Source organism: Tubulanus polymorphus, chromosome 1 (genome assembly GCF_964204645.1).
Source record: "Tubulanus polymorphus chromosome 1, tnTubPoly1.2, whole genome shotgun sequence".
Lineage (NCBI taxonomy): Eukaryota > Metazoa > Nemertea > Palaeonemertea > Tubulaniformes > Tubulanidae > Tubulanus > Tubulanus polymorphus.
Genome location: NC_134025.1, coordinates 740,383 through 882,974, shown reverse-complemented (window position 1 = coordinate 882,974; position 142,592 = coordinate 740,383). Strand labels below are relative to the sequence as shown.

The following is a 142,592-nucleotide window of genomic DNA, read 5'->3' as shown; positions in this document are numbered from 1 at the left end:
TAGGACTGTCTTTATTTTGATCAATAATATCGGCTTTAGTCGGTGGTTTTGAAATGCGATAAAGTGGAATATGATGGCTCGATTCGCTCGACGGTTCAATGGCATCCACTGGTTCTAACTTCTTATGTTTTGGTTCTTCTTCGTCCGAATCAGAAGAAGTTGAATGTTTTCGTTTTTCGTGTTTTTCAGAAGTTGGTTCTGAGGACGGTTCGTTATTGATTTCATGTTCACCTGTAGTTGGTTCATCGGGTTCCGTATTCTTGTTCTCATCCGCTGTATTATTATCAGTTGTTGTTGGTTCTATGTCTAGTTTTGCATCTCTCCCGTCGATCGTTATAATCAACGGATCCACTTTCGTTTTTTCATTGTTCTCTTGTTGTTGTTGTTCCTCGTCACTAGAAGATGAAGATGACGATTCTTTAGATGAAACGGAAGTCAAAGATTCATCATCTGTCTTCTCTTTTATAGGACTCTCTAGTAACTTATCCAAATCGTCTAATACTTTATTTAGGTTATCAGTTGTTGGAGATGTTTCGTGGGTTCCTGTAGCCGGTGTGACCGGTGGAGCGAAAGGTTGTTCTTCACGATTTGTTCCATTCAACTCCCTCTCTCCCCCTACAGCTGCTGCTGCTCCTGCTGCTGCCGCTGCTGATGCCTCAGTATTATCAACGTCGAGATTATTGTTCTCGTTTACACCAGTCTCCGGTTCTGTTGTTTGAACAGTCTGATTTTTTTCATCATTGAATATTTTCTCGATGGTTTTGATATCGACATGTTCACCATCAACTTCATCATCGAGGATATCGGCTTCAGTTTGATTGGGGACACGTGTTCTATGCGGTACAGGAGGAGGTGCTGAATCTGTCTCGCTGAAACTCCATCCCGAAGACGCAGATGAACTGGATTGCTTCCTCTCCAGTTTTATTCCATCTTTCTCTTCAGTGATAGCCGGGAGAGGAGTCGGAGATTGTGGCGGTGTTACTGGGGTCTCAGTTAGGACTGTTCCTCCGGTATCCTTATCAGAATCAGCATCTGCTGGTCCAGCAACTAAATCATTGCTATCTTTTTCATCATCACTAGATGATGATGATGAAGATGAGTTTATTTCTTTCGTTGCTATGGGGGTTGGTATGGTGACCGTATCTTGTAAATGTGATGATAAGTTATCGGCAGACAGTGAGATACGGTTTGATAATTCAGGCTCTTCTTTCACCGTATTATGAGCAGCAGCAGCAGTAGTTTTATCTATTTCGGATCCTGTAAATAATGTTGGTATATCATCGACTGTAGGTAACGAGGCTCTCGGTAGAGCAGCTTCCGACTCTTGGAACTGTCGTTCAACACTAGCATCTCCCGTTGATGCTATCGATAACCTGGACTTATCTGAACCAGATTCTTTGAACGCAATCGCAATTTCATCATCTTTGATTCCGTCGGTTTCTGATTCTTTTTCTTCAGTAGTAGTTATCACAGTATTGTCTTCAGACGTATCGGGGTAAAGGGAATCCAGGTCTCCGAGTTGTGGAAGTGAGGGTCTGGGTTCATCAGCATGCGTCTCATGAAACAGTTTGGGTATATCTCCTAGTTGGGGCAGGGAAGGGCGTGGGTCTGGCAGAGCGCCAAGCTCCTTAGCTCCAGAATCGGGTGCTGCGTGGACCGCTGTAACAGAATCTACTTGAATGACATCACCTGTAGCTATGGCATCTACAGAATCGGGAGCTGAATGAGCCACAGTGATAGAATCCACCTTGATAATATCATCTCCAGCAATTTGACCTTCTAATAATTGGTCATCGTCGTGGTATAAGGTGTTCAGATCACCGAGTTGTGGAAGTGAAGGTCTTGGTTCATCAGCATGCGTCTCATGAAACAGTTTGGGTATATCTCCTAACTGTGGGAGGGATGGACGTGGATCTGGCAGGGCCCCAAGTTCCTGAGTCCCGGAATCAGGTGCTACGTGGACCGTAGCTACGGCATCTACAGAATCGGGAGCTGAATGTGCCACAGTGACAGAATCCACCTTTATAATATCATCTCCAGCAATTTGACCTTCTAATTGGTCATCGTCGTGGTATAAGGTGTTCAGATCACCGAGTTGTGGAAGTGAAGGTCTCGGTTCATCAGCATGCGTCTCATGAAACAGTTTGGGTATATCTCCTAGTTGGGGCAGGGAAGGGCGTGGGTCTGGCAGAGCGCCAAGCTCCTTAGCTCCAGAATCAGGTGCTGCGTGGACCGCTGTAACAGAATCTACTTGAATGACATCACCTGTAGCTATGGCATCTACAGAATCGGGAGCTGCATGTGCCACAGTGATAGAATCCACCTTGATAATATCATCTCCAGCAATTTGACCTTCTAATTGGTCATCGTCGTGGTATAAGGTGTTCAGATCACCGAGTTGTGGAAGTGAAGGTCTCGGTTCATCAGCATGCGTCTCATGAAACAGTTTGGGTATATCTCCTAACTGTGGGAGGGATGGACGTGGGTCTGCCAGAGCGCCAAGCTCCTTAGCCCCAGAATCAGGAGCAGCGTGGACCGTAGCTATGGCATCTACAGAATCAGGAGCTGAATGTGCCACACTGACAGAATCCACCTTGATAATATCATCTCCAGCAATTTGACCTTCTAATTGGTCATCGTCGTGGTATAAGGTGTTCAGATCTCCGAGTTGCGGAAGTGAGGGTCTGGGTTCATCAGCATGCGTCTCATGAAACAGTTTAGGTATATCGCCCAGTTGGGGCAGGGATGGGCGTGGGTCTGGCAGTGCGCCTTTTGATTCGAAGGCACCATCAGAAAAATCGTATTCTTTCTTTTTAGTCGGTGAAGGGGGTAAGGGTATAGGCACATGTCTCATAATTTCCTCGTCGTATTTTTCTTTATCGAATCGTACAGCCACAATACTACTAGTTTGTGCTGTTAATTCGGCCTCTTCATTTATGTCTCTGTCTTTTAATGCAATGGGTACATGTCTCATAATTTCCTCATCGTATTTCTCTTTATCGAATCGGACAGCGACCGTCGCTTCGGGCTTTGCCAATAGTTCAGTTTCCTCGTTAATATCTGTAGGAATATCATCAGTGTTTAAAGTCTCTTTGTCAAAAGGATCTGATTGAATATTCGTTGCCGATGATGGCATTAATTCAGTATGATGAGATGTGTCTTCGCTGTAACACATTTCTGTAGAGATTGAATTAATATTTTTAGCTGCCGTGGCGGCGGCGGCGTCAGATGATGAGGTGTTAGTGACGACCAACTCATCGATGTCGATGTCTTCGGTCAATGAATCGGCGGCAGTGTTTGACTGCTCGACGGCGCTAGGAGAATCAATTTCCGTTTTGGCGGTTTTGTTTTGATGGTCGGTCTGTAGCAGATTATCAATCACAATAGCTTCTATATTGTCACCATCCGCTGCATCCTCGAATGTGTTAGTAGTGATGGATTCATCTTCACAATAAGAGGAGGATAAGGATGAACTGGATGACTGATGATGCATACCTTTAACAGACGGTTCATCAGCTACTGGTAACTTCACCTCCTCTGAAAGACAGATAAATCAGAGAAATTCTAGATTGTGATTTTAATGAAAATATGGCAATAGTTGTAGAGGATTCGATTGTTAACTTGTTGTCAGGTTAATGAATGAGAAGACACGTAGTACTGAGTGTAGGTTAACTAGATTCTATCAGAAATTACGAGCTTTCGCTACAGTGCTTAGTATAGCTTCATCAGACCATGGACGTTACGACCTGGAGTCTAGTTTATACGTTATATAGGTGGTAGTTTCTAAATCGACTCATTTACCTGTAACTAGTTACCATTCACCAGTATTAACCTACTTGTTTTCACATTCGTATAGAAAAGATCGACGAATCGACGAATTCAGGGGGTCGGTTGCATAGTTATGGCTTAGACTTTAGACCAGTCTAAGACCAAGTTAGTTCTATAGCCAATCTAACAACTTAAGATCAGTCTTAAGATTTAAGACCACTTTTGGACTTAAAGCACGACTGTGCAACTGGACCCCCAGGGCCCGACATTTTTCTGAGTAAAACACAACTCTCTGGCTTATGTCTACCTGCGACTCGATGCCTCGCGGGATGTCATAGGCCAGCCTTCACTCATAACTGTGTATTACTGGGCCCTGATCGTTTTACTTTTTTCACTTATTCAAATATTTTCTACGTTTTGTATAGAACCGAATCCAAGTTTCTAAATCTCATTCTAGACTAACAATAATCTAACAGACACACAGTGCAGACATAACTTCACTGAAAAATCTAAAACTGTTTCACACAAGCGAATAAATAAATAAATCATAAAACGACGTGTTGTAGTTTTTGACACGAAACCTGTTACGTGAACTTAGCGTGAATAATTTCCAGACATATCGTGTTTCTAATTCGATATATTCAGGGCTCGACTACAAATATCGGCTGCGTATGAAACGTGACGACAGCAGCTGTCACTATTAACTAATTAAAACGATTCGATTGAAATGTATGAATTTATAACCACAACACACTTTCATAATCTCTACATACATTCATATCCGTTTGTCTGAATCTATAATAGGGAGTGTTTTTTGGGAGTCCTGGATGCCCTTTTGCCCTCATGTCTGTTAAAGTTAGTGCCTACATTACAAGGCCGGATCTATTGGGGGTATTTTCGGAGGTCTGGACCCTGCCTTTTTAATGAGCTGGTGCCTTTTTTATCAAAACCAAAATCGTTAAAACCTGTAAATTCGACGCTCATCTTCTCGGTGATTATATATTTTCAGATGCATTTCAGCAAACCCCACTTGCAGCCTTCGTTAATCGAAGAAATTCCCTTCTTTTTCTAAATGTACTCGTGCGCGCCTTCCCTCCCGCGTTACTGCTGAGTATAATATTGACATTCTACTAGTTATACTTGGACATTTTATGATAATTGATTATCTCTTGGATATTGCTGTTGTTTTTTCATTATCTATACGTATATACTCTGTTATTATCATCTGGTCGTTGTTTGGCTGCAAGTCAATTCTACTCCTGGGAAACAAGTCACTATCTAACGTATTGACTGGTGCAGAATCGAAAACGACTGAAGCTGAATTGTATTTTCATCTGTAGCTTACAGAGTCTTTTCGCCAGTTAGGATTTCAGACTATTTGAGCGGATTAGTTCTAAATGAAACGATTCCCAACCATGAATAAAATCTAATATGCTAAGCTTTAATGTCTAGACATGAGAACTATTGACATATATTTCACTATTTCACTGCTAACCAGCTAGAGGCGGAATACGAATGACAAGTCATGAACAAAAAATGAATAGCTCTTCTTGAGTCGGCAAGAAAATTGGATCTGTTATCTCGGTAATGATAAGGCACATTTCATGAGCTGCGATTACCGAGACATTGACGAATTAATGCAATACCAGATTTCACAGAGCCAGCAGGAGTAGATCCAGGAATTTACAATAGAGAAAATCTGAGAAGTGCAACATTTTCAGAGCATCTCGAGTTATTCAGAACAAATTAGATTTTGTGTTACTTTATTTGGTTAGGTCGTGAAAATGTTATCTTGGCAAAATATAGTCGTTGGTGATGTCCTAAATCGGCCCCTGGACTCCTGGACTCTATCTCCGTACGATTCACCGGATTTCAAAAACTGCTGAAATCAGCAAAAATAATCAGCACGAAATCACTGTTCCAACTTGATGCAAGAACTCTAGCGAGAAATCCGTCGAATGGAATCCGATCAAAAACAGCTCATGAATATATTCCGCGTGTTGGATTCAGATGAAATTAAACTTCTACCTAACATTATGTGCTGCCAAATATATACATAAAATATGTATAGAATTTATATATCATTAGTATCAACAATTCAGTGATTAGAATTGTAAATTATTCGATGGAAAACAGTAATAACTATATGGTTAGGCTGTCAAAATATCAAGACCCAGTTCCATAGTTGTGAGTTGAGATTTGACTTCAGATTCAACTCATTGAAAATCAATTGATCTTAACTCGGAGTCAACTTTAACTCACAACTGTTGAACTGCATCTTAACGGAAAGTTTAAAAACACTAAACTGCAAAATATCGAAGCAAAACCGTGGCTCGGATTAGATGAGATGAGACGGGACCCTTTAAATCTCCAGCACCGACCACTGTTGGTTGGTTGGTCTGATATAGGGCTGTAAGGTATGGTGAAGCACATGCATGGCACACACTATACTATAAACACGGTAAGGATGAGAGCGGAGCGCAATGGTAGCGGCGGTGGTGGTGGTGGTTAGAGGTGATGATCAAGCAACATGCACCCGAACTCACCTACTGATATATTTAACCATTCTCCGATATCCTTCTCATCGCACCCATCATCCCATCGACAGTTATAAGCCACCGGTCTACTGCTACCAAAACCATCACGATTACCACGTAATTCCCATCGATATTCTTTAGTTCTTTGTGAATCACAAAGCATGAATTTATAAGAAAATGTCTCTCCCACCTTCAGTCTAGTGTGAGCTAGCCACCATCCACTTTTAACATACTCGGCCATTAGGGCATGTTTAAAATCCCATAGTCCTAGCGGTTTAGCCGAACCTGTTACTACGATATGCTCGCCCGGTAAAGTGTGATAATGAATAATAAAAAATACATCCATACACATCCTACCATTGTCTATAATCTTTCCTTCATCGGACTCCATAGCGCGGCGGCGGCGGACTCTTGATATCTGTCAATCTTAATCACCTTTATATATCTGAAACGAGACCAGAGACCATTTCGTTGTTTTCTTATAAACAGTAGATTATCGTGATCGTGTTGAATAGATTTACTCTAAAACTCTGATATATCAGGATCCCTCTCTGAATATCCTACAAGGCTGCAATACGTTTTCTCTTAATCTACCGTTGAAGTAATAACGTCATGTTCGTGATGTCGGTTCTTATGTAATATCAGGAGACTGTCTGCGGAACTCTCAAGTTTTTTACCATGAATTTTAGAAAAAGAAATTTTCAATGATCAGCCCAGCCATGGTCATTGACCTCAGGATATATATATATATATATATATATATATATATATATATATATATATATATATATATATATATATATATATATATATATATATATATATATATATAACTAATCATTACATCGAGGAATGCAGGAAATAGGAGCCATCTATCAATAAATAAATCATATTTCTTTATAGTTTGTGTTTGCTTCGACCTAAATATAGCCTAAATATGGAGTGTAATTCAAGAGCTCTCTTTTCACGTTCATAAAACGATAAAATACTTGTGAAAAAAATACCTCAGTGATGTAACGATATGTAGAGCGTGTGCGTGTGTGTGTGTGAGTATGTTTGCAAATGATGATGGATGATAGGACATACGTAGTGAAATATCGCTGCCAGTTCTTTTTATCTCTGAAATTAATTCACTGAAAATGAAATATAACCACCTAGAATCAAGTCAGCTATTAGTAATATATACGATTGATTTCAGTGTTCCAGTCGCACGTGCCTGGAGCAAATCAATCTTTTCTATTATTTGTTAGTTCAGAATGAAACAGTTGTTAAACCAACTGTGTTCTTTTTGTTTTTGAATTCGATCAGTCTGTACATTCCAACCGTGTGGACAATAGTGAAAACAAACAGGAAGCATGTTGGATATAGGGCTGGTTTTAGGGTTCTGGACCCGCCTGCCTATCTAGGTCACCCTAGCTGTCACGACAAACATCGTTAAATTCGATATTGATCCTCTCGAAAACTGCATCTTTTCGGGTGGATTCGTAATCTAACCTCGACAGGTGGAATCTACTTGTTGCCTTCAGCAGGGAAGTACACTTCCCTGCCTTCAGCGAGGATATTTCCTTCCTGTTTGTCTTAGCCTTCCGCCTTCTAATTTCCCTATAGATCCACCTGCACGTGGAACACGAGTGGAAGCTGTGTGGAAGCCGCCAATGACCCCTCGCGGCACTCGTTCTATTTGTAGAATCTCTTCTAATTAAGAGTTTTCTGTATTTTACTTTTATCGTTGATAAGTTTGTAAGACATATTTCATAATGCGATGTAAAGTTTTTCTTCATGTTTCAGATTTTGAATCTGATTGTGTGGTTTTTTAAATCATGTTTCGAAGTGATTGCGCAATGAATGGGGGTATTTTTATTGTGGTGAATAAATGCATCGTCGGTATAGAAAATACTTCGATGGTTGGTGGCAGCATACCTCTCCCCCCTCGCGCACTCGCCTCATACACACCAATCTATAGCTGAGAAATATACTAACAGTTGGAAGCAATTTTTAGAAATAAAACGAGACACGCAGAGAGATAGTGCAGAGAATGAGAGGCCTGAGAGAGAGAGTGGGATAGAGGTAGGAGGGAGAGAGGAAGAGAGGGAGAGCAAGAGGAGAGAGAGAGGAAGGGATGGTGAGAGATTGGGAGAGATGAGATAGGTGAAGGGACAGAGAGAGAGAGGGAGAGGAGAGATGGAGAGAGGGGGAGAGACGTAGAGGGGAGGAAGAGGGAGAGGGAGATGGAGAGGAGAGGTGGAGGGAGAGGGAGGGAGAGAGATGGAGAGGAGAGAGAGGAGAGAGAGGGAGAGGAGAGAGATGGAGAGGGAGAGATGCTGAAAACATGTAGTAATGCACTCAGTTTCTACACGTGTGATTGAACTCACAGGAATCTTTTTTATATTCTTTTCTATTCCTTAGAGATATATTCTTCTATGTGACATAAATAGCAGGGGCTTTCTTGAGTAGAGGCTACTATGAATTCACATCGAGTATCTAACTGTTTTTTTATTGAGGAAACATTCATTTACCTGATGCTTATTTTCTCAGAGCGGTAGCATTAAGTTAATACTGTCTTCTATGAATAACAAATTTGTTTCTGGTACCGCGAAGACAGCTCTATATCATCCCGTACCCACCTGGCGTATAGCTCGAATACCAGGTAAAAATAACATTCGAATAAGAAGAAAAGGAAGAGGACCTAACGTTAAACCTAATTCTGAATAGCTGCAGGTCGACCCACGGTTCCATAGCGCTGGAGCCAGTAGTTCTGTAGCTTCAAGACCCAGTTCCACAGTTCTTAATCTAGTTCCACAGGTTTTTTGTAACTGGATCCTGGTCCATGGAACTCATTCCTGATTCTGTGGAAGTGGAACTGGATACTGGCCTGCGGAACTGGGGGATACTGGTCTATTGTCTGGGGATACATTATGTACCATCTATACTACGAGACAGTTACACCGGCGAGCGACCGGTATTTATTGAGTCTGAAGAGAAATTGATATTACCGACAGACAGACAGACAGATTGACTGACTGACTGACCGTCCACATCTGTCAATGTGCAGTATTGAGTTGTCTACGACAGTAACTGCAGCTACAAATCATTTGTCACACTTATCAATACAGGCCGCGGCTACAAGAGCTTCTTTCCTTCCTCGAAAATGCTCGTAGGGTAAGAAGTAGCATTGTAAACCGATACGTTTTGAAAACATTTGAAAATTAAACCATGAATTATTTTAAAACCAAAGGTAAAACGACAACAAAAAGCTTGTAGGATATACCTGCATATATATATATAAGATAACGACGATTCACATGAAGGAACACGAATTCAACGTAAAGCAGGGGGTCATGCCGGTGATTATCGAGATAATGTTTTTTTGAATAGATTTATTTTTGGTTCAATCTGGCCATGATTAAAACTCACCTCACTTCCTTGTTGCGAATAATCCAACACAGAAAAACTAAAAAATAATCGTTTAAATCACGAACTGATTTTTTCTTTCATTTAAACTTGCGTATGTTAGTTTTTTTTATTAATCCTATGTAAAATGTTGTGGTTGGTCGCGTATATGTAAATTCCTTGCCGGTTCACGCAGGCGATGAAGGTTCGGGGCAGTGACGCGACCTGTCTACTGAAGCTCCCGCATGCTTGTGTGTGTGCATTCAACTCGACAGGAAAAAACAGACTCGACTCGTTCTAACAGCGGCGGCGGCGGGCGACACAACACTGTTCACTACAACTACACATACCTCTAAACTTAGACTGGATTTTTTTAATGAAAACTATTTCAAATACACACATTTTGAGTCAAGAGCCAATTTAATTCTGAGTTCAGCAAGTACGATAGAATTGATATATATTTCCAGTAATTTAATGCGGTGAATAAAGATAATGAACCCCACATCAGATAGTCCAAACTGACCATTGACGAGAGGCACTGTGGAATCCTTGTTGTTATGATAAGATATATGATTGTTATAAAGATAATCTCACAAGACCCTAAGTTTCCTTGAGCTAGTGTAGTTTATTCAACGTTTCGACTTTATCCTAATAGTCATCTTCAGGAATAATATCAGTATCATTATATTATTGTGGGATTTTATTGTCTACAGGTTGAAGATTGTATCGGTCTCTGGTGGACGCCGCCGTGCATACAGTCACATGAATCACTATATCCTGTTATAAATCTAATATCAACTTTAGATATAAAAATCACAGATGTTGTCACTGACAATAATTAAACTATTTCAGTTGTACAGATAGATTTATTGCTTATTGTGTTGTACTGCATTTTATTATTGATTTATGAATAGTGATACTGCTTAACATAAATACAAAACATCATCATTACAGCGATGACGTTGATTATATAGAATAAGTTGAAGCGCTGCTTATATCAGCGATTAGTTCATCAATAGCGGCATCGAGACCGTCTTCATTTAAATCGTGAAATTTCCGAAAATCATTCGGTTGTTTCCGTGACGATGACGGAATTTCTCGAGTTTCTCTAGTTTTCCGTCGTCCGCTGATTTTTGATAACAATCCTTCAACTTTACCGATAACAGCGTGTCTTTTAGTACCAGCAGCATCAGCAGCAGCAGCTGCTGCAGATCCCTGCGTAGTATCTGCATCATCACCAGGGGTTTCGGAATCCTGGTTTACCCTCGCAATCTGAGATCTATGTTCGACGTCTTTAATCTGATTTTCAGGTGTCCCTTGATGGTTCGTGCTATGCATATATCCCGGCAAACCTCGCGGATAGTTTCGATTTATGAAATTCTGTACGAAGAGTGGAACCTCGCGTGGATTCAAATGGTTGATATATTTCTGAACTTCCGGCGGTAAATATCGTATTATATCATCTAAATATTCATCCCCAGTAACCGGTTCCGGTTCCGGTTTTACTGGTTCCGGCGTAGAATTCTCTGATGAAATTTTATGAAACTTTTTAACTTTCTTTTTCTTGTTTTTCTGTGTTTTATGTTGAAGAGTTTTTCCAGTATCGGCGGCGGCCGGTGTTTTCTCGACGATGACGTCACGTACAAGCGGTTTTAATTTCAAGGCGAACGAGTCACGTGGTTGTCTTTCCATCCAAGTTCGTTCGTTCGTTCGTTTCAGTTTTCTATCAAACCCGTCGATATTTGTGGGGATTATGTCAACACTTCGTTTCGTTTCTTCAATTGTCTTCGGTTTTATAACACTTCCAGCAGCTGTGTCTATGAAATTCGGTTTGATTGGTGTCTTCTCCTTGTCGCTGCTCTGATTAGATACTGCATTTTCCTCACTTTCACTCTCCCCTAATATCGGTAACTCATCGAATATTCTAATCCGTCCTTCTGTAGTTTCTATAGTCGTTACATTCGCGTTCGCTGGTTCCTGTTGTTTGGGTTCGTCACGAGGTTCATCGGCTGAAACCCAAACATTTAACTTAGTTTCATGTCACATGATATATCAAAACTTCGTATCTATCTGAGTATTCGTGCATAGCTTGATTTCAATCTATACATAAATAAAGTTTGGCTTATACTTGATTCAGGAATTTCAAATTTATTTCTTGTGATTAGTTTGGTCCATAAAGACTGGTTTTCATGAGCGGTTTCCAGCTATAGCGTCTTCTCCTTTTCCAGCTGAGAAATTTTGCAATAACCTTTTCCTGCTTTCTGGCTCGGGGCCACTTTCGGCATTTCCATCGCAGTTTCCTGAAAAACGCTACGTGCTGGAAACCGCTCATGAAACACAGCCATAACGGTAACGAGATTGAGTAAAAATACATCGTAAATCTTATGGAAACGTCAAGCTATTTTTACTAACCACCTATAGATTTATCTACCATACAAGGAACATGTTTCAGTTGATTTTTGACGTCAGTTAATTCACTCTCTAACGTTTCTTTCTCAGATGAAAGTTTATCCGCTTTTTTCATCGACGTTTCGTACATCAGTTTTAGATGTTTGATATCGTTATTCAGCCGTTGGATTTCTTCTGATTTGGCTTCATTTTCCTCGATGAATGTTTGGTTTTGTGTTTCTATTTCTTGTAATCTTGATTCATATTCATCTGAAGATAAAGCAATTATCAATGAACTGAGAATGCGTTTCCCATCGAGCCGATTGGCTCTTATAATCACGTGCCCCGGACTCTGTTTGCCTCGGAGCCGTTTGCCTCTAACAATCACGTGCCCCGGACCCAATCATTGCCTTGGATAATCACGAGCCCTTCTGACAAAATGTTCCGAATCTATGAATTCTAATCCGACTGGCTTCACTTACTTTGGAAAAAATATTCATTATTGATCCCGTGAGATCCGAGACACCAAGCTGATTCTACCGTTTATTGTGTTTACCTTCGTAATGTTTGTTTTTTACTTACCTATGATATCTTCTAGTTCAATAATTCGATTATTCATTATTTCAGTTGCTGTCGTAACGGAATCATCAGAATTATCATTTTCGCTTTCTGGAATCTCTTCATTTTCAGCTGGATGTTTCGATTCGGTTTCAGCTCTAAGCTCTGAATTTTTGATACTTGTATTATCATCAGTTTCTTTATTGACCTCAACTTGAAGAGCTTCACGCTGTTGCTCATGCTGCTGTTGGTGCCGCTGCTGGTGCCCCTGATCTTGCTGCTGTTGCTGGTGCTGGTGATGCTGTTGCTGTTGCTGTTGCTGCTGGCGCTGGTAATCACCCTCAATCTGTTTCAATCGATGTATCTCTGTCAGATCTTGTAACTGTCGTTCTGTCAACTGCAGTTTATTATTCACTGTTTCGAGTTGTTTCTGTTTTTCTGACAAATGAATTCGAAGTCCACACAATTCACCGTCTCGTATCACTATAGCATTCTGCAGTTCATCTATTTGAACTTTTAATTCTTTTACCTGAAATTAAATTATTGTAAATATTCTATGGATGGATTGTATATATCCATAGCAGAGTAAACGTTCGCCATCGTTTATCGGAATTCGTAGAATTGAAGTCTTTCGAAGCGCCGCATTTCACATGCGCCATCTATCGGAATATCATAATATAGAATGTTTTTAGTCCCATGTTCGAGCCTGTAGTAGCTGGCATCAAATTCAGTGGTTCGCGCATCCTATTTTCATAAATACTATTGAGGAATTGACGTCCGAAAAAAATAAATAAACTTCTAAATTAATAGACAAACCTTATTAGTTAAGTCATTATCTTGTACTAGGGTCCCTGTGGGGTCAGACTGTAGCTGCTGGCGCTGCTGCTGTTGGTGTTGGTGCTGCTGCTGCTGCTGTTTTAATTCTGATAGATTTTTAACGAGGAATTCTATAGTCTTTTGATCATCTTCACTTCGTTTATTCATTATTGATCGTTCTTCAGCCATCTGATCGAGAATTCTGCTAAACTGATGAAATAAATTGTTAATATTTTTCATGTTTCTTCGGTGCATTTAACAATATGTATTCCCTCAGTGTAGAATATCATGAATAATAACAAACTCAATGTTGATATCTCAAACTTTATTTGACAGTTTTTTTTCAAGATTCTAAATGCCAGCTTCAGAAAATAACTGTTTCTTCAGAAGATGAGTTTTAGATAAATATCAAAATTTTCCGATAAATTAAGGTTTGGAATATCGACATGAACTGAGTTAAATCAATAACCTTAAAACAATTTTTAGAAATGATATGAGGAATTTATAATGAACTGATTATTATTTACCTGAATGTGCGTATTTTCACAAATTCGATGTTCTTCTGATATAACATTGAAAAGATTGTTTAAATCAGCCGTTTTATGCTGATATTGTGATTTCGGGATAGCCGTGGTGATACCCTGGTAGCTTAGCGGGTTAGCTGTGGGGATACCCTGGTAGCTTAGCGGGTTAGCTGTGGTGATACCCTGGTAGCTTAGCGGGTTAGCTGTGGTGATACCCTGGTAGCTCAGCGGGTTAGATTCGACGAAAACTTGTTTTTGTAGCGATGTATTATCTTCTTTCACGTTGTCGATGTCATCCATACTGTCAATAAATTCGTTAAATTCGTATAAAAGATTATGAATTCTATTTCTATTCGCGGAAGCAGTTTCCTCCCAGGCGTATCGCATCGTAGAGACGTCCATGTTTCTAGTAACTATGGTTATCACATCTACGCGACGGTAACTAGGTAACTAATAAAATTACGTCATGAAATTGAAATTAATGTCAGCTATTGAATTATGTAGCTATTTTGCAGTTGAAGGCCATTTGACGTCCAATATGAGGCGTCGTGTTACGACAGAAGATACGGCCGAAGTTCAAACAGGATGAGGCCAGGTCGGTTTATGGTTGGAAGTGTATTATCGCTGTAAGGTCTGTAAGGTGACCAGTCTTTTGTTCCGATATTGTTCTATCAATGATTCTATGTGATGAACGTATGTTATCAATGTCATATATATGTATGAGATATGATCCCTGTTAAGAATCGATTAGAAATTGTCTCGTCCCCAACCATGTAAGAATGTAAACCAAACACTTAGTATTGTAGTTGATTCGGGCCAACGTGAACACGCACAACACCGACACAAACTTTTTTTCAAATCAGTTCAAGAACGCGAAATAGAAAAAGGTATCATAAACGTAATTCATATATTGATCACTTAATTATCATAATGCAGTGTTAAACTATTGGTTCAAATTATAATCGATGTATTTCTGACTGGCTGAGCAGGGCGGGCGTCCCGATCCACGACTTGACAGTGAACACCGCACGGGTGTCACAGCGAGTCCTGATATAGATTCAAAAGTGAAATGACAATCATGTACACAACTAACAAGTTACTGATATTTGGCGGAGTTTGTTTGGTAGTAATTTTTATAATGATTTATCTATCGAGAAATATGAACGATGATCATAAATTGAGTCGTTATATTTCACGACTCAGCGTTCATAATGATATCGATCTACTAAAAGGTATAAAAGTTCCAGTGTCATATAAGGATGAACTGGCTGTTTTAATTGAACAAATGAAGTTACCAGAACACAATGGATGTAATGCGGTTAGTATCGAAACATTTCAATTCATTTTATTCACTTTTTTCTCATTATTTCTACCGCTTTCCGTTTGAGAAATAACTTTACGATAAAGCGAAAAAAAGTGAAGTTCTATCCTTTCCTCAATTTAGTTTCTATAAACATTCTGGTTCGGTATGATATAGTCTCCATTTTATTGGCGCTTAAAGAAAATTTCTCAGCTCAGAAATGCATGAAAAATGGACATGAAACATTAATGAATTCCCTGCAGACTCCTTATCAATATATCATATTCTAATTTAGCATAATTTTGTTTTTTATATAGAAAACGATAAAATGAAATTTCCGTATGAAATTTAGAAATTGTATCAAAAAGTTTTTTTCTATCTTATCTCTTTCAAAGATACCAAAACGACTTCACCAAACTTGGAACACTGAGATGGTTCCGGGAACTTTGATCAAATACGTCGAAACCTGGCGCAAATATCAACCCGATTGGGAAAACCGGTTCTGGACGGCGAACACGACCGATGAATTTATTAGCAGACGATTCCCGAGATACATCCAACTGTTTCGTAGTTACCCGGTTTATATGAATCGCGCTGATGCTATGAGGTTTTTTTATAATGTATGAATTCGGTGGTGTTTACGCCGATCTCGACGTTTCTGCGTTAAAACGATGGGATGAGAAACTAACGCGTTCTCATTCGCTACTGATCCCCGAGGATAATGAAGCCCATACAGTCCTGGCGCATGGTCTACAGACTATTCCCTTGAGCGCCATCATCATGTCAACGCCGGGTCATAGGTTCTTCGCGCATATCATTCGTAATTTGGAAGCAGCGCATAAACGAACGAAAGCGAACGATTTATTAGGAAAAGCAGGTCCGATAATGGTGGCCAGGGCTTTAGAGGAATACAAGTCATCGAATAATGATTCGGCCGTCTCGATTTGTGATTCGGTTTATGTGCCTTATCATAATAACTTTAATCCGGATATCAGCGTCGATGCAGCCGATTTTCTGAGACAGAAATGTAGCGCTGTGAACGTCGACGCAAATTCGTCGCCTCGGAAAAAGAAGATTTGCGCGTGGCTGAAAGCTCAGAACTTTCAGAATAAACCTCCGCCGAAATCTGCTTACACGAACCACGCTTTTACGCACACGTACAGCGGGTTCGGCGATAAAACACGGCGAGATATTAAAACAGTTATTGGTTCGGATATGTTCGTCGATGTTAAGGGGAGGTATATGGTTTTAAAAGGTGCGAACCCCGGAGATATATAGTTTCACGCGAGGAGGGAATATGGTAAGAAATACGTCACTCGTAACGATGATATCTACCGACAGTTCAAAACGTAGCATCTATATTTGTAACCGCCGATGAATAGATTTCGTTTTTAAACTTTTGAATTTGTATAAAGTTGGTTATAATCAATTCTCTACTCTGAGTAAACGCGCGTTAAGTGTAACCTCGTTATAACGAACTCGGATACAACGATTCATCGGATACAACAAACATAGAATTTCGTCCCAAGTAAGAAAATTTAATTAATTTCAAAATCGATATAACGAACTATCGGACATATATTGTGGTCCAGTGAAGTTCGCTGAAACGAGGTTTCGCTGTATATCCTCTCATTTATCCGTACATATTTACATCTTTCATCCGTTGTTTGATTTTTCTTCTATCCCTGTAAATTCTATTCCATATTTTACGATAAAAAGAAAGTTTTATTAATGATATATAATATATATTTATCGAAATCAGATTTCCCAAAGAATTATAATTTTAAAGATTCAAATTTAATATATCTGTATACTTTATATAAATTAACTAATTCTGTTAAGTAAATTTTATGGTTAGATAAATACTTATAATAAATATATGCAAAAAATGAATAAATATTACTGAAATCCTCAGAAATGTTACTCAACTGATCTTGTTGAATGCTATTCATGCAGCACAGTGGATTAACACGGCGATACAAAGTTTGTATAAAATGTGTATCTTCGGGGTGAGATTCGAATATTTTAAAGACCATCCATTTACACTAACTGAAACAAGGCGTAACGAAATAAAACTAACAATTTTATTCAATGAAAACATAAAACAAGCAATGCATGTAATATGGCGGATTGTTCAGTACATCAATATCACCAGTCTCTGATACATAGGCTACGTATCATCAGTCTCTGATACATAGGTATCACCAGTCTCTGATACATAGGCTACGTATCACCAGTCTCTGATACATGGGTATCATCAGTCTCTGATACATACTATCATCAGTCTCTGATACATAGGTATCATCAGTCTCTGATACATAGGTATCATCAGTCTCTGATACATAGGTATCATCAGTCTCTGATACATACGTATCATCAGTCTCTGATACATACGTATCATCAGTCTCTGATACATAGGCTACGTATCACCAGTCTCTGATACATACGTATCATCAGTCTCTGATACATAGGTATCACCAGTCTCTGACATCTCTCGCTGATGGCGACACTTTATTATCGAAGTTATAATCGTACGACCTTTCGTTTGTTTCCGTGTTGAAATCATACGGTTTTCCAGCATCTTAAAAACATTAAAAACATCAAAATCTTACATAATTCATAATGACCTAGTCTCATATCGTTCATTCTTTATCTATTATCTAAAACTGTAATGATCAGGGCCCAATAATGAACAATCGTGAATTCAGTCTAAAAGTTGTCTTAAATCAATTTCAAAACTGGTGTTAAGTTGTTAGATCGGTTTTAGAACTATGATCTGTTCTCAATCCTTCTACGGACTATTCTTGGTTGATTTGAGTCATTCTGCTCCTCGCTTACCTTGATCGTAAATTCTCGCTATTCTAGTTGTAGATTTCGGAGTCGACGGCGGCTCATCCTCGATAATATCATCATTACTAAGTGTTGTTTCTCGTGTCGGAGGTCCCGAGTTCGAATCGTTGTAAGAACGTGTAGATATTGACGGTGTATTAGATGATGAAGCGATGTGATTCAGTGCAATATTGTTTTGTTTTTTAATGATTGCAGTAGTTTTGATATTGGCTGCTGTTGCTGTTGATCTTGCCGCTGTTGCTGTTGCTGCTGTTGCTGATGATATTGCTGCTGCTGTTGCTGTTGATCTTGCTGCTGTTGCTGCTGCTGTTGTTGCTGCTGCTGTTGTTGATCTAACTCTAGTTTCACGCAGGTCAAAAATAGCTGAATCCAACTCGAGCCTGTAACGAAGAGACATTCGTAATAAACATAATTGCAGATTTTAGTAAAATTCCACAATTAGAATGTCAGGTCAGCAAAACAAACACAATAACAGTTAACCACAACAAGATAATGACTGTTTGTAAGAGCCGAAACTTCGTGGCGTCGATAAACCTTTTGATTTCCAAATTTACACTTTGAATAAATTGTCTTTCGTTCACAGATTTGTGTGTTCCAAGTACTCGTAGTTGAAGAATAACAGTTTCTAAATATCATCATCAGAGCAAAAGAAAATAGTGACTGATTTTGTAATGGACCCACCTGATAGGAGTTGCTCGCGGATTGCAGCAGAGTCCAATCCCGATAATAAATCCCAGAAACAAACTTAATAATAATGTCATACAAGTTCCTATTAGTATGTGACCAATAATATTATCCAACCACCAGATATATGGTTCGACGGGTGTGATATTGTAAGTGTTAGATATATTGAATAATCCGTCCTTAGTAAATATCGGTTTATCTGAAACCCACGACAGTGGAATACCAGCCGTATTAGGTCTAGTATATTTATCGATGATAGAATCAGCTCTGAAAAACTCTTTAGATTTGCCGATGTTGCCGATGTCCATAGACGACGAATCTTTTATGAAATATAGATTCAGAATTGTGTCGTTGTTACTGAAATACAAAAAATAATATATTATACTCATTATTTAGAACAATAAAAGTTGTCAGAAAGAGTAGTCATCTATACGACTACCTGTCTGTAGTGATGTTATGTAGTTTAGCTCTGCAGGGCGCACATAGTCCACTCGCCTCTGAGAGGAACTGCTGTAGATTTGAAGGATTGTTGTAGTAATTTTCAGTCTGTTTCGTGTGCCATGAAGTCAGTATTTCTTGTTCTTTAAACGTATCAATTCTTATCGTCGTAAAGCTGAATTCATGAAATACGACGCTCGGATTAGTTCTAAGTCTACAGTCATTAATTCGACGAAATTCGTATTTCTATTTTACATTTTGAAGACGTTGAACATTTAGAAACTTCTGTGCTCAGTTCCACAGTTCTAAGAAACGTAAAACTTTGTAAGCGAATTCTGATAGAATATTAAACATTAAATACATTACTATGAGGTGAATTTCCAGTTGGGGTCAGTATCCGTAGCTACAGCATATAGTAAGTATTCATGATAAACTAACATAGGTGTCGTTAGTGTGCTAACACTTCCGTTAATCGGACCCAGAATAAATTCACCACTAGGATACAACAGTTCGTACGTTACTTCAAAATATGCTGCAAATATATTAACAAAAGATAATGCGAATAATTTAGGAAAAGGAAAAAATAAGGCTTAATGGTTTTCGATGATTAATTCGAATTTTAACTGTTCTAAGTTTATACTTAATCATGGGACTGAATCCACGGTCATGAACTAGACTTAAGACTCGCATTAGACCATCTTAGTTCTATAGCCAAACTAACGACTTATAAATGCAGTCTTAACGTTTAAGACCACTTTTGGACTTAAGTGTCGACTATGTAAGCAGCCCCTGGCGATAACTGCTAGAAAACAACCAAAACCGCCGCGTTGTATCTTTTGTTGAATATACAAGATTCGAATCGTGTGAATTCAGTTGAAGATAATTTTAAATATAACGGATTCTTACCTACGTCACCATCAGTAGCTTCTATTTGTCCGATAACTGTGTCTATTTCTGCCGTAGATGAAACTTCCCAATCGTAAAGACTTTGTTTGAATACTGGTATATTATCATTGACGTTCTGTAATGTAACTGTTACTGTCGCCTCCCCTGTGTTAACCACACCGGGTATACAGCAATCTATACCTTGTATCTTAAAAGTCGGTGGACCAGTTTTATAGACCTCTTTATCTGGCGGTGTTTTGAGAAGGAGATCGACGGTTTTTAAACCATTTTTAAGCGTATCGATTGTTTTAGTTTCGAAATATGAAAATGCGTAACTGGTCGGATCTACTCTGATGTCGAATGTTCCAAATGTTCCTTATCAAAAAATAGATGAATAAGAAGTGAGAAAATGTAACACTTCTTGATAAAGCAAAGTTATTCAGCTTTTACATAAAATTCAACTCTACACTTAAACAATGGTTGCAAACTAAGTAATTTCAGAGTTGAAGGATCCATTTCCACAGTGTCACTAAAAAAGCAAAACGTAATACATTTTCTTATGACACTGTGGAACTGGATCCCGAGTTATCAACCGTACTTGTCAGTGGTTATTATTTACCAATGTCTAAATCGAAAGCTCTGAATGTAGCCAGTTTTTTACCAGGAGAATCATTCTCTTTAATGGTCACCGAAATCCTGTTTGGAAAGAATCTCGGCGTTTCATCATTTTTATTCACGATCTCAAAATAACATCGTAAAATTGATGATAATTTTCCTTTATCTTCGACTTTTATATCTGAAATGATACGTAAACAATAGTCGACTTCTTAACGGAGATATTACTAATCTATCAATGATTAATACCACGAGATGATACTCATTGTCTAAGTTTATGTACCTGATAATTTCGGAAGTCATCTAAATCCCATCTTCAGAAGAACAGTAAATGAATCTTATTCTTTTTAGATACCAATAAGAAAAGGTTTTATAAACTAACATTTACTGTTTCTCTAAAGATGCGATTTACAAAAATATCTTTATAAAAAACTGCTAGATGAAGTTTACTGTTGTACAGTCCTTAATCTAATATCAATACATTATCAATGTCTATTCTGAATGTTAAATATATCATATTATACTGATTTGTTAATGGAAAAAAAACTCATATGTCGTATCTCGTATCTCGTATATATATATATATATCGTATCTCGTATCTCGTATATCGAGGTACAGATTTATTTACCTATTGAGAAGTGATTCGGTAACGTTTTGCTCTCATAATTCAAAGACGAACTGAACAATTCTTTCGATGTTTTATTTATGAAGAAGAACCCGGAGTAAGGACCAGGCATGACTGAGTACGTGGCTTTATCCGATCGATCAGGATCGATTGATGTCAGTTTGATATTCACGGACGGCTAGAAATACACACATTTTTAGTTACGTAATCAAGAATTCAACGGTTTAAATCAATAAAGATTTATTAGCCGTTTCCTTAATCATAAATGATTTTGATGATAACAGCAATGAAAATGATGATAATGGGGCTTAAATAACGCTTGATCGGCTAGATGAATAAGGCTAGCTTAGAGCGCTTTAAACCTGGTTTTCACGAGCGGTCAAAAGTCTCATGTACCAGGCCCCTCTAAAGGTGAAGAAATGCTCTCATAAAATGGCCTGTAATATTGAGAAGTGGAATCCTCGCTGCCTCGGTAAATCGATAAACAAATCGTTAGAGAACGATAAACACACTCAAACGTGGTGAACGGGTAATAAGATAAAAACCCACTATCTACAGATTAAAAGAATTTAAAAACAAGAATTTATTCATTCAATCTAAAATATATAGAATACACGACGTTTCGATCTCACACTAGAGATCATCGTCATGTGTGAGATATAGACTAAAAGCAGGGGTATCTGAGGAGACCATAAACGTCGTGTATTCTATATAATTTAGATTGAATAAATAAATTCTTGTTTTTAAATTCTTTTAATCTTTGTATAGTGGTTTTTTTTATCTTATCAAATCGTTAGAATTTAATGATACTTGAAACACCCAGAAACTTCACAGGGGACACTTGTCTTTGTCATTATGACGGTCATAGCCATAGTTTCCACGTATGGAAAGTGGAAAACAGACAGCTTCTGCGCCATTGGCGTTTTTAACTGCCTTAAACAATTTGTAGTATAAAAATATCAAGAATAAATGAAATAAATGTTTGACAGATGAATGTAAAGAGTTTGTTGTAGATACCTCAACAACTCGTATGAATCTATACGAGACAGGAGTGAACTGTGGGAACTCATTGACGTCTTTCAGATCGATAGTTAAACTGCCAGTGTCGCACCCAGTATTGTCACAAGCATTCACTGATAGTTTGTACGTTTGATTCGCTTCGTAATTCAGGCCTGGGTTCAGCACCGAACTCAATTGACCCGCATCTAAAAAAACAAGATCATACAGCAACAATTCGTTGTGGAACAATTGAAAGCGGAGTGAAACCAACTTTTGATTGATAGAATTAACTTAATTTTCATAATCAGGGATTTGATATTTTGGCGGAAAACTGATGGTGAACTTCGGATTTCGTCGGAGCTGATAATCGAACGCGCTATAGTTCGTTCTTAACGCATTCCATAGTGTCGGCCATCTTGGAATTAGGTTCGAACTAACGTGCTCAATCCTGAGATGCATTATTTTCGGATAAGAATTCCGACTGACTGACAATCGGTTTCACTTAGTTGACAAATAGTCGACTAACTCAGATAACCGAAGTTCACCCAGGTGATGGATATAATCAAGGGCTGATTCATGTCAATACTTGTAAGTTTGAATTTGTCCGCTCCGTTTTTAGGGGACCAGCTCGAAATGGTGAACGTTATCGGGTCCCCTTCATCATCTTGCGCCTTTAACTAAAACACGAAATTAGTCCATATTTATGAAAAAGTAATAATTCGTATGAAAAATACACGTATATCTCTCATGTTGATAGAACAGGATTGTAAATACATACTGTATAGTAATCAGCGATGTTGATTCTATTTTCTGGTATTGTTATAGTAGCGGGTAGGTTGATGAATCTAGGAGGTTCTGGGGTATCTATTATATTCAATGTTAATGTACGAACTGTTCCGGTCGTCGTGCCATCTTTAGCCATTACTGTTAGTTTATACTGAGGTATCCGTTCATAGTTAAACAGTGGAACCGCTTTATAACTGATTTCACCTATAAACAAATACAAAATACATCTATCTGATGAATAAGATGCTTTAACTCTGAATTCGTTATTATCATAGAGACCAAATGAACAACAAACAATTTCTATCAGAGTCCCACACTTCGAAATGGTTGGTTAAAACGAGTTTTGAAGCGGGGTACTTTGTTGAATAGCTTTATAGCCAATTTCACCTATACTAATGCAAATTACATGTGCATTAAACAAAGGATTCGAGATTATGAAGAATTATCAATCGGGTTTGAAAGAATGATTTCGTTGATGTTGTTGCGTTGGCTATGGTTATTCGTTCAGGGATCCGTTAAGATTAATCCACCGCACCTGACGGATGCGAAACGGGGGTCTAGAGGGATTATACGAACCTGTGGCTGAATCAATCGAGAATTTACCATCGTCAGGAGAAGCTGAGAGTAAAAATGAAACCGTATCACCATCAGGATCCGTAGCATTCACAACGAACAGTGCGCCCCCTGTCGTCACATTCTCGAATACAGATACAGTATCGTCTAAATTATGTATAACTACAGAATCGGGTTTATCAGCGACATTTATAGTGAAATATCCGATACCAGTCATCGATGGAAGACCGTTATCTGTAGCATACACTGTCAGCGTGTATACACTACTAGTTTCATAATCTAACCCAGGTGGCAGCACTGTTACTATCCCTGAAATACGAAGAGTAACCTGAAGTCTTTTTGGAGTATATTTTATGTGAGGATTTTGAGGAGGATTCTACCTGTATTTGGATCGATTGTAACTAATCCTGTTGTAACTGGATTTGTTGAATTGATACTAAACTGTACAGTTTGTCCGGCCACTGATTCCGGGTTAGTCGCCGTCATCGCCGGGCTCGGAATTAAACCCAGTTTATTTTCATCCCATGAAGCAGTCTGATTGGCTACCACCGGAACCTCGTTACAGTCGTCAATAGTGAAAGTTACGGTTCCGTCGATAGGTGTCGTTCCATCCGTAACTCGAACGGTGATTGGTCGATTGTTTGGACCAGTCTCAAAATCGACCAATGACGACAGAATTATTTTAGAACCTAAAAACAGAATAGATTGAGCCGACACTGTAGTGACTAATCGAGATGGATCGTGGACCAGGTTCCACAGTTCTTGTATTTGACTCCATCCAGACTTAAAACATTGAAAAGGACGGATTTTGAGTCAAACTGTGGAACCTGGGGTCTTTTGCACAGTCGTGACCTAAGTCCAAAGGTGGTCTTGAATATTAAGACTGGTCTTAAGTTGTCAGATAGGCTAGATAACTAATTTGGTCTCAGACTGGTCTAAGCTATGAATGTGCATCCGGCCCCTGGACCCAGTTCCACAGTTGTGAGTTAGAGTTAACTCTGAGTTAAAGTTAGTTCATTTTTAATGTTTCAACCCAGGGTAAAATCTTAACTCACAACTGTGGAACTGGACCCTGATGTTTAATGAATTCTATATTTTTACCTGTTGTTGAAAACGGTGATCCGGCGGTTTGTATTGAATATGTCAATACATCGTTATTACCATCAACAGCTGATATATTGAATACAACATCTCCCGTATTCGTACACGGCTGTTCTTTAAATGCATGAGTCTTTGGCACGTTCAAAAATACTATGATTAAAATTGAACATTTTTAAACATTGATAATGTACATTATTTTCAGTTTGCTGTTGTTGATCCTTCTTTCCCCAAAATCATCTCTATTCGGTTTCAATGTAATATTGTAACTAATGTAATTAATACACGTTTTACAATTTTACACACAATTTAGCGAGAAACAAGAAGCGAAAACTTTGAATCTAAAATACATTTCAATAGTTTCCCGTGTGGATATAATGCTATTTACCAGGGGCGCAATCTTTAAGCGCCGTGACGTCACCACATTTGACGTTATTCGTGTAGTTTGAATCTCTCCACTGACCGGAAGTAGATCTTATGACGTATACGCATACGTAATCGAAGCTCGCGCATTTTGCCGCGGGTATTGTCGTACTGAATTTGGCGCCATTAATCGTCGCAGCGCCACCTGGTGTCAATCCGGCGCGTCTATCCGCTACTGTTGTGTAAGTTATCGATGTAATGTTCGGTTCTCCCAGAGTGTTCGCTCTGTACAATTTAGAAACAATAAACATTAGATCATAATTATAAGAATGATTGATGCAGATGACCTAGTATATTTCCGGCGGTATAAACTTACGTAGGATCCGCGTTATTCGAAAAGAAAGCTATGACGTCATAATTGAACGCTGGTGCTATGGCAATGAGAATATTGTTGCCGTCAGTAGCGGATACGGCTGCAGCGTTAGTGATCCCGATTGAAAGTGATAATTCTTTAGCATTTTGATCGTTTATTTTGGTAGTGGGAAGTGATGGAGTTACTGAAGTTACTTCCAAATCTGTAAAAGTATCAAATACATATTGGTTTTATTTAAACCCTTCGTTTTTCAAATATTATTCATTTGTTTTAATTCTTATGTCTATTCAATCAATTATCTTCTGAACATGTTTATGTGCAACGAAAGCCTTCCCGATGATTATGCTGGATCACGGAACGGATGTCGTGGCTACCAGGCGGATGTCGTGGCTACCGGACGGATGTCGTGGCTACCAGGCGGATGTCGTGGCTACCGGACGGTTGTCGTGGCTACCAGACGAATGTCGTGGTGAGAAACCGGACCACACAACATCGGGGAAGTAAGCGACGAGCGGCTGGATTCATTATTGGAGCTATAAATTACCTGGTTCACATGATTTTTTCGCTACAATATCCACACAATAGTAGTTATTATTCGGGTTTTCATCGGTGTAAGAAGCCGTTGAACCTGCTTTAACATGAGCGCAGGCGAACTGAATATATATATATAACAAAATATTCAAACGCGTCAGAAAATTCAGACAACCTTACATCATCGTACAAAACATTATGAAATGTGGACCGCTATTTTACCTGTATCTGTTTGCATTTAGAACTGGGTATATTAATAGAAGTTGTACCGGTTTTTGTAACAGTAGCTCCGGCGTTTAATGCATCAGTTAAAGACGTTAGAGATGTTGTACATGTTTGTGATACGGTTGCTGCGGTTACATTAAAATCGGTATCGGATAAGATCACCTGAAATAAGCGAAAAACTGAAAATCAATAAAGCAATTATGAATTAGTTTAAAATGTTTTGATACATGACATCTACGTACGTCTATTACGAAGTTGATTTTAACGGAATCGCTGACGATATTTGAAGCAGCGCCCCCTGTTGCCGCGTTACCGATAGTAACGCTAATATCAGAATTGCTGTTTACATCTGACACGTAGGTGGTGGTTGGAGGTGTTGGAGAGATTGAAAAAGCAGTCAATACTGGATCTGTAATTACATTAGTCTTACTATGAAACTGACGATTAGAAAGAAACCTGATGGAACGACGAAGAAACGACGAAAAAGGTATCTTAGGGGCAATTAATTATTAGATCAACCATCATCTGCTGTAGGTAACCCTAAACCAAGGAGGTGAATTACTACTACAATAAAAATGGCCTAAATAACCATAACCCTAGCAGGACTTGAACCTTCATCCTCGAGGGTGCTGGCCAAGCGTGCTAAGCACTAGACCACAGACCAGTCGTGGTGGTAGAGTCGTCTGGTCAGAGAGTTGATAATTTAGCCGTGGTGATCAGTCAGGTGTTGCGAATTCATATCTTTCATTAGTTTTATTACTATTTTACCTGGTTTACATCCTTTGAATGAATCGATAGAAAAACACGTGACATTATTCGTCAAATCAGCGTCTTTATATTGAGTGTCAGCTCCTTGTAGTAGTCGGATACAGATATAGTGTAACGGGTTACACTTTGAGGAAGGTAAAGTCATTGTTACCGAGCCTGTTATAGATGTACTGTTTGTAGCTAATAACGCATCAGTATTGCTGTTTTGTGCCGGTACTGTCACAGGGTAAGGTGTAGTACCCAGTAAGTTGGACCCGCTGTTATCCGTCGAGAAGAACGCTTCCAATGCGAAATGAGCGGCGGTCGATGCTACTATATCATTACCACTTACAGCATCGTTATCGATCACTAGATTTAAAGGTATAGATGTCGCTGTATCGGAAACTATAGACGTCACTGTCGTTGTCAAGGTTACAGCTTTTGGATCTAAAATATTGAATTTGATAAGTATATAGATATTCAAATAGTAGAATTTGCATATTGAACAGGCATCGTGATTCGTGTGTTATCAGTTACATAGTATTTTATGTTATGGCCATTCTAGACGCAGGTGGCACTGCAGTATTACCTGGATGACAACTTCGCGACAATGGCTGACACTTGACGTTGTTATTAAGATTTGTTTCTGAAAATCCAGCGCCGGAACCTGCTGAAACTTTCATACACACGAATTCAGCCTGCGCACAAAACGCGTTAGTTAATGCTGCGTAGTTTACTGATGCTGATAGAATGAGGGATGTTTGAGCTGTCAGTGATTTCTGTAAGTCTGAAACTGGACTGACGCTTAAAGTTACCGCCGTAGCGCCGGCGGTCGGAGTAGCTCCCAGATTATCAGTAAAATAACCCATTTCTAGTTTATAGTTGATACTATTTCCAGTAACGCTATGGATATCAGCGCCCGGTCCTGGTGTAGCCGCATTCTTTAGAGTTATTGACACAGATTGGCCGAGTTTAGGAACGGATAATATCATCGCAGGGGGCGCTGTGAACGAAACCAGTTCCAAATCTAAAAATACACAACGAATAATTTTTTTCTTATCGTCAGACGAAGTACGACATGGAAATCATATTCAACAATGGAACGGAACAGCAACGGGATGCGCAGAATTCACGAATGATTTGTGTAACGAACGTCTGCGGAGTTAGAGACCGAAACGCCGGCTCTTTTTTAAATTCTCTGCTTCCGATAATTCTTCAAATAAATGTGGAAAGTGGGTTTTTCTATGTATATCACATTCACTCCTTTTTGTTTGTTAGAATTTGACTTCGTTAATTTTGATTCGTAAAACGTTTGGATGTTTATAAGGTCTAAAAATCTGATAAATGAATGAACACTTCTGCAGTGCGTGGCGGCGGCGGCTGTTGTTGAAACACACGTTCGGATTTACCTCTTTCAATGTAAATATACCGATTGAACCGCGTACGACAAAAACACTAAAAAAAAAGTCTGAAATCTATTATAACCGAAGGTATTTATATCATTCAAACTCAGTGCGCAATGTTTCATTCAATATCAAGTATATTGTTCACAAGAGGGGTTAATAATCTATATTAGCTCTCAGTCTATAGGACACTTGGTGGCATTTATTTTAAACGAATAAAATGCTACAATGGTTGTTGATAAAGATTCTGTCGAATGAGCATTCTCCGAGGGGAGGGACACTAGCAAAATCGTCATGACGACACAAAAACATGCATTTGAAGAAATAGCGTCGTGTTTTTTCTTGGCACACGACGCAGAGAAACAAGGAAATACGGGTAACATAGAACACGCGGAATCTAACATGTTTGATCTCGGAAACACTGTTTCCGCTTAAGAGATTGAATGAGGCTGTTCGTGTGAATCAAAGGGTTTCATCGAGTGCTTCCTACCTTGACTACAGGATGTCACTGTCGATAAATCTTGACATTTCCAATTATTTGCTAAATAATCCTGAGCTATGACATTCGTAGGATTGCCCTGAACTCTGATGCATAAAAACTGTATCGTAGAACAATCCGCACCACTCGGTAGCGTACAGGAAGCGGAACCAGATAAAGAATATGTCTGTCCAACCAGTAGACCCAACTGTAAAATGTACGAACAAGTATATTCATTAGAATTAATTCAATCCCACACAGAATCAAAATATAGTCCGAGATGTTTCATTGAGTTAGTAGTTTATTTAACGTTTCGACTTTATCCTGATACTGAATATTGATGCTACAACAAGAAAAAATATATTTAAAGTCCCGATAATGAGGTTTCATCATTAAGTGATAAAAAGATAAGTAGCATTGTAATAATTTTTCATCAATTCATAAATTGGCAAATGAAATATTTCAGATTTATAGGCTTGGATTGTGAGATACGGATTTTGTGGTTCTTACCCGTTGAGAATTGGGAGCGAAGTTGATTGTCGGTGTACATGTTTTAGGTGTAGTAAAATCAGAGCCCGCTCCAACTGCTCTCAGATCGTACTGAGTCATACGAATCACTATTTCATAGTTTAAATCTTAAATGATTAAAGAAGATGATGTTGTAGATAGTAACAAAGAAAAAAACTGACACTCAAGCAGAAAGTAACGAGTCCATAAAGTTTCCTTCAGTAAATCGTTTATTTTCAACGTTTCGACGACGTATATCCTATAGAGTACTAGTCTTCATCTTCAGGAATTATACTTATTTAACAATAAAATCATGAAATCACAATTCTTGGATAGAAAATAATTGACATACTGAATGAAGTTCAAGTGAATGATATATGAATTTCTTGGTAGAACTTACTGGGGGCTGGTTGTGCAGCGATGGCGTCAACGGCAATATGTCTAATAGATACAGATATTGGTATTGTGATAGTAGATCCAGCAACCCAGTTTGCAGGCATTGTTGCCGTAAATACACTTACTTCATAATCTAGAATTAATAAAATACCCAAAAGAGCAAAAAGACAGTGAACTCGCTGACATAAAATCGTCATTTAACGTAATAGAATACCAAAGAAAACAAATCTTAAAGAAAAGCTTTGAAAAATATTTTTAAATTGATATATGTTTATATGAATGAGAAATGATATTTCGTATATGTTTTTTTGTTTTGTTTTACGGTAAACACCTATACTTAAAAACAATCAATGAGTCTTTACTCGATAATCTGTGTTTAACAAAATAGAAAACGTTTCCGAAAATCTTTCATAGGACTTTTTATCTACGTTTTGAACTATTTGATCTACAAAAGAGAAATGTTAATCTGTATCTGTTTTTTTTTTCTTCATATACTCCAACTAAACAGTAAAAACGAACACTCATAATAAACACCGAAATAGTTTCAAAAACCTCTTAGGTAAAATCTAACGTTATTGAAGAGCAAATTTAATGTACTTGTAAAGTAGTGAATTAATGACTGTACCTTGCTGTAGGGCCATTAATGTCGAGAATAAACCAATCAGTATCAGCCAACAGTGAAGTCGGTGATGAGCCATTTTATTGGTGGAATCTTAATCATCCATTGAGCAGTGCACCTGATGTAATTTGCATTTATAAACCATTGATGCGACACTCTAAGTCCGTGTTTGTAATAAGGAATATGTGGAACCTTAATCAGTATTATCCAGTGAGAAGTGTGCAGCTCCTGATGTGAAATTCAGTTATAAACCATTGATGTAACACTCTAAGTCCGTGTTGTGCAGATAATGTAACATGTCAAACTAAAAAAACGCAAAAAAGTGAAAAATGTTTTCTTTGATTAAGCTGATACTTATTCAATGTTTCAATCCTAATAGTATAGTCATAACGAATGAATAATGAATAAGTAGAATTATCGAATTGATATTCATGAAAATAACTGTTAGGATCTGGACGAAACCTCGAATAAAATAGTAGCTCAAGGAAACATTTCGGACTCTATTCATTCTTAATATAAATAACGTTAAATCTTAATATAGAATTCTATACCCTTCATTTGTTAATATCCGCACAGCACAGTTTGAAATTCTTAGCACCCTTCCTATACTTTAATCGTGAGAAGTATTATCAACCAGGTCGACTTCAAATTGATTGAAAATCAAAGCAAACAATTTGTTATTCTATGGTCGTTTTCGTAAAAACCTATCGATCAATTAAAACAGACATGTATTATCGCATCGAAATACGCAAAACAAATCCTTACCGTTTTAAAAACATAAAACCTATTAATAATAAAACGCCGTTTTCGATGTGTGATAAAAAACGACTTCTCAAAACGATCGAGTTAAATATATAAACCTGATAAAGATCGCAGTATAGTTTATATCAATCTCTTACTAAACGCGAGACGACCGCCGCTAAGTCAGTTTTTTCTCAATGTTTGTCTACGATTCAATACTGTACAAACAATTGAGGCAATTGAAAGTTATAAGATGAGCTCAGGTGTACGACACCAATAAAGGAATTTGCTGGTTATTTGTCGAAAAAATAACCTTTCACATAGAAGCGACTATGAAAGCTTTGATTGTTTCGTTGACAGATCGGAGGTGTGCTTCAGATAAATGGTTTCCTTCGCGTTGTAGGAAAATGAAAAGAATTCAATTCTTTCACTATAGAAATATGAAAAGAGCAAGAACTCGAATTTTAAGAAGAAATAAGACTGTTGAGGTTTGAATATAACATTTACTTTAATCATACACTGAATAATTCTATATTTGAAAAACGTATGTTTTATTTACAACAACTTGTTGAGGGTCATTACAGTAATAATCGTCGTTAGCCTTATTGTCGATTACAATTCATTTATGATATCATGATATCCTAATTCACATAGGTTCGTTGTCCAAATCAATAAACTATCCAAAAATATTTTAAAAATCTAAATCGTCTTGAGTGAAAACCCACGCTGAAGCTAGAGAATATAGAGAACAGCTATTGTTTCACTCAATAACATTCAAAACTGGAAATAGTCTCAACTACGTGTATTTGATATCTAAATCTAACGTATGTCATCAACAACATTTCTTAAGAATTTGATTGTATTGTATACATTACCTCTTCAGTTGAATTGTTTTTGTAACACTCATTTTGTAATATACGACTTCGAATTTTTCGGATAAAGTAAAGTTTGAAGTTTACAACCAGCCTTTCTATGTATAATTGGTTCAGAAAATATATCTAGTTTACGTAAAACGTTGTCGAAACGAAATATGAATTCTTCTTGTTGTAAAAGAAAAGCTTCTTTGTGAGAAGGTTTATTTCAGAAAGAAATCACAAAGATGTGAGCACAATCGAAAAAAAATATTATCGTTAGGTTTTGTTTAAATGGGGGGAAAAGAAGCTAATATGCACAGAGTTGAAGTCTAAATGCAGTGAGGTGAAGTCTAACAGTCTTCACGGTGAATTAAACATAATCTCCTCGAGTTTCAATAGAAAACGGAAAACCTTACAGAAAACTGAACACAAATGATTTTAAATAGCGAGTTTAATCTACACGCAACACAGTAATAATATATACAGCAGAATGCGCGATTTTTTAGTATGGAACAAAGAGTCAAGAATCACAGGGGCCGGTTGCATAGTCATGGCTTAGACTTAAGATCAGTCTTAGACCAACTTAGTTCTATAGCCAATCTTACAACTTAAGACCAGTCTCAAGATTTAAGACCTTTTTTAGACTGCGCAATTTGCCCCTGGACGTTTAGTGAAAGGCGATTTCTTGATGATTTCTTGGCTATTTTCGTCACAAATTCGCTACAATATCAATATTGAAGGTCACTGGTAACTTCTGTTAAACGACCACGTCCCTGCAGTTGTTAAACTCAAACTCAACAAAGTAACACTGAATAACCACTGCTAGTACGTTGTGAATTGAATAAAACCTGCTGTTAATAAATCAGAAAATATAAATCAAGTAAATCTCTTTTCAGTCGTCAATTTCAAATATATTTTTTGCAGAAATATATTCTTCATTTAGTTTTCACGTATGGTTGTGTCGGGTTCTTACTGGAAGAAATACTCAACGTAATGATAGCTACAATTTTATATATTATACATTACCATAGGTATCGATTTCACAAAAGCGCCAGCGCTTCTATTAACTTATGAAATCTATTTGCACATGCATCGTTATCGTAATTCTAAGGCAACTACAGGTCGAATTAAGTGGCAGTGAATAGACATGGTAGTGAATAGTTCACAGTATCATTGCACTGAGAAAATAAGATGGAACTATCAGTTCAGTGTTTATATGTACATGATAGGAATGGGTCCTGTCACCATTTGCGGTATTCTGTTGAATTTACTCACTATTATCGTTATAAAGAGACTACGCAATAATTGTTATCATACTCTCGGTATTTTAGCAATCGCTGATCTTGCGTTCAGTTTATCGTCTTTTACCATGTATCCGCTGAGAACGTATTTTATCTACAGTAATCTGGGTGACTTGGTTTTTCGTTATGATGACTGGTATTTTGGTTGGTGGTTTATAATTGTAGCCTACTTTGGCTTTTATCCGTCACAGTTTGTCAGAAACTGGTTCGTTGTTGTTGTGAGTTTAGAGAGAATTTTAGTCATTATTTTCCCGTTGAAATATAAACGCTACTGGAAACCTTCAACTATTAATTTACTATGTTTATTGTTATTATTAGTATCAATATTACTTTACTATCCGTTTATGGTTCCCAACATAATACCGGGTTTAACGAGATGGCCGTGTCTAAAACCAGGTCAGTACACTTATACAGTTTACTGGCCGGAGTATACAGATATTCGTGTTCGTCCTAGGAGGCATTTCATTGCAGGTATCAGTACCAGATATACAGTCCCCATTGGTATGGTTTACCTACCAATCACCCTTCTGTTAATTGTTAACGCAATTCTGTTTGTCGTGTATAATTGGGCCGGAAAACGACGCAAATCGCTAATAGGTGGCGCTTCTGCCCGGGATAAAGATGCAGGAATATTGAAGATGGTTTCAGCAGTTGTCGTGGTTTATATTATTTGTGAGTTTCCCGGATGTGTCGATCGACTGCCCTATTTTATAAGTTCATTGACTATATCTGGAATAGATCAAATGGTTCTTCGTAAGATTTCACTGTTAATGTCAATGTTTGATTCTTGTGTTAATTTTTCCGTTTACTGTTTAACAAATAAAAGATTCCGTTTAGAGACCTACAATATTTTCAGTAGGATTTGGGCCTCATGTCGCGCTTCATTCTCAGTGACCTAACATTCACCCCCAAACAGAAAACATCAGTCAATGCAAAATTGACAGGAATAAATGAATTAATTCATGATCAATAGAACAAGGTATGGAATATTTTGTAACGAAATGATTTTCTTTTTTTTGTTACAACTGGAAACTGAAATAGAAAATGCTTTATTGTTTCACTAATACAGACAGATACACAGAAAGCAGACGGATACACAGAAAGCAGACGGATACACATGTTCACGATAATTAGTACAAGATACGATTAGTACGATATAGATGACGATACGATCATCATCCATTGACTTCCGGTAGGAATCGTCGCGCCACTGTCGGGTTATCAGAATATCGAAAATCAAGAGTCACTAAATCTCCTGAAAATAGAAAATATAAAGTTTCAATTTAATCTTTATGAACAACACAAAATTATGATGAAACACGATATTTTATACCTTGAGCAGCCTCGGGATGATGGAACCGAACAGTCTCTACTTTCCGAACAAAATCACCTCCTTTCACAAACGGAGTGTCCAAACGTTGTCTGAAAGAAAAGTAAATAGATGCAACTTCATTTCGATGCTTTTTCAAACATTAAATTGATGTGTTGCGGTTTATGTTGAATTCAAGTATGGAACTTGTAAGATTTACCCGTGTCGTTCATGTGTAGGGAAGAAGTATAAACCAATAGCTAATATCAACCCTAACCACACGGTCAATGCTACCGATAGTAAAAATCCCAGTAACAAATTCCCTTCGATTGTACACAGAATCCAATTACATGACGTCACAACTACAGGAACAGGACACGTATTAGTGACACTACTGATCTCATACGGCGTCAAATCCGTCGGTAATAATGAGTTTAATACGGTATCATTAGTAAGAAACTCTTTCGGTCTTCCGATATTTCCCAGAACTTCCGTAGATCCATCTTTCAGGAAATATATAATCAGAACCGCTTTCCTGAAAATCAGATATCATTCATTTATCGGCGATTAGACCAGAAAATATCGAATAATGCGATAAAACAGATCGCCGCACCCGTTAATCTCAGATATATTGTGTAGTCGTGGTAAACACGGGTTACAAAGTGGTTGTAAACTCATTAGAAACGACTGAATTCTGGCATAATTGAAATGTAGAAGATTTTGTTTCGAATACCAGCTAGTGAGAACCTCGCATTCCACGTATGTGTCAATTCTTATCGTAGATACTCTGAAATTAATTAGATAAATATTCGAGAGATCAATAATTCTAGTTTTATATCTGGTTTTATAGATGAAAACTTACAGCGATTTGAGCGGATTTTTCGGGTCGTTATCAGAAGCGACTGTATACAATACGTATTTATGGTAAGGTAACATCGGAGTGAGTAAAGTATCAACCATTCCTGAACTGGAGTTCATGGAAAACATCTCAGCGTGATACAGTTTATTATACGTGATCGAAGTTACAGCTAGAAATATAGAGAAATTAATAGAAAAACATTATATTTCAATTCTAACCTTTGATAGAAGAGAGAAAGACGATTGAATAGATTACCGTTATCAGCATCAGTAGCGGAGACGTGTCCCAGGAATGTTCCGATCGCTGCTGTTGTCGATACCTCCCAGTTATAAAGTGTTTGGTTAAAAACCGGAGCATTATCATTGACATTTAAAACGGTCACTTTCACCGTGCCAGTCCTTATTTTGTTACAATAGTCAATAATTCTAACTGGAACGTTGATGAATGTTGTGTAGACCTCAGAATCTATGGGAGATTTCACCAGTAGAGCGGCGCGTGTTCGGGATATTCTTCGAGTTTCGAAATATTTGGAAGCATTATTTGTAGGATCAACAGTGAACCAGAATTCACCGTATAACCACAGATCTGCATCTGTACCAGCTACCTCAGCTACTGTTGTACCGACTGGTGTATTTTCAGGTATTGATACTTGTGGTAGGGCAGTAAAATATGGCGTTTCACACATATTTTGCACGTAAACTTTCAGTTGATAAACGGCTGATAAAGGTACAATACCCTTCTTGTCACCTTCATGTTGGAATCCAGAATCAGTGACAACTATATCTGAAATATTCAATATTAAACATCTCAATACCTGCGGGTTATAGTGCGCACGGCTGGTATGCTGTGAGGCCCTGTTAGATTAAGGGTTGCAGATTAGCACCATACAATATGTCACGATCTGCTTTTGCCTAATAATGACTTTCTGGTGGATGAGTTCTTTTAGTTCCATCTTAGTTTTATTCCTTTTTAATTAATATTGATTTAACTAACCCTAACCCTAACCCTTATTCCTTTTTACACGACCCTTTAGTTGTTTAACTATAGTAACATATAATTTTACCTATATAGAATATACGCGGTAATGTAGTGCTTTCATAGTCTATCACCGAGTCGCCTTCACAAATAGTCATTCCTCCAACTATGTGCTGTTTATAAAAATCATTCACATATTTCTTATCGTATAAACTATATGATAATGGATCTCTAGGAGGTGAAGATGGGATAAATGAATCAACATCTCCTGCCGTCTGGATTGCAAATATTCTTCCTCTTCGGGCCGGACATGGCGCAGCATACTGCAATAAATTCACCCAATTTAAAATACAGATGTTTTGATATGAATCGTTCAGCGAAAGAGTTTTTGATCTAAAACTTACAGTGGCTGGTTCTTTGATTTTGAAGTGATTAGATTTATTTGGTGAATAAAATGGAGGTTCATTAACATCTAGTATTGAAACATTCAGAAATGCTGCTGTACATCCTGTATTATCACAAGCTGTTATATTCAGTTTATAAGACGGAGCCGGGATGTAATTATCCCATAAATATTCATAATCTATTCCTGCATTATCCTTCACATAAACCACACCTAAATCTGAAAATATAATCATATCAGATAATATGATTCTATCATCTTCAGATAGTCGAAATGTCGAATAGACTATAATTAGCTCTCGGGGAAACAAAGGAATATTTTTTCATTCTTATTGTGAGATCACTAAAACACGGACTCTCAGAGAGTGTTTCTGTCAGATATTTCTATGTTCCGCGCACTTACTGCGATCCACAGTGAATTTGTTTACACCATCTTTAGGTTGAGACGATGTGATATTAAACGCAATAGGATCATTGTCTTCATCCGTTACATTTAACTGTAAACATTAGACAAAAAAACACACGTCAATTATAACTTGTAATAAAACACTTCATAATTTAGATAGAATGAGAAAAAGAGTTAATTATGATGTATACCTGAAATATTGAAGCTTGATGAAGTTGATTTTCAGGAACAGTTACAGTCGCCGGTAAATTGTGGAATTTCGGTAAATCATTTGAATCTTTGATACAGATATTCAAAGTTCCAGTAACGCCTTTGTTTTTACTATCCGTAACCATTACGTGAAGTTTGTATTCCTTTATTTTCTCGTAATTTATTTTATGTTTGGCTCTATACTTGATGATTCCACCTGTTAAACAAATAGAATTCATTATCCGAGACACCCGCAGTATTTAGTGTAGAAATATCGGGACTCACTGTTTGCTGGATCCATATAGAAACTATCATCCATTGGAGACGCGTAATAATGCCAGGTTAATAAATCGTCATCAGGATCTGAAGCTTCTATAGTAAATAACCAATTATCACCAGTAACATTCTCATAGATACAAGTTGTATTCGGTAGATTTCCAATAGCTGTAAATTAAAAACATTCCTCCCTCAAATATATTTTCTCAGGGAGTTGGCGCCAGGCTTAGGGTAAAATACTTACACGGACCACAGTCCTGTTTTATCACTTTACAATCGAAATTATTCGTCATATTGAAGTCAGTCCAACCAGCAGCCGGGTCCGGTTCAACGCATATACATACATACTTAGGTAATAGACAATCTTCAGGAGTTAGTCTGACATTAGTTAGTTCTTTATTAGTCGGTATAGCGGGACCGTCGCTAGCTGCGAGTATCGGAGCTCGAAGAATAGTAGTCGAGTCTATAGTAGTTAAAACAGTAGCGTTCAGAGCGCTGTTTGTAATAACCGATGAACACGTGATCGCGCTCGCAGATTTAGTTAAATCTTTGTTAATGATTAACGCGGTGAATTTATGATTATTATAAGCTCCACACGGCGCAATAACATTGTTTCCTGAAGCGATGTCTGGATTTGTGGCCACGTTTTTGAATGAGAAATCAATATCTAAATCGACCGGGTAACCATCACTTATTGGAACATCAACTCCTTGTAGTTTCGGTTGTATTTTCGAAATAGTCAGTGATAGATCTACAAAATACACACAAAAATTAATGATTTAAATTCTGTGCATGGCTACTAAATATAAGAATGAAGCATTTCTTACCAGGATCACAGATTTTCCTGTCATTAAACAGAGTGGCGTCTGTCGTACAAGTGTGGTTATTGTTGAGGTCAAAGTCGACCGCGTATGTCGGTTTAGTTCCAGGTTTTAACAAAAAACAAACATATTTTACATCTTTACATTTATCAGTTATTACAACATTACTCGCTTTAGCATTGACTGGTGTAATCTTGTTTGTGGTATCTAATTTCTGAGCCATAGATTGTGTAGTTGTAAGATTGTACGCGTAAAGAGTAGTCGCCGATGTTGGAGGGATCGTCGCCGCTGATGTTAACATGGCGACTATAGCGAAATTCGTGCCTCCAGTCGATGCTGGAATATTAGTAAATGTATCAGTCGTGATATCAGTTCGTTTATTATTTGTTATATCGAATGTGAAATCCAACGAAACTGCTTTCCCTTTTATCAGACAGGGGGCGCTGGCAACGGGATTATCAATCATCGGATCTGAAAGTGAAAACAGAATGATTCAGTTATAACAGACAGACTTGATTTAGACAGGTTTCGATTGGTCGCTACCGATTCCGGAATTCTCTTCTGGTGCATTCGTTTTCTGCCTAATCCGGATTTGTATTTTATCGGTAAACCCGATAGAAGCGGCCGGTAGAGAGTTTGTAATCTGTAAACCTGTCTAATTGTAATGAATATCTCTATTCTCACTTACCTGGAGTACAGAATCTATCATTTACAGGACGACACTGAATATTATTGTTCATATTTGAGATTATTTCTCCCCAAGTAGAATCAGTAGAGTTTGAGATGACTGTACAGACATGGAGCGTCGCAACACCGCATATCGCTGCCGGAAGTGCAGGGAAATTTACCGTGCCAGATAATGTCACTGTTTTACCTCCGGTTAAACCTTGTTTTAAATTTGAAGTCATAGTTGTAGTGATATTCGGGGCTCCGGCTAGAGGTGTACAACTATACGGTACCATTTTTGTTGTATATTCGCAACTCGCTGTTGTTTTATCAGAGAAAAATGTAGTTAATACAAAATTATCAGTTGAAGTTGTAGCAGTAAATGATTTATCAGATTTCACGTCGACGTAGTAAGGAGTTTGCACAGATTTCCATTCGTAAAGTGTCGGTACTGACGACATCGATGTTAAACTCACGTCTGTAAATGAGTAAAAGTTAGAAATTAACTGTAGAAACTGTTTTGATCGAAGAAATACTATCAAACTGTGATGGATAAACTGATATGGTCTCTACATTGATAATATTTTTGAAGTTTATAAATCTGACAGTTTTATCTAAATCCAACATTCAGAGAAACGGAAATGATTTCACAAAATAGCCTCCATTACTGTTTCTGTGAAGATGGAATTCAGATAGATCTCGAAGCTGTCAGATAAATAAACTTTGAAATATCAGCAGTTGTGTGATAATCATTGATTATCAATGAAATATATATCATTAGTAAACCTACCCGTATCACATGATAAAGAAGTCGTTTGACAAGCCCAGTTATTGTCTTTCTCATTCGCTTGTTCATTAGCGTGCGGAGCATCACTGTTTATACACAGATATATACAGGCGTCACATAGAGGTTTAGGTGACGGTACTGTAAATGTAATTTGTATAGATCGTGTTGAAGTTCGTCCTCCGAGTATTCCCCAGTTCTCTCCACCACTCGGTCTGAATGTTACTGGAATAGCTGGAGTTGGAAGCGGACTCGGTGGAGCTCCGTTCGTCACATCGTACTCCATGCAGTAGACTTTGGATGGAAAGTTACCTCCGGCTAAAATCAAATGAAATCACTGTGCAACTGTCTGAACTCAATTCAATAGGTAACCATTGATGAAACACTTTGAGTCAGTGTTGTAAAAGATCATATTCAATCTTACGATAAGAATATAAGTCTGAAATGTTTCGACCTCTAGATAATGGTTTATTCAACGTTTTGACAATATCCTAAAGGGCATCTTCAGGAATTCTAATGTTAGTGAAGAAGTATGAGATCTAAAGAATATGCATATCGATCTTTGCATCTTTGTTTCTTTGTTTTGGATTGATTCCTGAAGACAAAAAAACTATTCGCAATTTATTTTCCATTCGTCTTATCTTGGGATATCTATATTCTAGTTGTTGGCGAAGTTAGTCACATTTCAAACATTGAACCCACAAATGAATGTTTGTGACTGATACAAATGAACTAATTCAACATTCACATCATTATTCCAAATAATGAAATAAGATGAATACGTACTTGTAGGTATATACACGTTACTACGTAGACCAGCGCGACCGTACAGAGTGTATGTACGACCAATAGTCATTCCAGACGGCATCGAGAATGACAGAGAATTGAACATAAAATCTGTAATAAAATAGAACGATCAATAAACTATTATTTACTCAGCAGAATTGATTTTGGTAAGATATTGATGTTCAATAATAGGTACAGCGATTGTAAACATTAGAACCCAGTTCCACGTTCTTCGGTTAATTCTGTATTGAGAGTTAGTTCAGAAATGTGAACGGATTGGATCCTCCATAGAAACCTTTCACTTACCTGCGCAGAATACGTTACTTGTGACACCGAGTAAAATTATAATGACAAGATCTATTCTCCTGGTCGGTATAAATTGCGCCATTCTTACTGCCGGTAAAAATCCTATGGTTATATATTAATCCGAAGATAAACGTTTTATTCACATTCTAGATAATGTTAAGTTTCTATAAATTACTGGTCGATCAAAAATGTTCTATCCCTTCAAACTGAACCGTAACCGTCCGAGTCGAGTCTATTGGTGAGTCTAAAAGTGTTTTGATAGAAGTTTCAACTTTCAAGAAAAACGAAAACAAACGAAAAGGCAATAAATTTCAATAAACAATCTTTATAAAGACTGAATTTATATGTCGTTTCAAACAATGACGCAGCCAAGTTCTCTGTCACGAAGCGGACATAAATCTTCGAAAAAACTGCTCAGAGGAAAAATCACATTTTCAATATTCGAGGAAAAATTACTGCAATTTATTCGACGACGATTTCTACTGAAAATCAGGTTTATAACCGCGACGTAGTTTCTAAACCCTCACTCTATGCATTGCTTGTGATCTCGTGAATATTAATTTTCATTTGAATGTGAAATTCCCACATTAAAACATAACCACAGATTGAAAGTTCTCACGTATTTTGTTCAGTTTTTCTTTTGCAATGTTTACATCTACAAAACAACCTTTAATATTGTTCACGTCTCTTTGCGTCATTCGATATAAAAATAGTTTTCTGTATTTTTACAGTTTATTGAACTTTCACTAAATATATAAGTCTTCATTTACTATAACTTTATCATTTCATCCATGACTGATATTGTTACATACAGATTACAATAGAAAATGTTTGTATTGGTTGAGAAAACACTCTGAGTAAAAATTGCAGACTAAAAATGATAAAAGTTCGAAATGTTTCCTTGAGCTATAAGTTTATTAGACAGTTTGGTTATATCCTTATAGTCATCTTCAGGAAACTGTATCTTAAATATTTTGAGTATTGCAGGAGATGACTGTTAGGATATACAAACATGGAATAAACTATTAGGATATACAGTCGTTACGTCGTAAACTACAGTGTAGCTGAATGAAACATTCGGACTCCTTTTATTCTTAGCGTGCAGGGATTTGAAATAATTGTGAGGTCATTTATTTCGTATGACTAACATTTTACTTCAATCAAATAAACCCCACGTTTAATGTTTTCTACACAATGGGTACTGGGGGTTTCTGATATCAGGTCAAGTAATGCAATGTTCACGGTATCGATATAATTCTCGATAAAACCCGTTATATATCAGTGAGTTATAGCACACATTGATTACAGTACAGTAAATTTAATGTTGTAGGCCTATTTGGTCTAGTTCAATGTGTGTGAAATTTCCCCATTAATTCCTATAGAATAGTTATATTTTATGAGTGAACTTTCAGTTTGTGTCTGATACAGTTCAACAAAATCGAGCACTAAAATTCTCGTAATAAATGAACAACCTTGACTTCGTCAATTTATGAGACGGGTTTAAAATATAAAGGAGAGAATCTTCACACGTTGAAGAAGAGGTTTTAAATATTCGTGAGTCTAGAGTTAAAACATTTGAAATGAACTAATCTTAACTTGACAATTAACTGACAAATAAGATATCTTAAACCAAAAACTGTAAAACTGGATCCTTCTCCACACCACATTTGACACACTAAAAGTGAGTTTATACGTAAATCGACGATTAAATCTAACTAGATCTTGGTCAGTAGTCTCTTCTCTAGATCCTGAACACTCCTAATGTCTATTTCAACCTGACTTGAGAGCATTTCGGTTGGCATGCAGGCATGGAAACATATTGTTAAACTTTCAAATCGTGAAGTCACTTCTCTTCATTTAACCCCTTTCAGTGAAGACTTTTTGGATATCCTTCAACACAGTTTCAAATGGATTACAAAATGATGATTTAGGTCGACTGCTTGTCCTTTATGGTCCTATTAAGACCTTTATCTGGTATGTACTACCAAAACTGACTGAGCTAGGCTACCCGGAATGCTCTCAAGTCAGGTTGAAATAGACATTAGTCTCTTATCAACTCTGATTTGAGTTATTGAGAGTGTATTTTATATGGGTATAATGAATCTACTTTCAACACGAAAAATACAACTGAAAATCAAGATGACGCACAACAAAATTGGAAAAACGTGAAGTGTTTACCGCGTGCAGTAGGAGAGAGTGGGAGAGTTATAGCTGAGCTTTAGTCAAACTCGGATACTGGGATTCGGCTACTGATGTACAACAGAGGGTCATACTGCAAGGACTACAACACTATGTCGTTTTAGAGTTTTGAAGTTGTAGGAACCGGATAAAACAAATGCTAGGATTCATCAGGTATTTCGATCTTTTATCGCAGAAAGAAAATCGTCATATTTGCCGCAGGGTGAAAATAGTAACATTTAGTTCGTGATAAATTGCGAAAATTTCTGCGCTTCATAACTATATATTCATATGTATGAAATATGTTGTATCTCGGATTAAAACTATGACACTGAGAATAGCAATAACTACGTGTTATTAATGAGTAAACTGGTTTAAGGTATTAAACAAAGAGACATCAATTATGCGTCTTCTATTTCTGATATTCGCCTTATTAGTCCCTGGAGAAACTTATCGGCGTGAAATGAAGTTTGTTCGTTCATTTTTACGAAAAAGTGAAAATTTTAAAGCTTGTTACGATTGTGCTTTACACGATTTGAACTGCGGAGTCGTGTGTCTACAGAATCGACCTGATTGTATCGGATACAGATTTCGTGAAAACTGTATTTTGTTCATTCGCAATAAACCTTGCACGATCCAGGCGGTTCAATTAACAGATTATGACAACGTGTGGGTCTTCAAAAACTTCGAGAAAAGAATGAGACGAAAAAATGAACAGAAGAAAATAACAGATAAACCGTCGCAAAAACCAACTGGAATATTTCAGGAAGAACAATCTAGAAATTCATAACCAACTGGACAGTTTCAAAAACCCACTGGATCACCGGTTAGATCAAATACGAATCGACCGCCATCTAAAAGAAGTTAAATCTCAGCATCGACTGGAACTACAAAAAAGTAGCTTCAAACTGATGAATATTTGAATTATTTTATCATTTCATCGATTCACTCATTTAGAGCTGTACGTGCATTAATCTGTAAGATTAGAAATGGACGATAAGCCGCACCGTGGCCGGGGAGAATAACTAGGTTTTGTGCAACCATGAAATTCAAGATAGATGAATTCATCATAACCGTGACACGTATCTTTACTTTTCAATAGAAATTTCGTTACAAAATCAAGTCACTAAACATCTTACCGTCCGTCACATTCTACAAAATAGAAAGAAGCATGTTAGAATGTAGTATTTACAATAAATGTACAATCTGCTTGCGTTTTTCAAAAATTTGATGTATTTTATTTGCAAATTGCCGAGGATGTTTCGACATAATCAGGGATAATGGTTCAATATTTGGTGAGTTAGGTCTGTTGTTTTCTTGCTCCCATCCTTGGGAATATTCTGCCAGAAATATTCGCCATGAAATATTTATATTAAACATATTATTATAAATAATAGTATTATCATCATCATCATCAAGTAAAAGATGGCAATAGATTACGATTTATTTATTTCTAAGGTAAGAAATGACCGTCCATAATGTGGGGCTAATGAGTTATTTTCCATTTTGATCCTTGTTACTGCTCTCACTTTCAGGAGGGCGTCCTTAAATTGGTCATTTTTCAAACCATTTTTGAGCTGGGAAAATATCAAAAGTCTAATTTGAAACTCCTTTTTTTATCGATACTTCAAAAAACCATTAAAAAACCTCTCAGGCAAAACGGAAGTCAACATGTTGATTGCAACCTTTTATTGGAATTCTAAATTTGGCGGTGGTATCAAAGCACTTGGTTATGAATATACTGCAAAATACTTGACATATTTGCAGCGGAATTGCTGCGCAGAAGTAAAATCCCGAATCGGTGGAAACATGAACGATTTTTTCACCGCCAAATCCAAACTCGAAGAAGTTGCTCATTTGCGGAATGAATTAACAATAAGTGTTGTAGAATGTGCATTACTAATTCAATTATGTGAGTGAAATTTACTGGTTCTGAGTAGATTTTAATATCAAACGTTTGATTTAAAGTAATTATGTTCTGTTGTGGATTCTGAGCCTACGACAACCACTGGTTGTTATAATACAGTAGAACTCACTGTAATGACTATTGGGACCGCCCCCAGATTTATCCGAATTAAGAGAAATCCGAAATATGAATAATAGTTTACGTATGTTGTCAGGTTGAATGGACTAAATATTTCATCTGGATTTAATGAAAATCCGGATCGGAAAAATCCGAATAAAGCGAGTTCTACTATATCATGGATTTTTGCTAATGGCATGGGACATCTTCGGTGCCCCAACAACCGTGTCAGGTTATGCGCGCTTAGATTAGATTAGATAATTATTCATTGATGTTGTGGAATCTACTTTGAAATAAATTTCTCTTTCTCAAAGGAAGACTCTTCATGTTTCGCTCATTTTGTCGGATCTTCAATGACTAATTCATCTTAGGCAATTCATTGTGATTATTGGAAAATTCCAATAGATGGCACCCTGCAAAATTCAGATATGAGAATTTAATGATTCAATGAGATCTACAATAGTTTCACGGAAATCTACTAGATGGCAGCAAGTGTAACCAGGGATTAGTTCGTGGGATGCCCAGTAGATGGAGATTATGGATTCCTTCGTTAACCATGAATTTCGAAAATTGATACCTTGTTTCACATGTTTGCTGAGTATAATATAAGTTGACCCAGCCCGACGCCTGACTACCGGTTACATTACCTCTTTATCTTCACATGTTGAATCAGGGTTTTAAGCACCCTTCAACATTTAAATGGTCCTGATCACTCCTAGTCACTGATCTTGATCATGATCACTCCTAGTCTCTTTTCTAGACCCTGATCACTCCTAGTTAGTCTCTTATCAACTAATTTGAGTTCACGGGAGTGTATTTTATATGAGTGTTATGAATCTGCTCTCAACACGAAAAATACAACTGAAAATCAAGATGACGCACAACAAAATTGGAAAAACGTGAAGTGTTTACGGCGCGCAGTAGGAGAGAGTGGGAGAGTTATAGCTGAGCTTCAGTCAAACTCAGATACTGGGATTCGGCTACTGATGTACAACAGAGGGTCATACTGCAAGGACTACAACACTATGTCGTTTTAGAGTTTTGAAGTGGAAGAACCAAGGGATAAAACAAACTCGTTAGGTTTTTCAATAATTTATCGCAAGATGAAAATAATTGGTTCATAAATTCGATTCACACCTGAATATATTCTGTTGAATAATCACAGGTGGATAACTATGACAGTAGGAATAGTATTACTACGCTTCATTAATGAGTAAATTGGTTTATAAGATATTTTGCAAAGAGACATCAATTATGCGTCTTCTATTTCTGATATACGCCTTATTAGTCCCTGGAGAAACTTTTCAGCATGAACTGAAATTTGTTCGTTCATCTTTACGAAAAAGTGACAATTTGAAAGCTTGTTACGATTGTGCTATACATGATTTGAACTGCGGAGTAGTGTGTCTACAGAATCGACCTGATTGTATCGGATACAGATTTCGTGAAAAGTGTTTTTTGTTCATTCGCAATAAACCTTGCACGATCCAGGCGGTTCAATTAACAGATTACGACAACGTGTGGGTCGTTGAACGAAGTGTCGAGGAACACATTAGACCGACACCTGAACAACCGAAAATAACAACTGAAAAACCACCGGTGAAAACTACTACCAAATCATCGCAGCGAGGAATAACCAGACAACCGTGGCGATGGCCAACAAGAAGATGGACCCTTCCAACTAGAAATCCGTTTAGAACACGAGAGACTACTCAAACAAGAACAAGACAAACACGTGATTACGGAAGAGGTGTGTTACTTTACTTCTATCTATACATTACCTGTTGCTAATATTGGTATCATGTTATATCTTAGGGGGTTGAAAATCGTGATAAACACGTTTTCCGATTATTCTATTGATTTGTTTAATCAGTAATATTTGTTTTGATTGAGGAAATCCGAAATATCTGTCTAGATCATATCGGATGATACCAAAAAATACATAAAGATGATTCGATGTATTTTTTATGATACGTATGAAAGAAATACACGATATCCGTGTACGATGAATCTGTAGAAAATCCCTGATTAACTTCAATCATTCGTTTTCAAATAAACTCTTAAAGATGGTTGGAGATGGAGATGGAGGTGGAGGTGGAGGTGGAGGTGGAGGTGGAGGTGGAGGTGGAGGTGGAGGTGGAGGTGGAGGTAGTCCTTCCGAAACGTTACGGAAAAACGAGAGCTGTTGTTATAGATTCATTTCGTGGTTTTCTCTCTTCACGACTGATAATAGTTTATAACCGAAGCATTTACTCTTACCATTACCCAAGAAAATTCCGTCTTATATTGAAATAATTGTCAGTACGACTTATCCGATACTATCTTTTTTTACCTCTTTTATCCTGTAACTGATGTATTAGGATAGTTTTTCACACCATTTTTGAGCTGGGAAACTATTGACAATCTAATATGAAACTTATGTATTCACTGATACTTTGAAAAACCCATTAAATATTGTAATGGTTGTAGCGTTATAAAACGGAAGTCGAGTTAATTGAAGCACACGTTATTGGAATTTAAATTCGACGTTGATATATCAGTACTGGTTATAAACATATCTCTAGAATACTTGATATATTTGAATCAGGCGGAATTACCGCCACCGTCAAATTGAAACTCGAAGTCTTAAAGAAGTTACTCATTTTACTTTTGCAGGGCATAACAGTAATCGCGGTCACGGCCACGGGTACGGGCACAGCAGGAACTCGAGGCGTAGACAGTGAATTTGGAGCATTTCCACTACAGGGAAAAAATGAGTGCGAATACAAATTACCAATAACTTATACACAATGCGTTTTATTAGTGCAATGATGTCGGTGATAGGTATCAATTTCCTGGTTTTACAGATTTCAGTGGTAAATTATGTTAATTCTAAGTGGTATCCAGATTCACTCGTGGTTAATATGGAACTACTGAGTAAAATATGAAATAGTTCAATAATATTGTGAAATCTACTTTTGAATACATTTTCATCTCTCCAAAGAAAGACTTTGTGTAATCTATTATTTTATCGGATTTTAAATGATTAATGGTCAATCTATTTTTTATACGGTGGCAAAATCATTTTGTCTATCGTCGGTTTGAGACGCTAGACGGGTAGCCCAACATAACCGTCAAGGTACGTATACTAAGAGCCACATGGAAACCAGGGGCCGGTTGCATAGTCATGACTTAGATTTAAGACCAGTCTAAGACCAAGTTAGTTCTATAGCCAATCTAACAACTTAAGACCAGTCTTAAGATTTAAGACCACTTTTTTGGGCTTAAGTCTCGACTATGGAACCGGCCCCAGCAGATTAACTCAATTGATAATGAAGTGAGTTAGCCCCAGGGTCAAAAGCAATAAATACCAGTCTAGAAAACCGGACCCTGAACGGCAGTCGTTTTTTGAGTCCGAAAAGAAAAGATGTACCATTATTAGAACTTTTCATAAGAAATATATATACATGTGTTTCAAAGATCCACTGTCACATTTAAATATAGATATCTAACACGTTATAGAAAACACTGCGCAATACAGAAAATGAGTCATCAATAAAGTTATAAAGTTCCACGATAACGAAACCACGCAATGTACGGAAATACCCGAGCGTCACCGATACAAACTATATAAACATAAACATTCTGCTGAATCTCTCTAAAACACCAGGAACAGAAAAATGGCTTTTAACGCGGCATCGGCTGAAAGTTTCTATGACTAGTAAGTAGTGTTCATTCAATAGCTTCCGTCAAATATAATCATTTTCTTCCTGAAAATTGAAAGAAAATTAGGTTCGAATTTTCTCCCTATTTCAGTGACTACATTTTCAAGATCCTTTTAATCGGGGATTCAGGAGTTGGTAAATCGTGCATGTTAATTCGCTTTGCCGTGAGTATAGTTTAACTATAATTTCGAGAGTTTGTGATTTTTTTTTTCAAAATCATTGAATATGTTCATTTTGATTTTCATATCATATTTCATATTTCAGGATGATACATTTACAGATTCATTCATTTGTACAATTGGAGTAGATTTCGTAAGTGAAAATTACCATACTCCGGAACCTCCGGAACCTGGTGGCTTCGTGTCACTCTCGGTGTTATCAGGTTCTTTAGTTCTTGTCTGTTTACTACTCTTACTTTCTCTATTGATTTTTATTCTATTTCAATAATTTTTTTAAAAGAAAATACGCACAATTGAAATGGATGGTAAGAAAATTAAACTTCAATTGGTAAGAATGAATTTCACCGTAGGGCTGAATTAGCAATTCTTGATCTTACTTCATGACTGGGGAACTGTTGGGTCCTAATTATCAGGTGGGAGAGAACCGATTACTATTTAGTATAAACCATCGAGTTTCTTTTTATTTAAATGAGTAAATAGTGAGTATAATGTATTTTTCAGTGGGATACCGCCGGGCAGGAACGATTTAAAAACATCGTCGCTTCCTATTATAAAGGCGCAGATGGAATATTCTTGGTGTATGATATCACTGACGGGGTAAGAATGATGCAACTTAATGAAAATACCTGGATCCACTTCCGCAGTAGGGTTATCAAACTATATACAACTGGGGGGGAGTGGGCGGTTCCACAGAATGTCATTACACTTGCAGCAGTTTGTTGTATTACTAATGAGTTCAATTCAATTTATAATCAAATCATATATATATTACATAGACAATGTGGAACTGGTACCGATGTCACCGATATATGAGTACATTGATCGCACTTTTTATTGAATAACTATTACACGTTATTATATAGGTCACGTTTGATAATGTAAAAGGTTGGTTGAACGAAATAGCGGTGAATTCTCGGAAAACCGTCAGCACAATACTGATAGGAAACAAGGCAGATTTATCACACAAACGAGTCGTCGACTTTGACACTGGAAGAGTAAGTATAACTTAAGTCATTTGAATAAGTCGTCACATTTACTGAATTAATCTTAATTTTGAGTCCCAATTTATATTTCGAATTCAATTTACCAAATGTGTAAGTCGTGATTCTGATAAGCGATCAACACAATATTTGGCCCGGAACAACTGTTCACACGGGTGCCAAATGGGCCCGAGCCTGTTTGGCCCGGGCCAAATTTGGCCCGACCAAAAACGTCGGACCAGGCCCGAGCCTAATTTTAGCACCAGACAAATGATTGCGTTTGAATTGCAACTGGCACCGGAAATGATCCACTTCGGTTTGTTTGAGCATTATCTAGTATCGAGTGAATGGTTTGCGTGTGAACGCGCTCTCTAATTAGGCACGGGCCAAATTTGGCCAGAGCCTGATCGGTGCCAATTTGGCCCGGGCCAAATCGTCCTCGTGTGATCGCGGCTAATGATCGTCACAACTACGACGACTCAAGCAGCGGGTTTTACTGGTATCAACTTTCTCTGATTTGGCTCTAATACTTCATTTTAATATTCACAGGATTTATCCGAAAAATTAGAAATCCCATTCCTAGAGACGAGCGCGAAAGATTCCAAGAATATTTCGGAAGCATTTTTCACGATGGCCAGAGAAATTAAAGATCGATTAGGCACAAATATCCCGGATACAAATAAAAACACGATCAAATTGAACGCGTCGACGCCGGTGCGTGACGTCACGAAACCAGGCTGTAGCGGATGTTAAACAGTCATCACTTACACTTACTTAGAAAAGACGTTTTTGTATATATTTTGATTTTTTAGACGCAGAAAAAATGAAAATCCAGAACTAAAATGTTGATTATGACAGTAGATTTAGATACTACTTGAGTTGCATATTTTAGTGGATATGACTTCAATGCGTCGTTTTGTTCCTGAATAATTCGTGTGTAACGTAAGCTTTAACGACTCCTGCTCAGGTCCACTGTATTCAAATATTTGAATTTTCAACGGAATCATGTAAAACCGTTTATTAGTTCGATGTATAATCTAGATGTGTTCTTATCTTTTTAATAAAAACCACACGTGAATTCAACAAGTCTTATGTTAGCATTTTTTCCTCAAAACATTTGCTGAAGATATCCTTCCTTTCCATTCAATCGTCAATCCTGCCATTATGGTTGCGCCTCAAATATTTAAACCACGCAATGATGTAAGCATGATCTTGTGTGAGAACAATTTGAAAATTCAACGCAAAAGAGGAAAACAATGCATATTTTCCCTTCAATATTTACTTATTTGTCCACGTTTTAACAACAAAAATAGAATGACTAGTGATTTGTATTTAAGCTGTGGATTGACGACGTCTAATGATGTAAACAGGATCTCCGACACGGATTTCACCAGTTGTAGTATTCTCACAGTATCTGCCTAACACGGGACCGGCCGGGTGAGTGGGCAGCATTCTATATCTGCAATCATAAATGCGATTAGTTAAAATACAACTCTTAGCGCAGTGGTCTGAACTGAACACTTTTTTACTCACTTTCTTAATGTTTTAAGAGGTTCAATCGTTGGATTTCTAACACCAGTTTCAGCTTTGACAGTTGTTATAAGACATCTGGAAATTGTTTCAAATGTACATTAAATACTTCTTACAAACCCAAACCAATTCCTGACGATTAATAATTCTCGATGACGCTTAATCTCACCTAAGACAAGGTTCTGTCATTTTGTAATGTATATCACCTATCTGCATTTCCTCCCAATCATCCTAAAAACAATAGCAAAACGAAGAAACGAAGCGAACGTGGACAACAAAATCTGATTGTGGGATTAAATTCAAGTGAGGATGTCAATAAAACATACCTCGCTATAAGCTGATGGACCAGTAATTACTACATTAGGTCTAAATTCTCTCACAGTTGTTTCATAGTTTTCTAATCTGCTGTTCAAATCATCAACCGATGATTGGCATAAAACCATTTGAGGATTGATAAAATAGAAATTACTAAACTGAAATATATTAAATTATAAAGTCTTACAACTATACAAATACAGTACGTCAGTAAATAGTGCCAAATACCAAGGGTTTGTAACTTATCAGTTCAGATACGGTACTTTACGGTACTTCATTGGTGGTTTCTCAAAGCGAATCATCCGCCGCCTTACATATGGACATTTACATTGGTGAGCATTCGGTGTCAAATCTTACCGGACGAATTTCGTTTAACATTTTGTCGGGAATTATGAATTTTAAATTTTCTCGTTTCAGATACGTGGAGAACCATAATCCAGCCTCGAGTCCACAGTCGATTCCACGATGTAGTTTATCTTTTATACTATAGAAATAAACAGCATATCGATAAGGACCAAACTGTAATGCAGGGAATACCGGGGCTGCATTCAATCTTAAGTATTGCGGCTGCTAACCGTAAGGCTTTTTATCTCCCAATATGCGAATATTACCGGTAAAAGTCTACTTTCCAAAGCAATAATCGTCGTAAATAAACATTCCAAGAATTGGCATCAGGGGCACAGCGCAGATCTTAACATGGGATAAAGCAGATAAGCCTCTTATGGAGGACACTAATGTAATTCTAATTCAAATACAAGAATCAAAATAAAAGAACTAACGTGCATTCAAATTGATTTTCAGTTGTTGGTTTGATGTGTTTTGGTAGAATTAAAGTATTCATTCCTGGTGCGTCGAAATGTACGTCATCGCCGTGTATACTCGCTTCTATTAAAGCCATAGTCGGTTCCATGCGGATATTCAAACGTCTGTACTCAGAATTCGTCAACAAATAAAACCTATTGATGATTGGAAAAAATAGAGAATTAGAAAGTTTGATTTCAGAGACCGTTTGGACCGTTTTATCTTAATCTCGATATGGAATATCGCGTGCTATAGAAATTCCATTTTAATTTTCATTAGTTTTTAAATCGCAGACATTTTTGCAGGCATTGTTTATCTGAGGGCATTTTATAAATGCGTCATATTTGGCTGTCAAACCATGACTAGACATTTTACACCAGTTTCGTGGCCTTTATGTCTAGAGTTAAGATTTGGTTCTATTGTTTTAAAATTAGAATCAGAACTGATAACTATGCCCTTGGGAATAACCGTACATAAGACGACCCGATAAGTACATGAGTAGTAAAGATAGCGTCTTTACTGCTTAGCCTACATGTATATTGTTTGAGTGCAGTCAATCGAACCATTTGACCAGGCTACAAGATTGAATATAACAAAACAATTCATGAGAAATGAGAAGTTGTCATAATAGAGTATGAATTTTTCGCCGATCTTGTTCACAACGGTCGAAACATTGAAATAAATCGTTTTAAAACTCCCGGACGCATCGGATTCGATATTGTTAATGTTTACCTGTCTAAAACCCCGTTATATCGCAGTCCGATTGACTCAACTTGCGCCTCTGTCACACTCCATCCTCGTCCAGATTTTAACGGATGCACGAACAGTTCCGACACAGTCCCGACCTTCTCCCAGTCCCTTTTACGAACCGGATGTCCCTGTGCCCACATCATCATTGCTGCTTTCACTAGAGATCCAGCGAGCAGACTTAGAAATATGTTTACATCACCCATTATACACTGAGAGTTAATCCTCGGAATGTGAAAAGACGTCCGGCAGAATTACTATTAATCTGTCACACGTACAGTGAATCTAATCGTAGAATGAACAATGTTATCGAGATATCGGGTCAAACCTGCGCTGGCCCGCGGCGTGGAACGTTGTCTGAGACATATTCATATTCAAATTCAATGTTCCTGTTTTTTTATCCAGGGCATTTTAATCAGGAACCCTTGTACGATGCTCAGTGCACTCACGGACTTTAGGAAAGGCTTTTTTGAACTTGAATTTGTTTTAATTCGTCGCGTGCAAGTTTTGAATTATTTGATAGTATATTGATCTTGATCTTGATGAGTAACGCCAACAGCAACCGATTCTGGTTTTTCGTTAGAGAGGGATATAGGGTTAACTGCACTTAGATAGACTGGAGCCGCCGTTTGAAGGCTTCAGTCGACGAAGCGTTTATCACTTCCTCGGGGAGATGGTTCCAGTCAATGGTAGTCCGCACAAAGAATGAGTTCAGGGGTTTTGGTATTCGGTACCACAAAACAGTTACTGTTATTCCGCACACTGTAGTGACTGACGCCAGTTCACGACGGATGACTCGATCCGAGTCAGTTCCAAAGTATTCCCAACACTTTTACAGCCTTTGCCGGTGGTGGCCCGCTGGTGCCTTGTATACAGTGACCAGCAGCTGGCGCCACCTGAGTTACTATTGACAACTGAATAGCGTCAAAATGGCTGCTTCCTGTCTAGGCGCTTTTGGAGCTTATAAATACGCATATTCGAGTTATAAAAATGGATTGAACAATTACGAATCAAATAACGCGGCTCCAAAACACAGTGATACAGTTTGGGTGAATAAGAGGTACATTCCAACAGATCTGCGTAGTACAGCTCCAGTAGCGAGACATAAACCGCTGGCTCCACCGCTCGAGGCATTACCCCGACCAGCCGGATACTGGATACCACCGAGTGACGCTTCATTAAGAGCTTACGACCGAGGGGTAACTCTACATATATCGAGCCCGGCGACGAGATGCGAGGAGTGGTCAACTTTACGTCAAATCTATCCGTCTAGAGGACACGCACAGAAATCAGCGCCACCTAGCTGGGGAACTGGTCAAGGTTTACCGCCGTCGATGTCAGCGTTCCCACCAACTACGAGATTCCCGCACATCAATAGCCCAATGACCAGGTAGATTTAGATTTCTAACTTCATGGAGGGGTTTGGTCAAGTCAATCCAGGGTTCATAGGATTCAATCCCAGATGGTGGCAGGGTTTCAGTCCTCCAAGTCTTGAAGTTCTTCTTTGGCCCCTCTACTCTTACTCAGGGTTAGAATAATGTCCTGGGTGGTCCTCAACTCAATTGAAATACCAGCTATTTACAGCAAAATTTGTTGGTCTAATTGTTTCTATATCGTGTTGTCTTTTGTTTCCATTTCAGATATGTTGACGACATGCATAGTTCTAACAGATTATTCAAACTGCATTAAAAAGAACGAATGTATTTGATTTCGTTTCTGTCGTGAGCCTTACATTTTTTCCTGTATTATCCTAGATTTTATGCTTTAAAATAGTATTTCATTAATATCAGAGAATTTAAATTTGTGGTTCTACTGCTGCTGGTTTCTTCATAATAATGATAATAACTTAATATCTCTTTGTGATTTTTTGTGATATTTTTAAAGATTTATTTGTAAATAAAGTATTAATTGTGAAAGAGTTTGTCGGAGTCAACTATTTGTTGTAGATCTTGTTCACAACGGTCGAAACAACTCAATCCAGGCATACCCACTCCTCTGATGTCGCTGGATCTAAAAACTCTCCCGCCGAAGATATCGCACAACAACACCTCTATTGGATTATAATTTACAATATCCATTTATTTGGAATCTATTTTACAAGTTGAGACTTAATATGCATCTTCCAACAATTAACCTAAAAATAGAGGATGAAAAATCAAAGATATGTGTAAATAAATGATGAATGTTGATTGAAGTTATTGAACTCACTGGCAGTTTTCCGTTTCCGTAATGATTTCGTCCTATTTTCACTTTTTGCTTCTAAATTCGATTTCCGTTTTCTGTTTGTTTCAGTAACAACTTCCATATTATCCCAGAGCTTCTCATCGTCAATATCATCCTCAGCTTCCTCATCATCATCAGTAGATTTACTCGTTTCATCCTCCTTCTCATCTGTCTTAGACTCCTCTAACATTTCGCTTTGGTCCAGTAATTTACCCCAATTGTCAGATTTCATCACCATTGAATTCAATCTTGATTTTAGATAAATCTGTATCGGAAAAGAAAACTATCGAATTAAAATGAAATCCATTGAAAATCGCTTCATTTTCGATAGCTAAAATATAGTCACCTTTCTGATGAGTTTTTTAGAGTTCATCTCGTGAATTCTGAGGAATCTATCGAGGCCACAACTAGCGATGTACGGAAGAGTCGGGTGACATTTAATACACCGGATTCCACCAGCAAATCCTTTGAATTTATGAACCATTTTTCCTACAACGAAAACATGACATATGACATATCTAGAACTGCTTCATAAAATAGAATTGATTCTGAGGTCAGTATCTTAAAAGAGAACAAACCTTGTCTTATATCTAATAATGCCATGCTTCCTTGTGTATTTCCAACAACTATCTGGCTGTAGAATAAAGGATTAGGTTAACATCATTTGAAACTCGGGATCCAATTCCTCGGTTATCGTTTAAGTTTGACTAGAATTCATTTTCAATCCATTCAAATCTTAACAACAATTTTGGAAATATCTTAATTTTTCTTTTTTGAAATGTAATCAAGAGGAATTATAGTTATTACTTTGAATTGCTCGTGAGACTCATTGCAGTAAGTGGATATTCGTCGTACTGCATGTCTATAACAGGTCTCCTCCGTGGGGTCGAAGGGTCATATACTCGAACCTATCATAGAAAATAAACATGCCATCAAAATGCTGTTAAAATCAACAGGTTAAATCTGTTTAATTAATAGAATAATAACAAACCTGATGGTGTCCGGTACTAGTAACTATCTTCTCACTATCAGGTATAAACTGTGCACCCATCACCCAAATAGGAACACGTAAACATAACCAATCATCTCTCACCTAAAACAAATTAAATATTACGAAATGAATAATGGGACTGGATGCTGAACTGTGGGACTGGATGCTGAACTGTGGGACTGGATGCTGAACTGTGGGACTGGATGCTGAACAGTGGGACTGGATGCTGAACTGCGGAACCGGATGATGTTGACTTACATTTTTAGCTCTGAATATTGGCTGTTCTGGTTTCTCTAAATCCCATATTTTCAGATCATTCTCTTTGCCTCCAGTCGCAATATGATTTGGAGTCGATGAATTTTGTTGCATGCACCAAATATTTTCTCCCACAGTAATTTCTAACTGTAAAATCAATGGGTGAAAGATGAGAATTAATTTGAATATGCAATTAATGAATAATCAGTTAATTTGAGATTTACCTTCTTATCCCCGGTATTATTTTGAAGCTGTAACGGTCCATTTTCAGTACAAGTAACAAAATCACTGCAACAAAAAGAGCAAAAATAGAAATATTGGACAAACATGAGTTTCTCATAATGTAAACATTGCCAAAATGAGTTTTATGGTTATTTCTCATACTTAAAAGAGATTCGAAGTCATAGAAACAATTATTTAATTCAGTTTTCAAGGAATCAAGTATTAAATGAATCCCGACTTCACGCACGCCATCTAGCGGGAGAGCTGGTGGCACGAGTTCTCATAAGATTAGAATATTTACCTTTCAATTCGAGCCAAACCGCGAAGTCGTCCTTCTACATTTACCAGTTTAAACTGATTGTTTAAAACACCAGACTCACAAGAGTAAGTCTTCACCGTGTGATTCTTTAAACCTATATTCACCTGCAATAATCATTCAGTTTTTAGATATATTTTACCACTACAACTCATTATTTTAATAATGTAAACTAAAGAATGAAATCAGAAACTGTCACCACACGTCCACATACTTCATCTTGTTCACTATCAGCCCAGCACATAACACATATTTCATGATTTCTATCTACGTGTTTTATGTCATTGAGATTTTGAAAAGTCTTTTTCTGTGCGTTGATGCCTGAAAATAAGGTAAATGGATGAAATTTTGAGACCGGCGTCGATCCCCGAACCGTTGACTTAACCGGCAGGTGCTGCCACCGCTACTAAATCTCGACTCATTGGACACGAGATCGTTACATGAAAAAATCATTTTAAACTCTAAATAACGTTTTCGAAGTTAAGTTAATAATGAAGGCCTTTCTTAACTTTAATCTGATACGGTTGAGGCCCTTCGAGGTAGCACGAACTAGTAGAAATACCTTTTAAAAGTCCAATTTCTGAACCAACTATCAAATTCATGGGCGCTGCCATATTGGATTTTGACCTGTATCAGATCTTCACCGTCAGGTGCTGCCTCTATGTATTTATTTAGCGGTGAACTTATGAACTAACTCACCCGCGCAATATTCTTACTGTGGCATGCGGGGTCATTTACCACGGCGATACGGAGCCGCCCTTTCCTCACTTGCCAAAGTAATTATGAGCCCGCTTCCCTCTCTATATTGAATTAATTATTCAGGAAAAGAAGTTGTTTTTGCTGCAGATAGATTGTTTAATTGATTGAGAGAAAGTCATGGGTGTAAGTTGAGATGATTTTCAAACTGATTGATATCTTATTAGTGACATAATTGATCGGAACTAAATTTAAACGGCATTTTCCTTCGATTTACGAAACCAATTCAATCTTTCAAAGTTTGTTTTTATTGTTTTACAGCGAAAATCTACGAAAGGAAAGGAACGAAAATTAAAACGAAAAGAGGTAGAAATAACGTGTATAATATAAATATACCCGATCGATGATAAAACCTTGTTTAAATTAATCTTTAAATGTCTTACAAAACAGGAAAATGCGAAATTACAGGCATCCTTGAAAATAGTAGATGACGCCAATCAGGTAAAATACTATACTCGATCAGCTTCAGGAATCATTGCTGAATCTTTTGAATAGAATTTGTAATCATTGTTCATTTTACAGATCGATGATCCCATGAAATTCTTCCTCCCTTTCAAGAAATACGAGAGGAATGAGTAAGTCAATCGCCGACATCTTTGAAGTTTCAATTGTTGAAATAAATTTCTACCTTTTGGTAAAAATGACACGATATATATTTACAGGTTACAGGTTTCGATAGAAAGTAAAAAAGTTTGTGATTTGAGTAAAGATGACGTTCAATGGGCATTTAAATTATTAAAAGATAACATGCAATCTTTGTAAGTTGTTAGAAATAAGCATTATTTCATCTGGAAAAAAACTGAATATTTCATGAACAGATCTCAATTCTACTGCACTCGGACAGAGTTGCAATTCATTTCTGATATCTGAAATCCTAGACTCAATTTTAGCGACGACACTGCGAAGCCGAGAGCTGAAAATGATATTTAACTGTATTGTATATTTATAGATATGAAGATAGTGAATGGGGCTGGAAAGATAAAGAGAAATATGAAGAAATGACCGAAGACAAAGCGTGGTATTTAATAGCGAGGAGTGAAGATAAACCGGTCGGATTTGTCCATTTTAGATTCGATCTAGAAGAGGGGGACGAGGTGCTCTACTGGTCAGTCAACCTAACACCCCTATTCAGCAGTAATGAGCATGACCTCCTTCGATATGAATAAAATGCTGGTAATTTATTGTAATTTCAGCTATGAAATTCAGCTGGAGAAATCATTTCGCGGTAAAGGACTCGGTAAATTTTTGATGCTTATTCTGGAATTATTAGCTCATAAGTAAGTTGTTGACATGAAACTAACTAATGATCCATTTCTAGCATTTTCTTCAATGCTTCATCGTGGCTTTATTCTATTTTTAGAACACAGATGAAGAAAGTCATGTTAACTACATTCAAACATAATCCAGATGGGCTGAAATTCTTCAAGGAAAAACTGAAGTAAGTTTGTTATGAATCAATTTTCAAACATAATACAATAAGATAATTCAATCATATAAACAAATGCCTCTCCTCCACAACAAACACCTCCCATATTGAACGCTTGCAACCAAAATTCGTTAACCCATATTTTCATAAAACTTCTCCATGATTAACCCCTGGGAGATTTGGGATATTAATGACATGGGGCCAGTTGCATAGTCATGGCTTAGACTTAAGACCAGTCTAAGACCGTCTCAGTTCTAAAGCCAATCTAACAACTTAAGACCAATCTTAAGATTTAAGACCAATTTTGGACTTAAGTCACGACTGTGTGACTTTACCCAGGGCCCAGTTTCACAAAAAGGTTTAACTCTTAAATCGATTTAATTTCTTCATTAATTCAGTTTATCTTAAATCGATTTAAGCTTTAATCGTTTTTGCGAAACTGGGCCCAGAACTGTAGTGAGGTCTTACCATATCTGTTGGAATATTTCTGATTGTTCTGTTGTGTTATTTTCAGCTACAAAGTCGACGAAATTTCACCTGAAGATTTTGTTTATGATATTGCATGTACGTATGAAATTCTCAGTAAAGCGATTGTGAAGAAATCATTAAAACCAAATAACAGTTCTGTATCATCATCCACATCACACGTTCACAGCTGCTGCGCTCACGGTAGTTGTCATTGATTATATTAACAATGCCTCTTCATTAAACTGTTGTCATCCGCTGAATTAATCACGATGTTTTGCATTTCAAATCAGTTGCCAATTTGAGTATTTTTGTAGAGAAATACACACTTTTTACAAGATAAAAGCTGGTTGTTGATTTATTTTTCTGTCGACAGAGTAGTTACTTACTTAAGATCCGTTTCCGCAGTTGTCCGGCTTGTTTCCAATATTTCACCTTCAGAGTCGACTTTCAACAGAGAAGTCACGTCGGTCCAAGTCCACTATTAAACACTCATGGCTTACATTCAAAACCATCTCAGTTATAGCCAATCTAACAACTCTAGGAAGGACCACTTTTGGAATGAAGTCACAATTGGATACAGGACATTCAAAGGGGTAAAAAGACCATTCAATAAAAACGAATAGATTTTCTACAACAAATGAAGATATTTTATTCTAAATGCTAAAAAGTATATTTAAAGAATACACAGTTTACATGTGTAATACATAGATCCTTCCTAAAATAGAAGAGTTAATAAATAATGTGCGATTAGGAAAACACTATAAAGATCCGGTTCGTGAAAACGCCACCATGTGGTCACTATTTAATAGTTTTCAAATATAAACGTTTTCTTTATTTAACGCTGAGAATTGCTGCAGAAATAGCGATAGTAAAATAGATATAATGTCTATCACAGATTAACTGACTATGTATGTAAGTGGACGGATATATAGAGCAATATTCAGCAGAAGTGTTAAAAAGCCTTTATTTACAATAAAAACTCAGTTCAGTGCAGTTTATACATAAAATAATCAACTATGATGAAATATTAACAATGAGCAGTATTTATCATTAACAAAGTAGAATCTCTTGAGACCCTAGAGGTAACTTTACAAACTTCACCAATCAAAATATCAACTCTGTATTTGACATGATAAATATAGTAAAATCTACTCTATGAACACATCTCCCTTCCCCTCTCTCCATCCCCCTCTCTCCCTCCCCCTCTCCATCCCTCCCTCTCCCTATCTATAAACAACCCAATTCATATATCATTGCCATGGTGATTAATTGTAATTATTGAGCTAATGTCAACTAATATTTACTTTGATTTATTGCAAACAAATGATGATTTACCGTAAAACTTCTAATAAATAATGCGAGCATTCAGTGTGATTTACTGTAAACCATCTAATAAAATAATGGGAGCGTTCAGTTTATTCCCTGCTGTATTACGAAGGTGCTTCATATACAAAAGGACTCGGTGTAGCTGCTGATGTAGAGGGCGCCGGTATATGAGGCGTGTAGGCAGGAGGTGGGCCACTAGGGGGCGGTACAGGAGCTGTAGGCATCAGCGATGAGTAAGCCGGAGGCGGGTAAGATGGCGGATAAGCAGGATCATTCCGGGGTGGCGGATAAACCGGTACCCCTATCGCCGGTCCAGTTATTCTACAATTATAAACATACAATCATTAGAAACTAACAGTAATAGGAGGAGTGAATGATGTAGTTACTTACGGTGTCGCTGCTGGTCGCACAGATGTCGTCGATGGACGGATAACGCTAGGTTGAATTCGTCGATTATTTGCCGGTCTTCCTGATGTAAACGTAACGCTTACAGCTTTAGAAAGAGAAATAAACAAAACATCTGAACGAAAAGTTTTACCGCAAATCGTCAAAATCATATTTCGTCGTCGTAATGATTTATCGCATACAACAGACTTAAAACTGTGTATGAAATAAGAAAATTATACTAATTTCATAGTGGATACAGTGAACTATTGGCTATAACAGGAACAGGGGCTGCAGTTGCTGAAGTTGGTTAAAGATAACTGGCGGATAAATACATAGTAACTATGAACTTTTAATTGTCATTATATCAATTATCCACTGGTTAACTCAACTTTGAGCAACTGGGTCCAGATATTCTGGTGCCCTGAAGTTTGTTGTAACTAGGTTGCACTGTCGTATGTTGTATCTTACTTACAGCCTGTGTTTGGTCTGACTTTAGCCTTATGTTTAGCTATACAATATTTAGTACAACATCCGATTATTAATCCAATTATTAAAACGCCAAGAATAATTCCGATCACGACACCAGCTGTATTACCAGGACTGCGAAAATAGAAAACAATTAGTTATTTAGCCTTGAACTCCATTCCTTTAAAGCCTCAAATCTTATACTCACGTATCCCAGAGACGACAACAATATTCAGCTTTAGAATAACCGCAACAATAGGTGTAATCGGACGGTTCGAACGGCAGCGGGCAATGAAACATTCCTAACTGAGTTCCATTTATATAATCATAGTTCTTACATGTTCCACCTTAAACATATATATATATATATATATATATATATATATATATATATATATATATATATATATATATATATATAACAGTGAAACTCAAGTCAGATAATCATTATATCGATGAATTATTCAAATGACGACTTACACTTGAAAAAATTGAATTAGAAATAAATATCGGAACCTAAAAATAGTGATGAATTTATCAAATTTGACTGTGACTTGTGAAAGAATTGTCAACAACTTACTAGAAAGCGTTGATCCTGAGCGACGCGCATAAACACCACGTCCAACAAATGAAGTATACATCGCAAAATATGGAGTCATTGATAAAGATGAATAATATCTTCTGTTATATGTAGATCTTCTTAATCTAGAAACACAAACCCATAACATGTTTTAATGAGAGCTTTGTGAGCAACTGCGCCCTGATTGTCTGAGGGGAAGTAGGGTACAGACAGCAGATTGTCTGAGGGGGTACAGACAGCAGACTGTCTGAAGGGCTGCAAGATACAGACAGCAGATAGCCTGAAGGGCTGCAAGATACAGACAGCAGATTGTCTGAGGGGGTACAGGGTACAGACAGCAGACTGTCTGAGGGGGTGCAAGATACAGACAGCAGATAGCCTGAAGGGCTGCAAGATACAGAAAGCAGATTGTCTGAGGGGGTACAGGGTACAGACAGCAGACTGTCTGAGGGGGTGCAAGATACAGACAGCAGATAGCCTGAAGGGCTGCAAGATACAGACAGCAGATAGCCTGAAGGGCTGCATGATACAAACAGCAGATAGCCTGAAGGGCTGCATGATACAGACAGCAGATAGCCTGAAGGGCTGCAAGATACAGACAGCAGATTGTCTGAGGGGTACAGGGTACAGACAGCAGATTGACAGCAGAAATATTGTATTGAATGGTGGTTTAATTATGAAGGTGTTTGTTTAAACTGACCTGGAATAATAAGTCAATGATTTATACGATGATGATCTGTAATTGGTTGAACTTCTCGAGTTATAAGTTGAAGATGGAGATCGATATTGATAATAACGTGATGGAACATAGTAAGATTTACTGTACGAATAAGAGGAGTATTTGGAGGGAGCGCGATAAGTTCGGTAAGGGGATCGATAAGATCTGTATGAATATGAGTACGAGTATCTGGAACAGAAAACACAATCAAAATCAAACGATATTTTTTCGCATTCAAAAAAAAAATTCGCAGAGAATCGACTAACCTTCTACTAGAGTAAGAGCTGTATGAAGAGCGTGCACAATCCAATACTTCACATCCTAACAATCAAATAAACAATTTATATGTATTTATGCAATTCCAGATTCGAATCTGAATTGTTTGAAATCAAAGGCCTTGGCAGCAAGGGATAACCACGGTATTTTAAAAACGACACTGAACTGGGTGGTTTTAAATTTATTCCAGGCATCTGACTGATGAATTGATGAATCTGAATGGAATCTGGAACATCCATCCAGATGTGGAATTGAATTGAATGGATTGAAGAATAATGGCATGGCAAAGGCCTAGTTTGTGGACTACAGAATCAAGAACAAACCATCCTATTGCGGTAGTATGTGTCGTGTTTTGTTGGCCATTTGACGCTTAGAACGGGTTTTAAATTATAAACATCAAAATGGATAAATACCGAATAAAAGCATAATGAATACGATCAAAACATAATTCATGACGTCCGCCATTTTGTACGGTTTATGTTGATCACGTGACTGCAATGTTTACTCGTAGCTAATGTAAATAAACGTTCATTAGATATTTCAATCATTAAGATTCCATGAAAACATTGATTTATGTTAGATTTGGTGGTGAATGAACGTTGTGAATTAATACAATAGAATTCAAGATTATGTGGAAGTTAAGGGGTAGCAATGTCGAACCCCAGAATTTCTTTGCGTACATTAAAATCCGGAGCCGGACTTCTTCACGGCATGTGGAACAAATCTCGGCGTGATCAATACGGGCAAATTTCCTTCCCTATAGTATACCGCAAAGATCAGGCCCTGAATTACCAGATGACCGCACGTTTTACCAACCATTATTAGGGCCGGGCTAATGTCAGCCCCATCTAACAATTTGTCAAGCTGACACTGAACAACATCCCTGACTACACGGCCGGGTACATTCTGACAAAAAGGCAATATTTTTGAAAATAATGTTTGAATAAATTAAACAAAACAGTATATAGCATTCAATGATTTGGGAAGCAACAAAATGACTGGACATAAATACTGACACGGTTTCGTACGAATAGCTTCGAGTTATCCACCTAGCCACTTTGGTATAGCTACTCAAAGAAATTTGAGATTTAAATTATCTTTAAAAAGTTTTTACCCAACAGGTCCGTACCGATATTGTGATATTGTAGCTATTTTAGAATGTATTTTGATGGACTTTGCTTCATTACAAACAACAGCAGATTGTGTTAATAGTGCAGGGTTTCTTCTAAATATGACCGGACAATTCTATTCTGACGGCGGACCGCTCTCCCATCACGGACCTCGCCGACTGAGTGTCTGTATGTAACTTGAAATGACATTTTTTTTAAACTTATTTCCTACCTATTACGATCACTTACGTTTGTTATCTGAAATACTTACGAAATGAACTGCGCAATATCGGCGATAGTCTAGTGTTCAAGTGTTTTGAAACTAGGGTACCCGAAGATCGTCTGATATTCGGACTACAGTTAAAATTTTTAATTCGTATACCATTTTTCGACTATTAACCAGAGAGATTGAGATTGACAACACATTTTACACGATGCCATGAAATCGTCGCATCAAGAAGCATAGAAACATCAAGATATTTTTGTTGTATTGAAATTTTCTGGAGGATTAACGATGCCATCGAGTTACGAGGAAACTGATATTGATGCAGAAGCAACAACAACAATAAAACTGGATAGAAATAGACGAAAATATGACGATTATCGTGAAGATTCATCGATAAAAGTTCGACCGTGTGAAATCAGAGAAAATGATGATGAATCAATGAGTTTATTACCAGAAGAACATAGATCCAATCACATCAAAGATAGGTAAACCTGGTCAGATCGTGGGAATTTAATCAACCAACGATTTATAGTGCTGCTACGCAGGTGGATAGTTTCAGATATCTTCTGTTCACTGTCAAACAAATCGAAATTTATATCAAAGCGATAAACAGGGATCACTTGCATGAATTACAGATTCTTAAAATGTAATAGCTGATACTGCTCTAATAAGTTATCCCAAATGTGAACTAAAATCATTTTGAAGATTCTTTAAACGTATCTTTTCTTTCATTTTCTAGATATAATTATGTGTTTATCATAGTACTAATTGAAGGAATTGGTTTTATTTTACCCTGGCAACTTTTCATGAGTTCAAAAGCTGTAAGTTGATACCAGATAATAACCTCAGGTAGATTCGAATTGTTGAGATGAATCTCTGAGTAAATATTACATGCTTCAGTATTTTATAGATTATAAACTATTACCAGCCGGAAATGCAGATTATAGAATTAATTTTCTCAGTTATGCCGGATTAGCTTCACAAATACCGAACGCGATATTAAACTTTCTGAATTTATTTACTGAGAAAACAGGAAAGTAAGTAGACACATATTGCAGCAGCAGCAGCAGCAGCAGCAGCAGCAGCAGCAGCAGCAGCAGCAGCAGCAGCAGCAGCAGCAGCAGCAGCAGCAGCAGCAGCAGCAGCAGCAGCAGCAGCAGCAGCAGCAGCAGCAGCAGCAGCAGCAGCAGCAGCAGCAGCAGCAGCAGCAGCAGCAGCAGCAGCAGCAGCAGCAGCAGCAGCAGCAGCAGCAGTATTCAGTGAGTTAGATATGTATATAATATGTTTATATGATTGATTTTAAAGCGCGAACGCAAACGGTCGAATAACAGCGAGTATATTAATAATGAGTGGTTTGTTTGGTGTTACTGTCGCATTCGCTATTATTGACACAACTGACTGTAAGTTTTTGAACCAAATAAACCCTGCCTTCTTACCATTATATTGCCTATGGTGAAAATATGTTTTCTTTTTTTGAAGTCGAAGAGACGTTTTTCTTCATAACACTAGTGATAATTGCTTTTGTAAACAGTAAGTATTAAATGTTTCAGGTCGTATATATTTTGCTACCTTTCATTAAGATATAAATGATGTTCTTACTTTTGATTTCCATCAAAGTTGATATTTTGTCCATGATCTGTTTCAGTGTGTTCCGGTGTTTGGGGTAACTGTTTTTTCGGTGCCATCGCTCAGTTTCCATCCAGATTCCTATACGCCACAATGACAGGAATGGTGAGTTTCAGGAAATATTTTCTGTCGGTTTTTGCTTACAACAAATGTTTTGGTTATTCTTTATCTAACATCATTTCAATTATCTGCACAGCAATTTTCAGGTCTAATCGCTGCAATTCTAATGGTAGTGACCAAAACAGGTAAATATCCAACATTATGACTTGGAATACATTTATTCAAGATTGATTGAAATTTGTAATTAGTGTAAAACATACGAATAAATGGACGATAGAAACATTGTTTCGAACAAATCAACCGGATAAGCTTTAGATCCGTCGGTATGACGTCACGGTTGTCACTATCAGTTATATTTTCATCCGTTCCTTTTTCAGGAACTCCACCGAGAACGGCGGGGATATTTTTCTTCATCGGAGCAATCCTTGTTTGTCTGATGTGTTTAGTTTTCTACTTGTCTCTTCCCTGTTCGGTGAGTTTTAGCGATCGCGATTCGATTCATTTCGTAATGAAAATTTTCCACCAAAAGAAAAAAACCAATAATGAAATTCGGAGGAACAAAATTAGGCTACATGAGTTGAACATAAACAGACTATAAATTCATCGGCATTTTCGGCAAATCTCTTCATAAACTATCATTTTGAATCAACGATGAAATATCTGATATTATTTACAACATTACAAAACATTATCAAAATCAACGTCTCTTTTGAAAGGTCAAATTTTGTAACAAAATTAGTTTTTAAATTATTTTTAGCGATTTTTTAGATCTATATACATGCCTAATAAACAGGGGAAGAAGGAAGACCGACTGGCCACGTATGGAAAATTGCCTTATCTAAAAACATTGAAAACCGTAAGAAAATCATACATAATCCATCCAATTAGAAGCAATCGGTTCGAATTCTGATTTTGCAATTCCTAATGTCGGCCTATTTTTGTGTTGAATTAAATGCTAGGCTTGGTATAATCTATTTGACGTTTGGTTATTACGATTCTTGGCTTTGACTTTGTATCCGGCTGTAGTAGTAGAAATTGAACAATGTGACCCAAATTTCTTCATTCCAAGTAAGTCTATCAATAAACTCAAAGCCGATACTGATTCTAAATCCAGTTTTCAGAGATCCTCTATTCTTAAACACCCGGCACCCATTTCATTGACTTTTTTTCAGATTATCTTTATTCTGATATCATATACCTGACATATAACATATCTCTTGTTGTTGGAAACTTACTCAGTTATTATTACCGCAAGGTGAGTCGTAGTCCGTTCATTTCACGGTTGATATTCACATAGATCACATACAAATTTCGATGTTCGTCAAATCAAACTGCTGATAATGATCCGTACATACAATAAATACACGTATGGATTGATTATACGATTTAAAACCATTTTCTCAAAGTCTCTTACGAAATCAAATACTGTTAAGTATAGAATGTTCTAAAAATGTCAGATTTTTGGTAGTTCAGGGGCCGGTTCCATGGTAAGGGCTTAGACTTAAGACCAGTCTAAAACCAACTTAGTTCTATAGCCAATCTAACGACTTAAGACCAGTCTTAAGATTTGAGACCACTTTTGGTCTTAAGTCTTGACAATGGAACCGGCCCCAGTAACACTATTTTACTTTATATTATATTTTCAGCCCTCTGCAAAATACATGGGATTGACAGTTTGGCTTCGAATGTTAGCGATTCCATTCTTTTTACTGTGTAACTATAGACCTGGTAATAGGGGTAATGTACCTGTCGTATTCTTCAATGATTGGTTGTTCTGGTTTGTTTATATTGTTTACACAATATCGATTGGTCACTCTGCTGGACTTTCGATGGTTTACGCAAAACAGTACGTTACAAACAAAATCATTGATCTTGATGATCTGTCGTTATATTAAATACTCATAGCTTTCTATCGAGATGTATCTAATGAATATGATTGGTGTTGAAACTGATAGCAGTCTACAGTCCAAACTCACAATCGGAACAATATAACTAACAGCATATCGAAGAAAACCCACTATTACGAAGATTGAGTCTAAACGTCACTACTCTCTTAGTTATGAAAATATGGCTCATAGAATTGGAGCTAAACCTTTTCGTTTTGAAATTGTCTCATAGAATTAAGTCTAAACGTCACTACTCTCTTAGTTTCACATTCTGGAATTTTTCTTCAATTGAATTGCAATTTTAATGGCGATGTTTGATGCGTTGTGAATTCTTTTGTATCATTTGTAATGTTCCAGAGCGGCAGGTCAAGATAAGATGATGCAGAAAACTGCCGGTATGATGGCTGCATTTGCTCAAAGTATGGGATTCGTTTGTGGCCATGGTTTTACCCTCATTTGTAATTATCTTCTTGTTAATTTGTAGAAATATTTGTCGAATAAAACATCCATCATTTTGAATGAATCTGTATTAAAGTCAGGTTTGATTCGGAGCTATTAACATTTTAAATGTCATTGTCAGGATTAGATTAGAGCTCAGAGAACTAGCAGAGAAAGATACCTTTCAGGATTCAGACTATCAAATGTCAAGGATGGAGAGCTCGTTGAAGAAGCACAGATGAAAACTCTCAGGATTCAAAATATCAATTATTTGGCTCAGAAAAGCATCACAGAGACTCTGTCACAGGATTAAAACCGTCTGGGACGGGGAGAGCTCAGAGAAGAACTCTTGTCGCTACCATAGAAATGCCAAAAATTTGATTCCATTTGATATTTCTTCACACTGATTGTTTTGAGGTGTGGTTAAAGTTTATGTTCCCCGGCGACATTATTTTGTTGCATAATTTTGTGTGGATTGAACTGACTTAAAAAAAACCAACATAAAATCATAGACATTTTATTTTCTGAATAAATATAGATCTACGATCACCTATATACTGTTATCTGAAACACTTAAACAATCAAAGTTGCGCATTTATCTAGTTGTACCTGTACCGGTATTCTACTGTCTTAGCCGTTGTCCGTAAAGAAGGTAACTATTAGATTGTTTGGTGTTCAGAATGCGTCATGATGATCAAACACTGAAGTCTTGTTAATTCTGAATTCGCTATCAGTCTTTGACTATAATCAGGGACGGATTCAGTTCATTGGAAGTTTTGGATGAAATCGTCGCATCAAGAAGCATAGAAACATCAAGATATTTTTGTTGAATTGAAATTTTCTGGAGGATTAACGATGCCATCGAGTTACGAGGAAACTGATATTGACGCAGAAGCAACAACTAAAATAAAACCGGATAGAAATAGACGAAAATATGACGATTATCGTGAAGATTCATCGATAAAAGTTCGACCGTGTGAAATCAGAGAAAATGATGATGAATCAATGAGTTTATTACCACAAGAACACAGATCTAATCACATCAAAGATAGGTAAGTCTGATCGGTAGATCTGATTGGTAAGTCTGGTAGGTAAGTCTGATTGGTAGATCTGATTGGTAAGTCTGGTAGGTAAGTCTGATTGGTAGATCTGATTGGTAAGTCTGGTAGGTAAGTCTGATTGGTAGATCTGATTGGTAAGTCTGGTAGGTAAGTCTGATTGGTAGATCTGATCGGTAAGTCTGGTACCACGTAGGTAGATCTGAACGCTAGATGAGGTTTAATTTTACGAATGATGTCAGATCGCTAACCATTTTTCAGATGTCTACCGTCTAAAATCATGAACTTGTGAGATTTAAATCAATGCGGAAACAACACCCTCGAACAGTATAGAATTTTGAAATGTTATTGGTGGATGAGAACATTTTTCGAACATTGAATTTATTCAATCATTTTAATATCTATTTTCATTTTCATATTCCAGATACAACTATGTGTTTATCGTAGCATTAATTCAAGGAATGGGTTTTATTTTACCCTGGCATTTGTTCATGTGTTCAAAAGCTGTAAGTAATGGAGGCATATTTTATCATTTGCTAATCTTAACAATGAACTGTACACGATCTTCTCAATCAGATCCACTTCGTGACATCTTTGTTAATGAATATTTCTTGTTTCAGTATTTTATAGATTATAAACTATTACCAGCCGGAAATGCAGATTATAGAATTAATTTCCTCAGTTATGCCGGATTAGCTTCACAAATACCGAACGCGATATTAAACTTTCTGAATTTATTCACTGAAAAAACAGGAAAGTAAGTAGACACAGCAGCAGCAGCAGCAGCAGCAGCAGCAGCAGCAGCAGCAGCAGCAGCAGCAGCAGCAGCAGCAGCAGCAGCAGCAGCAGCAGCAGCAGCAGCAGCAGCAGCAGCAGCAGCAGCAGCAGCAGCAGCAGCAGCAGCAGCAGCAGCAGCAGCAGCAGCAGCAGCAGCAGCAGCAGCAGCAGCAGCAGCAGCAGCAGCAGCAGCAGCAGCAGCAGCAGCAGCAGCAGCAGTAGCAGCAGCAGTATTCAGTGAGTTAGATATGTATATAATATGTTTATATGATTGATTTTAAAGCGCGAACGCAAACGGTCGAATAACAGCGAGTATATTAATAATGAGTGGTTTGTTTGGTGTTACTGTCGCATTCGCTATTATTGACACAACTGACTGTAAGTTTTTCGCTTCAAGTTCTCGCTTCAGAATTCATTTATTTTTTTAAATGTATCCGAAGAGCTTTTTCTCTTTTTTCCTTATCTTAAAGTTGAAGAAACATTCTTTTTCGTAACACTAGGAACAATCGCTATTTTTAACAGTGAGTTCATTACAAGCTTTCATTCAGATACAGATTAAACTAATATGTTCCTAATCTCTCAATAATCTGAGTGATTGATTTTGACGATGATATGTTTCAGTGTGTACAGGAGTTTGGGGTAACAGTTTATTCGGAATAATCGCCCAATTTCCATCCAGATATACAAATGCCGTTATAACTGGCATGGTATGTTGAACTTTAGATAACTTTAAACAATAAACCATTTTACAGTTGCTAGCCGCCATTTTGTTAGGGTACTTTTGTCCCGTATTGTTGGGTCATTTTTTTCTCTTTTTTAAAAACTATCCGTGATGTGTATTGTATCATATTTCATCTGTCGATGGATGGATTTTGACAGTTTCAGCAACATTCAAACCGCGTGAATCTCTCTTTTTCAGTTATGTAAAAATCATTTCTCAAATTTACAACAATGCGACATGAGAGCGATATAAAAATCGGTGGTCAGTTTTTGCCGTGCGCATAGAAATCCAGGGTACTGACATTTGAAGTTCGTTATTTTCAGAAATAATTTTCTAAAAAATCCAAACATTTCAAGCACTGTGCGCATAAACACCCCCTTTCAGGTGAACTTTGAAATTTTAAGATATCTTGCCTAGTTTTTTTCCTATGGCACTTTAACTGCAGCGCGTGTATTGTCATTCCGAGATTTGGCGCTGTTTTCTTTGCCTGTATTTCAGTATATGGGTGTTATTTCTTCATTTTCACTACACTTGTCTCTACGGAAAATGGTTTTAATTGTTGGTACGAGTATCAGGTTTAAATATTACGGCATTAATACTGTATTCCGTTCTCCGGCGCTAGTTCGTAATGGCTGTAATGGTAGCCGCTTTTATGGCAGGCAGAGGCTTACGTACATGCACCCAAGAAAACCCAAAATATCACTCTTTTGTTGTAAATGCAATCCACACACTTCTTGCGTTTTTGTGATGGTAGATGTCACTTTTTACTTTTTATCACGTGCGTCTGGCATTCGAACTTGATACTTGATATTTCACCACCAAAACAAGAAAACGTTTTCCTATATTTTCTTCCCAATCTAATCAATCTTGAGTGTACTCAAAGAAAGTATTCATAGAAAGTAGCTGAATATTTGCCCCACCCCATTTGTCCAGCTTTTTGACCACGTCTCCATCCATCTAATTTCAGTAGATTTTTATGTAAATTTATTGATAGACTACTGATTTAAATGGTCATCATACTCGATTTTGAGTGTAATATTTCTTTTCTTCTTCCATCTCAATATAGGCCCATATATTCTCTTCCCGCGCGCAACTTCGAATGCGTGATCAAAATGCCGCTCAGTCTCGCTGCTAAAACTGGTCAGAAAAATCCCTTAAACCCCAACATCTCTAATGTCTTCGACCTATTATATTGCATAAACGACGTGATATTTAAACCTGATACTCGTACCAACAATTAAAACTATTTTCCGTAGAGACAAGTGTAGTGAAAATGAAGAAATAACACCCATATACTGAAATACAGGCAAAGAAAACAGCGCCAAATCTCGGAATGACAATACACGCGCTGCAGTTAAAGTGCCATAGGAAAAAAACTAGGCAAGATATCTTAAAATTTCAAAGTTCACCTGAAAGGGGGTGTTTATGCGCACAGTGCTTGAAATGTTTGGATTTTTTAGAAAATTATTTCTGAAAATAACGAACTTCAAATGTCAGTACCCTGGATTTCTATGCGCACGGCAAAAACTGACCACCGATTTTTATATCGCTCTCATGTCGCATTGTTGTAAATTTGAGAAATGATTTTTACATAACTGAAAAAGAGAGATTCACGCGGTTTGAATGTTGCTGAAACTGTCAAAATCCATCCATCGACAGATGAAATATGATACAATACACATCACGGATAGTTTTTAAAAAAGAGAAAAAAATGACCCAACAATACGGGACAAAAGTACCCTAACAAAATGGCGGCTAGCAACTGTAAAATGGTTTATTGTGCCTGAGTTATCGAAAGAAGTGAACAATAATTAAGAGATGTTTCACATTGCTCCATTCGATGCCTCAACCCGCATCAGCATTGTACAGAAATAATCTGATGAAGTTCTATTGTGATTTTTTTGCAGGGTTTTTCTGGTTTGATCGCGACACTTTTGATGATAACAACAAAAACAGGTAACATCACTCAGATCCAACAGATGACGATATTATAAAACATATCAAACATAACCTAGATAACTGAATGTATTTGACGAGTTGCGGGAACTATGAACTGGACAGTGGACTGAATACATAAGACAGTCAGTATTGTATATCTGTGCAAGTCGAACAGTCTATCCATTACACGATAAAACATTGTTCCGAACAAATCAATCGAATAAACATTAGTTTCGGCCATTGTTCAATATGACGTCACGGTAAAATGTCATAACTATGAGTTGTTGTAAAGGCAAAACGATTGCTCAGACCCGTGGCCGAACCGGTTAGTTGATCACCACCGATACCTGGTCTCTGAGATCGAGTCTCACCCGAACTCGCTCATGTACTGATGAACTTAGATTAAGTTTAGACCACTACTTTTAAATTTCAAATTTTTTTTCTTCAAATAAATGAACTCAGTTCTTTATATGAAAGGGTAATCATAGAAATTATATCTATTGCTGAAACTGGTTTATCACTGATATATTGGACATGAAGATACTGATATGTACTGTTACGTCTTCATGACGTCATTTAAAACTGTCTGTATGTAAACGATTGGTTTATTTCAAAGAGAAGAATCAATTTCTTACGTAGTTTCAATGAAAGTTTCGGAAATCAAACTGTAAACTATAAAGAAATACGTAACCAATAACAGGATTTTTACATCCGTTATTTCTTATTTCAGGAACTCCACCTAGAACTGCAGGAATATTCTTTTTTATCTCAGCAATACTAGTTTGTCTGCTGTGTTTGATATTCTATCTGTCTCTTCCGTGGTCAGTAAGTGTCGAGTGAGGAGAAATCGCGTGACATTGATTCCATTCAATTTCGCGTATTTACAATGTCAAAAAAAAACTGAATTTCTGAGTTAAAACGATTAAGTTATTGAAACAGGTGAAAGTCTCAACTGAATAAAAGTTCTATCATCTTGAAATTTAAGAAAAGAAAATCTTTAAAATACACTTAGTCTAAATCGCCAACAATCGCTGATATTACCAATGATACGGTAAAAGAAGGCCACACGAATTACATCTCATCGGGTTTAATTTTTAGAATATTTCTTATAGCGATATTTCAGATCTACATACATGTCCGACAAACGAGGAACGAAGGAAGACAGACTGGCCACGTATGGAAAATTGCCTTATCTAAAAACATTGAAAAAAGTAAGACAAACAATTCAAATACAAGCGATGGGTTCGAATCCTGATTTTCTAACCTCTGGTGTCATTAAACGCTAGGTTTGGTATACACTATTTGACATTTGGTTATTACGAGTCTTGGGATTGGCTTTGTATCCTGCTGTATTAGTAGAAATTGAACAATGTGACCCAAATTTCTTCATTCCAAGTAAGTCTATCTAAAATCTCAAAGCCGATACTGATTCTTTAACTCCTGTAAACCAGGGGCCGGTTGCATAGTCATGGCTTTAAGACCAGTCTAAGACCAACTTAGTCCTATAGCCAATCAAACCCCAACAAGTCTAAAGATTTAAGACCCCTTTTGGTCTTAAGTCACGACTGTGCAACTGGTCCCAGCTTTTCTACTGTAAGACACTTAATCGATCTTCATCGTCTGTTTTCAGATCATCTTTATTCTGATATCATTTATCTGACATATAACATATGTATGATTGCCGGAAACTTGCTCAGTTATCCCTACCCTAAGGTGAGTCTTATTGTAGAAATTCAGATGAATTTTCAAATTGGGGTCAGTTTCCTAGTTATGGCTTTAGATTTGAGACCAGTCTAAGACCATCTTAGTTCTATAGCCAATCTAACAATTGAGTCTTGAGTTTTGAGTCTTGAGTCACGACTGGGATATCGGTTTGGTCATGCCACCAGCACTCACGGAGGCAAAATAATTTGTCTATTTTACTTATTAAATTTTCAGCCCTCCGCTAAATACATGGGATTGACAATTTGGCTTCGAATGTTAGCGATTCCATTCTTTTTACTGTGTAACTATAGACCTGGTAATAGGGGTAATGTACCTGTCGTATTCTTCAATGATTGGTTGTTCTGGTTTGTTCTTATTGCTTACACGGTATCATCAGGTCATGCGTCTGGTCTCACTATGATCTATGCAAAACAGTAAGTTTATAAATCAAAATTTCTGATCTATAAAATCTTTTAATCTTTGATAAAACACTCTGAGTCCGTGTTGTAAACTGGGATTTTTTAACGATGTTCAAAAATTCCATTATGAAAATGAGAAATAGTCTGAAATGTTTCCCAGGGCTCCTAGTTTTATTTCAAACGTCAATTATTTGTAATGTTCCAGAGCGGCAGGTCAAGATAAGATGATGCAGAAAACTGCTGGTATGATGGCTGCATTTGCTCAAAGTATTGGATTCGTTTTCGCTCATGGTTTTACTCTTATTTGTAATTATGTTCTTGTTAATTTGTAGAAATATTCTTTGAATAAAACATTTGATATTTCACAACATGTGTCGTTGACTTTTAACGTTTAACACGAAAATGTCACTTCTCCAAACCAAAGGTGGATGGGGTGGAGTGCTCCAGAGAGAAAACCGTAAGAAAGAAACTCCGTCACTGTCAGGGTGTTGGTTCAAACTATCAATTGTCGGGGGTGGAGAGCTCGAAGAAGAACCACAGAAAAAAAATTCCTGCTCGGGCCTTGTTATTTTCCTATCTGCAATAAAAATAGTGACTTTTATCATTTCAAGTGATCTATTGTAATCAATAGACTGTGTACAGACTGGTATAGGTAAGCACTGTGGTAAAATAGTGCGGTTTGATCTGGTGGTTGTCTTATGATTATTAATTGGTAACATTACGTGGTTTCGATGTCTTTTGTACATTGAAACTCGTTCAACACTCATCGACTTCAATATCTGTTCTGTTGAAAATTGGTGTTTATCTGATAATCAATGATGTCACCTACGGATTACGAGGAATCCGATATTGATGCAATACAAACAAAAACAAAACTGGATGGAAATAAAAGACGAAAATATAATAATGATTATGGTGAGGATTGTAAAATTGAACCGTGTGAAATCAGAGAAAACGACGATGAAACTACGAGTTTATTATTGGTTCAAAAAGTCGACGACAAAAATTCAAGTAAAGACAGGTAAATTATCTGATACCTGAGATTGAGAATACATTATCTCATACCTGAGATTGAGAATACATTATCTCATACCTGAGATTGAGAATACATTATCTCATACCTGAGATTGAGAATACATTATCTATTGATTGGGAATACGGCTGAGATATCGAGATTTGCTCAGATGGATCGAATAACCAGCTAATTACTACAATATTTTGTAAGGTTAGAATTTTGTGGATTATGAAAGATTCTTTTTCTATTCTAGATATAATTACGTGTTTATCATTGCATTAATTGAAGGAATGGGTATCATTTTACCCTGGCATCTTTTCATGAGTTCAAAAGCTGTAAGTTGACATCGAATATGTAATTGGACTCGAATTTTCGAGATGAATCTCTGAATGAATATTCTATTTTGCAGTATTTTATAGATTATAAACTATTACCAGCCGGAAATGCAGATTATAGAATTAATTTTCTCAGTTATGCCGGATTAGCTTCACAAATACCGAACGCGATATTAAACTTTCTGAATCTATTCACTGAAAAAACAGGAAAGTAAGTAGACACATATTTCAGCAGCAGCAGCAGCAGCAGCAGCAGCAGCAGCAGCAGCAGCAGCAGCAGCAGCAGCAGCAGCAGCAGCAGCAGCAGCAGCAGCAGCAGCAGCAGCAGCAGCAGCAGCAGCAGCAGCAGCAGCAGCAGCAGCAGCAGCAGCAGCAGCAGCAGCAGCAGCAGCAGCAGCAGCAGCAGCAGCAGCAGCAGCAGCAGCAGCAGCAGTATTCAGTGAGTTAGATATGTATATAATATGTTTATATGATTGATTTTAAAGCGCGAACGCAAACGGTCGAATAACAGCGAGTATATTAATAATGAGTGGTTTGTTTGGTGTTACTGTCGCATTCGCTATTATTGATACAACTGACTGTAAGTTTTACATCTAAGTCCGATTTATTGTTGCGTGAAATACAACAATTTATGTAATGTCGTTTCATTTCTTTTCAGTTGAAGAAACATTTTTCTTCATAACATTACTAATGATTGCCCTGGTGAACAGTGAGTATAGGATTACAGTAATGATTAGAGGCTTCTCCCATTGAGTGTTTATTGATATTTAGTCTGTGATATGTTTCAGTGTGTACCGGTGTTTGGGGTAACAGTTTTTTCGGTGCCATCGCTCAGTTTCCGCCCAGGTTCCTGAATGCTACTATGACCGGGATGGTAAGTAATAATATATCTTAATGATGGATCTCAAATCCAAGATTACTTTCTGGCCGTTTAGAATTCACAAACAGGTGCATAGATAGAGGGCATGCATCGAATAAAAATTTTGATATACGTGATGTTTCATTATTCAGCAAATTGCTGGAACGGTCGCTGCGACTCTATTGGTTTTGACCAAAACGGGTAAATAACGCACAGTGATTTCAGTTATTGATATAATGTTTATAGAAATAGTTAATAGTTACAGGTATCTGTGTTTGTTTCAGGAACTCCACCTAGAACAGCCGGGATATTCTACTTTATCTCAGCGATACTCGTCTGTCTAATGTGTTTAGTATTCTATCTGTCTCTACCCTGTTCAGTAGGTCTTTTCTTTATAGTTCATCCATCTCAATCTCAGTTGTTTTGAAAAATGAAACTTCACCGTTTTGTTTTTAGCGTTATTTCAGAAGTACATATTCTGAATCGGGGACAAAAGAAGAAAGATTGGCCTCGTATGAAAGACTACCTTACATCAAAACATTCAAAAGGGTACGAAAAGAGCTACAATACGAACCATTATTTGAGGCGATTTAGTTCCAGATACATATTTATGAACATGATTGTACAAATGTAAGAATATCAAGAATTATGATTAGTTTTTTTTCCCGTACAGATCTGGTATAATTTGTTTGATGCGTGGTTATTGCGTGTGATCGCTATGACTTTGTATCCGGCTGTATTTGTAGAAATAGAACAATGTGACCCGAATTTCTTCATTTCAAGTAAGGTTATGTACGCTTGATATTGATTATGAATGGGAAATCTTATTCAATTCTAAGACGACCAACCCTTAACAATAATCATGATAACTTTATTGCTTTTTAGAGGAGCAATATTCAGATGCAATTTACCTCATTTATAACATGTTGGTTCTTGTTGGAAATTTGCTCAGCTATCCTTTCCCTAAGGTGAGTTGGAATCAGATCTTTGCAAGAATTTGAACACAATTTCTAAACGCTGAAACATGTAAGGTGTATGAATTCATATATTTTCAGCCCTCCGCTAAATACATGGGATTGATAGTTTGGCTTCGAATGTTAGCGATTCCATTCTTTTTCCTGTGTAACTATAGACCTGGTAATAGAGGTAATGCACCTGTCGTATTCTTCAATGATTGGTTGTTCTGGTTTGCGATGATAATTTATACGTTAGCGAATGGTCACGCCACGGGACTCACAATAGTTTATGCAAAACAGTAAGTCGCTGAATTTGAAAATTTTTCGCTAATATTTCAATATATCAAATATTTCGCAGTTCAATGGGGCAGTTCAATTTTTGTTTTCTCTCCAGAGCGGCAGGTGAAGATAAAATGATGCAGAAAACTGCTGGTATGATGGCTGCATTTGCTCAAAGTATTGGATTCGTTTGCGCTCATGGTTCAACTCTTATTTGTAATTATCTTCTCGTTAATTTGTAAAGATATATTCCTCCAATAATACATTTTACTTTTGCTGAATTTTGTGTTAAGTTCTTATGATGTTATCACTATAAATGAAGAGGAATCCATCAGAAGAATCTCACGGGATCTAAAGAGGGATGAATGCTGAATATTTCTTGTTCAGTGAGCTGTTGAAATATATCCAAACACCCGTTCTAGACCTCAATTCAAGCCAGATATAATTTTCAAGATAAAAATCCAACCTTAACCTATCGTTTCTGACTGTAGAATCTTCATATGTCATAAATAGATATATATATATATATATTAATGACACAGATAATAATCTTCATGAACTCGTGTTTGTTCTTATCAGATTCACGTCATGCGTTGTATGTATTGTTTAGTTAAACAGTGAAACCTATTACGGTGAGGACATTTTTCTAAATCATTTCTTATTTTTAAACTGTAACACACTATGTCAACTACGGATTACGAGGAATTTGATATCGGTAACGATTCGACAAGGATAAAACAGGATAAAAATGAACATAAAAAATATAATGTTTATTTTGAAAAATCAACGATTAAATTTCAACCGAGTGAAATCAGAGAAAATGATGATGATATTGATGAAACGACGAGTTTATTACTAGTTCAAAAAACAGATCGAACTAACACAATTAAAGACAGGTAAACGATCTAAACATGAAGACCTAGTAGTGGTGCCACTAACCTGTTATAAAACTTCTACTCCTTCTTTTATATAACATCTTCTTTGCTTAAACATCTTTATATAATGGAAGTCATCATCATCTGGGTGATATGGCTTAGATAGACTGTTTCAGTCTCTCCGTGTAGCCCCATTATCCTGTTACATTTTTTTCGTCTAATCATACTTATTATATCGTTCAATAATGTAACATCGTATGAAAATAAATTTCATTTTCAATTTCAATTTCATCTTGTTTCTGCTATTAGAATTGATGGCTGTTTATTTCAGATTTAATTACGTGTTTTTCGTAGCATTAATTGAAGGAATGGGTATCATTTTACCCTGGCATTTGTTCATGTGTTCAAAAGCTGTAAGTTAACATCGAATATGTTATTGGACTCGAATTTTCGAGATGAATCTCTGAATGAATATTTCATGTTTTAGTATTTTATAGATTACAAACTATTACCAGCCGGAAATGCAGATTATAGAATTAATTTCCTCAGTTATGCCGGATTAGCTTCACAAATACCGAACGCGATATTAAACTTTCTGAATTTATTCACTGAAAAAACAGGAAAGTAAGTAGACACATATTTCAGCAGCAGCAGCAGCAGCAGCAGCAGCAGCAGCAGCAGCAGCAGCAGCAGCAGCAGCAGCAGCAGCAGCAGCAGCAGCAGCAGCAGTATTCAGTGAGTTAGAGATGTAAATGATATGTTTATATGATTGATTTTAAAGCGCGAACGCAAACGGTCGAATAACAGCGAGTATATTAATAATGAGTGGTTTGTTTGGTGTTACTGTCGCATTCGCTATCGTTGATACCAATAACTGTAAGTTTTGTACAACCCAAGATTAATAATCACATCGTCAAATATTCTTAAAGTATACAAATTTATGTTTCTTTTTGAAGTTGAAGAACCATTTTTCTTCATAACACTAGTAATAATTGCTTTTGTAAACAGTAAGTATTAAATGTTTCAGGTATAAATTTCATCAAATATTTTTCTACCTTTCACTAAAATTTAAGTGATGTTCTAACTTTGAATTTCCATCAAAAGCGGATATTAATCAATGATCTGTTTCAGTGTGTACCGGTGTTTGGGGTAACTGTTTTTTCGGTGCCATCGCCCAGTTTCCATCCAGATTCCTATACGCCACAATGACAGGAATGGTGAGTTTCAGGAAATATTTTCTGTCGGTTTTTGTTTAGAACAAATGTGGTAATTCTGTATCTAACATCATTTCAATCATCTGCACAGCAATTTTCAGGTCTAATCGCTGCAATTCTAATGGTAGTGACCAAAACAGGTAAACATCCAACATTATGACTTGGAATACATTTATTCAAGATTGATTGAAATTTGTAATTAGTGTAAAACATACGAATAAATGGACGATAGAAACATTGTTTAGAGCAAATCAACCGGATAAGCTTTAGATCCGTCGGTATGACGTCACGGTTGTCACTATCAGTTAGACCAATCGCCATGCCCTGAAACGGGTTATTCGATCTCCTACTTACGAGACCCAGGTTCCCAGATTAGGTTTAATGTATCATTCTAAAATGTTTATCTTAATGAAAACAGCTTGTATATACGAATAGCTATTTTGTAAATATTGAATGTTATGATTCTGTACTATTGTTTACGACGTTTTCTTATCTGTTGTAAATCGTAATATATTTTACTGTGAAAAATTCGCATTGGAGTTCAACCTTGACCCCTTTAAATGATAACTGCATATTTTCATCCGTTCCTTTTTTAGGAACTCCACCGAGAACGGCGGGGATATTTTTCTTCATCGGAGCAATCCTTGTTTGTCTAATGTGTTTAGTTTTCTATTTGTCTCTTCCCTGTTCGGTAAGTAAAATGCAATACTAGAATTCTCAGAAGCTGGAATTTTATAACTTGTCTAGTTTGTAAATTACGTTATTATTTTGTTTTTAGCGTTATTTTAGAAGTACATACTCTGAATCAGGGGCAAAAGAAGAAAGAGTGGCTTCGTATGAAAGACTGCCTTATATCAAAACATTTAAAAGGGTATAAAACAAGCTAAAATTACAACATCTGAAGTTTTATTTGCATGAAATACTTACTTATTTCAATTGTTTGCGCATTCCATTACTTCATTTTCCAGATTTTCCATTTCATCTTAAGTTATGACATAATGAAAATATTAGAAATATCAGCTGCAGTTTTTTGAAACCTTATTTATGTTATTTCGTGATTCTGGATGACTATATTCGATGAAATCAATTATCAAACTGTTATTTCTCTTTCCCGTTTAGATCTGGTTTAATCTATTTGATCTATGGTTATTACGTGTTATTTGCATGACTTTATATCCGGCGATTTTTGTAGAAATTCAACAATGCGACCCGAATTTCTTCATTTCCAGTAAGTAGGAAACTTCAATGGTGTTTCTATATGACATTCAGTAAGATCCATTAATTCTGTATATTGAATCTTAAATCGGTTAATTTTCAGAGGAACACTATTCAGATGTAATCTATATCGTCTATAATATTTGTATCGTTGTTGGAAACCTCATCAGCTATCCCTACCCTAAGGTTAGTAGTCAAACTCAATTCAATCTAGATTTAACTTAAATCGTGAATTAATTTAGCCTCTTAAGTCGGATCCGATGAACTCAGAGATAACCGTTTAACTTGTGTATTTGTTGAAATATTTCTGTGACATTATGTGAAATGTGTAACATCTTCTAATTCGGATGTCACTCTCAAGCCGGGCAGTTTCATGGCCCCCATAGCTTCCGACTTGAGCGGAGTCTTCTGTACCATCCCGCACAGATATCACTCTCAGGTCAAAATATCCGACTTGAGCAGAATAATCTACTTGAATATACATAATGTATGTACGATGCAATTTGATTTTTTCAGCCCTCTGCTAAATACATGGGATTGACAGTTTGGCTTCGGGTTTTAGCGATTCCGTTCTTTTTCCTGTGTAACTATAGACCTGGTAATAGGGGTAATGTACCTGTCGTATTCTTCAATGATTGGTTGTTCTGGTTCGCGATGATAATCTTTGCGTTAGCGGGCGGTCATGCGAATGGGCCCACAATGGTTTACGCGAAACAGTAAGTGATCGAAAATGCAACTTAAATTCTATGCAATGATCGATCAATGAAATTTGCTTTGCCAAATGCCTTCAAACTGATACAATTATTAAATTCTAAGGGCAAACAGCTCTGTAACCTGTCTCGCTTTATACAGCAAGGATCAAAGTTTCTCTAACTCATATTAAATATGTACTGTTCAATGCCCGCCTTAAGCTATTGTTGATTGATAAGTATTCATGTATTTCTTTTCATTTAAACCGTGTTTGTATGAATTCTGTAAACTGCATGGATACGTGTACAATGTATGAACCTGTTTTTTGTGCTCTGTGCAAATGTAAATTTTGTGGAGCAATAAACTAATTGTAATTGTAATTGTAATTGTAATTTCAATGTAACACGTTATAACTTTAAGTAACGCTGTGTATGAAGATGTAACAGAGTGAGTTTTGTAATTTCCAGAGCGGCAGGTGAAGATAAGATGATGCAGAAAACTGCTGGTATGATGGCTGCATTTGCTCAAAGTATGGGATTCGTTTGCGCTCATATTGTAACTCTTATTTGTAATTATGTTCTTGTTAATTTGTAGCAGAAAAACTCGTTAATAAAGAATCTATATTTTTCTGAATTCCTACAGTGACTTTTTCTGAAATAAACTCATTATGTTGTTTGAGAGAGTTGATACCGGATATAGGCACAGTCAGGTCTGAAGAACAGTGGCTTAAAAAGAAGATATTAAAGAACCCAGGACCCAGTTCCACAGTTGTGAGTTAGAGTTAACTCTGAGTTAAAGTTAGTTCATTTTCAATGTTTTAACCCGGAGTCAAATCTTAACTCAGAACTGTGGAACTGGACCCTGATCTATTGTTATCAATGAGAATTGATTCTTTTAGTTGAGATTTGAACCTTACAGTCAAATCCTCCTAACGAGTTGCGTGCCCGGGTCAAGGTTAATGCTAAAATGCTGGGCCGTAGCGTACGCATCCCCGCACCCCCACCCCCACCCCCACCCCCACGCTACGGGCCTGAAATGGTGGTACTTCCCCACACGAAATTCTACAATATTCAGAGTTCAGCCACTATAGTGGTGACAGCGGGGCACAAAATCATTTTCCCATAGTTTGAAAAGCATCAAATGAAAGTTAAGTCAATTATAGACGTTTTTGCTTATGCATATAAACGCCGAGGTAAGCATTTTGTTAGTTTTTGTTATCTTTAATGATAAGACAATAACACGCTATATGAACTTTCCATAAGATTCAATCTGATTGGAGCGTCTGTGACGAAGTGCTTTATGTTTTATCAGTATAAAAACCGAGGTCAGTATTAACTGATGTTTAGTGCGTTGTGTGTTTCCGATAAATCAAACATAGACAATTCATACTCGAGTGAGAATGTGCTATTCCTTTTGAAAATAATTCATCATATTTCACTGATTAGAGTTTATCGATTAATATAACGATGCCACCTACGGATTACGAGGAATCTGATATTGATGCAAAACCGACAACTAACAAAAAACGGGATAGAAATAAAAGACGAAAATATGATGTTTATTATGACAATTCAACGATGAAAATTGGACCGAGTGAAATCAGAGAAAATGATGACGATGATGAAACAACGAGTTTATTATTGGTTCAAAATGGAACTAAAACTATTGACGACAAGTAAGTTTAAAAAAACAAAACACTTTTAGAAAAATAACAGGAATGTATGTGTCTATAGTATATATACTATGAAGATCTTGTTATTTTCTTTTCGTTGCCCAAAGTAAAAAATATAACCATGAATATGAATGTTTCAGATATAACTATGTGTTTATCATAGCATTAATAGAGGGAATTGGTTTACTTTTACCCTGGAATCTATTCATGTGTTCAAAGGCTGTAAGTTTACTGAGAAAATACGTGGAACATTTTTCTTCACTTCAAATGATAATTGATAAGGATAATGTTATCGTCGTGACCTTTTGTCACCTTACTGCATGTTAAAACTTTGATTTTCAGTATTTTATAGATTATAAACTATTACCAGCCGGAAATGCAGATTATAGAATTAATTTTCTCAGTTATGCCGGATTAGCTTCACAAATACCGAACGCGATATTAAACTTTCTGAATTTATTCACTGAAAAAACAGGAAAGTAAGTAGACATATTTCAACAGCAGCAGCAGCAGCAGCAGCAGCAGCAGCAGCAGCAGCAGCAGCAGCAGCAGCAGCAGCAGCAGCAGCAGCAGCAGCAGCAGCAGCAGCAGCAGCAGCAGCAGCAGCAGCAGCAGCAGCAGCAGCAGCAGCAGCAGCAGCAGCAGTATTCAGTGAGTTAGATATGTATATAATATGTTTATATGATTGATTTTAAAGCGCGAACGCAAACGGTCGAATAACAGCGAGTATATTAATAATGAGTGGTTTGTTTGGTGTTACTGTCGCATTCGCTATTATTGACACAACTGACTGTAAGTTTTTGAACCAAATAAACACTGCCTTCTTATCATGATGTATTGCTTATGCTGAAAATATGTTTCCTTTTTTGAAGTCGAAGAGACGTTTTTCTTCATAACACTAGTGATAATTGCTCTCATAAATAGTGAGTATTAGTTATGCTCACGGTGATGTAGACTGTTGATTTTAGTTGTTCAAATCCGGACTCATTTCAAAATACTTATAATGAGCAGATATCAGAAAAAAATTATTGATACCGTGAAATGACACGTTTCAGTGTGCACTGGTGTTTGGGGAAACTGTTATTTCGGTATCATCGCCCAGTTTCCATCCAGATTCCTGAATGCTACTATGACTGGACAGGTATGGTATGTAAAATGAATCAAGTTTATACCCAGTTTTATATCCAGGATATATCATCATTATCTTATACTCACATATACCATAGATATCGTCAGGCTTGATCACTTCAATCCTAATGGTTGTGACAAAAACAGGTAAATCAACCAAAGAATTATGAGGAATTTAATGAGGAATGTATATTTCATATTAGTGTATATGTACTGTTTTTTTTCTTTCATCAGGAGCTCCACCAAGAACTGCAGGAATATTTTTCTTTATCTCAGCAATACTAGTTTGTTTATTGTGTTTCATTTTCTATCTGTCACTACCCTGTTCAGTAAGTTACAAAAAGATGTTTACTTCAATTTGATAAATTTTGTAATGAATCGATTCGAATAGGTTTCATTATCAGCACCAGAGCGAACAATATCATTCACACGCTGCATTCTATTCTAGCTTTATTTCAGATCTATGTACAAACCAAAGTCGAATACAACGGAAGAAAGATTATCCACTTATGAAGGATTACCGTATATGAAAACATTCAAAAAGGTTTACAAACTGTTTTACAATACGTAGAATACAGACAAAGTCCGTTATAACGCTGCCATCTTTTTTATTGCAAATGCTCTCACTTAACGCAAACATTCTTCTGAGAAAGAAATTTGTTAAATCCCCATGAAAATGTTGAACCATTCAAGATTGGTTCATATCTTTCTTGGTTCCGATGAAGGCGTTGTTTCAACTGACTTCGACTGGTTTACACAGTATCACTTACAGAAAGTCGAATGAATTATATTTTCAAACAAATTCAACACAGAATCTGTGCTCGTGAATTAAAATAATGCGCTCTATTTTTCCCAAGCCAGACTTGGTATAATCTGTTTGATGTGTGGTTACTACGAGTGGTGTCACTCGCTCTTTATCCGGCAATATTAGTAGAAATCGAACAATGCGACCCAAATTTCTTCATTCCAAGTAAGTTCCACAACAACCAATTCCTCTTGTAAGTATCAGTAATTATGTAATACTTTCCTCTTTTTTCAGGCCATCTTTATTCGGATGTTATATATATAATGTTCAGCATTTGTAACATCACCGGTGGTTTAATGAGTTTTCCGTTCCCAAAGGTAAAACTCTCCCTCTGCCTCCTCTCTCCCTCAGCCTCCTCTCTCCCTCCCTCTCCCTCTCTCCCTCCCTCCCCCTATCCCCTCCCCCTCCCCTCCCCTCCCCTCTCCCTCCCCCTCTCCCTCTCCCTCTCCTCTCCCTATCCCTCTCCCTCTCTCTCCTCTCCCTCTCCCTCCTCCCTCTCCCTCTCCCTCCTCTCTCTCCTCTCCCTCTCCCTCTCCCTCTCTCTCTCCCTCTGCCTCTGCCTCTGCCTCTGCCTCTGCCTCTTGTCTCTATCCCTAATCTCCAACAACTAACAATAAAAGTCAATCGATTCGTATGTTTTCAGCCCTCCGCTAAATACATGGGATTGACAGTTTGGCTTCGACTTTTGGCGATTCCATTCTTTTTACTGTGTAACTATAGACCTGGTAATAGGGGTAATGTACCTGTCGTATTCTTCAATGATTGGTTGTTCTGGTTTGTCCTGATAGTTTATACAGTAGCGAATGGTCACGCTGCTGGTCTCACGATGGTTTACGCAAAACAGTAAGTCACTGAATTTGAGAATCTTTCGCTAATATTTCAATACATCAAATATTTCGCTACTAGGGCAGTTCAATTTTTGTTTTCTCTCCAGAGCGGCAGGTGAAGATAAGATGATGCAGAAAACTGCTGGTATGATGGCTGCATTTGCTCAAAGTATTGGATTCGTTTTTGCTCATATGACAACTCTTATTTGTAATTATCTCCTTGTAAATTTGTAGCAATATTCTTTCAATAAAATATTTTAAATTTACTAGAATTTCTGTTGGGCTGAGATGTAAAGTCCTGGGACCCGTTTCACGATCTCATTCAGATCGGTAAGCCTAATTTATTGGAAACAAGGCTCGATTATACAAGCCATTTTAAATTTCGCGGGGAGACATGTTAAGCCAATCATCGAACGGCTCAATCGGATACAAATTGTGGTACGGTCAACTAGCGGAATCAGAGTTGGCCTAATTCCAATAGAGAATGTACAGGGATGTCCCGGGTTGGAACCTAGTAATTACTGATACTGATTCAGAGTGGTCCTGATGTTGAATAGAGGATGTACAGGGATGTCCCGGGTTCGAAACCAGTAATTACTGATGCTGACTCAGAGTGGTCCTGATACTGAATAGAGGATGTTCAAGGATGCCCCGAGTTCGAAGGCAGTAATAACTGACACTGATTCAGAGTGGTCCTGATGCTGAATAGAGGATGTAAGGGTGCCCCCGAGTTCGAACCCAGTTATTACTGATACCGACTCAGATTGGTCCTGATGATAAAAAGAGGATGTACAGCGATGTCCCGGGTTCGAACCCAGTAATTACTGACACTGATTCAGAGTGGTCTTGATGCTGAATAGAGGATGTACAGGGTGTCCCGGGCTCGAAACCAGTAATTACTGATGCTGACTCAGAGTGGCCAGAACTGGTTCACAAGTCTCCACTCACTTCTGGAATGCCTCGACCTCTCAGGTGTTTGGTGCAATCAAGGGTCAAACCATCCCAAAAAGATAATTAATCTACTGCAGTCTAAAATAAAAGCCCTTCATTCGCCACTGATTTAGTGTCAGTAAACTATACTGTACGGTGCTGCCGCTATGCTCAACATTAGCGGATTTTTCACACACCAACATGAATCGACTCTGGCAATCGAGGAGAGTCTATTGCCAGAGTCAGTTTGTGTTAGTTTATGCACATTCCGCTAATGTCGATCATAGCGGCAGCACCGTACAGTATAATTTACTGACACTAAATCAGTGGCCTGATCATCTTCACCCGTCAAGGGATTCGAAACCACTACGCTAAAGCTGTTCGCTGGTGGAAGCGAGTTCGGGGAGATTCATATGTACTTGACAAGTGTCCGCTCATACCCAGTCGCTGATACCCCGTGTCTACGGTACCCAATGCGCGAATCGTCCGCTAGCTTGTCAAAAATCGTCCGATGGCTTGACAATATCAATTCAATTGATTGACACGCTAGAGGCTGCATTAGTATACATTTTACACACTCAGTCCATAGGGCCCGATTATGAAGAGAATGTTGTTGCTGTATCGGTATAGGCATAGGCCTGCTTCCAATAGAAGTTCCAGACTGTTGAAATCACTCTACATTTAGATTTTAGGCTATAATAGAGATTCAATATAGTACCACGGAACACAAGTTGTTTAATTGTCACTGGGTACCACGGAACACATGTTGTTTAATTGTCACTGGGTACCACGGAACACATGTTGTTTAATTGTCACTGGGTACCACGGAACACAAGTTGTTTAATTGTCACTGGGTACCACGGAACATATGTTGTTTGATTGTCACTGGGTACCACGGAACACATGTTATTTTGTATTTAGTCACTGGGTACCACGGAACACATATTTTCTTTCTATGGTATATAATAAAACTGCTTGTTTCGAACAATATCTTTCTTATGACTCGTTTGGATCGGCGTTTAATCAATGGATAAATCACAAGGAATGGACCCATGTTCCAGCAGACTAATTTTAAAGATACTTTTGATAAAAATGTAAAACCTCTAGAAACCGTGACGATACAGCCCACAAGGCCTGACGGATAGCCGCCACTGCGGCGCAGGACTACTCATTACTAGACGTTAAGTGGAACACTTTTTATTTAGTGTCGGCCAGAAAGATCTATTAGAGGCATCAGTTGCGAAAAACATGGTTATTCTATAACTGGGTACCGAACCCATATATATATAGAATAGAAATAGAGATCGTATGAATATTAATCGCCGAAATCGATAGCAATAAAATGTTCAATAAAGTCTTCATTAGAATTTGAGTGGGTACGAGAGACACACTGGGTATCACGGACTGGGTACTAGCGGACACATGACGTCTCCGTATACTGTTGAGTTCGGGAGTGATACCGGGCCCCTGGCAAGCGAGGATGTGGCCTGATGCTAAATGACGGTACCGCGCATTTATGTGAATTAATATTCCGCGGGCTGACCCACCGGGCCATTTCTTAAATAAGCAACTGGTTTTGATAGCCACCGATGTTCATTATCCAGACGATGAAATAAATGGTTTTGGATGAAATATATGTTTATTAGCGAAAAAGCTTAGTGGTCAATCATGATTAGCCCGCGGAATCAGTACGCATAAAATCCGCTAGGGGACCGTACGAATTTTCTTATTCGGCTTCGTCCGGTCCATACGTCCGTTGATATCAATACAATTCAATTCAGATCTGTCAAATAAATATCTGTCAGAACATTTCGATGATGTTTTTAATTCAGTTGTAATTAAGTTATTAACTGCCTAGTTCTAATTATCAACTGCAGGTAAAGAACAACGTCATAAAATCCCAAGAATCATGTACCCATTAACTATTCAACCAGTCCTCAATAAGATATTTGTTTTACAGGGTCCAGACTCCAGGGAGGAGGCTGAATGAACCTGTAAAATGATGGAATACACAAATATTCCCGAATCTGATTTAATCAGATATTCACCAGTGGAGCTGATTAAAATAATCCGTCATCTAGAAACTGATAAAATGAACTCGATGTCGGAACACAGTAAACTAATGAAGGACATCAACAAAACGCTTCAACTTCATTTAATGGAAATTCGTGGTTTGAAAGAAGTCAATCAGAGATTGCAGGACGATAACGAGGAATTGAGGGATATGTGCTGTTTCCTGGACGACGATCGACAGAAAGGCCGTAAATTAGCGCGAGAATGGCAGAGATTCGGTCGTTATACGTCGGGCGTGATGAAGAACGAAGTCGCCACCTATCAGCAAAAACTAGAACAATTAGACGCGTGTCAACAACAGTTGATCAGGGAGAATCTGATACTGAAAGAATTGTGTTTATATCTGGATGAAGAGAGGAGTGATTCGATTAGGGATCAGGGAGATGGAGGTAGCATCTGCAGCGGTAGTGTAAATAGCCTGATAGAACCAGCAGCAGCAGCTACTCGCATCAGCGGCGACAATAGTAATCAACAATCAATGAATGGTCAGTATCTTCTAGTGTTGATCTAGTGGGTTTAGAAGCTCCTCTCATTCACTCATGATGCTCTATTTTTTACTCGCAGATAAAACCTATTTGTACATAAAAGATTTAGAGAGTAGAATCAAAGCGTTAGAAGATGAGAAAAAATCAAAAATATCACAGGTAAAAAAAACTGATCTAGGTTTTAGATCACACAGCACAAGATATACCTTGTCAAACTCGGACCAACTGGAGACCGGCGAAATTGCTTGGGTGAAAGGTCAAAAGTATCTAATTTTGGTTATGTCCAAGTTTAATGAAAATTCCCAGTTATGGCCAGGTTCAAGTTAGACTATGAGGTTGACTGTTTTTGAATTTAGGATTCAAACATTGGAAATGAACTAATTAGTAACTGACATAACTGAAAACTGTGTGACTGGATTTTGACTCGAACTATTAATTTTACAGGAATCATTATCAACATCTGAACCACAACCGGCGAAACAACTGAATAAACCTGAAAATAGTGTTATCCACGCTATGAAAGTGAGTATTTGTTCACGGTGGTTTTGGCTTTGTTTACGCTGAATGAATTTGATATATTTCTTAAATATGAATTAACAGATTTTGGAACTGAAAGAGAAAGTGAATAATGTAAATAGTGATGATGATGATGAATTTGACGGTTCACAAAGAGCTATAATTAGGCAGATGTGTAACGTAAGTTTAATGATCCCCATATACAATAAAATCCTGCAATAGGAATGAAAATAACCAAAATTGTTTGCTTGAGCTAGTAGCTTATTGTTTCAATCTTCAGGAATATGTCAAAATAGACTTTAGCTCAAGGAATCATTTCTGACTTGCGGACTGTGTTTAATCAATGGTTATAAAGAGCCAATGTTACAGGATCTGGTTCCACAGTTTTAATTCAGATTTAACCGGCTAGAAAACTAATTTCACTCTGAATCTGATAACTGTAAATCCTGTTTGTTCTGATTGTGAGTTAATTATTTGTATTGTAGGTCGTGTGGAGAAAGTTAGAGAAGTCACCGCAGGGAAGTTCCTTGAGAGGCAACAAATATGAGATGAAATGAATATTCTGTGCTATTAAAACCTACAGTTAATTCCGATGCAAGATCAGATTATTTTCTTAATCAATTAACTAATCATTTGTTTAACGAATTGTTAAATTGTTAATTATTTTGTGTGCTGTAATGAATCAAGTATTAATAATTGTTAATGAAACAGGTTTAACCAGTGATATTTTTATCACTACAGCAGCAGCAGCAGCAGCAGCAGCAGCAGCAGCAGCAGCTCCTGTGATTTGGTGATCTCTATATTCGTCTGTTACATTCGTCCAATTCGCCTTCAATAAACTTTCATATTTAAAATATTCACTTAACGTATTATTTGTGATGGAGAAGGACTAGGATTCTATTACATACTTTATCACAAGAGAAAGATGAGATCCTCTGCATCAGCCTACAGACAATTCCTTCCTCGTCTATTACGAGTTCTGGATGAACCCGAACAGCCCTATCATTAGACGAGACTGACTGGTTTGATGAAGAGATGACTATCAAAAGTTTAGATCAATTGAAAATTTTAAAAAAGAACTCGATCAAGTACAACACCTACCATTGATATTTTATTCTTCAAGAAAAATACAAGCAAACAATTTACAGCAAAATATCTATATACATCAATAAATGAATATATGAGGGATATACATAGCCACATCTATATAATATATAAACACCAGATAATTGAAATCAATTGATTCCTTGTTCGAAATAAACAAGAATTCAATCATTTTATAATTGATAAATACATTCAGATCTATGCCTTATATTTGAGTTATACATGTATAGAGGGGAGGGAGATATAATGATAGAACATACAAACGACGAAGCTGTATTATATATAAACTATAGCTCACATGTATTATCATAATCAGAAAATAAGCTAATGCTACTAATTGAAATGTAATAAGCTATTTATTTAAAGCTAGCCTAGAATTTGACTAAAGTACCAGCTAGCTAAACACTGAGATAATTTGGTTAAAGTATCTGAGAACAAGTTGAGAATTGTTTTATTTATTTAAATGTTTATACGTATGTTTTGTTGAGGGACGGAAATGAGTGGGCCTTCAATTTTCCTTTCAATTTTAAATTTACGAGGGACGGAAAAAATAAGGGCTGTTTCTGATCTCAATACGAGCTTTCAGTTTTACCACTGACCTCTGTATGAGTGGTCATCTTGACCTCTATGCTAGTGGTCAGTTTAACCTCTATGCTAGTGGTCAGTTAGACCTCTATGCTAGTGGTCATCTTGACCTCTATGCTAGTGGTCAGTTTAACCTCTATGCTAGTGGTCAGTTAGACCTCTATGCTAGTGATCAGTTAGACCTCTATGCTAGTGGTCATCTTGACCTCTATGCTAGTGGTCAGTTAGACCTCTATGCTAGTGGTCAGTTTGACCTCTAGGCTAGTGGTCAGTTTGACCTCTATGCTGGTGGTCAGTTTGACCTCTAGGCTAGTGGTCAGTTTGACCTCTATGCTAGTGGTCATCTTGACCTCTATGCTAGTGGTCAGTTTGAGCTCTATGCTAGTGGTCAGTTTGACCTCTAGGCTAGTGGTCAGTTTGACCTCTATGCTAGTGGTCAGTTAGACCTCTGCACGAGTGGTCAGTGGTTTTTAACTTAGGACGGACAGTTTATTTTATCATCATGGGTCTTTATTATATAACGGACGGAAGGAATTCTTTAGACCTGACATGATGGCCAAATTTAACCAAGGACGGAAAAATAAGGGCCTTGATCCCTTTCAGTATATCGCGTTTTTTAGACAACGATCACTTTAGAGGGATCCAATCTTTCCTATATTCAAATACAAAAATAAATTTCTCCATTTAGATATATTTTTTTAAATTGAGCTTTTGAATTTTAGAGATTTTTATTGTTATTGAGATTATTTGGATAATTGGCTATGTAGTGATTAAGGCTTTGAATTAGAACTGAAAATTAATTAAATAAAGTTTTATGGGTTTTAATCATTATTTGCTTCATTTCCTCAACAAAATTCTAGACAGATTTGATGCAGTTCGGTGTCAAATAAAAAGGGAATTCTTAAATTCTCTTTTTATTCGATGAATTAATTTTTAGGCAGATCATCATCATTTTACAAGATTCATCTGGAGAATATATATCTAGAAATACCATCACAAATCACCAGGGGGCACTGCTATACACTGAGTGAGCCCTGAGGAGTGAGGGTGCACAACCTTGCTCACCAGGGGTCACCCCATACATGCGGAGTGAGCCCTGCAGAATGAGAGTGCAGCCCTATCTCACCAGGTGTCACCACCATGGAGTGAGCCCTGGGGAGTGAGGGTACTATCCCAGTTCACCGAGGGCTCACAAAGGGGCCCTGGGAAGTGAGGACTATGATTCAACACAAACATGGACGGCTCACTGAACTGTGTTAAATACAGCGTTTTATCTACAAGCATCAAATAATAAATACAAGCATCAAAATATTCACGTACACAGCACTTATACTTACATTCATAATTGATGAGAGTTTGAGAAGAGAGTTTATTTGAGGGTAGAGTTTATTTGAGGGCAGAGTTTATTTGAGGGCAGAGTTTATTTGAGGGTAGAGTTTATTTGAGGGCAGAGTTTATTTGAGGAGAGAGGTATTGGTAATGGAGAGAAATATATGAATCTTTACCCACTATTTACATTATAGCAAAGGTTAAAACGTTGTGATATGGATGGATGTTTGGGGGATGGATACGTGTCGTCGAGATAAAGAACGACTCACATAATGAGCAACTATAAACCAGGTCTAACACGATCGATCGACGCGACTTGAGTCAACAAACTGATTGTTCAGAAAATATCTGTCAAAATGATATATACGTTGATTGATATGTTGATGTTGTTGTTGGTTGGATGGATTTCAGTCACAATATCAAAATGATTAGAAATTTGTGGATGGATCTTTAGAGAATTGATAAGATTTATGAGTAGAAAAGGCACCAGGGCCCATTATAAACATATTCCAGCAAAAACTAGATCTTTCAAATATAAACATATTTTCTCAATCAATAGTGCTATTATTGATGTATGTAGATATATAAGATATCATCATTCCCAATTTTGAGAATTGTTGAATAAAGGCAGCGGCAGTAAGAGACTGTGAATTGATGGATGTTTCTGGGAAAGATAACGTAGATGAAATAAGTCTCATCAGTATTTCAATATTTACAAATAGCAGTTAATAATGTACATCAAACTAATTACATTGGTAGGTGTCATTTTTTTTCTAAGAAACAAAAACAAAATCTATTGAACTAATGAATAAAACAAGAAATAACCCAAATTCACCAAATCCTTCCCAACTTATAAGTTAGGAAAAATAAATTATAATAAGTTAATTAATTTAAATAATTTAAATAAATATTTCTAACTAAATTAGATAATTCAAAACGAATCTAACTTATCGTCGGAAATATACTTAATAATCAATTCTGTACAATTTAATTTTACTATCGTTCCACAACTGAAATAAATTAAATAATGGATATTTCTATGAACATAGATACTATTTACAGTACAGTTGATATCACAGTTTACCAGCTTTGGGGTAAATCATTATCATTACAAAGTTTTAAATCTTTATCATTTTGCGATTTTTATTTTCTTCTCGAAACCTGCCCGATCAAAATACGAAATAATAAGTTGAGACTTTTTATCGATTAATGTATTTCAATCGAGCGCCAAGTTAAAAACATTTGATTACGAGAGAAGAGCAGAAGGGGAGGGGTGAGGAGGTGAGGAGGGGAGGGGTGAGGAGGTGAGGAAGAACAGCAAGAAATAAACAGCAATACAATGAACAATGAGGTTTTTTTATAAAGCACACAGAGATTTTGCAGAACGATTATTTCTTCTTTCCTTTTGCTGATCCCTTTTTCCCTTTTGCCGAACCCTTTTTTCCTTTAGGAGTCGGTGCTTTATCTAATTCTGCTTCCTGCGCGGCTAATTGTTCTAATCTCAGTCTTTCTGCTGCTAAATATTTTTGTCGAAAAACTTCTCGAGGTTCGTTAAATTCTGCCCTCTTTTTGTCTAAATTTGCCTGTAAAAAATACAAATTAAAATAAATTGTTAGAGGAGATCAAAATAACCTTAAATTATTTCAGTTATTACGAACTTAAGTTCAATCGAGAGTTCATTGATTTCTTTTAAATATAACACTTATTATTTCTATTTTCACGTATAAATTATCACAGGAATATGAGGATGTGTCTATGGGGTAAGGAAACGATGATTCGGGGATTCGGTCAAAACTAAAACAAACACAAATCAACTGAATTATAATTTCTAGAATACCAGGGTATTTTCAAAATTACTCAAAGCTCAATCCAAGTTTGAATGTTTGAAGCTTATTGCTTTAGTGCAAGTTTGTATCGAGCATGAAGCATGTGTTGAGTGTTTGTGTGTGTATGTGTATAGATCTCATGATCCAGTTCTATAGTCCTCAATTGTTATTTCACTTATAGCCAGGCGTAGGTCGACTTGCAACAAGATTGGTAGCAACTTGTCGCATATGGACTGGACGTATGAAACGTGATCATTAGCAACAGTGTTCCGCTAGTCTCCTGGCATTATTGACAGAGACAGACCTACACCCCAGGGCTCAGTTCCATAGTCATGGCTTAGACTTAAGACCAATTTAAGACCATCTTAGTTCTATAACCAATCTAACAACTTAAGACCAGTCTTAAAATTTAAGACCATTTTTGGACTTAAGTCTCAACTGAGGAACCAGCCCCAGGACTTTAGGTTAAATAAAACAATTCAAGATTCAAACATAACCGGAGAACTATAGTACTAGATTTCTAACTATTCTCCATGTGATTCCTGTTGTAATTTCAATTAGATATTTACTCTAAATTTGCACTTAATCAATGAAAACATTTGGGTTCATAAATTTCCTACACGATTACTAGAAACTGATCAAATATTGAATGATTTGATAAAAACAAACCAAAACAACTAACATGCATGAATATATCAGGTGTAATGACATCTAGTTTCACAAAATATAGGTGATTTCTATGGATATGGATTAGCCCATCCTCCCTTGGTAGAGATCAGATCCTGGCGATGCCGTCGGGTAAAAATCCTTGTTGGAGAGGATCAGGATAGACCTAAAAGGTTTACCATTTCAACATTCTAATACCCGGTCCGGTCGGTTGTATGAAACTAAATGTCACTACATAAATAACTTGTAGGTGAAAATAATTCTAAGCATCTAAAACGAAAAGCTAAAAACAGGCTCCAATAAACATTCCATATACATTTATTATTGTAGATCAGTAGTAGTGGAACCATCTGCGGTAAGTGAGGATAGTTGACGATGTCTCATTTGACGATAAGATTCTCTCATTATTTCAATATCAGCTCGAGATTGATCGGTTTGAGCCTAAAATATCAGCGGGGAAAATATCATCAGTTTAAACCACATATTAGTGTTACCAACGCCGTGTCTGAATCCCTGAACTCTCTCTAGCTATATCCATACCGCCCATACAACTCAAGAACACCTCCTGCCTTACCTCACTACCTCCCAAATACTGTTATTTGTAATATACCTCACTAGCTGCCTCACACAGACACCTCTCAATCCCTCTACTATAGTTTTAACCCGACCTCTATAAGACAGCTACCTCCTGACCTCAAAGATACCTCCTGACCTCTATGAGACAGCTGACCTCAAAGCTACCTCCTGACCCCTATAAGACAGCTGACCTCAAAGATACCTCCCGACCTCTATAAGACAGCTGACCTCAAAGCTACCTCCTGACCTCTATAAGACAGCTGACCTCAAAGATACCTCCCGACCCCTATAAGACAGCTGACCTCAAAGATACCTCCCGACCTCTATAAGACAGCTGACCTCAAAGCTACCTCCTGACCCCTATAAGGCAGCTACCTCCCGACCTCTGAAGATACCTGTGTAATATGTAACGTACCTGTAGCTCTTCACACATTTCTAATTGATGTATTTTTAACCAGTTTCGATGTTTACGATCGTTTTCCCTCCATTCTTCAACCTCTTCTCGTAATTGTTTAAATCTCTGAATTTCTTGTTGTTTTTTCTGCATTTGTTCGGCAATTAATTCATCATCTAAATATCGTTTCTCTCCGAATAAACCTCTGTAAACAAACAATCAGTAAACAGTAATTAGTAAACAGTAATTAGTAAACAGTAACCAATAACTAGTAAACAGTAAGCAGTACTGGTAAATTAGTAACCAGTAATTCTCGGTAAACAGTAATTAGTAACCAGTAATCCGTGACAGTGTTCAGTAAACAGTAATCATCAAATTTGAATTTTTCATTTTGTACCACGCGATAAACTGTGATATATTTCCTGCTCTTCTCACCGTTCAAATGGAGTCAGATCGAGTGGTTGCAGTATTTGTTTCGGTGCTGGTGGTTGTGGTGGTTCTGTAGTTAATATAGTATCGCTGTCTACACCTTCTACCGGTGTTACCGGTGTTTGTGAAGGCACCGTGTCTAACATCTCACTTTCCTCTAATTCACTTTCCTCTTTCTTTTCATCCTCGTCGGTATCGGGAACTAAACTGATCATATGCGAGTTCAAATAGTTCAAACGTGATTGTAAAGCCTGTGAATATGAATAATGCCCAGAGATAACAAAGAGTGTTTGATTTCACAAATTTAAAAAAATTGTAAGCCTTGATTAAGAACTGATAAAGACTCAAGTTGACTATATCCTTAGCAATATTAATACTGTATTCAATGATACTATAAGACACAGATCTAGCACCGTTAACACACTATGAGATATCTCTCAAACTCTAATGGTTGGATTCACTGACTGTTTTTCAAAAATGATTAATACCTTTGCAGCTCGACCTGGTTCTGCATCTTCCCAAGCTTTTTTCATAGCACGGATTTCATCGGCTCTTTCCGTGTCTTTCTTTACTTCTATATCTTCCTATAATACATGTACATACACTTTATATATAGTCTCATTCCCCGGAGCCTCCCTTACTCTGACCGGAATCCCCGGAGCCTCCCTTCAACTCACCGTATTTGTTCCGTCACTGACCACTCTCAATACGTAATGAGGTTTCAGGAAATCAAACTGTTGCGACGGTGGCCTTGAACTTTGTCCTTTATCTTTGTCCTTTCCTCCTTTGCCTTTATCCTTTCCTTTACCCTTTGCAGCTGGTGAGGATTTAGTTTCTTTAGACGGAGAAGGAGCTCTTTCTTTCTCCGGTCGATTCACTAACACAGAAATAAAACAAAACTCCGTTAAAATGTTGGGAATCTAGGACGAGTAATATAATTGAATTTCTCTCTTTCATGAAGAATAAAATACACAGTATTTTGTGAATTTGCATAAATCATGTAAATTTCAGGAACCCGTTTGATAAATGTAGCTCCAAGAAAAGTCTAAACATTCAAAATAAACAATGGTAGAATTTGTCACAGTTCGGACAATCATTACGTTGACGACTCATCTAAAGAGTTGTTTGAACATTTAAACAGATGTTTAACTTACGTTTGAGTTCATTTTTCTCTAATTCCATCAACTGTTGAACGAATGTCCACTGATTCTCAGATAAAGGCCAGCTATTACGTAATACTAACGCCTGTATGATGTATTTATGAGGTTTATCTTCCTCCGAATCATCGACATCGGAATGATGACTGCAAACTGCCGAATCTTCACGATTACTTCGCGCCGAATTTACATTACGATTTCTACTTTGACTGCGAGAGACAACTCCGCGATTAGCTACAATACAATAACAGATCAACAAAATCAGAATGCATCCACGCTTCACTGATTCAACTGGAGCAGGTTTAGTAATGTAGAGTATGTAAGCATCCAAACAGAGGAATCATAACTCTGCATAGATTTGAACGTGATGGTATTGCGAGACTCTACTATAGCACAGAACACTGCCTGATAAGCCCCAGTGCACAGATATGTGAATTCCTCCAGGCAATCTGATTGGAGGAGCGGAACAGTTTCGTGCTGTGAAACTGCGCATAGTTGCTAATGTTTTGTCTCTTTGTGCCGGGGGCAGAGTTTGACGATGCCATCAAGTTTGAATCCCTGCTAGCGGAGTATGCTATAAAGCGGATTTGATCACTTCCCTGTATGTGAACACACGTGAAAATCAGCTAAATCTATAATACAGGTCCGCATACAACCTTTTCATCTTAACTTTTGTCTTTTAAACCATTAGTTTATGAGACTGAGTTTAAAATAACAGTGAGAAGAGTTATAAAACACTTACACGTTCTTGAGCTGGATCGTTTCTCTTCTGGTTGAATATCTTTATGGAATATAAATGAAGGAATAACGACATGTCCTTTCCCCGTGGCGCTCATCAATTCCTGTTCGTTGTCTAAAACTTGTAGTTTCACGTAAACATCAGGTTTAGATATCGTTACTTGTAAACTGGTTAAATGATCTTCGATTACTTTCACTGAATATCTATAAAAAAAACATCAGAATTAGTGATAACTAAATCGGTATGAAATATCTATAGCACATGGTATAGAGTAGATGATTGTGGAGCCCACCATGTATGTTCAACCTTGGAGTTATCAGACTGAAATTACTCCAGGGTTCAACACACCTCCTTGTATTACACCTTGTTCCTGTGTATGATCACCTCTCCCTGTATCACCACTGTATTGAGATACCTGTGAATGTTCACCCCTCCTGTATCACCACTGTATTGAGATACCTGTGAATGTTCACCCCTCCTGTATCACCACTGTATTGAGATACCTGTGAATGTTCACCCCTCCTGTATCACCACTGTATTGAGATACCTGTGAATGTTCACCCCTCCCTGTATCACCACTGTATTGAGATACCTGTGAATGTTCACCCCTCCCTGTATCACCACTGTATTGAGATACCTGTGAATGTTCACCCCTCCTGTATCACCACTGTATTGAGATACCTGTGAATGTTCACCCCTCCTGTATCGCCACTGTATTGAGATACCTGTGAATGTTCACCCCTCCCTGTATCGCCACTGTATTGAGATACCTGTGAACGTTCACCCCTCCCTGTATCACCACTGTATTGAGATACCTGTGAATGTTCACCCCTCCCTGTATCGCCACTGTATTGAGATACCTGTGAATGTTCACCCCTCCCTGTATCACCACTGTATTGAGATACCTGTGAATGTTCACCCCTCCCTGTATCGCCACTGTATTGAGATACCTGTGAATGTTCACCCCTCCCTGTATCGCCACTGTATTGAGATACCTGTGAATGTTCACCCCTCCCTGTATCGCCACTGTATTGAGATACCTGTGAATGTTCACCCCTCCCTGTATCACCACTGTATTGAGATACCTGTGAATTTTCACCCCTCCCTGTATCACCACTGTATTGAGATACCTGTGAATGTTCACCCCTCCCTGTATCACCACTGTATTGAGATATCTGTGAATGTTCACCCCTCCCTGTATCACCACTGTATTGAGATACCTGTGAATGTTCACCCCTCCCTGTATCACCACTGTATTGAGATACCTGTGAATGTTCACCCCTCCCTGTATCACCACTGTATTGAGATACCTGTGAATGTTCACCCCTCCTGTATCGCCACTGTATTGAGATACCTGTGAATGTTCACCCCTCCCTGTATCGCCACTGTATTGAGATACCTGTGAACGTTCACCCCTCCCTGTATCACCACTGTATTGAGATACCTGTGAATGTTCACCCCTCCCTGTATCGCCACTGTATTGAGATACCTGTGAATGTTCACCCCTCCCTGTATCACCACTGTATTGAGATACCTGTGAATGTTCACCCCTCCCTGTATCACCACTGTATTGAGATACCTGTGAATGTTCACCCCTCCCTGTATCACCACTGTATTGAGATACCTGTGAATGTTCACCCCTCCTGTATCACCACTGTATTGAGATACCTGTGAATGTTCACCCCTCCCTGTATCACCACTGTATTGAGATACCTGTGAATGTTCACCCCTCCTGTATCACCACTGTATTGAGATACCTGTGAATGTTCACCCCTCCCTGTATCACCACTGTATTGAGATACCTGTGAATGTTCACCCCTCCCTGTATCACCACTGTATTGAGATACCTGTGAATGTTCACCCCTCCTGTATCACCACTGTATTGAGATACCTGTGAATGTTCACCCCTCCTGTATCACCACTGTATTGAGATACCTGTGAATGTTCACCCCTCCCTGTATCGCCACTGTATTGAGATACCTGTGAACGTTCACCCCTCCCTGTATCGCCACTGTATTGAGATACCTGTGAATGTTCACCCCTCCCTGTATCGCCACTGTATTGAGATACCTGTGAATGTTCACCCCTCCCTGTATCGCCACTGTATTGAGATACCTGTGAATGTTCACCCCTCCCTGTATCACCACTGTATTGAGATACCTGTGAATTTTCACCCCTCCTGTATCACCACTGTATTGAGATACCTGTGAATGTTCACCCCTCCCTGTATCGCCACTGTATTGAGATACCTGTGAATGTTCACCCCTCCCTGTATCACCACTGTATTGAGATACCTGTGAATTTTCACCCCTCCCTGTATCACCACTGTATTGAGATACCTGTGAATGTTCACCCCTCCCTGTATCACCACTGTATTGAGATACCTGTGAATGTTCACCCCTCCCTGTATCACCACTGTATTGAGATACCTGTGAATGTTCACCCCTCCTGTATCACCACTGTATTGAATTACCTGTGAATGTTCACCCCTCCTGTATCACCACTGTATTGAGATACCTGTGAATGTTCACCCCTCCTGTATCACCACTGTATTGAATTACCTGTGAATGTTCACCCCTCCCTGTATCACCACTGTATTGAGATACCTGTGAATGTTCACCCCTCCCTGTATCACCACTGTATTGAGATACCTGTGAATGTTCACCCCTCCCTGTATCACCACTGTATTGAGATACCTGTGAATGTTCACCCCTCCTGTATCACCACTGTATTGAGATACCTGTGAATGTTCACCCCTCCCTGTATTCACTTACCTGTGTATGATCATATGTTTATTAGGGATGTAATAATCTCTCAATTCTCTCATATTAAACGACGCGTTCACTTCATTTTTAACAGGAGCAGGAAGTGGACTTAATGAACCAATCAGACGCATTCTCCATTTACCGGTGGGTAACGGTAAATCAGTCGTTCTCGCTTCAGCAACAAACGTGTATCCCAACTATCAATATATACAAACAATCTCATATTATCTGATATCAATATCAAACACTGAGACATTATTTCATGATATCATGAAATATCAATATCAAACAATTTTCACAACTTGACATTTTTTCAATCTATAAACATATCACATTGATTAACATTATTACACACCTTGTTTTTCTTGTAAACATATGGCGCCACCTTCTGGAAAACACGAGGAATCTCTTCTCCGGTGTCATTGTTTATTACGCGTAGTAAACAAGTCGGGATTGAAACGTATAGTTTTGGTACAGCTAACATATCCTCACTTACAAAAAATACCTCCCTACAAAGTATCATAATACCAGTAATAATATCTTATCACAATATGAGATATTGGAATGAAGGATATATAGTTCTCGGTTTAAGTTAAAGATTAAAACATTAGAAATGATCTAGTCCTAACTGTAAAACTTAGCCAAGAAATGTGCACTGGCTCCAGATACCTGTTGCTCAGAAGGTGGTTAGATACCATAGTGAATTGCATTTTTCAAGATTCCATAATGTTTATCCATTGGTGTTAACTAAACCCATCTCTCGAACGACTGAGCAAACGATTGATTGAATAAATGATAGAGAATGAATAATTACCTGAACACTATGAACCACGTATGAGCCGGTTGTTCGGGATGAACTCCTGAATAATCGGCGTATGAAATTTTATTCCACTCATCTTTATGAAACGAATATCTCGACATTAATTCACCGTCGCTTTTAAACATTGTTCTAAATAAAGCTAATCCGTTCTGATCGGATTGTTGTTCTAAAACCGCCCACGCTTTCAGTAATGTCTCCTGCACTTTTAAATTATCTTCAGTTCCTGTAAATAGAAAAAATTCACTCAGTTCAATAAAATTCTTCCACAGTGATCCACAAAGGAACTATGTACTTTTTGCCTATATTTGATTCCTGGGTTGTTTTATGGTTTAAGATCTTTGAAGTTGTTTTACTGTAAAGCTTTAAAAAGAAATCACATTATCAAAAGTTTAAACTTGTATTCAGTGTTTCAGTCAGGACAGATTGAAGTGTAACTATTTAACCCTTTCAGTGCTGACTAATTAATACCCTATAGTGCTAGAGATAATTTGAAAATTTTTAAAAATTCCGCCCTAGTGTGTTGAAAAGGGAATACCACTATAGTGCGTCTACACCGCGGCGCGGTGTATCGTTAGTTACTAATATTTCACTATGTTTGACAGGTGCTGCCATCATTCAAGAGAGATAATTACTAATTACTAATTACATCAATACACCGCAGTGCGGTGTACTAGCAAAATCTATCACTGGTTCATACACCGCACTGAAAGGGTTAAGAATGATTGTAATTACCGGGAGTACGAGATGAACGTATTTTCCTGACATAGTAACCTCTCCAAAGTCTCTGTATTTTTACACTTGCTACGTGCTCCTCAGGAGTCGGTTCACGATTCACCCACGTTTCTACTTTCTCTTGATCTAAAAAACAAAATATATTTTCATTATTAACTCAGTACACTTTTTAACACTCAGTATCATTCACTCAGATATCAAACTCGCACCATGCTCCTAGTTGTGAAGAATGACATCAATCAGACTAAGTAATGACTGATTTCAGAGTGAAATTTGAACTGGATAGTAGTCATCAAGATCAGTCATAGAGCAGGGAGATGGAAAAGACAGTATTGGGGGTAATTGGAGCAATGAGATGGAGTAGACAGTATCCAGGGGATTAGACGAGAAGATACTCAATATCCGTGTATGATGATAACGAGAGAAATCCCACAATAATGAAGCCATCACCAGTACGCCTGATGATGGCTAACAGTTGTTAGCCGAAACGTTGCTCCTCAAATATAATCATTCTGATATAGAATTTTCAATCTTGGCTTCGTTATTGTGGGATTTCTCTCGTTATCCGGGGGGTTATTGGAGCAAGAAGATGGAGTAGACAGCATCCGGGGATACTGGAGCAGGGCGATGGGAGAAACAGTTGGTTAGGGTTATGTGTGCATTACCTGTTGATTTAACTTGTTCCTGTTGTTGATTCTGTTGTGCAGCTTGAGATGCTGTTAGAAAAACAAACACAAACAAACCACTCAAAATATGAGAAACAAAGTTAACACAGTGCGGTTAAACATTGACAGACAACACGATGGGCGGAGCTACATAGACAGACAACAAAGTGGGCGGAGCCATAACCCGTGATTAAATACGTTTTCATGAAATAAAGAATGTGTCCTTATTCCACAGTGTCTCGATTAGAATTTGACCCGAGAGTTCAAACATCGAAAATGAAATGATTTCAAATCTCAAGAGTCAAAATGAACCGATAATTGTGGAACTGGATTCAGGATGAAAGTGCAGGTTATATCAGAGATATCGTAGTTAGAAACGTAGAAACATAGATTCAAACGAGATTCAAACGAGATTCAAACGAGATTCAATCGAGATTCAAACCAGATTCAAACGAGATTCAAACGAGATTCAAACGAGATTCAATCGAATGTAATTATGGTTTTAGATACTTACGTTTTTTACCAGGTTTATTCGCTGAACCTCTGTGCGATGTTCCACCGGTCGCTACAAACAAACAAACAAAATCATCATCAAACAAACCTCAATTAATAGTTACTGTAAATTCTAGATTAGATACATCACTGACAACTACAGTTACTGTAAACCTGAGTTTGTTAGTTTTACTGCAGTTATTGTAAAATTACTGCATTAAATCAATATTGAAGTTAATATATTCTACATATGAAGCATGGTTATAACTCTCCCGCTAAAATACAGCTAAAAAAACCTTTTTACTAAACTGGGAACTTCATCCCTTAAACATGAGTTACACTCGGTCAGTTTAACACACGTCTTCAAATATTAATTACTATAATAATGAATGCTACGTTATGAGTCTATGGAGGGAGGGAGGTCACTGGCACCTCAGGGGAGGTCACCATTCTACCTCCTCAGCCTTATACGTTAGTGTAGAGTATAGTTACTACACTTACCAGCAGGGGGCGGATTTTCTGAAATGATTTTATATTGATTTTTACCGATTCGAACCTCAGAATGATTTCACTATAACGAGTGATGGTTAAGCAAACTTACCGGGTCGACTGGATCCAAATGTGAGTCCGAGCGGATTGGGAGTGATAGCGTCATAGTTAAACACCCTCCAGGCAAACGCCATTTCAGGATTGAGAATCTCAGTCAAACCTTTCTTCAACATTTCATACAACGAGTGATTAAACAACTGAAAATAATAATTCCGTCAGTAAGACTATTGTGTTATTATGAAAATGAAACTTTATTCAGTGAAACATGAACCAGTTCTACCTCAAACTATCATATCTAGGGAATAATAGCATTGAATATCTGACATTTTGTCAGCTCTTATAGACATACATATCTATGAGATGACTGAAGTGGAATTTTGCTAAGCCTTCATCAGAAAAAGATCATTGTAAGTATTTAAAAGCCTATTTGAGATAAACTAAAATATTCTCTTGGGTTTGATTTAATTCCTATCTATATATTGTAATATGATAATTACGTACCTCAAAATGTTGAACTTTAGAGATAGTTTTGATATTTCTATGAGGACAGTGTAATTGAATCAGTTCATCCCAGGATTGTTTGAATCCTTCAGTTTCATGGAATGTTTGTATAACTTTACCAATAGCTGAGATCAGTTGTGTAGCGCTGTCAATGAATCGACAACTTTCCTACAAAATATAAACATCATTAACTATTTCAATACCACCCATAATGAGGACTAATTCGGAAATAAACGAGCAATTCAGGGACTGCAGTTGTTCTGACCACAGTAATGATTATAATTGAAGTAAGGTACCTTGGTAAGATGAGGCATAACGGTCTCTTCATCTCCAAATACAAATGGAACACTTGAACATAAATGAACGTGATGTCCTAATGGCGAAGTCATATTGATCTTTAATACATGACGGCTAAAAAAACAAAATTCATTCATTCGTTATCTTCAATCATTGACAGCAAAGAATTAAGAGAAAGAATAAAATCTTCAATCTCCTCAAGTTTCGTCATTTTCTGTATCTGAATGATCAATCAAATACAGATTGTGCTGTGATCATTAACTACCATAGTAACTAGCACCCAGTTCCACAGATCCGGTTTTACCCTATAGAGGTATCATTAGTTCAATTCTATTGTCTTATCTTAATTATAGGGAGTTTTAATAGGGAGTCAAATTCAGCTGGATCCAGTTCCAAAATTATCAGTTCAGTTTGACTTTTATCAGTTCATCATTTCCAATGTTTTAAGTCAGATATCGACTGATGAATGTTGAACTGGATGCCGGTTCTAATCTGTGCCCTTCCTTACCCGGCTGGTAGAGTCATCACAGCTACTTTAGTTCCAGTCGTTCTTAGTCGTAATATTGGTTGACCAGTGACAACACTCTTCCAGGAATGAGGTTCTGCTACTAGAGTTCCAGGTTGGAGTGGCTGTAGTAAAGAATCTATGTTACCAGAACCTACATAAAATACATCGTAACATCAATCATTAATAAACACAACAAAATATTATCAAGAGCTCTGAAAAATTCACATCACCAATGAAACTAAAGTAATTTGCTAAAATACCAACACCCAGTTCCACTATTCTAGACCCAGTTCCACAGTTCACAGTAAAGATCTTTCTCCAGGGATAAAACAATAGTTCAACATAACTTTACCTACAACTGTGGAACTGTGATCAAGCTTTGACGGATTATTCCAACTAAGGGAAAAATATCAAAATTCCTTATTCTCTGATTAGGTTGAACTCTGTAGAAATAGTTTTCATTTGAAGCCATTATTTCGTATTTCATTAGAAACAAAGGTCAAATATTAGCGACATTTTTACTGCATTAAAACAGTGTTAATAAAAAGCAAACATGTTAAACTAGAAATGATAACATTGTCACCAAAATAAAACATTTTTAAAGATAAGAATTAGAATCTTAACGAACGAAGTGAATATTCACTTAAATCTAGAAAACCAGGTCCAGGATTCAGTTCCACAATTGTGAGTTAGAGTTAACATCAAGTTAAAATTAGTTCATTTTCAATGAGTTAACTCTTAAATCAGAACTGTAAAACCGGTCCCAGAATTTTAACTGAAAACATCAAGTATTAATTGAACATAATTAGTTGCGTCGATTAGAGAATTTTAGAACCTACCGTCTTTTTGACTATGAGAATCATCTGTGAAAATCACAAGCAGCAAAAATAAAATATTTCAGAGATTGATATTTGTGTGAGATTTGTATTTATATGTATATACATATATTCAAGGAGTGTTCAGTAGAGAGAGAGAGAGATGAATAAACCACTTACCGTCACCGGCAACCGATCCTAAATTTGATGGTTCTTTTTCAACGTCGGATTTTTCTTTTCCGCGTAAACTGATATGTGATTCTTTACCGCTGGCGAGAGTGGGCGGTTCATTCCATCGCGACAGACATGAGAATGATACCACTATTTCTGTCGGCTTCAAATTGTCGGCAACTTTCAGGAAGGTAAAGGAATTAAACATTTAACTTTTATTTCATGTTTTGAAAATATCTAACAATTCAAGGATGTTTCACATATTGAAATGGATAGATTTACATCATCAATATTCATCATATCAATAAACTATTATCACCCTAGTTTTGGCCTGCCCTGATTGTTTACATCAGGTGACCAGTTCGCAACCAATCAGAGCCCTGGGGTTAGTCACTATGGAAACCCTAACCCTAGGTTTGGCCTTATGTTTACATCAGGTGATCGCTCTAGACCAATCACAGCCCTAGAGTTTGTCACAATGGAAACCCTAATTTGGGCTTGATATTACAATAATAGAGCTCAACAGCTCACATCATGTGACACCTCTAGACCAATTGGAGCCATTTGAAAAGTCAACTTGTTTATGATATGATCAGTGATTTATTTCCTGAATATTTTATGTTATAAGAATAAAATGAAAATGGTTTTGTCTAAAAGGATACACAAATATAATGGAGATCTGTCTTCATACGATGCCTTGAAAATAATCAGAGAAATATTCAAATTAAACACTAGTTTTTTCTATCATTAGAGAGCTGAATAATTGCTGAATGTTAGAAGTGCTTGAAGCTGAAGCAATAAGAAATAGTGTTATATATATAAACAGACAGAAATATAGCAGCAATAACTTAAATGGATCCCCAAAAGTAAGACATTTTGCTGCCCTTCAGTATCATTGTACCAAAGATTGATTACCCTTGTCATCCCATCATCTTGTCCCCATCCCCACTTGAGCAGCCCACCATATGAACTGATATGATGTACTCACAGATATAGGTGATGGAGGATAACTACTGCTAAGAGGTCGTGTTATAGGAGCAGGAGTTGAAGCTGGTGCAGCAGCGGAGGATGAAATAGTTGATGGAGAGGACATATTTACCACTGCTGTTGTTGGTGCACTTTTCTTTTCAGATTTACTGCCACCACCACCACCAGTGCCGGCACCGGAACCAGCAGTGCTTCCACCGCTCATTACATTACTCTGTAAAAACGTCACCAAACCATTTTAAAACTATATTTATAACATCAGCAACTAATCCAGCATCTCACCCTCCAGCCTCAATATCCCCTCTCCAGCTTCAGTATCCCCCCTCAAACCTCAGCGACTGTATCTCACTGAACCGATGTCATAAATATAGTTTTCACTTGTTAAACACATGAAGTCATCATTGTTAAATAAAATCAATTCAGATTAATTTACACTGAAAACATGAAGAGATTTATTTGAAGTAAACTGTATTTGATAAGGCTTCACAGAGACAACAACCTACAGCTATCCACTATCCACCATCCACCCTACAGCTAATCTACTATCCCTCAACCAGAAAGCAATAATTAAGTTCTATAAATAACCATCAATGTTTATCAGTTTATGAATGTTTGATCTTCAAAATGTTGCTATAATTTCTAACACATGCTTCTAGCTAAAACAACAAGTTCGAATTTCCAAAATAGTTTTTTTATAGAAATATAGAGAAGCATTGATTGCAATATGTGCATACAGTATTAGATAATTTCAGATATCAGTCGATTCTAAATTAACTTCCAAAGTTTTATTTGTCCTAAAATAAGCTATTGAACGATGATAATGTATTTTTACCTGATTGATTTTATCCAGTTTCTATTGTACGCATAAAAATTGATATAAATAAATAAAACTCAGTGATAAAAATAGAAAGAAAATATCGAACTGAGATATCAATAAATATGAAGATGGGAATCTGAGGAATAATCTCTAAAAGCAGCTGTCGCTGGGACAGGGTTAATAATACTGACACTTCAATAAGATAAACTAGTAGTTTGTAAGGTAGATGATTAATAGTGCAGTAAGTTAGAAACAAACAAATATAACAAACTATGAATAAATGATCTTAAGTAAATGGATTGTACGTACCTTCATATCGGTATGTTTCTGGTTTGTAGGGTACGTATTCGGTTTGTGATACACAATCAAAGTTCTGAAATAATCCAAATAAAAATTACCAGTTACAAACTGACTGACCATAACCGTGAAAATAAATCAGTGTCAAGTGATCAGACCTGATAGGACCTGACACGGCCTGGAACAAACACAGCCCAGGAACCAATTGCCGACTCAGGACCCAGTAACCGAGTCATGGCTTAGGTGTAAAATCATAAGATTCGTTCTTAAGTTGTTAGATTGATTATAGAACTTAGAATATTAGACTGATTTTAATTCTAAGCCGTGGCTCAACAGCTGAGCCCAGAAATGATCAAACGCACAATGAACTTACTTGAAACATTTACAAAATACATCAAAATCAACCCAGATTTGTTTATTAGTTTTATCATCAGGTGTGATATCAGCAGACGCAGCTGTCGGAGACGAATCTTCGATAGTTTTATCAGATCGCGGAGTTTCACCCAGTTCAGAACCCTCGATACCATCACTCATTGACGGAGCGCTGCCTTGTTTGGATTCTATACAACAGAAAAACACTAGATCAGTAAATGTGGAGGACAAAGTATGAAACTACCTGCACCAAGTTCAACAGTTCTGCAATAAGTTTCAGTTAAAATTGGTTTATTTCCATCAGAGTTTTAATTCTGAGAACTGGATTCTGAAATGTGGATACAGAACAGTGGAACGGGATGTGGAACTATGTTTAATCATATAGAGTCCATGGTTCAATGAATTGTATGTAGATTATCTCTTCACTGACACTTTACCTTTTTCCGTTCGTTCTGCTGTAGATATTTTTTTCGTTGCTGAAGCAGTTCGATCTTTACTTTTATCTAAATCTTTCGAAGGTTTCTTCGAGGCCGACTTCGCCGTCTAAACAAATCAAATTTACAATATTTCATTCAAATAGGTTTAACGTATATAAACTGCACAAGTAGCTGAGTTTGTTAGCTTTTATATAAATAAGGCAAGCTGATTTGATTAGAGCTGGAATAGGAATCAACATGCAACTAGATGGAATTATTAACAGACAGTTTTACGTTTCCAAAATAAGTTCATTTTCCATGAACCACGGAGCTGGATTTTCAAACACCAGGATCCAGTTCTACAGATATCTGTTCAGTTTGACTCTATCAGTTCATTTCCAACAATTCAACCAATGAGTCATATTTCAACTATGCAATACGTCCAATTCGGCGAAAAATTCAAAATCAAGTTTTCTGTTTAGCCGTTATTGTTATTTCATGTTTTAAATTAACCGTTCTAAGCATAAACTTTTCCGTGAATCAAAACCCTGAATTAAATATAAACAAACGAGTTTTCAAAGAGATATTTGACATTTCGACTCGGTGTTTGGTATATTTTTCATCGATGTTACTGAAAAGTTGATTCAATTTCTAATTGAAATATAGAAGAACTGGATGTAAAACGGATGTCACTTACTGTTGTTGTATGTTCAGACATGATTGAAGAAGGTCTACGCGAAGTAGACGGTGATTTATCACGTTGTTTTTTTCCTCCATCTTTAGTTGTTTTTTTATCAGTGATGATATTGTTGTTGTTGTTAGGTATAACGGGATTGGTTTCGATCGCTGCGGGCTGTTTTTAGAGAAGCAAAGCAAAGCATTCAATACTGATTTTCACCTATGTATCAGCTATACAGGACTGGTTTTATAGTTAACCCTAAAGTTCTTTAACCAATGTAGCATTTACGAAATAACTTGAAATACAGTGAAACTTCATGATCATGTTGATGACCGATCCAAATGATGAACTATATATCAGTAAATAGAATTATAAATACAACTGGTATTCTTAACTAGAGATGACTTCAGAATTCAGTTCCACTGTATTAGACATTTTTGCCTACGGTTAAACTATGATTTAAAGTCTATATAATTCGTTTCTTATTATCATAGAAAATATCAGTAATTAATTGAAAATGATGAACGTAACGAATGTTCATAAATTTGGAACAAATATTCAACAAGAAAAGTGGCAGAAACTGAGAGATTGAGACAGAGAGCGGTGAACATTCAACAGAATACGGTGATATATTCTTAGCTGTTTCCAAAATCAAAAGAGAAAGATGAATTTAGAACTGGGATATCAATTAATATATGAGTTATATAGGCAGCAGCAGCTATTTGTTGATTTATCTGCATTTATAAATTATTATATTGGATGTTAAATGAAGCTGATAATATAATTTGGCAATTTGGGCAGCAATGGGTAGGGGGTAGTGGGCAGTGGAAGTATACTCGGGGCAGTGGGCAGTTGGGGCAGTATAGAGTGGACAATGGGCAGTGGTAAGTGGACATGGGGAGGAGTAGGGGGTAAAGCAAGCAACTATATACCATCAACTGTGCAGATGAATTATTCCTCATTTCAATAAGGATTGATTCATATTGTAACGATACCCCTGAACACACTGCTGGTGCTTGTACAATGAATTGAGTTCTTGGGTTAAACACGAAATAAAGAGAAGAAATAGATTGAAATGAAATGTATTTCCCTCCCTTCAACCTGAGATCTAAGATAAAAGGATAGTAGAAACACTGCACAGTAGATTGAGGTATATATATAAATACATACAGTAATAGTAATCTCTACCCTCGGTGCTTCCTGCTCGATCTGCTCACTAGGGGGCTCCACCGGCGTTTCCGGGATACTCTCATCGGTTTCCTCGATAGCGGCGACACCTGTTGAGCCCTGGCGTGAACCTCCTCGTTCTAGAGCTGATTTCGGGCGATGACTGAAAACGGAAAACGAGAATTAGATGAAATGATCGGAGATTGTTAGAATATCAGCAGCTCGATACGGATCAGAACTCACGTGTGAACTGGAATCGGAACCGGACTAACTTTATAATTCAGGAACGGTGACGTTACATGTAAACATTGAATTCGCTTCTCGATTTCTTCTTCTGTGAAAATGATACAATTCAACTATGAATCAAAAGATGAGGCAGTGGACCCCGACTGGGCCACAGTGGGCTCCAACTGGGTCACAGTGGGCTCCAACTGGGCTCCAACTGGGCCCTGAGTGGACACTGGTTTCTTTTCAATATATATAATGGTGGCAGAATTCTTTGGCCTTTCTCCATCAAAGAAACCACAAACCAGCTACTAATAATACCCGCAGTGAGCTCAGAGGTTTGAGGGGAACCTGCTAATAATTCCCCCTCATTGGTTTGAAGGGGAACCTGCTAATAATACCCATTCAGTGAGTTGAGGGATGAAAATAATAATTACCTTTAGGTTCATCAGTTGGCAGTGGTTTTTTAATTCTAGGTCTGATAGTTTTCCAGTTCGGTATAACCTCAGGAGGTGGGGGAGGTTCCAGAGGACATGATCTAGTTTGTGTAATCCATACAGGATGTGGATACATGTGAGATAATCCCATCTGTCTTAATCTTTCACTCGCATCGGCCTAAAAATCAATATCAATCAATATCACATCAAACAGGCAATTAAAGATAGTTATTATTGATACATAGACCAACGAAAAACAGGTTAGAGACAATGAAATATAGACTGTCGTTTCAAATATCTGGGAATAGATTTTACGAGAACGTACCATTTCAGCTAACAGTGAAACTCGTACTGGGTATTTCGGTAAACTGTTATAACTGGCAAATACAACCATTTCTGGTGATTCCGGTAAAACTGTCTCTTCACCAATATTCGATTTCTCTTCTACAAAACAAACGAATAAAGATAAATAATTGTGAGTTCAATTCACCGAGTTCCTAACTCGAGAATGGGGTCTGGATAATTCAATGTTAGACAATGATACGAATAGTTAGATAATGAGACGAGTAGTACTTTATAGGTTAACTATTCATTTGACGCACGAGCTTTCGCTACTAATGAATAGAAGCTTCATCAGGTGAATCAACCTATGTAGTTCTACTTGTCTCGATATTTATTCTAAACCCGGTCAACACCAGGCTACTCTACGAATCTACTTATAGATTAGAACGGTTCTAAGATCCGTGTTTGAGTTCGGTGGAAATTCAACTCGCAGGAATCCACCGATAAGAACTTACTGTGTTTATCCTTATCTTTGTCTTTCTTATCTTTTCCATCTTTTCCTTTATCTGAAACGCATCAATCGATCTATCGTTATTATACTCCGTTTTACAGCAGTTTTACGATATAATTTGAAACATAATTCACAATTCAAACCTTTTCCCTTTTCTTCTTTCTTCCCGTCTTTTGTTTTCTCTTTCTCTAGTTTCTCTCTTGTGTCCGTACGTTCGCAATCTTTATTCTCCTGTAATCAATTAGTATCGATTAAGGCCGATAGATGGCACTACTGTGCTCCTCTTGGCGACTGTCGTCATGAAGAGAATTGTTTATGATAAACAAATGTAGATGTTTGATAATAAGACGACCAACCAGAACGGAGTATAAATCATAGACACAACCAACCAGCAATTCCTCTCAAATACATCATTATCATTTATTATACACTCAAAACAGTAAGCTACAGGCAGGGGACGAGGGGTCGTGAGAGGGGAGGGGGCCACATGGGTGATAGGGGCAGGAGATAGGGGGTCACATGGGTGATAGGGGCAGGAGATATCAGTGAACATTCTATGATCTATAAGTTTAGTTAAAGATGACTCGGATAGTTTGTAGGGGAGCGTGGAGGTGAGGTGGAGGACTGGATCACAGGTGATAGGGCAGAGGAGGAAGTGTAAGAATATGAAAGGGATACACAGAGGGGTCGTCAGTGGTCTGATAGGTTAGATAGCTCAGTGTAGGGAAAGGGAGGTAGAGGTATGATATTTACCTGGTTAGTATCGTCAGTATCATCCGATGAATTCAATGGTTTGGGGAGAGGGGAGGGGGAGGGGGAAGGAGGTATAATATTTACCAGGGTTGTATCCCCAGTATCATCCGTTGAATTCAATGGTTCGGGCTGAATTGAAAGGAGAGGGAGAGGGAGGGGGAGGAGAGGGAGAGGGAGGGGGAGGAGAGGGAGAGGGAGGGGGAGGGAGAGGGAGGTATAATATTTACCAGGGTTGTATCCTCAGTATTCTCCGGTGAATTCAATGGTTCAGTTTCCGGTAATTTCCATTCATCTAACGACGTTTTTAATAAATCCCAAATTTCTTCCATATGTCCGTATCTATCAATACAAAATCAATAATATTGATTATTCATATACGCAGTTTATTGATTATTGTGTGACTGATGTTTTCAGGGATGGATTTCAATGAAAATTACTTCATTAATTGTCACTGAAAAATTGATTCACATGTTTTTCAGGTAAAACGACACTTTCTGAGATGATTAAACGATGATATCGAAATCAGTTTGTTTGAAATTTGCTGCTATTCTTTCGAGGTAATTTTACATTTTTCATAGTTTACGAGGATTAGAAATATCGAAATATTCCGAGACAATTCTAAGAACTGCAGGTAAAATATCGGATATCAATTGATGGTTTTAATTTGTTGATATCTCATTTTACACATCACAGGATTATCAACAAACATCTTCGAATCTAGTGGTAGCACCGGGAAAAAACTCATCTGAGCAGAATTACAGATCAGAAAACCATCAAAATTGAAAACCAAGCAAATCATCAAAATATCGAAATATGTCATCAATATCAACTGAAAAATATCTTTAAACTTTCAAACATGAAAAAACCAAACAGAAATGAACTGAGGCGGTATTAGAGATGTCACACATACAGATTGTTACGGGATTCAGTTTCATTATTGAGAATTCTTTCATTATAAATTGCACTGAATAAAGAAAATAAGATTATTATTATTATTATTATTATTATCATCATCATCATCATCATCATCATCATCATCATCATCATCATCATCATCATCATCATCATCATCATCATCATCATCATCATCATCATCATCATCATCATCATCATCATCATCATCATCATCATCATCATCATCATCATCATCATCATCATCATCATCATCATCATCATCATCATCATCATCATCATCATCATCATCATCATCATCATCATCATCATCATCATCATCATCATCATCATCATCATCATCATCATCATCATCATCATCATCATCATCATCATCATCATCATCATCATCATCATCATCATCATCATCATCATCATCATCATCATCATCATCATCATCATCATCATCATCATCATCATCATCATCATCATCATCATCATCATCATCATCATCATCATCATCATCATCATCATCATCATCATCATCATCATCATCATCATCATCATCATCATCATCATCATCATCATCATCATCATCATCATCATCATCATCATCATCATCATCATCATCATCATCATCATCATCATCATCATCATCATCATCATCATCATCATCATCATCATCATCATCATCATCATCATCATCATCATCATCATCATCATCATCATCATCATCATCATCATCATCATCATCATCATCATCATCATCATTATTATTATCATTATCATTATCATTATTATTATTATTATTATTATTATTATTATAATTTCACTCCGACTCAAACCGAGGAATCAATTTCATAGTTCTCAGAAACATTTAATTGAATAAATCAAAGTAAATTTAATAATTGGTTTGTGTGACATGGAATCTTATTCAAACTCAAAACTTACTGTAAAGGTATAACTTCAGGCAGCCAACCAGTTAAACATTGTATAATACTGAAATCACCGAATTCACAACATTGACTTCCACCGCTATAACTGTAACATATACATATATATATATATATAATCATTACGTAGATGCAGGTATCACATTACTAAAATCAGCTCTATTTTTTTAGTCTCAATTTCTATTTCCAATTCAATTTACTAAGTGTAAGTCATTTGAATAAGTTGTCACAACTATGACAACTTCTGGGGCTTGGTTTCATAGTTTCGACTTAAGACAAAATGTGGTCCTAAATCTTGAGATTGGTTTTAAGCCGTTAGATTAGCAGTATAACTAAGATGGTCTTAGATTGATAGTAAGTGTAAGATATAACTATGGAGCCGGCCCCCGGGAGTTTCACTGTATAAAGATCTAATAGAAAACTAACTCGAGAGCCGCAACTTTCAGTAAAGCTTTAGTCAACAACATCGGCCATAATTCATGTTTCAGAGACGTAGCCGGTAACAACAATCGATCAGTTTCATCGAACGGTAAATTATCATCGACAATAATCTTCCTCCAAACACCCTAAAAAACACAGAAATAAGATACTAGTGAAATTAACGAATATAAACGACTAGATGAACAGCGATGGTTGTTAAACAATGGGATGAGACTGTGTGTGTGTTAGACTTCATTGTGTAATCTGATTCCTGTTGATAATTATCAACTCTGCTCTCTCTCCCTCTCTCTCCCTCTCTCTCCTCTCTCTCTCCTCTCTCTCTCCTCTCTCTCTCCTCTCTCTCTCCTCTCTCTCCTCTCACTGTCTGTCTCTGTTTCTGTTCTCTGTTTCTGTGAGATTTAGATTCATATTACCTACGATTCACTTTGATGTTGAATAAAAACTTTACCCGACTTTTACGGCCGTCCATAAAAACCTTCGAGGCCCAATTAACTTCACGAACACTTCCATATCAAAAATAATTCCCAAACGCTTTTCAAAAGATGAAAGTTTTTTTTATTATTTTCATAGAAGTTTTTTAAAGTTGACGACAGCTGATAGTATTGATAAAACTGTGACAATGATGAAGCAAAGTTCACAGTTTTCAGTTTCAATACTACAACACACACACACAGATATCACTGTTTAAACAAACTCACTGTTCAATGTTTATGTAATATATACTCTACTGTACAGCCAGGGTACATCCAGACTGGATCAAAAGCACATAATAATAATAATAATAACAATAATAATTATAATAATAATAATAATAATAATAATAATAATAATAATATGTGTTTTATATAGCGCTAAATCCAGCCCATGAAAAAGCCACTCAGAGCGCTTCACATAAAAGCCTCAGTAAAGAGGAAATGTTTAAGTTGCCTCCTAAAGATCTCCAAAGACCGTAGTTTGCTAAGGTCAAGATATCGAGTGTCATTTTGTCCATGGTCACCAGAATATATTACACTTAAATAACGTGTACCCACTGAATATTGCTATAAGATTTGATCAGTTCAGAGGAATAGAGAATAAATAGAGGATTTCTCGTTTTTGATGCCAATTATCTGTTTGTTATACCGTCAAAAATCTCTCTCACTGTAAGTTTGATATAAATATCAGATGAATGAGTCAAGTGTGAAGGTGGAGGGGTGAAGGTGCAAAAATATCGCCAAACCAGGATAATCTTCTATAAATCTTTTGATATTTCATGCATGAAAATGATTTGAATTCGGTAAATCAGTCGTGAATCGGTATCTTTACAGGAAGATTATCATAAAACGAAGCTTATCTCGTCTACAACAGACCGTGCCTCATAGATATTCGCATTAATCAGAATAATTTATTGAAATATGATACGGAAGGAATAATCAATGAAGAGAAGCCCCAGCATTGGAGCGACATCGAAACAGCATATAAACACAATCCTTCAATAAAACTTGTATTTATCGGAAGAACAATGTATGACAATAGCTATCTGTGGCAGGTGAGGACAGACTACTCAGTCGACTGACGTATTATCATGGTGATTTTAATGATTAATAAATGTCTGGTTCTTCAACAGTACTCAGAATTCTTGTATTCATTGAAAATAAACTAATCCTAACTCTATTATAGACAGTTTGTATATCGTTTGATTATGAGTCATATTTGGGTAGATTTTAAAACATTACTTTAACGCGGTCGCGCATTAGAACACCGGGTGGGTGTATCACAAGGTCACGTTCTGATTCCTCTCACGTTTCAACTTACCATCCAGTAAAGTTTGACGACATATTTTCCACTAGGGTTATATACCGGGATGTTCGGTCCTTTGCCTACTTTGTTGATAGCGTATATATGTTCCCACGGTCTCCACGTGTATAAGTATCCATTAGGTGCTATATCAGGATGATCGGCCGGCGCGTTCTTTACTGTACACGCGTTCCATAAAGCATCAAATTGACTCGTAATCCATCGCATTAACTACAATATATATATATATATATATATATCATCGAATATTCATTTCAGTAAGAAATAAAAGATAAGCGAAAAGATATAAAATACATGTGAAAGATATACAAAATGCCACATTAGAAATGAAAAGAGTCAGAAATGTTTCTTTGAATTAATAGTCTTTCCTTACTCATCTTCAGGAAGATGACTGCCAGCACCCTCGTGCCCGTGACTACCCGCTCCCTCCAGTCTATACCCTCTTGCCCGTGATTGCCCACTCCCTCCAGTCTGTACCCTCTTCCCGTGATTGCCCGCGCCCTACCGCGCCATCATCATCAATGTATCCTATCTGATATATAGACAGCGTCCTCACAGAAACATGTTCAAGCAGCCAATTAAACAACTGCTGCTCTTAGTAACAACAATCAAACACTTTTATTCGATCATTCAAAAATATACTGAATGAGAGAGGGAATGAGAGAGGGAGAGAGAAAGTGGGAGAGAGAGAGAGAGAGAGAGAGAGAGAGAGAGAGAGAGAGAGAGAGAGAGAGAGAGAGAGAGAGAGAGAGAGAGAGAGAGAGAGAGAGAGAGAGAGAGAGAGAGAGAGAGGGAGAGAGGAGAGAGAGAGAGAGAGAGAGAGAGGGAGAGTGGCCTGTATAGGTAGGTAGGTATGATACACAGTTCAAGGGCTCTAAAATCACTATATTCTTAACAAACATTTTCAAATGAAATGAAATTGAATGAAATGTTTCTATAGATGGATAAATCCAGGTGTTTGATGTAATAAACCAATGCGCTCGGGTTCAGCTCTCCACACAGCTGAACGACCTACTCGAGTACTCCTACCCATTCCCCAGAATCTGTGTAAAAACTATTTAAAAAAAAAAAACCAAACCAAACTGCATCCACTTGTAAATACAGGATGCAGTATCCATGGCAATGGCATTTACTTATATTTGATTAATTGATGAATTGCTAACAAGATAAACATAGGATACCCGGGTTACAGGATACCCGGGTTACCGGATACATGGGTTACCTGCGATACCTGGGATACACTCAGAAACATGATACCCGTGATACCCAGACACAGGATACATGCGATACCCTGGTGATCAAAGGATAAATTGGTCTTCGATGTCCAGCAGAATCCAGAATCAAGATAATTCATAATTCTAGAAAATTAGGTAAAAAATCTCAACTAGACGGCATAGAAGCTGCATCACACGGAGAGGGTCTGAAAAACTGTGATACTTGTGACCACTTGTGCTTCGAGGAACCTTTCATCCTCATGATTCATAACATCAGAAAGAAATTGCACCTTGAAATGTTGACAACTTCATTAGTCTTAACTATGGCACTTAGTAGCAGTGAGTTAATGATATAAAATTACACAGCATGGTGATGGTTAGACATCATTTTTCATGTACTGATCAATACCGAAGGCAATGTATCGAGGAATAACCGAGCAAGACTGTCTTCTAATAGTCATTAGTCTTATAAACATTATTTATACCAGGGAGGGCTACTGCTACTGCTGCTGCTGCTGCTGCTACTGCTGCTGCTGCTGCTGCTGCGGCTGCTACTGCTGATGCTATCACAAACTTAATCGCTTTTTAGTTGCAGGATTTATGCTCAGTCACTAAGCAGGATACTGTAAAACAATCTTAATCCTAATCCTATCAGTTGACAGGATTTGCACACAATCCCCGATGGCATCTGACCACAGCAGAAAGTGAAAGAGAGAGAGAGAGACCAGGTTCAATTTGTTTAATTGTACCGATTCTACAGAATTCCCATTGCAGATTCACAGGATCATTTTCAATTTGACTTAAGAATCACTTTTCAGTCTATTATTAAAGGTATTAAGGGACTTCTTAAATGTGATTCAATGTTGACAAAACTGACAAAACAGAGGAGAGAGGAGAGAGAGAGGAGGGAGGAGAGGAGGGAGGAGAGGAGGGAGGAGGGAGGAGTGAGGAGAGAGGAGGGAGGAGAGAGGAGGGAGGAGGGAGGAGAGGAGAGAGGAGAGAGAGGAGATAGGAGAGAGGAGTGAGGAGAGGAGAGAGGAGAGAGGAGGGAGGAGGGAGGAGAGGAGAGAGGAGGGAGGAGAGGAGAGAGGAGAGAGGAGAGGAGAGAGAGGAGAGAGGAGAGAGAGGAGAGGAGAGAGGAGGGAGGAGAGAGGAGAGGAGAGGAGTGATAGCCTGAAGAGACAGACACAGACAGACAGAGAACAGGTGAATTCATTGTTTTCTATCTGATGATTTCTGGCTTTGTTACTTTTTGAAAGGTTTCACAGCGGATGAATCATCTCTATCAGTCGTCTCTCTCTCTGTGTCTGATCATGCACACAACAGTAGTCTGACACACCTATCATTAATCACAACAAATACTACTACAATATTTCAATGTTTCGTGTAAAATGTTAAACCGCTCAATTTATTACATGCAGGTAAATGATGTAGTATTTGTATTGATTGACTGCACAACTCAATTACTTTACAACTAATTCAATCTTTACATGTTTTACTGAGACCTAAAGATATGTGTAATATAGCATAAATAAATGAATTAGCCCGGGCAATAATTAGATTGGTTGACACGCAGCAGCACAACACCGGTGCCATGAGATATTCACAGAGCTCAACACGACTGACGTCTGTATACTAGAAACATACGAAAACTAACAGTTCATACAGAATTATTTTAATTTACGGAATGAATTTATCTATTCCCGATATAATTCATATAAATCTATATAATATAAGATATGAATATCAATTCAGATTTTTCATTAACTGTATCAGAGACCAATTCTCAGCCAAACTACAGCTAACACTGGATAGAGAAGGGGTTTAGGACGTTGCGTTGATGCGTAAATTGGAGTCTATGTTTAGGAGCGCTTTAGAGACCTTGTATTTGGGATGATGTAAACTGCAGTCACTCTTAACTACGTGTAATTAGACTGAGGAATAGGAATGAAATCTGAGCTGAATTACGTGAAGCGATGACAGCTAGTTTAAACTCTTAAACCTCAGGTAAAATGTTGTCAGAGCAATTGAAATTTGACAGCACAGGAAATACTTGAATCAAACTCTTCTGAATCATCACATATCCCACCACCAGAACCACCCTCCATCTCTTCTCTTCAATCTTATAACCGATTCATATTTCATGCATTTCCTAAACCTATAAACATTTTCGCAGAATATTTTAAACTTCAGTTTTAAGGAGATTGGATCATGATGAAAACTACATGATCCTGAAAGATAAGTTTGAATATGAGACGCACAGATGTTTTACACCTGTGAGTTAATTCCCTCCTCTCCCTCCCTCTCTTCCTCTCTCCTCTCTCCCTCTCTCCCTCTACCCTCTTTCTTATGCCACATCATCAAAAGCATTTTCCATTAATAACTAATTTAGCTTGTATAAAGACTAACAAAGGCTGACCCCGGTGAGCTGAGATCTATCAAACAATGTAAACCTATTCCTATTGATTTCTCTATTCAATCAGTTTCTTTTTTCTATTCACAGACCGAAGTAATATACTCAATGATATACTGACTTAAGAGATAAACCCAGAATCACTGATATACCCAATAGATTCACTGATAAACCCGATAGATTCCAGTTGTGATAATCTTAACACTATCTTTATATTTAACCATTCAAATAAGCCACATTCACACTATTTTATTTAGAATGGTCTAAATTTGGCCCGGACCAAGCGTACACACCAGCAAAAAGTCCATTCCAAATTGGTCATTATTGGACTGTTCCAATTTGGACCGACCTAAAAGACCGATCAAGATCCGTTCCAAAATTTGTAACTAAATCTGTGTGTGTGTGTGGACGGTGTCCTACAGTCCTGCTAGAATAGGCAGCAGCAGCAGCAGGGATAACCCACCCTCAACAAGTTGAAACTACCTGCAAGCTGTGGGTATAAATGAGCCAACCAGCCGAGTGGAACCGGCCTGTAACCAGCAGGTTCCGATCTATTCTAAAACAGGATGGTTCCGATATACTCTAAGCCAGGGTGGTTCCGATATATTCTAAGCCAGGATGGTTCCGATATACTCTAAGCCAGGATGGTTCCGATATACTCTAAGTCAGGGTGGTTCCGATATACTCTAAGCCAGGGTGGTTCCGATATATTCTAAGCCAGGATGGTTCCGATATACTCTAAGCCAGGATGGTTCCGATATACTCTAAGCCAGGATGGTTCCGATATACTCTAAACCAGGATGGTTCCGATATACTCTAAGCCAGGGTGGTTCCGATACACTCTAAGCCAGGGTGGTTCCGATATACTCTTAACCAGGATGGTTCCGATCTATAAGTCATGTTAATGTGTCATCAAATTTAAACACTATTGTGCAGCTAGATTTATAGGTGTCTCGGGAACAGTGATTATTCATGGATCATTTCCGAGCGGAACTTCAACAAAGGTGACACATCACATCCGAGACCAGAGCCGGAGAGAGAGAGAGGGGAGAGCAGGGAGAGGGGAGATCTGAGGGAGACCAAGACAGAGGATGAGGCAAGTGAGAGAGGAAAGGAGAGGGAGAGAGAGGAGATATGAGGAAGGGCTGATGGAGAGGGAGAGAACTTCAAACAGGAATGAAGCCGGTCGGTCGCAGCTGGGATTCTATACTGATTCCTCATTATCTCGTCTCATTTTAAACACTGCTGATTAAAACCTGTTAAAAATAGCACCAAATACAACGCGTCATCGTTAGTTATCAATTCAAACGTGTTTAAAAATGAATTCATTACGGATGAGGAAAAGATTTTAGAAATAAGCCACTGATTTCAGTAAAGCATAAAAACATGATTTGAGATTAAAATGTTCTTAGTTTCCAATAGATGTCATTAATAGAACACTGATAAAATCAGCGTCACGGGACAGTAAAGCTACTGATAACAGCTACTGATAACAGCTACTGATAACAGCTACCGACAGCAGCTACTGGTAATAAGTGGATATTTTGATCTTAAAATTGGTGGAATTGTCCCATTCAGTAGATTTTTCTTATTCATTTGATTTGGTGCCCCTTACAAACCCACCGGCTAGTAACAAAACAAGAGGTACAAATATAATTTGAGTATTCTATCAATTTACACAATTTTTCTATTAATTCGAAGTAGATTTCGGTTCATGAAAACAATCTTGCATCCAGTCTGAACCGGTAAATGACTGACTGAGTTATTAGTAACCGTTAAACCTAGTGAAAATCAGATAAATACTCAGTGAACCAGGTGTGGCGTTTCTATCAGATTTCGAGAGTTTTTCTATTGCGATGATGATATTTAGACGATGATCTTATTCCACGCGGATATTAACAATGATATTATCTAAATATGATATTTCTATATCGTTTCAAATATCGTTAATGCTGAAGAGAAAGTGAGCCACACCCAGATATTCTCAGCAGTGAGTCTGTGTGTCTGTCTGCGTGACCACTATCACTGTACACTGTATTCTTCTATACAGTTCATCATCAACAAATGTTTTAATTCACACGTTTCATATCATTGAGGATTCTATGAATGAAGAATCAGATATGAAACTTCTGATATTCAAACTAATTCCAAATAAAATCTTTGCAAAAGAAATAGAAAAAGTCACGAGTTTGTCCAAAAAAAACCTGAAGACGGCATTTTCTCTAGAATATTTTTTATCAATGTATCCTAAGATGTTTGAAAATACCCGCAGCTCTTGACCCTATATCGAGTACATCGCCATACGTGATGCCTACAGCTGACTCAATTATCTATATGAATCTCTCCTAACAATAGTTGATACTAGTCATCATTCAATTATCTCAATTCCCTCTCATAAACTTCTGAATGAAATAGATCACGATGAACTCGGTGAAAAGAGTTCAATAAACTTCATTCAATTCATACATTATTCATAGATTGGAGAAAATATTCGAAAAAAAAAACAACAAAAGATTTGCTGGATGTTTATGGCGAGGATGTTGGACTGGATTATCAGTGAATCAATTAGTGAGCCTCACGTGAACCCTCTTTCTCTCATCTGTCCTCTCTCTATCGTGAGTCAATGCAATTTGGTCGCAGGAAATTACTGCATTAACCCTCGAAATAACTACTTGTATTTATCATAAAAATATTGCACGCACCATAGTTGACAGATTTTGAATGTATAAGGAGGGGGAGCGGGGGAGAAGGGGGAGGGGAGGGGCAGGAGGGGACACCCTCACAGCCATTTCCGCCATATTAGATTCTTAATTCCACAAAACCAACAATCAAACAATTGTCGATGAGTCAACTGTGGAACTGGATCCTGAACTGTGGAACTGGATCCTGAACGGTGGAACTGGATCCTGAACTGTGGAATCGGGATTCAGGAATTCGACTCACCTCACTTTCTTGTATATGTTCATTAGCTGTGATTAAATCAAAACTATACAATCTATCTGCATCAACTATTGTCGGCATCTGAAATATCAAAATATCTTAGATTAGTTTCCACTGAGTAACTACTTCTATCATATTCATATCATCAATAAAACATTGACAATAACTCTTTTGATAGTGGGTTTTTGGTACTGAAGTAGTGGCAGGAATACTGAAATAGTGGCAGGAATACTGAAATAGTGGCAGGAATACTGATATAGTGGCAGGGATACTGAAATAGTGGCAGGTATACTGATATAGTGGCAGGAATACTGATATAGTGGCAGGTATACTGAAATAGTGGCAGGGATACTGAAATAGTGGCAGGAATACTGAAATAGTGGCACGGATACTGAAATAGTGGCAGGGATACTGAAATAGTGGCAGGTATACTGATATAGTGGCAGGTATACTGATATAGTGGCAGGAATACTGAAATAGTGGCAGGTATACTGAAATAGTGGCAGGTATACTGAAATAGTGGCAGGGATACTGATATAGTGGCAGGTGTATATAAGTATTGAAGAGAAGGTTTTCGTAATATGAGTTTCCACAACTTATGTGTAATTCCTGAAGCCAAATTCCCCACAGAATCAAGGAGCACAGTGAACACAGTTTAGACACGAGATCAGTTTAAAGTTACAAAGTCGTCTGTGAAGCCTGTGGGTTTATATACCACCAGGTTTTATATTACCGGATCCTCGTTTCTGTCGTCTGTCTTTAAGAAACTGTCAGCAATGAACAAAACCACAATAAATAAATAACCAGGTATAATCTTAGTGAGCGCAAAGTCTTGGTGTATTGACATGTGTGTAGGGGTGCCATGTATTGACATGTGTGTAGGGGTGCGATGTATTGACGTGTATGTAGGGGTGCGATGTATTGATGTGTGTGTAGGGGTGCGGTGTACTGACATGTGTGTGTAAGGGTGCCATGTATTGACATGTGTGTAGGGGTGCAGTGTATTGACATGTGTGTAGGGGTGCGATGTATTGACATGTGTATGTAGGGGTTCAGTGTATATGTAGGGGTGCGGTGTATATGTAGGGGTGCGGTGTATATGTAGGGGTGCGGTGTGTATGTAGGGGTGCGGTGTATTACGCTGCTGATGAAGTACAGCCATTATCTATCAGTTCTTCCTTTCACAGGAAGGAAGCAGCAACTAATCCACGTTTACCACGTGATGATGAAACAGATAATACCTGATCAACTAAAACTGTTTTATCACTACTACTGCAGCTACTGACTGCGTCCCCAACATCAAAGTCGACTTAATTTTCAATGAATCATAATCGAGCTTTTTGTATTTGTGTGAAGATCTAAGGTATCTATCTCACAGTCAGTCGGGGTATTGTGTTAATTCAATACAACGACAAAATCACATGAAATCATAGAACATTTTATCAATGAATGAATACACGCAATCATTGAAGACTCTCTTCAACGATCGAACAAAATACTACAATAAGATTGAAAAGAATCAAAAATGTTTCCTTGAGCAAGTAGTTTATTGTTTTGAGTAGTTTTGTCCCAATGGTCATCTTCAGGGATACTGGATAGTCATCTTCAGGAATAATATTGCTCCAGTATTCCTGAAGATGACAATTAGGACAAAACTACTCGGAATGTCGTATAAACTACTTTATCCTCCTGAAGATAAATACAAGGATATAGTCAGAACGTTGCATAAACTACTAGATCGAGGAAAATACTTTTGTTCTTGATGTGCAATTTGTACAAGTAATTTTTTCACCCAAACTTTACTTCATAGAATTAACGTTCAATTTACTGTTGAAAATTTGTATTTTTCATTCTTTATCGTGGTATTTTTAAACTTAAATCTTTACAACACGTAAACAGAATGTTTTATCAATGGTTTCTCCCCCTCTCCTCTCCCCTCCCTCCCCCTCTCCCCTCTCTCCCTCCCTCCCTCCCCTCTCCCCTCCCTCCCTCCCTCTCTCCCTCTCTCCCTCCCTCCCTCTCTCCCTCTCCCTCCCTCCCTCCCTCCCACTCTCCCTCTCTCCCTCCCTCCCTCCCTCTCTCCCTCCCTCCCTCTCTCCCTCTCTCCCTCTCTCCCTCTCTCCCTACCTCTCTAGATATTCTCAGAAAACATTCACAAACTAATCTCGTTACAAACAGATTCAATGTTGTTAGTTTCGATGGGAAATTTGGCTAATTTTGTGAAATATTGAGACAATAAAATGAAGCTGATTGAACCAATTATTTATTTTCTCTGAGACGATGGAAGAAAAAAACCGAGCATTCATCGAATGGATTGATTATGATTGAGGAAGTCCTGTCAGATTTTACTGAAGACCGATAAGTGTAACATAGAAAATGAGTCATTTAAGGATGTGATCTGTGATAACATGAGTTAAGCTAGGATTCTATTACATTTCATATAGTTTATGATGAGGTGCCACCGCAGTCAGCTGTAGCGGTGGAATGATACTGGATCCACATAGACGAACAGATCTACGGAGACTGACCGCAGTCAGCTGCAGCGGTGGAATGATACTGGATCCACATAGACGAACAGATCTACGGAGACTGACCGCAGTCAGCTGCAGCGGTGGAATGATACTGGATCCACATAGACGAACAGAGCAACTATCCACCGCACAGAGACACAATATCAAATGCTCTTTTTTCTATTGGATCAATTTAACAGAAAGAACACCTGTGTGTTATTCAAACACAGATTAAAACGCTGTTTAGCTGCTGCTGCTGCTGCTGCTGCTGCTGCTGCTACTGGTGCTACTGGTGCTACTGATCACAACCAGGGTTTTTACAGATCAGTGAATCCAAAATACCCTCGATATTTCCCTGACCCTCGACCAAAAATTCCCTGATCAAATTACAAGATATTTTCAGAGGGGGGCTGTTATAAAGAAGGTTCCTTGTGCCGCTCGTCATCAGCATTGAAACAATTCCTATAAAATCCCAAAACTCGTTTCATATTCTGCCCATTAATTCTAGTAAAACATTTACACAGATTACAGTTTTCCCTGGTTTTGTTTTTTCTGTGCGATGGAATCAACACTTTATAATTGACACACACGGGTTACATATAATATTAATACAGTAATGTGATATTAGATAAGAGACTGTAGTGAAGGAGGTAAGTAGAGGTAAGTAGAGGTGATAAGGAGGTTGATGACTATCACTGGTCAATATTATAAGCCCTATAAATGTCAATGATCCAATTTCCGGTGTGTTTTTTCCATGTGAAGTGGCAAAGAAAAACCTGAGCACATAAAAAAAAACCACAAGAAAATATAGTGAAATATAACCAATCTATTGACATGGTCCCCACGGAAAAATTCCCTAGTATTTCATGGGTGAGTGGCTCAATTTTTCGCAAATAGAAATTAGCCTTCATAAAACGGATACTAACATACTAGTACAGGAAAGTCAACATTTTAGCGATGACTGGTTGTTGAAATTGCCGTTGGCGAACGCTACACGGTGTATGAAATATTCCCTAATATTTCCAGGATTAGAGGAAAATCTATTGAAGCCAAGATTTTCAAGGCGTGCAGAATTAAATATTGCATATTATTTACCTTGTCTAATATAAAATCCTGAGGTCGTTTCCACTGCGTCGGTTTCAACGTCGACGGTAAAATTACTTTACCTTCGGGATCATCAAAAAAATGTTGTTGAACCTGAAAAAATACAAAAAGAAATATTTGAACGTTTTGTTCTCATCTCATATTAAAACTGTATTCAATGATATTCAATGACAGCAACAGAAACAGATCTAGGTAAATCTGGAAGGTGGTACAAAAGAAAAAGAAGTTCTTCCAGCAACTGCAGCAGAAAAGAGACAATTTCTCACTGAGAGGCTCAGTGTCAATATGGGTGGATTCAATGATCTATGTCTTAACCTGAAAAATGCGACCTAAATGGGAAAGGCAGGGATCCAAAAATCTGGATCTCAAGAAATCCCTCCTGTTTTAAGATAATACCAGTCTATAAAACCAGCCCCTGGATCGATTAGATTCTAACCCATGAACTATAGAATCGGAGCTTGGTTGAGATGAGTTTAAGTATTAAGTTGTATTAGTTGTACGGTTGACTGATCTTAATGAGTTAATGAGCAAAACTCACAGTTGGTAATGATTCAACGATCTATTTTCTGACAGTTTCATTTTTTATTTCTCTGATGAGTTCGGAATTAATGAAACAGTGGTTTTTGCTCATGAATTCTATGCTTGTATTGGGTTAAGGTTTAAACTATGAATGTTTGAAACTAAGATAGTTTTCAATGAAATGAGAAAAAAAGTTTGATATTTTCACGACGATAAAGACAAGTATAAATACAACGTTCGTTCGTCTCACGGTACACGTGATTCTATGAATATTTCATGAGTGTAAAATATCATTGTCGGAACAAGTTTTATACAAGGTAGAAAAAAATGAGTCGTCAGTCGTCATTGTGTGTGTCATATGAGGTATATGTGTAGTATGAGTAAGATCATTAACTGAGTGACCACTCATACCGTAATCAAACACTCACTTCTAACAACCCTACAACTGCTGGTTTTATAGACCGGTATGAACCCGGCATCTTGGGGGGTTAACTCATTTTTCAATTGTGTTAACATTGGTTAAAGATAATATCAGTCTTTAAAACTGGGCCCCAGGAGAATAACTGTATGAACTATTAGACAGTCTCGTCACTTATACAGGGTTGAATTATCATTCCTAACTTCCCTTCCAGCAATTCCCCTAAATTCTCCCCTCGATAGAGGCTAATATTCCACACATCACACACTAGATCTTGTGTTTCGACAATGAGAGTAATTGAAGCGATTCCAAATAATTCCCCACTGATTTTTCCATGTTTAACAAAAATCTATCAAGAATCTCCGAGAATTGGTCGAGTTGATCCATATTTTCCAGGTAAGTGGTCGCCACGGTTATCATGATTTTTATCCGTCTGGCGTTCTGAAAGTTGTAAACACTAAACTGTGGTTTTGTAATCGATCAATCTAATTGCGAGCAGTAATCCACGGCTGGTAATCCACGGCCTGTGATTGGTGTCCACGATGGACAATGTTTTTCAAGTCGAGGAAATGAATTTTTCTGAAACCCTTTTAAGAAAGTTGATGAGGCGAAAAGCGAATAAATTGTCCGTCCACGTGAAAGTCCATTATCTTATAAAACAGAGGATAAAACAGATGAACTGATTAATTGGATAGAGGATGTACAAAGTAACAATCACGTCAGTGAACTGTCCGATAATTCACAGTCATTTCTACATGTCTTTGTGCGTGAATACGTGTGGATAATTATCGGTGAAATGCACTTCCTTACTACAGCAGATTAATGGTTGACTTCAATGATCAATCATGTATTAATTATCAGTCTACGCGACGACTACGATTCATCTATCCGTGTAGTTCACTTCACAGTTAAAACACTATCATCTTATCACATAGTAATCGGTGATTACTGATAATAGGGTGTGGTTCTGTTTTCTGTCTTACAATGGAATTAATGAACATTCGTCCGAAACAATATACAAGATGTACGTTTAAAACTACTGGATCCAGTTACACAGTTGTTGATTAGGGCCGACTTCCTTTTCAATTCATAACTTTTACAGTCATATTCTACCAGAGATCTACAGTTCATTTAAATAATCATGTAGCAGTTTGATCTAATCAATTCATCTTGCAATGATTTTGAGACATGTTTGTTTTCAATGACTACGGTAGCACAAAGGGAAGACTTTGACAGTAAAAATGGTATATATACCGTTACATAGAGCAACTATCCACGCAGAGCTAAAGCCAAAAGACGAGCATCTGGAACATTTTGCAATTTCAGGCACGTTAGTGACATTGAACAAAAATATAAAAGAAAAATTGCTCCGAAATAATTGCCGTCTTTTCTAAAAAGGGTACAGGAAAATAGTTGACTGAAGCTGCACGTGTTGGATCTGGCGTGGTGTACAGGCGTGTTGGATCCGGGCGTGGTGTTCAGGCGTGTTGGATCCGGCCGTGGTGTACAGATATAGCGTATAGCGTGTCAATGTAAATTTACTGTAAAAATTACGGAGGGAAGTCTTACAACATGTACCACGTATGGAATAGAGAAGGGAAGGAAGGGAGGGTCGGAGGGGATCAGTAATTAGAATCACTGTCAGTAGAACAGCATCCCGATGAACTGTTACTGATGAAGCAGGATATTAACTGTCACTATTCACTGAGTGCTCGCTGGTCGCGTGGGTCTTCTCTCTTTCTCTCTCTCTCTCTCTTTCTCTCTCTCTCTCTCACTGGACACAGGAGAGTAGATAACAGGATATCAGTACATTAACTACACTGACTAATCATAATAGCTTCATTTACACGGGTTTGTAAACATTTAGCAAGATTTACAGGGGTTTACAAGTATTAAACAAGGTATAAAGGGTTTTACGGTGGTCAAAGAGGTTTATAAACGGTTCACAAGATTAACAGGGGTTTTCCAGGGGTTTGAATGCATTTAACAAGGTATAAAGAGTTCACAGGGTTTTTGAAGGGTTTGTGAGTATTAAGCAAGGTATAAAGGTGTTTACAGTGGTTCAGAGTTCAGGTTTGTTAACATTTGACAAGATTAACAGGAGGTTTGTAAGCATTACGCACAATTCAAAAAGATTTTGATGATTTGAAATTACAGGTTTTGATAAGCACAACATAGATAGGGCTATAAAACTATTATTACTTTAGGTGTGGCCTGGCAGTAATGCTAATAACCCTAACTCTAACTTTGGCCTGTTTGTTTACATCATGTGATCAGCTCTTAACCATTCACAAGCTAGGGTTAAAGCCATGCGCTAGCCCTAGATGGGGCTATTTGTATAAATCAGGTGACCAGTTCCAGCCAATCAGAAGCTAGGGTTAGGGTTAGTAGCCATGTGCTAACCCTAGGTGGGTGAGCTGTTTGTAAATATCAGGTGACCAGCTACCATGAGTCAGCCATGCTATTTGACAGCTAAGGTCTATAGAAAGAGACCTATAGTATTTGATAAGAGCAATGGATATTAAATAAACAACTACAGGTTCATGCATTACGAGTATATCAGACATTTCTATTTAAACTTACACTAGTTCCCATCTATATCAAACAGCAGCAGCGTTTAAATCAAATATGCACCGATACATTACATAATCACGTCATAATTGAATTATTAATCAATACTGATTAACTAGATACTTACAACTGGAGATTTTCCTTTATCTTTTTCTTTGCCTTTATGAGCGACATCCTGAAATAAAGAAAAATATCATAAATTCGCTAGTCGTATTATAACCATGCATTGTTTTTATTCAAAATCATTAATGGTTTCCAAAGCCCGATCCATACGCGCTATGTACGTTCAGCTCTGTATACATGGGTTTAATATAAAGCTTTGAGCAACAATAGAATTATGTACATAATTCACTAAACAAAAGAATATGTTAATAATTTCTAACACTAGTAGACATTGCACCTGCGGCACCTGATACACACAGATGCAGCGGGCAATGAGTGAGTACACTACGCCTAACATCAATTCATCATCCGCCTTTTAAATTATACAATGACAATTAACAATAGATTTTATAGCAGGCGGTCGCTGTTGTCAGTAAGCCGGGAGTAAGAGAGAACGATGGATGGAGGAGTAGCAGCCGGTTTAATCCCACGACATATGTTTTACACCATGATTTAATTCTACCGTCAACAATGTACAATAATCCTCACCGAGGCCCTCGGTACCCTCATAGAGACGTGTTTCTATCATAGGTTCTATTCAATACTGATTGTTGTAAAACAATTCAGCAGATTTTGAAGAGTGTCAACATTTTCTGGTTTCATAACATTTGGAACGAGTCACAGGAGCAGGTACAGCGGACTCGTACAGCGGACTCGTACAGCGGACTCGCAGGAGCAGGTACAGCCGACTCGTACAGCGGACTCGTACAGCGGACTCACAGGAGCAGGTACAGCCGACTCTCCATGTTCAGCAGAATTAATTAACTATCATTAATGTTATCAATCATCGTTGATAAATAATTGACTGGTAAACTATTGATATTAAATAACTGGTCTTTGAGACGTGACAGGAGGGAGAGGGAGAGAGAGGGAGAAAGGAGGGAGAGGAGAGGGAGAGTGAGAGAGAGGAGGGAGAGGGAGAGGAGAGGGAGAGAGAGGAGAGAGGAGGGAGAGGAGAGGGAGAGAGGAGAGAGATGAGGGAGAGGAGAGAGAGGAGAGGAGAGAGAGGAGGGAGGAGAGAGAGGGAGAGGAGTGGGAGAGAGAGAGGAGGGAGAAGAGAGGAGGGAGAGGAGAGAGGAGGGAGAGAGAGGAGAGAGAGGAGAGAGAGGAGGGAGGAGAGAGAGGGAGAGGAGTGGGAGAGAGAGAGAGGAGGGAGAAGAGAGAGGAGGGAGAGGAGAGAGGAGGGAGAGGAGAGAGGAGGGAGAGAGAGGAGGGAGGAGAGAGGAGGGAGAGAGAGGAGGGAGGAGAGAGAGGGAGAGGAGTGGGAGAGGAGAGAGAGGAAGGAGAGAGAGAGAGGGAGATTGAGAGAAGTGATAGGGGGAGGGAGATGAGGTTAGATTGTATAGTAGTGATAGTAGGGGGTCAGGGGGTGGGGTGAGGGAGGTAGTGTTGTGATGTCTAATTAACTAATGATTCTGTGTGATGATGTTTGACATGGATTATGACTGATGTATTTATCTACGTGATGAGAGAGGAGAGATAGGAAAGAGAATGAGGAGAGAGAATGAGGAGACTGCAGGTGCCTCATTCATCCCGCTAGTCATTGAAACAACAGGATTTTCTATGACAAGGATTACAACTCTCATTCACAATCACACTGTGTATGAACACTGTGTGTGTGAACAGTAAACAGTAAAGCTCTTTAACTAACTTCAAACAGATTCACTGATTACAAATAATAACTAATCTACACGGGACGAAGAGGAAGAAAAGAAGAAGGAAAGAAGGATTTTACTCGCCATAAACAAAACATCAAACCACAACCAACTCAACCAGTCTCAACCAGTCTCAACCAGTCTCAACCAACTCAACTTCACAAAAAATTAGTCAATTGTCAAATAGCTGAACAGTTTGCACACAGCGAACCGTGAGACTCTGAGTCCAGTTTTATTGACTGTTTGATCAAGCAACTTCACACATTCGATCTAATCACAAATATGGAAATGAATTATAATCAATGAGATATTTTTTAGCGATCGATTCCATTCCTGATTCATTCCCGATTCATTTCCGCTTCGGTACAAATTGATATTTTACACGACCACATTGAGGACAGACACACAGAGTGTGCGTATCTGATACCATTCATCATACATTGTATCCACAATGTATCTACAATGTATCTACAATGTATCTACAATATATCTACAATGTATGTACAATGTATGTACAATGTAACCACAATGTATCCACAATGTATCTACAATGTATGTACATTGTATCTACATTGTATCTACAATGTATGTACATTGTATCTACATTGTAACCACAATGTATCCACAATGTATCTACAATGTATCCACAATGTATCTATAATGTATCTACAATGTATCTACAATGTATCTACAATGTATCTACAATGTATCTACAATGTATCCACAATGTATCTACAATGTATCTACAATGTATCTACAATGTATCTACAATGTATCTACAATGTATCTACAATGTATCTACAATGTATCCACAATGTATCTACAATGTATCTACAATGTATCTACAATGTATCTACAATGTATCTACAATGTATCTACAATGTATCTTTGACACTGTTTTCATAGTTTATTCACGATGCAGATCCATCATTATAAAAGGTATTTGATAAATAAATTCCCCAAAATGTGATCTCTTAAGCGGATTATCAAATACCTTAAGATTTCTCTAAGATTTCAATAGGATTATCTACAATGGATTAAGAGAGATTATCTACAAAGGATTAAGAGGGATTATCTTACCCATTTTTCTGCGTTGATATCAGCATCGTTCCACTCTGGCCAGATGACGTATTTATGCCTCTTGCCTTCCTGTGATCCTCCGATACTAGCAGCTATTGATGCAGCTCTGTAAATATACACAAACATTTCAATCAATACTCTTTATAAACATTTAGGTCAGAATTTTACTCTAAGAATTGTTTTAAAATGAACTTATTTTAAGTCAATGCTCCAGAGCCCTATATTGCACAGTCATTCATGGCTTAGATAAATACCAGTCTATAACCATCTTAGTTCTAAAACCGATCTAACAAACTGGTGATTTAAGACCACAGTTGGGCCCTGGATCCAGTTGTACAGATGACGATTTATTCAAATATTGAGTTAAAATGAGTTCATTTCAAATGTTTTAATTCTAGAGTCAGGAAGAACTGTGCATGTTCAACAGCTGTAAGATACATAACTTCAAATCTAGAAATAAAATCAGTTCATTTCAAATGTCAAATTCTGACTGATAACTCGAATTTCAAACCCGGCTAAAGCCATTTCCCATTTAGATGAGATGTTATGATGTTCTGTTTTGCCTCCGGCTGCTGTTTTTGTTGTCCATTTTTTTGCCGTACCAACACGTGACATCATCAAACTCGATCCAGTAATAAATATAAATCAATTAATCCTCAGAGATTCTGATAAAATCACCAGAATAAAACTTTTCAACTTTCAACGGTGTGACTGACACTGACTGAACCGTGAGAAAAATATCTGACTTACAGAATTATTACCTAAACAGGTTTTAACTGCTAAATTATTAACTTTGACAACAAATACGTGGAATTTATTTATAGGATCACAAAAATTCTTGTATGAATTTAATCAATGATGTCGATGAAATCTGAGCAATTCATGATGAAAATGCTTTAATTGATAAAAATATTGAAATCTAAAATTCATATATCTGTTTATGAATTTCATCTAGATATATTATGAATGTTATTTACAAATTCTTAATCAAATATCTAACAAATAGTTAAATAGGCCGATACCCTCAGTTGTGGAGAAATGATATATAAACCACTGTATAGAAATGTAAAAGATTACATCATGTCTCTAGAGAGAGTCTGAAATATTGCGTCTTAATTTTAGATATCGTTTTAAATCTTATAAATTTGTATATATTGGGTTTTGATGTTATGATACGACAGGGCACCGCAGTACTGCTGCTGCTGTCTGCATACTGATATAAACATAGTACTATATAATCATAACCACAACTGTACAACAGACATAGGACACAATTATTGATTTTATAAAACATGTTTCTGCGCTACTATATCACAATCTCTAATACTCCATACAATATCTCAACATAACACAAACATTACTTAAAGAAATCATGTTCTTATTAAAACGCGGTTAATCCGTAATGTTTAAACTTACGTGAAATCTGAATATATTCCCTAAATTGTCGAATTGAAAAAATTCTAAAAATATCCTCTTGTTTTTATTCCAAATAATATAAACACACGAACTGTATTTACCTACGCACGCACGTTATTGTCGTCATAAAGAATAACCGTTTAATAAAGATCGAATTATATCTAGACATTAATTAATCAATTACTAATTAATAATAATTACAACAATTATTTTAATGACTCACCCGGCAGTGACTGATAAATGATTCCTATTTGTATAAACCATTTTGAATAAAGCGAGCCCGTATTTTTTGGGGGGGGGTTAGAAGACCCCCGCCCCGCGAGCTAGCTACCTCTCCTTCTCTCTACGCTATTCTACAAGTGATACTAACTGTAGCGTTGACTGACATCAACTGACTGTAGTTTTAATGAGAGACGTCCATATGTTCACAGGTAAAACTACAATGACGCATTGAACACACATATAAGCTGCATGCGCCCGGTGTGCTGCGTGTGCTACGTGTGTGCCGCATGCGTGTGCCGCAACCATCGTGCTTGCATTAGTTTAATAACCTTTACACAATACAAATCAGCATAACAATGGATTTAACGTAGGAACATGAGGAGAGGACCGATGGGGGGATGCTGCTGCTGCTGCTGCTGCTGCTGCTGCTGCTGCTGCTGCTGCTGCTGCTGCTGCTGCTGCTGCTGCTGCTGCTGCTGCTGCTGCTGCTGCTGCTGCTGCTGCTGCTGCTGCTGCTGCTGCTGCTGCTGCTGCTGCTGCTGCTGCTGCTGCTGCTGCTGCTGCTGCTGCTGCTGCTGATTATGAGATATACTTATTACAATTCTACCATTGAAACCTGCTGAATTAATTATCAATACATTTAATCAAATATTCGATAATTTCTGTTGTATTTTCTGTCGTCGTCAGGACATAGAAATCTAGAGATTAATAAAAACAAGGACTGTGAACTGGACTCGTTAATGGATTGAATATCTGCTGATTTATTGATGAGAACCGATTTTATTAGCATCAATTCATAGTTCGCAACAATTTAATGAATAGTTGAATCTCCGGGAGGTGGGGAGTGGGAGTTGGGGGTGTGGGGGAGGTGGGCGGCTGTGGTTTAATAAATAGGGTCAAAGAAAATCTTATTTAAGCGAAATCCCACAATAGACAAATAAACGTTTGGAATAGAAACGTTTATTGTGAAGACTACAACGTATTGGAAAGTTTATTGGGTCCGTAACATTTCAGATGTTTCCTACAAACAGTCACAGGTAGATTTACATTTAGATTCACAGGAAGATCAATGATTGGTTTCCTATTTTTTTATTTTCATTTACAAATCTTTGGATTTCGCTTGATTCATATTTTTCACGTCTTATCCGTATTTCAGTAAGTCTGATCGATGAAAATGTATTTCAAATTTTTGTCATCTTTCAAACTTCCTCAACGTTTATGAGAACGGAGTTTACTGTTGATCGTTACAATAAACTTTGGGTTAAAAGTGAGTTTTCATTTTAAGTCATTTAGTATCAGCTGTCAACCACTATTAATCAACTACGCTCAAATAATTCAAAGCCTTTTATCAAAGTCAGCTGCTAATTTTCCCACATGAATTCTAAACATTTCATTTTCAATCAGTTTTATATCAATAAGACTTTAACAACGTTTTATATGGAAACTGGATCGAAAATTTCATTGTGATTTCACCACGTTGCGCGTGTAATTTAGAAGAGTTAGCGCTAACGTAATTGACGGCCAATTTTCCACGATAATACCGCTCTCTCAGACTCTACTGCTGAAATTATTTCCTGGGTATATTTGCATATAATAACGGCTTGCTGTAAATCTGTAGGGAATACAGAACGCTATAAACATAATTGTCCAATTAAAACGTCCTATTTAATTGATGTGATCGTCATTTTTATCATTTTCATCGTCGAGACACGTTTTACGACGACAGAGAAACTTTTTCATAAAAATCTCTGTCGAATAATTGAATAATTATTAAACATCGCAATTTAGGCAATTTTACCGGCGAATTCTACCAGCGGTATTTGACAAATTTAGAAATTGATAAACACGTAAAATTAAAAGGTTTTCTATGTCGATTTAATGTGAAATTTCGAATGTGATTCGAAGGAAAATCGTCGCAGAAATTCAATCATTTTTCAGCAAATGATCATCACTCATCATTCAGTGAATAGAGCAGAATAATAGTATTTTTGGATGAAATTTCTTTGTCTAATTCAGTAATTAATCATGTTATCAATTGAAAATTGAAACATTAAATGAATCATAGAGGTTGTAAGAGAGAGAGAGAGGTAGAGAGAGGTGAGGAGGTCAATCATCAATCACTGTTCTCTGTCATTCAAACAGAGGAAGTAATAAGACCATTTATACCGGAAACACTAGAGTCCATTAAAATACATCGACAGGCAGGCAGGCACGGGGGTGGGGGGGAGCACGACAGGCAGGCACGGGGGTGGGGGGAGCACGCCAGGCTGGCACAGGGGTGGGGAGCACGGCAGGAATACACTTTATTCATACTCTTAGTTCTGATTTTGGGCTTCAGAATAACTTATTCAAATCATGCTTTATTTTGAACAATTTTTGGGCTGAAAAAAGGTGATCTTTATTTCAATGTAAATCATATCTTGAGCTTCAAAAAGTCAATTTGGCCTAATGTATGTCATAAATGTACAAAGGTAGTGTGGCCAAAATACAGCTTAAATATTGAATTTAGGTGAAATTGTTGGGCTCTTAGAAATAGCTAATTAAATTCAGCCCTAGGTGTAAGTTTGGGATTGAAAATAGCTGCTTGAAGTGTCAATGGAAACTAATTCAATTTCATTCAAGAATCAAAATTTCAATATGTTAATGATTTGTTAATGTAGTCAGTCACAGTTAGGAGCTATGTATTGTCAGCCACAGTTGACTGGACACCAATTGGTGATCAGCTCATTGACTCAGTGTCACACGGTCAGGTAGGAAGGCTGGTATCACTAGCTGGGCTAACAGACAGGCAGCCTGGTGTCACTAGTATTATTAGTACAGCTTATAGTGAACTCTTACATGACCTGTGGACTAAAAGTTGTTTTTTATGGATTACCAAGGATTATCAAACTACAAGAGGATTAGCATAGCCGGATTAACACAGATGAATTTGTGTAGCCAAGCTATTAGATTAACATGCTGGAATCATTATTAAGTGTGAATTCTCATTACTGGATGAAATCTTTAATCACCAGTAAAACAATATCCTTTCAATTAAATCGATTCATTATTAGGCCTACATCATTTCCATTATATTTAGCCTAAACCTTTAAAAAAAGACGAAACCTATCTGGAGGTGTCTTGAGAGGAAATAACCATAATCAATATAAACCTGACAACTGCCCTTATTATTCTAAATTAAAAAAGGAATTAATTGTTCCAATGTCGGCCTGGAATAAAATCAAATTGAATTTGAATTCCTACTGCTGTTTATTTTAGTTTTTCAGTGGTTTTCAGAAAATTTCAGCTTTCATTTATAGATACAGTAATGTCGACTTTGTAGTCAGATATCAGGACGAAGGGAGATACTGAGGGGTAATAATCGGTCGGCCGCCGCCGGGAGTGCGAGAGCCAGCCCGCCCAGAGGGGGAGTCACGCGAGGGAGAGGAAAAAACTTGTTGCAAACTTCACTTTTTAGGCAGCAGTTTATTCTAACTATTATCAGTAGCTCTTACTCTTTATTCGATGCAGAACCAACTCTTGCTGTTGACGGGGTTTTCTTTGCCGGTTTTGAGGCCATGTTAATGATCCTGGTTAATTATGACATGTATAATTAGTGAAGTTTAGAGTTTGTTGTCAATCAGTATTCATCATGTTGTTGTTGCTAGTTGCCGGTGTAAGTCTGTAGATGTCGCCACTGTACGGTTGGCAGCAGTGAACTCCGTGTCTCAGCGGGTCGGGACTGTGGGGAACTCCGTATATCTATGGGACGGGTTTCTCAGGCGATATTTCACAAAAGGAAACATTAGAAAGTTGAAAAAGAGACCTCATCTAGCAAAAAAACTAGTGCACAAAAAGAATCTGCGGCGTGAGGCTGAAAACCACAAAACAGACACGTTCCAATCCACGAGTCTAAAGTCAGATAATTTGATGCCCGAAAAATATTGGTTCTGGTCATTTACACTCACCTGTCCCTGTCTGTTTCACAAACTGATAAACTATACCCGGAGCCGTCCTTCGAGTAAGAGTCGGTCGCCGTGGCCGCTGCGGCTGCTGCGGTTAATACGGATTGTTTTCTAGGTGTTGCAGATCCATCTGCTGATTTCTCACGACGTCCTGTTGTACCCGCTGACGACGGCAATTCCGATCCAGATTTCTTTGCTGTATTTACTAGAAAATCATCGGGAATTTCCAACCGTTCCGGAAACTGCCGAACAATCCGATAAAATACATCGTTAGTTAAACCGAGCAGTTCTTGTATGGAAGCTTGGTTATTATCCTGTTCCGTATTCCCTGATGAAATCGAGGAGTTTGATTTGTCTCCGGTCCGGTGTCGAACCTCGCGAGGTAACGATCCAGTTCTACGACTCGACCCCGATTTAGCGCTCAC

At 37.5% G+C, this 142,592-nt stretch overlaps 15 protein-coding genes across 20 annotated transcripts in view; 9 read left to right on the top strand and 6 right to left on the bottom strand.

Annotated features, from left to right (window-relative positions):
* Positions 1-6,546, bottom strand: part of LOC141915283 (uncharacterized) — an 8,547-nt gene extending 2,001 nt beyond the window's left edge. Inside the window, exons 1-2 of the mRNA XM_074806763.1 lie at positions 6,315-6,546; positions 1-3,537 (exon numbers count right to left, since the gene is read on the bottom strand). The exon at positions 1-3,537 is cut by the window's left edge and continues 273 nt beyond it. Coding sequence (XP_074662864.1) covers positions 1-3,537; positions 6,315-6,546 — 3,769 coding nt within the window. The remainder of the gene's footprint in view (positions 3,538-6,314) is intronic.
* Positions 6,547-15,899: 9,353 nt separating this feature from the next.
* LOC141915282 (uncharacterized) lies at positions 15,900-16,559 on the top strand. The gene has a single exon (XM_074806762.1). It carries the CDS (start codon positions 15,900-15,902, stop codon positions 16,557-16,559), a length of 660 nt encoding a protein of 219 aa, XP_074662863.1.
* Positions 16,560-34,437: 17,878 nt separating this feature from the next.
* Positions 34,438-41,376, bottom strand: LOC141915007 (uncharacterized). 2 transcript variants are annotated; one of them, XM_074806366.1, is made up of 17 exons: positions 41,153-41,376; positions 40,847-40,957; positions 40,067-40,378; positions 39,299-39,754; positions 38,617-39,081; positions 38,034-38,540; positions 37,799-37,957; positions 37,516-37,730; positions 37,322-37,415; positions 36,921-37,138; positions 36,605-36,839; positions 35,797-36,324; positions 35,545-35,710; positions 35,296-35,469; positions 34,903-35,217; positions 34,707-34,795; positions 34,438-34,628 (listed from the first exon to the last, which is right to left on the bottom strand). In XM_074806366.1, exons 1-17 carry the CDS (start codon positions 41,232-41,234, stop codon positions 34,549-34,551), a joined length of 4,206 nt encoding a protein of 1,401 aa, XP_074662467.1. In that variant the 5' UTR covers positions 41,235-41,376; the 3' UTR covers positions 34,438-34,548. The 2 variants fall into 2 exon arrangements, with proteins under 2 accessions (XP_074662467.1, XP_074662468.1); XM_074806367.1 differs by having other exon boundaries at positions 36,605-36,689.
* A 7,518-nt stretch (positions 41,377-48,894) lies between these two features.
* Positions 48,895-60,587, top strand: LOC141915278 (uncharacterized). The gene is made up of 15 exons (XM_074806761.1): positions 48,895-49,053; positions 49,149-49,221; positions 49,322-49,369; positions 49,517-49,564; positions 49,738-49,833; positions 50,100-50,231; positions 50,766-50,966; positions 58,634-58,678; positions 58,763-58,813; positions 58,895-58,947; positions 59,035-59,130; positions 59,322-59,477; positions 59,566-59,649; positions 59,733-59,810; positions 60,313-60,587. Exons 1-15 carry the CDS (start codon positions 49,013-49,015, stop codon positions 60,479-60,481), a joined length of 1,371 nt encoding a protein of 456 aa, XP_074662862.1. The 5' UTR covers positions 48,895-49,012; the 3' UTR covers positions 60,482-60,587.
* On the bottom strand, positions 51,490-54,034 carry LOC141914183 (mitochondrial amidoxime-reducing component 1-like). 3 transcript variants are annotated; one of them, XM_074806026.1, is made up of 8 exons: positions 53,595-53,721; positions 53,336-53,437; positions 52,841-53,017; positions 52,419-52,545; positions 52,073-52,219; positions 51,916-51,977; positions 51,750-51,824; positions 51,490-51,675 (listed from the first exon to the last, which is right to left on the bottom strand). In XM_074806026.1, exons 2-8 carry the CDS (start codon positions 53,356-53,358, stop codon positions 51,549-51,551), a joined length of 738 nt encoding a protein of 245 aa, XP_074662127.1. In that variant the 5' UTR covers positions 53,359-53,437; positions 53,595-53,721; the 3' UTR covers positions 51,490-51,548. The 3 variants fall into 3 exon arrangements, with proteins under 3 accessions (XP_074662127.1, XP_074661826.1, XP_074662207.1); XM_074805725.1 differs by lacking the exon at positions 53,336-53,437 and having other exon boundaries at positions 53,595-54,034; XM_074806106.1 differs by lacking the exon at positions 53,595-53,721 and having other exon boundaries at positions 53,336-53,576.
* Positions 54,439-55,425, top strand: LOC141914862 (uncharacterized). The gene is made up of 2 exons (XM_074806225.1): positions 54,439-54,999; positions 55,250-55,425. Exons 1-2 carry the CDS (start codon positions 54,539-54,541, stop codon positions 55,296-55,298), a joined length of 510 nt encoding a protein of 169 aa, XP_074662326.1. The 5' UTR covers positions 54,439-54,538; the 3' UTR covers positions 55,299-55,425.
* Positions 55,606-58,272, bottom strand: LOC141912566 (WD repeat-containing protein 74-like). 2 transcript variants are annotated; one of them, XM_074804954.1, is made up of 12 exons: positions 58,179-58,272; positions 57,831-57,937; positions 57,602-57,723; positions 57,303-57,366; positions 57,082-57,225; positions 56,824-56,925; positions 56,640-56,740; positions 56,411-56,466; positions 56,179-56,321; positions 56,046-56,097; positions 55,818-56,000; positions 55,606-55,743 (listed from the first exon to the last, which is right to left on the bottom strand). In XM_074804954.1, exons 1-12 carry the CDS (start codon positions 58,228-58,230, stop codon positions 55,739-55,741), a joined length of 1,131 nt encoding a protein of 376 aa, XP_074661055.1. In that variant the 5' UTR covers positions 58,231-58,272; the 3' UTR covers positions 55,606-55,738. The 2 variants fall into 2 exon arrangements, with proteins under 2 accessions (XP_074661055.1, XP_074660347.1); XM_074804246.1 differs by having other exon boundaries at positions 55,818-56,097.
* Positions 60,588-61,491: 904 nt separating the features above from the next.
* Positions 61,492-64,484, bottom strand: LOC141914933 (uncharacterized). 2 transcript variants are annotated; one of them, XM_074806281.1, is made up of 9 exons: positions 64,432-64,484; positions 64,009-64,063; positions 63,725-63,931; positions 63,025-63,149; positions 62,653-62,791; positions 62,452-62,579; positions 61,983-62,085; positions 61,670-61,913; positions 61,529-61,624 (listed from the first exon to the last, which is right to left on the bottom strand). In XM_074806281.1, exons 1-8 carry the CDS (start codon positions 64,481-64,483, stop codon positions 61,697-61,699), a joined length of 1,026 nt encoding a protein of 341 aa, XP_074662382.1. In that variant the 5' UTR covers position 64,484; the 3' UTR covers positions 61,529-61,624; positions 61,670-61,696. The 2 variants fall into 2 exon arrangements, with proteins under 2 accessions (XP_074662381.1, XP_074662382.1); XM_074806280.1 differs by having other exon boundaries at positions 61,492-61,913.
* A 1,041-nt stretch (positions 64,485-65,525) lies between these two features.
* LOC141915277 (equilibrative nucleoside transporter 2-like) lies at positions 65,526-84,012 on the top strand. The gene is made up of 13 exons (XM_074806760.1): positions 65,526-65,838; positions 66,093-66,174; positions 66,254-66,390; positions 66,659-66,753; positions 66,833-66,883; positions 66,999-67,084; positions 67,176-67,224; positions 67,417-67,511; positions 67,797-67,895; positions 67,999-68,107; positions 68,212-68,294; positions 68,686-68,885; positions 83,886-84,012. The coding sequence occupies exons 1-13, from the start codon at positions 65,642-65,644 to the stop codon at positions 84,010-84,012; spliced, it is 1,410 nt and encodes a 469-aa protein (XP_074662861.1). The 5' UTR covers positions 65,526-65,641.
* Positions 69,979-76,338, top strand: LOC141898627 (equilibrative nucleoside transporter 2-like). Its single transcript, XM_074784644.1, has 13 exons — positions 69,979-70,415; positions 70,846-70,927; positions 71,042-71,178; positions 71,482-71,576; positions 71,669-71,719; positions 71,820-71,905; positions 73,827-73,875; positions 74,588-74,682; positions 74,970-75,068; positions 75,144-75,252; positions 75,488-75,570; positions 75,796-75,995; positions 76,186-76,338. Exons 1-13 carry the CDS (start codon positions 70,219-70,221, stop codon positions 76,310-76,312), a joined length of 1,410 nt encoding a protein of 469 aa, XP_074640745.1. The 5' UTR covers positions 69,979-70,218; the 3' UTR covers positions 76,313-76,338.
* On the top strand, positions 76,634-79,696 carry LOC141898620 (equilibrative nucleoside transporter 2-like). Its single transcript, XM_074784631.1, has 13 exons — positions 76,634-77,001; positions 77,249-77,330; positions 77,405-77,541; positions 77,816-77,910; positions 77,989-78,039; positions 78,119-78,204; positions 78,342-78,390; positions 78,474-78,568; positions 78,646-78,738; positions 78,863-78,971; positions 79,075-79,157; positions 79,245-79,444; positions 79,540-79,696. Exons 1-13 carry the CDS (start codon positions 76,796-76,798, stop codon positions 79,664-79,666), a joined length of 1,413 nt encoding a protein of 470 aa, XP_074640732.1. The 5' UTR covers positions 76,634-76,795; the 3' UTR covers positions 79,667-79,696.
* On the top strand, positions 80,055-80,923 carry LOC141898641 (uncharacterized). The gene is made up of 3 exons (XM_074784662.1): positions 80,055-80,320; positions 80,631-80,712; positions 80,797-80,923. Exons 1-3 carry the CDS (start codon positions 80,106-80,108, stop codon positions 80,860-80,862), a joined length of 363 nt encoding a protein of 120 aa, XP_074640763.1. The 5' UTR covers positions 80,055-80,105; the 3' UTR covers positions 80,863-80,923.
* Positions 84,013-84,782: 770 nt separating the features above from the next.
* LOC141898615 (equilibrative nucleoside transporter 3-like) lies at positions 84,783-88,110 on the top strand. The gene is made up of 13 exons (XM_074784623.1): positions 84,783-85,093; positions 85,231-85,312; positions 85,433-85,569; positions 85,788-85,882; positions 85,963-86,013; positions 86,146-86,231; positions 86,317-86,365; positions 86,453-86,547; positions 86,667-86,762; positions 87,080-87,188; positions 87,258-87,340; positions 87,667-87,866; positions 87,958-88,110. Exons 1-13 carry the CDS (start codon positions 84,885-84,887, stop codon positions 88,082-88,084), a joined length of 1,419 nt encoding a protein of 472 aa, XP_074640724.1. The 5' UTR covers positions 84,783-84,884; the 3' UTR covers positions 88,085-88,110.
* A 2,422-nt stretch (positions 88,111-90,532) lies between these two features.
* LOC141898635 (coiled-coil domain-containing protein 85B-like) lies at positions 90,533-92,629 on the top strand. The gene is made up of 6 exons (XM_074784655.1): positions 90,533-90,657; positions 90,741-91,338; positions 91,418-91,497; positions 91,783-91,860; positions 91,939-92,034; positions 92,340-92,629. The coding sequence occupies exons 2-6, from the start codon at positions 90,780-90,782 to the stop codon at positions 92,409-92,411; spliced, it is 885 nt and encodes a 294-aa protein (XP_074640756.1). The 5' UTR covers positions 90,533-90,657; positions 90,741-90,779; the 3' UTR covers positions 92,412-92,629.
* Positions 92,630-92,962: 333 nt separating this feature from the next.
* On the bottom strand, positions 92,963-141,782 carry LOC141915531 (androglobin-like). The gene is made up of 41 exons (XM_074807096.1): positions 141,718-141,782; positions 136,586-136,691; positions 133,816-133,863; positions 130,172-130,273; positions 126,570-126,647; positions 119,997-120,209; positions 118,188-118,327; positions 117,760-117,849; positions 116,145-116,256; positions 115,308-115,395; positions 115,169-115,219; positions 114,697-114,815; positions 114,372-114,549; positions 113,953-114,043; positions 113,713-113,872; positions 112,561-112,716; positions 111,885-111,990; positions 111,449-111,635; positions 111,088-111,151; positions 110,074-110,175; positions 109,637-109,670; positions 108,984-109,154; positions 108,828-108,851; positions 107,989-108,139; positions 107,480-107,594; positions 107,184-107,351; positions 106,735-106,879; positions 106,635-106,652; positions 106,156-106,206; positions 105,642-105,692; positions 104,977-105,102; positions 104,239-104,467; positions 103,780-103,933; positions 103,434-103,621; positions 100,663-100,862; positions 99,918-100,154; positions 99,441-99,640; positions 99,252-99,347; positions 98,770-99,014; positions 98,356-98,539; positions 92,963-96,455 (listed from the first exon to the last, which is right to left on the bottom strand). The coding sequence occupies exons 1-41, from the start codon at positions 141,780-141,782 to the stop codon at positions 96,261-96,263; spliced, it is 5,238 nt and encodes a 1,745-aa protein (XP_074663197.1). The 3' UTR covers positions 92,963-96,260.
* Between the last annotated feature and the right edge of the window lie 810 nt (positions 141,783-142,592).

Bases quoted from the DNA above. Each gene is read 5' to 3' on its own strand.
- LOC141898627 (XM_074784644.1), top strand. From the start codon at position 70,219: ATGCCATCGAGTTACGAGGAAACTGATATTGACGCAGAAGCAACAACT. The intron at 70,928-71,041 runs GTAAGTAATGGA...TTCTTGTTTCAG, and splicing joins TGTTCATGTGTTCAAAAGCT to TATTTTATAGATTATAAACT. The intron at 71,179-71,481 runs GTAAGTAGACAC...TTGATTTTAAAG, and splicing joins TTCACTGAAAAAACAGGAAA to CGCGAACGCAAACGGTCGAA.
- LOC141915282 (XM_074806762.1), top strand. From the start codon at position 15,900: ATGTATGAATTCGGTGGTGTTTACGCCGATCTCGACGTTTCTGCGTTA.
- LOC141898635 (XM_074784655.1), top strand. From the start codon at position 90,780: ATGATGGAATACACAAATATTCCCGAATCTGATTTAATCAGATATTCA. The intron at 91,339-91,417 runs GTCAGTATCTTC...TTTTACTCGCAG, and splicing joins TAATCAACAATCAATGAATG to ATAAAACCTATTTGTACATA. The intron at 92,035-92,339 runs GTAAGTTTAATG...TTTGTATTGTAG, and splicing joins TAATTAGGCAGATGTGTAAC to GTCGTGTGGAGAAAGTTAGA.
- LOC141915531 (XM_074807096.1), bottom strand. From the start codon at position 141,782: ATGGCCTCAAAACCGGCAAAGAAAACCCCGTCAACAGCAAGAGTTGGT. The intron at 112,717-113,712 runs GTATGTATTTAT...CTCTAAAAACAG, and splicing joins GGGTAGAGATTACTATTACT to CCCGCAGCGATCGAAACCAA. The intron at 100,155-100,662 runs GTAAGTGTTTTA...ATTGTATTGTAG, and splicing joins ACGATCCAGCTCAAGAACGT to CTAATCGCGGAGTTGTCTCT.
- LOC141915007 (XM_074806366.1), bottom strand. From the start codon at position 41,234: ATGGCGCAATTTATACCGACCAGGAGAATAGATCTTGTCATTATAATT. The intron at 37,958-38,033 runs GTAAGTATTTTA...TTTAATTTACAG, and splicing joins AAAACAGGACTGTGGTCCGT to CTATTGGAAATCTACCGAAT. The intron at 35,218-35,295 runs GTGCGGCGATCT...TCTGATTTTCAG, and splicing joins AATATATCTGAGATTAACGG to GAAAGCGGTTCTGATTATAT.
- LOC141914933 (XM_074806280.1), bottom strand. From the start codon at position 64,483: ATGGCGGACGTCATGAATTATGTTTTGATCGTATTCATTATGCTTTTA. The intron at 62,792-63,024 runs GTAAGTTGTTGA...TATATGTTTAAG, and splicing joins CTCAGGATCAACGCTTTCTA to GTGGAACATGTAAGAACTAT. The intron at 62,580-62,652 runs GTGAGTATAAGA...CTATTTTCGCAG, and splicing joins TGTTGTCGTCTCTGGGATAC to TCCTGGTAATACAGCTGGTG.
- LOC141914183 (XM_074805725.1), bottom strand. From the start codon at position 53,815: ATGGGTGATGTAAACATATTTCTAAGTCTGCTCGCTGGATCTCTAGTG. The intron at 53,018-53,594 runs GTAAACATTAAC...AATCATCAATAG, and splicing joins TATAACGGGGTTTTAGACAG to GTTTTATTTGTTGACGAATT. The intron at 52,546-52,840 runs GTTAGTTCTTTT...TTATTTCTATAG, and splicing joins GAAAATCAATTTGAATGCAC to TATAAAAGATAAACTACATC.
- LOC141915278 (XM_074806761.1), top strand. From the start codon at position 49,013: ATGGCTTTTAACGCGGCATCGGCTGAAAGTTTCTATGACTA. The intron at 58,679-58,762 runs GTAGAAATAACG...CTTACAAAACAG, and splicing joins GAAAATTAAAACGAAAAGAG to GAAAATGCGAAATTACAGGC. The intron at 58,814-58,894 runs GTAAAATACTAT...TTCATTTTACAG, and splicing joins TAGTAGATGACGCCAATCAG to ATCGATGATCCCATGAAATT.
- LOC141914862 (XM_074806225.1), top strand. From the start codon at position 54,539: ATGGCTGCTTCCTGTCTAGGCGCTTTTGGAGCTTATAAATACGCATAT. The intron at 55,000-55,249 runs GTAGATTTAGAT...TTTCCATTTCAG, and splicing joins ATCAATAGCCCAATGACCAG to ATATGTTGACGACATGCATA.
- LOC141915277 (XM_074806760.1), top strand. From the start codon at position 65,642: ATGCCATCGAGTTACGAGGAAACTGATATTGATGCAGAAGCAACAACA. The intron at 66,391-66,658 runs GTAAGTAGACAC...TTGATTTTAAAG, and splicing joins TTTACTGAGAAAACAGGAAA to CGCGAACGCAAACGGTCGAA. The intron at 68,886-83,885 runs GTACGTTACAAA...TGTAATTTCCAG, and splicing joins TCGATGGTTTACGCAAAACA to AGCGGCAGGTGAAGATAAGA.
- LOC141912566 (XM_074804246.1), bottom strand. From the start codon at position 58,230: ATGGCAGCGCCCATGAATTTGATAGTTGGTTCAGAAATTGGACTTTTA. The intron at 56,467-56,639 runs GTAATAACTATA...TTTATTCTACAG, and splicing joins AGTCTCACGAGCAATTCAAA to CCAGATAGTTGTTGGAAATA. The intron at 56,322-56,410 runs GTTTGTTCTCTT...TTTTCGTTGTAG, and splicing joins ATTATTAGATATAAGACAAG to GAAAAATGGTTCATAAATTC.
- LOC141898615 (XM_074784623.1), top strand. From the start codon at position 84,885: ATGCCACCTACGGATTACGAGGAATCTGATATTGATGCAAAACCGACA. The intron at 85,570-85,787 runs GTAAGTAGACAT...TTGATTTTAAAG, and splicing joins TTCACTGAAAAAACAGGAAA to CGCGAACGCAAACGGTCGAA. The intron at 87,189-87,257 runs GTAAGTTCCACA...CTCTTTTTTCAG, and splicing joins CCCAAATTTCTTCATTCCAA to GCCATCTTTATTCGGATGTT.
- LOC141898620 (XM_074784631.1), top strand. From the start codon at position 76,796: ATGATGTCACCTACGGATTACGAGGAATCCGATATTGATGCAATACAA. The intron at 78,972-79,074 runs GTAAGGTTATGT...ATTGCTTTTTAG, and splicing joins CCCGAATTTCTTCATTTCAA to AGGAGCAATATTCAGATGCA. The intron at 79,158-79,244 runs GTGAGTTGGAAT...ATATATTTTCAG, and splicing joins TCAGCTATCCTTTCCCTAAG to CCCTCCGCTAAATACATGGG.
- LOC141898641 (XM_074784662.1), top strand. From the start codon at position 80,106: ATGTCAACTACGGATTACGAGGAATTTGATATCGGTAACGATTCGACA. The intron at 80,321-80,630 runs GTAAACGATCTA...TGTTTATTTCAG, and splicing joins ACTAACACAATTAAAGACAG to ATTTAATTACGTGTTTTTCG. The intron at 80,713-80,796 runs GTAAGTTAACAT...AGTATTTTATAG, and splicing joins TGTTCATGTGTTCAAAAGCT to ATTACAAACTATTACCAGCC.